The sequence below is a fragment of the Haliotis rufescens genome, unplaced genomic scaffold (assembly GCF_023055435.1).
Source record: "Haliotis rufescens isolate VD_foot unplaced genomic scaffold, xgHalRufe1.0.p SCAF_3, whole genome shotgun sequence".
Classification (NCBI taxonomy): Eukaryota; Metazoa; Mollusca; class Gastropoda; order Lepetellida; family Haliotidae; genus Haliotis; species Haliotis rufescens.
The window spans coordinates 6764768-6908946 of record NW_025964001.1 but is presented as its reverse complement, the minus strand read 5'-3'; the positions used below and the strand labels follow the sequence as shown (position 1 = coordinate 6908946).

The 144179-nt window shown below is 40.7% G+C and overlaps 4 protein-coding genes and 1 long non-coding RNA gene across 6 annotated transcripts; 3 read left to right on the top strand and 2 right to left on the bottom strand.

The window, feature by feature from the left end:
• The first annotated feature begins 7861 nt into the window (after nucleotides 1–7861).
• LOC124131784 (glycoprotein 3-alpha-L-fucosyltransferase A-like) lies at nucleotides 7862–20209 on the top strand. The gene is made up of 2 exons (XM_046495249.2): nucleotides 7862–8139; nucleotides 16025–20209. The coding sequence occupies exons 1-2, from the start codon at nucleotides 8081–8083 to the stop codon at nucleotides 17238–17240; spliced, it is 1275 nt and encodes a 424-aa protein (XP_046351205.1). The 5' UTR covers nucleotides 7862–8080; the 3' UTR covers nucleotides 17241–20209.
• Nucleotides 20210–47605: 27396 nt separating this feature from the next.
• LOC124131785 (vesicle transport through interaction with t-SNAREs homolog 1B-like) lies at nucleotides 47606–66347 on the top strand. Its single transcript, XM_046495251.2, has 7 exons — nucleotides 47606–47735; nucleotides 50026–50084; nucleotides 52730–52840; nucleotides 53452–53511; nucleotides 54427–54600; nucleotides 64098–64159; nucleotides 64898–66347. The coding sequence occupies exons 1-7, from the start codon at nucleotides 47636–47638 to the stop codon at nucleotides 64986–64988; spliced, it is 657 nt and encodes a 218-aa protein (XP_046351207.1). The 5' UTR covers nucleotides 47606–47635; the 3' UTR covers nucleotides 64989–66347.
• Nucleotides 66348–84026: 17679 nt separating this feature from the next.
• LOC124131786 (zinc finger FYVE domain-containing protein 1-like) lies at nucleotides 84027–101826 on the bottom strand. The gene is made up of 11 exons (XM_046495252.2): nucleotides 101044–101826; nucleotides 96968–97481; nucleotides 96177–96382; nucleotides 95172–95269; nucleotides 93629–93743; nucleotides 90309–90409; nucleotides 89469–89583; nucleotides 88376–88546; nucleotides 87143–87305; nucleotides 86260–86361; nucleotides 84027–85355 (listed from the first exon to the last, which is right to left on the bottom strand). The coding sequence occupies exons 1-11, from the start codon at nucleotides 101716–101718 to the stop codon at nucleotides 85123–85125; spliced, it is 2493 nt and encodes an 830-aa protein (XP_046351208.1). The 5' UTR covers nucleotides 101719–101826; the 3' UTR covers nucleotides 84027–85122.
• Nucleotides 101827–103755: 1929 nt separating this feature from the next.
• On the top strand, nucleotides 103756–127548 carry LOC124131787 (RNA polymerase-associated protein RTF1 homolog). 2 transcript variants are annotated; one of them, XM_046495255.2, is made up of 17 exons: nucleotides 103756–103912; nucleotides 106875–106991; nucleotides 108147–108282; nucleotides 109578–109773; nucleotides 110484–110689; nucleotides 112185–112371; nucleotides 113416–113490; nucleotides 117250–117340; nucleotides 118170–118252; nucleotides 119331–119526; nucleotides 119661–119738; nucleotides 120365–120486; nucleotides 122407–122542; nucleotides 124081–124140; nucleotides 125055–125123; nucleotides 125876–125975; nucleotides 127344–127548. In XM_046495255.2, the coding sequence occupies exons 1-17, from the start codon at nucleotides 103835–103837 to the stop codon at nucleotides 127448–127450; spliced, it is 2037 nt and encodes a 678-aa protein (XP_046351211.1). In that variant the 5' UTR covers nucleotides 103756–103834; the 3' UTR covers nucleotides 127451–127548. The 2 variants fall into 2 exon arrangements, with proteins under 2 accessions (XP_046351211.1, XP_046351209.1); XM_046495253.2 differs by having other exon boundaries at nucleotides 113404–113490.
• Nucleotides 127549–136855: 9307 nt separating this feature from the next.
• Nucleotides 136856–139136, bottom strand: LOC124131788. Its single transcript, XR_006860713.2, has 2 exons — nucleotides 138653–139136; nucleotides 136856–138429 (listed from the first exon to the last, which is right to left on the bottom strand). It is a non-coding gene; the product is annotated as an uncharacterized LOC124131788 (long non-coding RNA).
• Between the last annotated feature and the right edge of the window lie 5043 nt (nucleotides 139137–144179).

The following is a 144179-nucleotide window of genomic DNA, read 5'->3' as shown; positions in this document are numbered from 1 at the left end:
ATCCAACTTAAAACAGGAGGAGCTACAAATGTAAACATGTTTTTAATTGGATAAAAGACAGTCCCCAGTTTCCCCCTCGAAGTGACCAAGAAGTCCCACACAGAGCGGCCAGAAACATAAATAAATCTGGCATCTTACTGATAGCATCACATTCTAGTGACAGATATGTTACTTTAGGCCAGTTTAACACCGTTTGTTTAAATTTGAGTTGACTGATATGTCATTGAGGGACTAATTTGTGTGTCAGGGGTCTAAACTGATGGTTTACAGGTTGTGGTGTTTGACATTTGGTTCTTTCTGTCTTAAGCTGTCTGGACATAGTTTGTCAGTGTTATCACACTGAACAGACATTTGCACTTAAATAATCAGAACTTAAATCTCAAATATGTATTGGTTTGTTAGTTTTAATTAGGGAAAGTAACCCTTCACACCACCGGAAGTAGTCAAGATTTTAGTCACGTGACCTCTATCAGTAAAATGATTGGCTCAAACCTATCGTCTGCTGTAGCAGTATACTACTTTTACTGTTGTGATGGACGATTACTTTTGGATTATACCTTGGCTATTGCATTTTTATGCTCGGTCATGGCTAAATTGTGTGTTTCAACTGTTATTTTCTTTGAACTCACTTGGAATACCAGTCTCTTACTAACTATTTATCATGATGCGACTTCCAAGTGACACCACTGGAGATTTGTCAAGAAAGGTATGAACATATTGGAATTCTGGCACCTCTATGAACTAATGAATTTTCAAGTGGAAAATATCAAGAGTACATTTATACCAACAAGGCTTGTGTATGCATTAATATTATATAGAAGTTTAAACGCTAGTACAATTTTGCATCTTGTGAATATATGTGCATTTATGCCATCCAACAAGTCAGAAAAAATAGAAACAAAAGAAAAAATAATGGCATTCCTCCTGAGAAAAATGTAAGACATCGTATCATAATGGTAGCCCATGTCGTCCTTGTCAGGTATGCATACAGTTGGGACAATTTTAAAAAAGATGATCCTCATCATGAAATGAATAAACCTTATCATCCAGGTGAAAAGCATTAATATCCAGTGAATATATTTTGTAACATGGAAAGCTAATAAAAGTACAAAAAAGTTGTTTCAGTAGAAAACTCTGTTTAAAAACTCCAGTTGACAGAGACTATAGAGTGAATATGTCATCTGCTAGCAAATTGTACTTACTGTTTGTAGGTCGCACTTGAGAACGAGGCTTGGTTTTTACGGGAAAAGATATCAATTACAAAATTGAGGCTAAGCTCGCACACTGACTTGAACATAACCTACCCGCACTAGGCCCGTGAAGATCTGGGATAGAATAGATTTTCAGCAACCCATGCTTGCCGTAAAAGGCGACCAACGGGGTCGGGTTGTCAGGTTCGCTGCCTTGGTTGATGCATGTCATCGTAACCCAACTGCGTGCGTAAAGGCTGGATATTTTGCCCAAGTTCCTTACACCAGTAACCCAAACATCATGCCAATTTACTAAATATAGGATAGGGTTTGGGGGTTCACGGCACGGGTCTCATGGGTCCCATAGCGACAGCTTTTATAGCCAATAGCCTGGGGCTATGGGGTCACATGACAAGGGCCAGAGCTACCATGGGACCCCTAAACCTTTCAGCAGCCACCTTCTGTCTGCCATGCCTGGACACCAACATCGCCAGCCATATCTGTTGGTTTGGTTTTAGGTAAGAGCACCAGTTTCCCTATATGGCAACTATGGGTCTATAGTATGCAATAGTGGTATGGTCCAGTGCATAGTTATATCACTTACAGGACTACGAATCATGTGCTGCATTTAATTTCATGAAGTCAAGCAAAATTCAAAACAAGTGTTTGGCCACTTGTTCTGGTCAAATTGCTGTGCCGAATTGGCAAACTCCACTCATCTGTGACTGTCCTCTCAAGTGCTCTCAATGGCAAGAATAATGGCATTATTTATTGTTTTACTTTCTTGTTTGAAAATAACTTTAATAAGATACTTTTGGTGTTTGGAAGTAACTTTGCTAATTAGATCGACCAGTCAAAATTGGCACTAGCTCATTGCTAAATTCAAAGTTCTAATTTTTCAGAATTCTTTCTTCTGATAAATGCAAGTTTATTTTAAAATAACAAGTGGCTATCACTTGTCATTGGTTCCCAAGCCATGCGTTATCTGGTGTCATCTGGAAGTAATTAGTGGCTGACTCCTCACTTCATCTCTTGACATCTCTTGACATCTCTTGACCTGTGCGCTGAGCATAATCACACATTATCTTCCGCTATTAGACCGGCAGCCCAGAGCACTTTGGTCAAACGAACAAGGTACCAATATCCGAACACAGGAACATTTACTGTGTAACCCAACATATTCATATATAGATGTCTGCCGGGGAGCCCCTGCTGCGTGTGGCCCCTGGCTCCCCAAAAGAAGGGGCCATTCAAGGGCTGGATCAAACATTGGAGGTACCACATGAAAGTAAGTGTAAATGAACTGTTACATCTCACAGAGTACAGAATGGGCCACGCCAGACAAATCTTCCTCTGCAAAAGGCCTGCCAGACACCCCCAAAGAGGGTCCCAAAATTTGGGCTGGGTTAAACATTGGAGGTACCACATGAAATCAACATAAAATGAACTATTTCACTCTACTAAGAATAAAAACCCCATTGCCAGACAAATCGTCTGCTGCATAAGGCCCGCCAGACACCCCCAAATGTTGACCCTTAATGCACTCAGTGGACACTCTGGTAAAATTTGACCAGAGTATACATTCAAAGTACCAGATGAAAGTTAGTTTAGATCAACAGGTACATGTTACTGAGTACAACACGGCCCATACCTGACAAATTGTCCTCTGCATAAGGTCCGCCAGACCCCCCAGAGAGGGTCCCAAAATTTGGGCTTGGTTAAACATTGGAGGTACCACACTGGGGGGTCGCGCCTTCAGATTATAACAATTGCAATACAAACCAGGGGGGTCCAAGAAACAGGTTCTCATGACCTGCAAGTATGATCATGTTAATTCTAGTTCAAGTGGGAAATCACGCCATTAAGATAGTTACAATGCCAATACAAACCAGGGTGTGTCAAAGGAAGGTTTCTCACGACCTTCATGTATGATCATGTTTATTCAGTTCAAAGTGTTTTATGATTTGATAAATGCTTCAAGTTATATTGTGATTATAACGTCAGTAGCACTATTATTAAGATTTCATATTTGCATTCAGAGGTTGGCAGAAATAAAAGGCTAGGTGTGGTTTGGAAAGGGCTTTTCTTTTAACAAAAGAATTCACATTTGCTTGAAAACACAGCTCTATGGTAACAATTATATGGGAATTTATACAAAATTCAGTCCATCGTGACAGATCAACAATTGCTTGTTTAGAATTTTGTGTTGTGGAAAACACCCTGAATGGATCAGGTTAATGCAACCTTTCTTGGCATTTTACCGGGAGGTAAGAAAAGTTTTCCCGGGAAGCTTGATGTCGATTTCTCGAGGGAAGTGACGTGCTCGTCACACACCTCAGAAAAAAAGAAGTTAAATTTATTGTGTATGGCTTTCCCTTCTTTATTGAGGGTATTCAAAAACAGAAGAAGTCTAAACACATTTAACCGTGGCACAGCTCACGCGGCAATATCATGACTCTCTGTCTAGTGTAAGACGTTTATTCAAACAGATAGATGGCAAATCTGAGACGTAAGGCCTTGTGAACATTTAGATATATAGTGGAGGTTTCATAACAGATATTTGAGTATTGAAATCAAAACCATGTCACATTATGAACATACATTTACATTTAACAACAAGAACAAAATCATAAAACATGATGGGTAATTACATTTCACAGTTGGTGGTGCGATAGTTTTGACGAGGTGAATATCAGTAACGGCCCTTCTCTTTTGAACAGAAAAATATTTTTGTATCCAACCGTGACACTCCGAGAAAAGTTGTGAAGATCAGGACGAAAATACATCAAGAATAGAACATTCATCTTTTCGTGTCACCAAACCCTGTTCATCTCTTTCCGTGACCTGACAAACTTGATATTTTCACACAGGTCTGTGCCACGATTTTGTTAGGTTTCTCGATACGATAAACTTTTCGGGACCGACCATAAATATGGAAATATTTGGCCGGAATTCAGCTTTTTAGATGATAAAACTTGCTAAATAAACGGAGATCATAGGTTTTTAAACACAATTATCACCAAAAGATTTCCAAATGGTATTAGGGACTGTCATTTACCATTCTTATAGCAGGCTTTGAGGACTACCTTAGCATGTTTCGGTTTGTAGGAATCCATAGCCAAGCTATCAGGCTATAGCAGGCTTTGAGGACTTCATAGCTGATCAGATATATATTCACAAGAATCAGATTCATGCCTTTTTTTTATTACATTTCAACGATAGGCCTAATCTATGATATCAATACTAGTATTCAGAGACCTGATTTTATAAATACGTGATTTTAATCTCAATAAAATCCTTCCATCTTTAAGAACAAAACATAAATTTGACCATCTGTTGACTCTCAGAGCTTATGTCCAATGTTTCATTATGCACACTGGGATTACAGAGGGTCAACTGTGTGGGGTGGGGTGAGGGTCTGTCTAGCGGGCCTTATGCAGAAGAGGATTTGTTTGGCAATGGGTATTTTGTAATAAGTAGAGTGTAATAGTTCATTTTATGTTGGTTCCATGTGATACCTCCAATGTTTAAGCCTTATGCAGAGGAAGATTTATCTGGTGTGGCCCATTCTGTACGCTGTGATATGAACCTGTTCATTCAAACGTACCTTAATGTGGTACAATCGATATATATTCCAGACCAATTTTACCCGTGTATACCTGAAGGGTCAACTTTTTGTGGGTGTCTGGCGGGCCTTATGCAGAAGAGGATTTGTCTGGCAATGGGTATTGTGCAATAAGTAGAGTGCAATTGTTCATTTTATGTTGGTTTCATGTGGTACCTCCAATGTTTAACCAAGCCCAAATTTTGGGACCCTCTCTGTGGGGTCTGGCGGACCTTATGCAGAGGACAATTTGTCAGGTATGGGCCGTGTTGTACTCAGTAACATGTACCTGTTGATCTAAACTTACTTTCATCTGGTACTTTGAATGTATACTCTGGTCAAATTTTACCAGAGTGTCCACTGAGTGCATTAAGGGTCAACATTTGGGGGTGTCTGGCGGGCCTTATGCAGCAGACGATTTGTCGGGCAATGGGGTTTTTATTCTTAGTAGAGTGAAATAGTTCATTTTATGTTGATTTCATGTGGTACCTCCAATGTTTAACCCAGCCCAAATTTTGGGACCCTCTTTGGGGGTGTCTGGCAGGCCTTTTGCAGAGGAAGATTGTCTGGCGTGGCCCATTCTGTACTCTGTGAGATGTAACAGTTCATTTACACTTACTTTCATGTGGTACCTCCAATGTTTGATCCAGCCCTTGAATGGCCCCTTCTTTTGGGGGGCCAGGGGCCACACGCAGCAGGGGCTCCCCGGCAGACATCTATATATGAATATGTTGGGTTACACAGTAAATGTTCCTGTGTTCGGATATTGGTACCTTGTTCGTTTGACCAAAGTGCTCTGGGCTGCCGCTCTATATCCTCGGCCCTCTCGGGCTCTCTTCCTGTTGCATTACAAAATGGCCGCACCGGATGTAAACAAGGCATGGCTCCGTCGTCTGCTTCATGTTTACCTTAACACAGTTTGGCCTACTATACATTAATGTCATCCTATCCTATATGTCTGTAAAATAATAGTTACATATACTTGTGAAAATATACAACTTAATTCATCAGGCCATTCTATATCAGTGTACAACCCAACTTGGCTATTTCCTGCAAATGGTAACTTTCTTGTTCTCTTGGCGTCTGGCGTTACACAATCCCGAATGATGACAACAACCTTAGCATTGACCAACATCTAAATATGTAAATAACCCATTTGACTAAATATCAATCCAGTCCTTTTAAATATGTAGTATTTCTACATTGTCGGATTGGTGGTATAAATTATATTTCACTGTGTTTTCCCACATAATTTGATAGTGAAGTCACCTTGTATTCAATAATAATATAATGTATTATATTATATGACCAGTAATTTGTCTGCTTTGAGTAATATAAATTATGCAATATCCATTTATTACATTCCTTTTAATATACTTGCTAAAAGTGGGCATTCTTTCTGGGTAGCCTGGGTAGTGGTATACCTACTGGGTATATTGACCTACTGTTGGAGCTAGCCCCATATGGACTAGTACGATCAACCAACAGGCAGTCAAACCCCACTCCTCTCAGCTACCGTTCTAGTACAGGCCAGGTATCCTGTCGTGGTTATCATTATTGCGTTTAAAACCGGTTTTATATACACATATATAATACTCCAAATGTGCTGGGGATAAATATCCCCTCATTTTGGATTTTAATGTATGTTCCATAATCCCCATTGGCCATCGTTGAAGTGACTTTCACCTCACGTCAGGTGGGATCTTATATGTATCCTAAATGGTAGTCTCGATTATTTACCGACCGCCTTCATATAGCTGGAATATTCCTGACTGCGGCGTTAAACAACAAACAAACAAACAAACAAACAACAAGCCAAACGCACCAAGCCACATGGGCGCAATCAATACGTACATAATGTACTCGAGTACATCAATCGAGTTGTCCAGAATATATATTGAATTTTGTTCCAAATAAGAGTACGCTCGTTAATAATGCCTCAAGGACATTACAAAACACAGTCAACACCTGTTACCGTCATACCACAGCGGGACACGTGGTGGCAGTAACCTGGTCCACAGCGGCATGCATGGTATGGTCTCTTGAAATAGAATATTTGAAATGAATATTCATAAATTAGTGTAACAGGCATACTGTCTATCATGTTCGAGCCTCGATGTCAAAGATTGGCTTTGCTTGCGAAATACTCTGTGTTGCCGAGGATGGACATACAGTAAAGTACGGTTATAACGAACTCAAGGGGACTGCTAATTATAGTTCGTTATAACCGTAGTTCGTTATAAGCATATATACAGCATAACTACAGCAAATAGTCGGGACCAAATAAGTAAGTTCGTTATATCCGTCAGTTCGTTATAAGCGTGTTCGTTATAACCGTAGTTTACTGTACTGAAGTCGAGACAATCTATTGAGGATGAGATATTTTTTTCATGCAGATGGAGGTTGAGTCTTTTATTTAATTATGGTATGTGGGCTCTTTCACACACACACACACACACACACACACACACACACAGACACACAGACACACACACACACACACACACACACACACACACACGACCATAATGTTTGTTAACCCAGTTTAATGTAAACAGGGATGCACGAAAGGCAAGCATTAGTGGAGAAACCCCCCATGCATGGTTGGACAACCCAGGCATAGTGAAGCTCTAAAACCATAGACGCCCCGGGTTGTAAGTGTTATAACCCTTTATTCACGAGGCTACCCTCCCACCCTCTACTATCTGTAGGTTACAAGTATGTGTGCTGAGGGGAAAAATAGTATACAGTTATAAATGTTTCTAAACTATACATGTAATTTACAATAAAACCCGAATTAACTATAATTAGCAGAAATGAACGCGAAATAATCATGAAGTTAGTCGTACAGAACCTGAAACAAATATATGCAATACAGCCCATCCAAGTCTAACATATTTGGCAAGTCTAGATTACTGCAGTACCTGAAAATGAAGATAGTCTCTTAGCTCCTTTTTATTATATTTTATAGAACTATAATTTAACAACTGGATTTTTTTTAAATAAATATATATATATACATATATCTTATTTCAGAGATTAGATGTAAGTCTACCCACAAACCATAACTCACTACGGTTTAGCCAAGTCGGCCTGGCGCTTCCCGTCAAATCGCTCAGTGTGCGAGGGGTTCAACGATGCAGCCCGCGAGAATGAATGCGGTCGACAACAGCGCGGGACCACGAAGACACAGCTTTGGTAAAGACTGGCCGATTCACTACTACAGGTGATGGACACGCAGCCGGAAAGGCTGTGGATGTTTGACTGAACGGTGCAACGGGCGAAAATGCCCGTTTGGGACGGTTTATTGGACAACATGGCGAAATTATCACTTGTGTTTCCCCGGTAAGACATCTTCTGTTCCTTGTGTGTTGTTGAAGTCTAATTTATACCCCAGTACCATCACAATTGATATATTTCCCTATCCGGACCATACAAGATAAAAAAGTGTGACCCGGACAAGCGAAATTCCTCAAATGTTGCCATAGTAACCGCCACCCATAGACGTGTTGCAACCGAGGATTTATCATCTCGCGAAAAAGTATTCTGGGCGAGAAAATAAGCCTCGCTGAAACAATTTCACTGCGGCGGATGTCTGAACTCGAACTCGCCTAATATTAAAGAGTGTGTATTACAATGCTAGTGTTCGAAGTTCGAAGGCCCCTGAATAGGATAGGAGGAAAGGCAATTTACAAGTGAGAGTGCAACACGGTCGGACCACACTGTGTCGGTGCCAGGGTCGACATATTGGAGGACTTTGCTTCCAGTCAAAACAATCATGTCTATTTTTAGGTTCTCGCCCCCACTGCCCATGCACCCCCGATCTCTCTGTTAGGAAACTAAATACACAAATGCAGAAGCCGAACCTTTCAAACATTAGCTTAATTAAAAGCGACAAAACTAGTGCCGCCATCACGGGAAATCTTTACCGAATCCAGTGTACGTCCGACTACTTGTGTAGTACAAGCAATTGAATCACAACCAAATAATGATTCAGGGTTTTGCTTTGGCTTACAAAACTAGGAGTCCAGGTGTCCCCATTTATTAATTTCAAGTATCTTTACAGGACATGAAATATTTTATATTTTTATTTTTTTATTTCTAAAATTATTATCTTCTTTTTTTTTATATACTTCGTACATAGTTAAACAATACAGCTTCCTACATGGCTGAATCCTATGTTTACAGTCGGTGGCAAAGGGTGTTATGTAAATGTTATGTATAATATGTGAAAATCAATGTTGAACCTGACTTAATTTATGTGGAGACCAAAGACTCGATTGGATTATAATGTACAGTTGCATATACACTTATTAGGTTCCTACTGACATCATCCTATGCTCATTCCACGTGCATAACAGACCCGTGAAGATCCGGGGTAGAATAGTCTTCAGCAACCCATGCTTGCCGTAAAAGGTGACTATGCTTGTCGTAAAAGGCGACTAACGGGACCGGGTGGTCAGGCACGCTGACTAGGTTGATGCATGTCATCCTATCCCGATTGCGTGGATCGATGCTCATGATGGCAATCACTTGTTTGTCTGGCCCAGATTCGATTATTTACAGTCCGCCGTCATATAGCTGGAATATTGCTGAGTGTGGCGTTAAACAACAAACAAACATTTTCTCATGTAAGTAATTTTGCACATGTGTAACTATACATACGTGTGTTCATGTACATTTACTATGCGTTCACGGGGAAATTAACTTAAGTGTGTAAATATGGTATGTAAATTGTTGAAGGCACACATATTCATCAGTCTGTTCACGACATGAAAAGGTTGTTGTCCAATCCAAGTCGAATGAGAAAATAAGCTTCGCATGAAGCAACATGTGGGTCATTCAATATGTGCACAGATGTTTTTATCATGGAAACCCCGTCCGCCCAGCTCTTTATGTCCGGATAAAAGTTGGTATTGCTGTATACTGAATAGCGTAAACTTCAGAATACAGAACTGTTGACAATTAATTTGTTTGGTGTTTACAAATCAACAGATAAATTAATTAGGTCAACGTGACAACATATACACACCGTGCAAATTTACATTTACATATGCGCCTGCTCCACACATGATGCAAATTTGCTCCTGGTGTAAATATAAACACATGAGTAATCGCGTTCACATGACTAGTATACCCACGTATGTATATTTACAATCGATGCAAATATAAACACATATGTATAGAGGTGCATGTGAACAAGGTACTAGAGTATATAGTCCAAGAAAAAAATATTTATAGATAATTAAATAGTTTACAGTCGAACACCGTTGATTCGAAGATGAAGGACCTACGTTATTTCTTCGAGTTATCCGAGGTTCGACACAACCGAAAATAATAAAGAAATAAGGCATACACAGGGAGCAAGCTTTTACTTCGAGACAACCAAAGTTCGACACAACGGTGACTGTATGTATCTACAACATGGAAAGTAAAATCAAAATGGATGTCAGAACAATGCTAAATTTCCAGAGATGAGGTAATCTAGACTTGCCAAATATTAGCTATGCACTCCTATTATATATGTCACTGTCGCTATCAGCATTTAGGTTGGAATGAGATTTATTTATAGTTAGGTATAAGGTCGTGCGTTGCAGCGTTGTCACCGTTACTTCGTTGTGATGTGTCGTTGCTTTACAATTACGCAGATCGCTCATAGATCAATATATCGTTTCATGGGTTATCACAAGCAGATCTGGTTTGTGACAACAAGTGTTGGGACAGCTGTTATTGGGGATGGCGCGGTTGTAGAAGCGCAGGCTAACCTCGCAGTCTCCATAGCAACAGAGGATTCTATCAGCATACGATCCTTATGTACACATGGTCAACCACACCACGGTGTACCACGGTCGTGTTTAAAGGGACATTCACACGGTACAACTAGTTGGTGCTACCTGTTTGATGAAATTAGTTGTACGAACTGAAGTTGTGTTTCATGTGGGACAACGCCCGTGTCGTCATGATTGTTTACATTTGTAGGTGACAATATCACGTGATTATTATACACGTTCTTTCTGGTTGCGTGCTTACAACTTGTAGCATTTCAAATAGAGCATGTCCTTTTCCCTACAAGTCAGGTCAAGCAAGTTGCATACGTCAAACGTTGGCCCGACTTGAATGTGCTAGTTGTACCGTGTTAATGCAGGGATGTGCTATCACTCTCACAGGAAATGGATCACCGCTGATGTACCCATTAAATGTATTTAGGGTATATTCATAACATAATGTGTATAAGACTAAATAATGGCATGTCCTTTTCCCTACAAGTCAGGTCAAGCAAGTTGCATACGTCAAACGTTGGCCCGACTTGAATGTGCTAGTTGTACCGTGTTAATGCAGGGATGTGCTATCACTCTCACAGGAAATGGATCACCGCTGATGTACCCATTAAATGTATTTAGGGTATATTCATAACATAATGTGTATAAGACTAAATAATGGCATGTCCTTTTCCCTACAAGTCAGGTCAAGCAAGTTGCATACGTCAAACGTTGGCCCGACTTGAATGTGCTAGTTGTACCGTGTTAATGCAGGGATGTGCTATCACTCTCACAGGAAATGGATCACCGCTGATGTACCCATTAAATGTATTTAGGGTATATTCATAACATAATGTGTATAAGACTAAATAATGGCATGTCCTTTTCCCTACAAGTCAGGTCAAGCAAGTTGCATACGTCAAACGTTGGCCCGACTTGAATGTGCTAGTTGTACCGTGTTAATGCAGGGATGTGCTATCACTATCACAGGAAATGGATCACCGCTGATGTACCCATTAAATGTATTTAGGGTATATTAATAACATAATGTGTATAAGACTAAATAATGGCATGTCCTTTTCCCTACAAGTCAGGTCAAGCAAGTTGCATACGTCAAACGTTGGCCCGACTTGAATGTGCTAGTTGTACGGTGTTAATGCAGGGATGTGCTATCACTCTCACAGGAAATGGATCACCGCTGATGTACCCATTAAATGTATTTAGGGTATATTCATAACATAATGTGTATAAGACTAAATAATGGCATGTCCTTTTCCCTACAAGTCAGGTCAAGCAAGTTGCATACGTCAAACGTTGGCCCGACTTGAATGTGCTAGTTGTACCGTGTTAATGCAGGGATGTGCTATCACTCTCACAGGAAATGGATCACCGCTGATGTACCCATTAAATGTATTTAGGGTATATTCATAACATAATGTGTATAAGACTAAATAATGGCATGTCCTTTTCCCTACAAGTCAGGTCAAGCAAGTTGCATACGTCAAACGTTGGCCCGACTTGAATGTGCTAGTTGTACGGTGTTAATGCAGGGATGTGCTATCACTCTCACAGGAAATGGATCACCGCTGATGTACCCATTAAATGTATTTAGGGTATATTCATAACGTGTATAAGACTAAATAATGGCATGTCCTTTTCCCTACAAGTCAGGTCAAGCAAGTTGCATACGTCAAACGTTGGCCCGACTTGAATGTGCTAGTTGTACGGTGTTAATGCAGGGATGTGCTATCACTCTCACAGGAAATGGATCACCGCTGATTTGTATTTAGGGTATATTCATAATGTGTATAAGACTAAATAATGGCATCTTTCATAGCGGCAGCTGCTGTACCCGCTCTATTAACACTTTCAAATTTCTAACATGAGTTTCATTTGTGGTTGATAAAAGATCTATAAATTTATAAAAGGTTAGCTCAACTTGGTGATATTGAAGGATTAGTTTTTCTCTGCTTTTTATAACGTGAACAGAAAGTGGTACTCATTTTCTGTTTTGGTAAGGTTGCACTTTGTACATATATTAAATTATTCTTCTGGAGTAGTATTGTGTCGTCATTTCTGAACATTCAATTTATGAGATAAACATAAACATTTACATAAAGTTGTGAGGAGATCTCTATCATGGACTAAATTAGATATCTATCTCTCTGGTACGAATAGTTATTTGTAAGACGAATGCTAGTATACATGCTGTTAAGAATATTTTTTTATTATTAGAATGCCAGGTTAAAAATTCGCTACCTTTGCATCCTTGTTTAAATAATGCCATGAAACAAATGAGAAATCCATGAATATGAAAACCAGTGTGATCATCAAATGTTTTTCGTAAAAAAATACGTCGTAATCCAAGTCTCATCATTTCATGAAGAAATTTAGTAATGAAAATAATAAAAAGAATTTCCCACGCTGCGATTTTTTTTTTCTAATATGAAAATGTAATTCCATATGATGTCAGAAGGGGCATGTAATTGTTAATGGGTGAGTCGGGTGTTATCCTGTTGTACTATTCCAGCAATAATACAATCATTCTGTGCGTTAATCGAATCAAAAGTTGTTAGGGATTCGTGGATTTGTAAGCGCGAACTTCGTTTCTTAAATTACTACAATGAGTGAGTGAGTGAGTATGGTTTTACGCCGCTTTTAGCAATATTCCAGCAATATCACGGCGGGGGATACCAGAAATGGGCTTCACACATTGTACCCACCCGGGTCATCGGCGTGACGAGCGAACGCTTTAACCACTAGGCTACCCGACCGCCCCTACTACAATGAAAGGGCTCATGATAGTTTATATAGATATTAAATGTCAACGCCAGAGAATAACCCGTCTAGACGATCCGCAGATTCCATTGAGCACAGAAAGGAAAATATCGATAAAATTTGAATGGTTTACTAAAAAGCAGTAGGTGTTCGCAAAAGGGGTAAGCATGTCTTGCCCCACCTGTAGCTAAAATGCTGAACGCGACGTTAAGCCGCCCTATCGTGTATGCACGGTGTGCTTTACGTAGTTTTGCTTTGTAACAGTTCTTCATTTTACCGCCACACATAGCCAAATCCATACTGTAAAAGTAAATTTCGATTTAGTTGCCCATGTAATTTATGTCCATTGTCATCGACATAGCCTGGCATAATGTAGCGTGTGGTGACATGTGGAGCTGGACTCGAATCCAATATATCATGCCTCGTGTCGTGAAACATGTTGCAAGGGATATCAGTCACATTCAACCAGAATATTATATCATGTTCTTCCAATAGCATAGAGGTGGAGGTATCAATTAATCAAATATGTCATGAACAACTGTTCTTTGAAAACCATTTACATGTCATTCGTAACCCAGTTGCGTGATATTTACCGATCGCAGTCATATAGCTGGAATACTGCTGAGAAAATATTTACAGGCAAAACCGCCTTTCTTCTTTGTGCACCTCAAACCGTTTGAGGTCTAGTCAATGGACGTTTAAGGTAAACAAACACTAGTCATTGATATCTAAGAATGAGACAGTATATCATGTTCAACTTAAAGATACCATTTCTCATAACAGTGTAGTGGGCCATCATGCAATTACTTCGGGGTATTTTTCTGATATATCTTCATATCTGTGTTGAGGGCATTTTTTATTATATACGGTACGTGTCAGAGAGAGCAGAATACAATGTGCAAAACAATTAAAGACAGGTATGATCAATTTTCTCTTACCACCCTCACTTTCTATGAGAGTACAGGCCTGGTTGATAAAGATGATAAACATATCGGGACGTAAAAGGCAACCTTGACGGCAACCAGTATCACATGAAACGTTATTATATTTTAGAGGTTCTTAAACAGGCACAGCGTACATAGATGTGAAAATATTTCATAAACTTCAACCTAACTCAGCTTTTGGCAAAGAGTACATCACATCTTAGAATGTTTAAGCCTTAGAAAATCTGTAAGGGGACAATAGAATCTACCCTTATTTATGTAAATGGAAAATTGCGGCGTTAAACATCCAAAAAACAAACTCCGAACCTACCTGTCCCTGTTTTAACCCCTAAATGCCGAGCGTCAGGCAGGGAAACAAGAAGTATCATCTTTTAACGTCTTTTGGTATGACACGGCCGTGGATCGAACCCCGGACCGTTCGCTCTCCGGGCGGATACTCTACTACTAGATCCACCTGTGAAGATCAGGGTTAGAATTGGTCTTCAGAAACCCATGCTTGTCGTGTGTTCGGATCATGTGGTCAGGCTCGCGGACTTGGTTGATGCATGTCATCGTATCCCGGGTGCGTAGATCGATGCTCATGGTGTCAATCACTGGATTGTCTGGCCCAGACTCGCTTATTTACAGACCGCCGTCATATAGCTGGAAAATTGCTGAGTACGGCGTCAAACCGCAAAGCATGCTTTTTGCAAGATATAGTGTTTCTTTTCTATATTATAGTGAATTCGACGGGTGAGTGGACCATTTGTTCAAATGATGAAGAAATATAACCTACCTTAGTTTTACAATGTGAATAAAAACCATAAGAAATGAGGCGTCCAACTACAAACAAACCACTTGACCACTGAAGCGTATTCACTAGTGATGAACTTGTAGACACAAGCTGTAAAGTATTGACGACGGGACACCCCACGGGGAAATACTACTGCTTCTGAAGGGTACGTTTTATTAGATAGTTAAGGGTGAAAGACTGAGTTTCCGAAGTTGAGAAAAGGGATATTTTCACTGCAGTGAATATAACAAATGATGTTTAACTGCAGCGAACATAACACTTGATATTTCACTGCCGTGAACATAACACTTTGACGGAACTTTAGTCATACAAGAGTGTCCTCCCGTCAAATTGTCTCCCTTTATCGTGTCTAACACGTTCCCAAATTTCTGACTTCCTTTTTACCTTAGTTCCACATTGACAAGGCAAAATAATGACAGATGGTCATTTATGGAGTTAATAAATCCACGGTGAATCGAGACCGTTCGTTCGCAAAGCGCCAGTTTTATTACTTGACCAGTGTGTATTCTTTCGCTTCCAACAGCGGTCTCGATGTTTTCAAGAATATTTATTGTTAAAGTTGATTTTGTATATAAACATATCTACATGTATGAGATATATGATAATTTTTGTTACTTTTGTTTATAGTTTTTATAGTTTTCAAACACAAGACTACTTCTTCAGTCGCAAATACAAGGGGTGGTGACCCGTCCCTGTGTGTTAAGTAGGGAGAATTTACGTTTCAAGGTTTTACATTTGAAATGAAATATTTTAATTTACCGGGAGACAACTACGCTTAAGGTATATGATAAATAGGATATGCCATGTGTCGACTGAAATATCATGTTTCTCTCATCTCGTGACGGGGGAAGAGTAATATATATATATATATATATAGAGAGAGAGAGAGAGAGAGAGAGAGAGAGAGCTACATGATATTTCACTCGACATAAAATCACCATGTTTCTATGTTCCAGATGGCGCCGACTGCGGCTGTGTATATGCGTGTCCATCCTTTCTGTCATTGGTTTCCTGGTGTCCATGAGTTCTAAACCCAAGGATGACCCCTGCACCAACAGAGATTGTCCTATCAGAGAATTCGGAGACACGGGCAAAACTATATTATGGTATTTTGTCCCGAGGTATGTACTGGACAGTCCCGAACGGGTTCCACTGAGAAGGTGTCCTGAACTCGGATGCTATGTTACGACCAATAGGCGATATCTCCCCCATGCCCACGCGGTTCTTTTGTCCGCACAACAAATATTAGGGAACGACCAGCCAGTTCGATACCGTGATCAGGTCTGGGTGTACCATAACAATGAACCAATGTACCTGTTTTATGAGAACCTAATTGAAGAGTTTCGGCGACCGCAATGGAGGTCAGCATTCAACTGGACAATGGATTTCCGGCATGATTCCGATCTTCAAAGACCCTATTCACAGCTAAGAACTCGCAGTTCTACGGTGAATCGGGATTATTCCACAATTGTGCAGAAGAAAACAAAGCTCGTTGCTTGGGCGGTTAGCAATTGCATTGACGTATCAGGACGTTTATCCTACGCGCATGAACTTCAGAAATATATTCCAGTGGATATCTACGGTCGCTGTGGCAGTGGAGCATTCTCTAGGTCGACTCCGGAGGAGTGGAACGACTACCTGAATAGCACGTATAAGTTCTATCTTTCTTTCGAGAGCTCCTTTTGTAAGGACTACATCAGCGAGAAGTTCTTCAACAACTACAACCTTGACCTTGTGACTGTTGCCCGAGGGGGAGGCAACTACACCCGTGACGTTCCTCGCGGCACCTACATCAACACTGCCGACTTCAAATCTCCCAAAGAGCTGGCAGACCATCTCCTGTACCTCCACAACAACCACGACAAGTACATCGAGATCCTGAAGAGGAAACAAAGATACTACTATACAACGGAAGCCTACTATTTTACAACCCAAACTGACATTTTACATCCATTTTCGGAACGTTATGTGGAACACTATTATGAAGAGGAACCTATGTGTCAATTGTGTTCAAGACTCCATAATCTGTCTGGTTATTCTAAAACCATTCCAGACATTGTGCCTTGGATTAAGTTGAGCAAATGCTCTTCCGCAGGAGATTTGCCTGTAACGTATTTTTTATATGTGCTTAGTTTTGTTTTAACGTTAACTATTATGACTGGTATACGTTAACTGTTATACATATTCTAAATGTATTTATTTTTTAATCATCGCTATGTGGCTGCGATATTGCCAATCCGATGTAAAACTTTAACTCACTCACTGTGTTTAAGTATTGAAGGGGCAGGATAAAGGTATGTGGGGAATTCTATACCATCCCTATGGCCAAGGTTCTGTTCACATATTGGCATCAAGTGTTTATGTGTACATCGAACATCACGCCTAATGTTCTAAGACGACCAAATGATAGCGCATTAAGGACAAGACTTCATCACAGAAACTCGCTGAAAAAATATGTGTAAATAGTCTCGGTCACAGTAAGGGACCGACAATTTGATATTCTGGGGATGGGGGTGGGGTTGCTGATGGGATTTTCTATCGAGATTAAATGTTATTTTAGCTACAGCATCAAATCAAGATATTTTTAATTGACTATTGTTAGCCTAAATTTTGTTAAAAACATCCTCCTATAATATCATTTTGTGGCAGGCAATTTCTTTTTTTAACAGTCTCTAGCATGGCTATCTTTTTAAAGGATCTACGGTACAAAATGTTTTCGATAGCATCCCAGCCACCACGCATATATTTTTCTACCTACCACCTCCACGTTGTAGTGGATAGAACTGCCCGAGAGCGGAAGGTCGGCGGTTCGATCCCCGGCCGCGTCATACTAAAAGACGTTAAAAGAAAGTGCTTTTTGTTACCCTGGCTGGCGCTCGGCATTAGGAGGATAAAACAATTACTAGCTCGGTGTCAATATAATGTCTAAGTGGGCTATCCGTGTTAAACTGCGGCATCGTAACTTAGTTGACTTGCACTGTTAACCGGCAAACGTCATGGCGCGTTTCACCACAACTCACCATTGTGCTTTTTACTATTGTCCGATTTGCTCCATTGTGCCTTGTTTTTTTGCCGCACTCAGCAAGAGTCCAGCTGTTTGATGGTAGTCTGTAAATATTCGAGTCTGGAGCAGACAATCTAGTGATTGACATCACGAGGTGTATGACGTCATTATTTGTATGTAGCTGCACGTTGGAAAATAAGGAAAATACGTACACAGATATTTTCCAAATCTTTTCACGCTTTTGATCAAGGGGCTCGCGTGATTTGATGAACTTCGCGAAGGAAGACCCGTTTTATTACAATATAGATCCGTATTATCGATCAAATCGTCCTCTCAGAGTGACGCCATGTTATATGAAGCAAATGCAAATGATATGAGATTGGCCAATAGGAGGGAGATAGAAGGGACATAACCCGTAATAGCCACTGGTAGCTCTAGGATCGAGGCCAGAAAGTCCAGCCTTGTTCGGCAAGGGTGGAAACTGGGCAGTGAGTACTATGCCTCGGAATCTGGCACCAGCTGGTAGATGCTCTATTTTTATATGTTTGTTTGTTGTTTAACGCCGCACTCAACAATAGTCCAGCTATATAACGGCGGTCAGTAAATAATCGAGTCTGGGCCAGACGATCCAGTGATTGATATCATGGGCATCGGTCTACGCAATTGGGATACGCATCAACCTAGACAGCGAGCCTGATCAACCGATCCCGTTAGTCGCCGTTACGACAAGCATGGTTTGCTGAAGACCAATTCTAACGCGGATCTTAATGGGTCAGTTGCTCTAGTCACTGCATTCTGATACTGAGTGTACATTCCCTTTGCATGGATTTTACATGTCATATACACCACACGAAAGGACAGTGTTTCCCAAATTTATGTATGTTAGGAAATGAACGTGTCATAAGAGGTCCATATCACCAACGTTTGAAATGTACGTATCATTTGGCCGCTAAATTTGCATTCATTACGCAGGTCATGACATTCGTGACCAACTCGTGTTATTCCGGGACAAGCCAATAGCGACTCGTGCCGCTCTCATGGACATTTTTGCGACCGGGTTCCGTATTTGAATCCGAACTGAATATTTTTAGCCACTGAAACTAGCGTCCAGGTGGTTTATTGTGTAGTAATTTATGACTGAGTTCAAATTGTTTCATTACCAGTAGAGCCTTATCATCTTCCTATTCCTAGAAGATGTCTAATTGTGACAACGTGGTAAAAGTGTTTAATCTTATCGATAACTTGAATAAGCATTTTGACGCCTAAATATGTACAAAAATACAATATTCAGATAATTAAGTGTATTTAATATCTAATTTTGTTTGGGTTTGGCGATATTGTCAAATAAGAAAGTGTGATTGATCACTTACTGACTTAAATGGTTTCATTACGATCGACATTTCTTTTCTGACATACTTCATTTTATTGCACTGATTAAATTTCCCAAACACCCAAGAATGCGTTTGATATGACGATTGTTAGATTAGAAGATGTTCTGTAGCCGTACTTGCGCTGTGTTGACGCGCGGAAGGGACGGGTCAAATAAACATTGACGCTATTATGTTCCACAAGTCTTTGAAAGGCATTTAGAAGTGATACACATAAAGAAGAGAATTTTTGGATGACAACTTCTTGATTATGAGGAACTTAACGTTTCGGAGTATATGCTTACTCCTTCATCAGGTGAATGATGAAGGAGTAAGTATATACTCCGAAACGTTGTGTTCCTCGTAATAAAGAAGTTGACATCCATTAATTCTCTACCCTTATATATTACACAGTTTTCATAAACATGTCTATGTTTAAAACAGTGAGATCCTGACATGTGCCATATAAAGCATATCGTGTTTAGTTAAAACATACAAAGTCTCTGTTCCTTTTGGGACTTAAAATATAAATCTTAAACACCTGTTTTACACATTAACACCGTTTTACAGTGTATAAATTTGGTAATTATATTTGCTTATTATTATGATGGTGGTTAAATATTGATATGAGAAGAAATCTTATTGATTCTATAGAATATTTAATATTTATATTCTGTACATTTTGTAGTGCTATAGATGATATTAACATTGTCTAACGAGATGAGACCAATGAAATATAAAGAATAGTTAACACCTAACACTTCTTTGTTATGTATTGGCGCATGGGTCATTCCATTATTCGTCTAAAGTTACGTCTGTTGTTTTAAGGTGTCTAATAACGGGCTGTCTAACAAATGGGAGCTACCGTAATACATGACACTTAACAATTCAGTATTGCATTAGATAGCAAAGCAAAATACAATGCCGTTTATCTATACCAGATTGAAGGTGATAGGAATAATTATACAGTTAATATGAATGTGAAGGGTATTATGTTCAAGCGGATTCTGTACATGCGTGTAGGGGCGGTCGGGTAGCCTAGTGGTTAAAGCGTTCGCTCGTCACGCCGAAGACCCGGGTTCGATTCCCGACATGGGTACAATGTGTGAAGCCCATTTCTGGTGTCCCCCCGCCGTGATATTGCTGGAATATTGCTAAAAGCGGCGTAAAACCATACTCACTCACTGTACATGCGTGTACACGTACATGTAGAACGCAATAACAGAGAGTATTGACACAGGGAACATGTACCTTTCAGGCATATTATCAACTTCTTATACACAAACACTTGGAAGGGTAACAATACATATAATAAACTCATTTTCATTTAGAACGAGGACAACAAAGACTACAACTACAAAAGTTGCTACTTCCACATTCGAAATATCAGTCAGATAAGACCCATGTTGACAAACGATGCGGCACATCAGCTCGTGAGATGACTTATCCTATCCAGGTTGGACTATGCTAACAGTCTGCTTATAAATATCAAACAGGATCTATGTAACAAATTGCAACGTGTGCAGAATGCTGCTGCCAGATTGATATGTAGACGAAATAAGCGTGCACATGTCACTCCTTTATCAAAATCATTACACTGGCTTCCAATAAGATCTAGGATTGAATACAAAGTCGTGTGCATTGCATACCAGTGCTACTAAAGTACAGCACCTTCCTATCTGAGTGAACTTCTTACCCTACACCAGCCAGCACGAGATCTCAGATCAGCACATAAACTCCAGTTTAGTGTCCCTATGGTCTCACTCAAAGCATTCGGCAACAGAACGTTTGCTCACACTACATCTGTGCTCTGGAATTCCCTTCCAGTGGAAATTACAGTAGGCAATCTCCAACTCTGGACACTTTCAAGACAAAACTAAAGACTTATCTCTTTAGATGTGTCTATGACCCTGTGTGAGGCTCTATGAGCGACTACGTAGACGGAAATGGCGCTGAAGGAATGGACTTTATTATTTATTATTATTATCTATGACTAATGTCATAATAATCCATTACATCATATCTGAAAATGGTGTAAAACAGCTTTAGCAATAATATATCTGCCCTTGAAATGAAGGCACGGACCATGGTCTGGCAGAAAGGCCGTCTGCCTGGAGAGCAGAAGATCGGTGGTTCGACCCCTGGGCCACGTCTTGCCAAAAGATGTTAAAAGATGGTGCTTGTAGATGGCATGGTACCTCAGTGGGCAAGCATTATAAAACCGGCATTCGTTCTGACGAATACAAACAGTTCTACTATACGTTCATTATAATTTTATTATTCATAAAAGAATTGTGTCTGGAACGCAACACATATAGGTACACTATTCTTTTGTGTCATGAGAAAAGATATTTCTCAATTATACACTTTTAACTCGCCACTATAGACATATAATTCATTTGTTGTGACTCTTTTTAATATTCTGGCCGCCTCCGTGGTCTAGTGGAAGAGCGGAAGGTCCGGGGTTCGATCCCCGGCCGCGTCAAAACAAAACACGTTAAAAGATGGTACTTGTTGTTTCCTTGTCTGGCGCTCGGTGTCAGTATACTGTGTCTCAGTGGGGTAGTCTTGTTAAACTGTGGCATGGTATCTCAGTGTGCTAGCACTATAAAGTCGAGGGGGCACGGGTGGCCCAGTCGTCTGAGGCGCCGCGATTCGCTGTGCAGAGTTGGGTCCCTTGGGCACGCCAGAGACCTATGATTGTGGGTTCGAATCCCGGTTCGCCCCGATTATGTTTCTAGGTTTGTCAGCACCGTACCCGTGCTCGTGGGTTTCACCGAAGTGGTAAACGTCTGAGACCTGCATCACTTCGGGCTTTCCTCCCACATTAAGCTGACACGCCGTGATATAACTGGAATACTGTTAAAAGCGGCGTTAAAAACCCAACTCACTCACTCACTCACTATAAAGTCGACAATAGTCCGGACTATTACAAGCAGCCACACACACACGTCGCTACAGAAGTGCAATAATCTTGGACGTTAAACCCAATTTCACCTCAACTCACCTTTAATATTCTTCCGCCTAGCGAAATTACCTTTGTGAATGAAGAGTGTACTATACTCAAATACAGCATTCAACATACATAATAACAATTATACATGAACAGTAGCATGCATATGTGAAATTACACTTACAGTGGAAACTCGATATAATGCACATAATCAATATGACATGTATTTCGCTATGTAGGTATACAAATAAGCTTATTATTTTTTTAAGAAATGTCCCGGGAGCGCAATATGTCAACATGGCCACAACGTTCTTAATATATTTCTTTGTTATACTTGTCATTTTTGTCAGTTTCCGTTGTTTGTTTCATACTCGGCCGCTAGGGTTCCAACTGAACTATATACTTTGGGGAATGGTGAGTGAGTGGATTGGATTTAACGCCGCTTTTAACAGTATTCCAGTTACATCACGGCGTGTCAGCTTAATGTGGGAGGAAAGCCCGAAGTGATGCAGGTCTTAGACGTTTACCACTTCGGTGAAACCCACGAGCGGCGGTATGGTGCTGACAAACCTAGAAACATAATCGGGGCGAACCGGGATTCGAACCCACAATCAGAGGTTTCCGGCGTGCCCAAGGAACTCTCTGTACAGCGAATCGCGGCGCCTTAGACGACTGGGCCACCCGTGCCTCCCTTTAGGGAATAAGGGATGGCAGGTACAAAATGATAGGAGAAGAAGAAAAATATTTTATTTACGTGTCATATATTGCACGATACGATAAATTACATAAAAAGCGAATAGTGCAATATCCGGCTGCAGGGCGTATGAGACACGAACATTCACTATTTACATTGCTTTAACAAATAAAACAGTTGAGCAATGTAACCTGCTGAAAACAGCCGGTATGGGCCGGGCTTAACATTATAGTACAGTAAACTACGGTTATAACGAACATGGTTATAACGAACTGACGGATATAACGAACTTACTTTTTGGTCCCGACTACTTGCTGTAGTCATGCTGTATATGTACTTTTAACGAACTACGGTTATAACAAACTAAAATTAGTAGTCCCTTTGAGTTCGTTATAACCGTAGTTTAATGTAATAAGTTTATCACACAGAGCGCTTGACGCCTGTCCCTAGACTAACATCTAGTCTCCTAAATGAACATATCGTACACAGACAAAAACAGTTGTTCAGTTATCTTATTAAAAATATAATAAAAGGGAGCCCAGTGACTCTTCATTCCTGATACTGCAGTAATCTAGACTTACCAAACATTATATATAGACTTGCGTGGGCTGTATTTGATATATATTTGTATCAGGGTCTGTAAGACAGACTAGCCTGTCCCTACAATAAGCCATACGGTAACTGTCCACTGATGAGCGAATTGGGTCACTGCATTCCAATGTATCCGGTAACGTAACGCGCCTAAAATGTGCGTCACAGTCAAATTTGCATACCTGAAACTTCAAAATACGAATTTATAAGAAATGAATTTCATATTGTGGTGGTTTACAAAATACGAAGGGAGAGAGAGAGAGAGAGAGAGAGAGAGAGAGAGAGAGAGAGCATTTTAGCTACAGATGTGACAGGACAGTGCACGCTTATCCCTTTCAATTTGGCATGCTTACACTCACACAAACCTATACTTCCAAGATGGATGTATATTTTCTATGAGAGTGGCAGCACTACCCTGGTCTGTTTGAGCGGCATTAACACGGAACAACTAGTTGTATACAATGTGCTGCGTGCTGCACATTGCATCGTGTGCACATGCAAGTCGAGCCAACATTTTCCGTCTTGGACGGAATAGGACAAGTTCTTCTTTCATGCCGCCGTCAAAGTTTTGTTTTTTTTACCAAGTAATTATGACATGTTTTATATGTGTATTGTTTAGGATGTTACAAAATTGACCATATCTCTTTCTTTTGAGGGATTGAGTGTTTATTGTCCAGACATTCGCGACGATTGTTCTCTAGGATTGTGGCTCTCATTTAACCGAGTAAAGTGAAGATGGGCGTCCCGTTATCTTGCAGACTGTTCTCTTTATTGGTGAAATGGCGCGCACCTAAATCCTATTCACTTTCCCAAGCATGGTTAAATATGTATGTTTGCATGTAACTGATCAACATATATTTATGATATTTGATGAGAACTTGGTTCAATGGAATGTGTCAAGGTTACCATAGTGCTTTACTATGAGTGCTGTTTTACGCCGCACTCAGCAATATTCGAGCTATATGACGACGGTCTGTAAATAATCGAGTCTGGGTGAGACAATTCAGTGATTGATATCATGAGCATCGATCAACGCAATTGGGATCAATGACATGCTTCAACCAAGTCAGCGAGCCTGTCCACCCGATCCCGATAGTCGACTTTTACGGCAAGAATGGGTTGCTGAAGACCTATTCTACCGCGGATCTTCACGGGCATGTGTGCATGTGCACGTGCAAGTATATTTGCATGTGTCAGTGTGATATATTCTCCAATAATCCACGAGGTAGGGTAGGGTGTTTATCCCCACTTTGGGTATAGTCTGTATAAAACTTTGTTAAGCTTGTCTAAGAAAACGAAAAGAAATAGTGTAAGTTAAGAAGAAGAAGAAGAAGATGAAGAAGAAGAAGAAGATGAAGAAGATGTAGAAGAAGAAAATTATTTCATTACTGTGACACGTATTGTGTACATATTATATATCATGTCTATTTATAAAACATACTTAAGCATACCGTCAGCAATTGCGTGGATCGATGCTCATGTTGTCAATCACTGGACGCAGTTGTGATACGATTACATGCATCAACCAAGTCAGCGAGTCTGACCACCTGATCCCGTTAGTCGCCTCTTACGACAAGTATAGGTTGCTGAAGACCTATTCTAACCCTGATCTACACGGGTAGAATACGATTTCAACTTATTCATCACCACATGCGATGGTGTCTAGCCGGGAGAGCTACATTTCAGAAATGGCTATTGCCGGTAGGGCCACATTTTCAGCTGAGTGCATTTCACCTATTCTAGCGGGTAATTACTTAATCCGATAACGGATACCTTTATATGAGTGTCCCACATTTAAATTATTAAGCGTGGTGTTCTTTAGAGATACCTTTAAATGAGTGTCCCACATTTAAATTATTAAGCGTGGTGTTCTTTAGAGATACCTTTAAATGAGTGTCCCACATTAGTTGGACTTTGAACGTGCAGCTCACAATGCCGTGACTGATGTATTTCCTGGGACATTAGTTAGAGGGTGTTTCTTTCACTTCACCCAATGTTATTCAAGCTTCTTGTTATGCAATTTAAACTATAATGTAATTCAGAGACATTACGCATGCCTGCACACTTAGAATGTTATTCAAGCTTCTTGTTATGCAATTTAAACTATAATGTAATTCAGAGACATTACGTATGCCTGCACACTTAGAATGTTATTCAAGCTTCTTGTTATGCAATTTAAACTATAATGTAATTCAGAGACATTACGCATGCCTGCACACTTAGAATGTTATTCAAGCTTCTTGTTATGCAATTTAAACTATAATGTAATTCAGAGACATTACGCATGCCTGCACACTTAGAATGTTATTCAAGCTTCTTGTTATGCAATTTAAACTATAATGTAATTCAGAGACATTACGCATGCCTGCACACTTAGAATGTTATTCAAGCTTCTTGTTATGCAATTTAAACTATAATGTAATTCAGAGACATTACGCATGCCTGCACACTTTGACGAAAACACCTGCACATACACAGCCCGGATGTGATGCAGTGAGGCTGCAACGTTCCCACAACTACTTGTGTGCAACGACTTCGGTATGTGCTACCCCCCAGAGATAACATTAACATACACACTTAAACTCAAGATAAACTCAGGTGGTTGGTTGGTTTGTTGTTTAACGCCGCACTCTGCAATATTCCGGTCTGTAAATAATCGAATCTGGACCAGACAATCCAGGGATTAATATCATGAGCATCGATCCACGCCATTAGGATCGATGACATGCATCAACTAAGTCAGCGAGCCTGACCACCCGATCCCGTTAGTCGCCTCTTACGACAAGCATAGTCGCCTTTTTCGGCAAGCATGGGTTGCTGAAGACCATTTCTACCCCGGATCTTCAGATGTGACATGTCTGGGACTTAGCTACTTACCGGGCAAGTCCAATGTCCGTATACCTTCTCGTCTGAGATAATCGATGGCGACCTTGGCACGATATGGTCTGGCATTGTCATCTTGCAGTTCAACATGTCTGCCGATTTTTCAAACGAATGGAACGACCGGACGTTTCGTCAACACATCGCTGGACTGTCAAATGTCTATTCAAAATAACCAAATCACTTCGCCTGTCATGTGTGATACCGCCCCACACCATAACTCAACCACCCTCAAACTGGTCAAGTTAAAGAATTGTGCCCTGGCATAACGCTCGCCACTTCGTCGCCAACAACGTGCTCTGCCATCTGTGAATGTATGTAAACATGTTGTAACGTCATGGGCGCACATCCCGTCCCTGGTGTTGCCAAGCCCACCCCACCCCCAATCTGTGCCGCCTATGGTAAGCTGTTTGGGTCACATCCTTCAAAGGACGCCTTGCATTCAGGCTGGTTGCATAAATCCGTTTTTTTAACGATAGCTGTTGAAATTCGTCTTCCTGGTATTGTTTCTGTTATATCATACTCTATTGCACACAGCATCAGATGTGAATCTATTGCGCAGTGCAATTTGTGCAATGAGACGATCTTGTCAGTGTGTCGTTTTTTAGGCCTGTTCATTTAGGCATTGCCTTGGAGGCATTTCAGCGTGTGCTTAGCTCAAGGCAGGCAAACAAATAACCTTCTTGTGGATACCCGCCCACGTAGGAATATACGGTAATGAAAACGCCGATAAAGCAGCTAAACTATCCCTCAAAATCCCAGAAATAAGCTTAAACTTACCCATCTCAAAATCAGAAATTAAAAGTGTAAACAAGCAAAAAATCACACAAAAATGGCATAACCTATATCTAAACTCAAATAGCCAAATCAAACCACTAACCAAACCAAAAATTCTCCATCCATAAAAAAAATCGACAGAGTAATCACTAAACTCCAAACAGGACACACCAACCTAAATAACCACCTAAAAAAAATTAAAAAAACACAGGTAACTGCCCACACAAGGTCTGGTGATGGACTATAAGGAAGATGAGGAGGTGAAGAAGCTGGTGAGAAGAGCTGCTGCCCTCCCTCTACTACCTCGTGACAAAGTGGATGATGTGTGGCTTGATGCCATTGCTGACTCTCCTGCTGGCCCTAAAGTGACTGCCTTCATGGACTACGTGACAACCAGTTGGGTTCAAGGAGGGGCCTTCATGCCAGAGATTTTGAACCATTTCGAAAACCAAGGCCACCGTACCAACAATCACCTTGAAGTGTGGCACAACAAGATAAAGAAACTTGCCAAGAAGTGCCACCCGAACATCTAGGAGGTAGTGAAGCTATTTCAGCGAGAGCAGTCACTCAAAGAGGTTGCAGTCCTGAGACTCTCTCACCAGTGGTCAGAACCTTCACGAAGAAAGAAGTACAAGGCAATTGATGCACGTATTGCGTCCCTCAAGATCCAGCTCCTGAACCAACACCTGAGTGAGATGGAATATGCTGACCACGTGGGCGACCTCCTTCATCTGCAGTAATGACATTAAATCCATTATGCTATTCATATGCTATTCATATTCATCAATGTAAAGTTTTGATGAATATGTTATCCTTGTTGAATAAAAAATGAGAAAACAAGACTTGTTTTGTTATATACGGTAACCTGTTAGAATCACAAAGCATGTATTGACAGCATAGCCGCAAGAGCCACGTTATACAATCACGCAACCATAACCATTGCCGCGAGAGCCACATCAATTTGGGCTATCTATTTTCGAAATGTGGCTTTGCCGGCCTGTAACCCATGCGATTAGGTACATGGGCGGATACAGCTTTTTTTAAGGGGGGGGGGGGTGCACAATTAATATCTATTTATTGTCTTTGGTGGTAATTTATACAGAAATAAAGATATTTTTCGAAATAAAAAGGGGGGGGGGGGGGGTGCGCAACCCGAGTAGAAATCTCCCACAATGTTAGTCCATGCCTTAAATGAACATACTGATTCTGGTTGACTGTACAAATTATGGTTCATTCGTAGGACGACGTCCCCCTGTGTCGTATGGAAAACAAACTAGCAAAAAGTGAGGTCGTCGTCCTGCGAATATTTTAATCCGCCAATCTAGTTAAACAATGGGTATCGAGTGTTATTGAATCATTATCAGTTTTTGACACTAACCAAGGAGTTAATCCCCTCCTAAAACAACACCACACATCAAAGGCGTACCGGCGGGTCGTCGTCCTGCGAATGGAAAAATTCGAGGGGTCGTCGTCCTGCGAATACCCACAAATTATTACCCTGCCTCGCTATTTAAAGTGCCCCAAAGCCCACGCTACCCCTGACCTCCCCCAGCTATCAGCCGTACCCAGTCACGCTTCCCTGAACCCAACCTGTTCCCATAGTATTACCTGACAATATCTAAAAACAACTCGCTAAGCTTAATATACTAATGTAACCATACCATAATACATCTATCTAAAGTACTAACATATAATTAATATATAAAAGATTATCAGTGATCTTGACAGTGCATCACTTCGGGCTTTCCTCGCCCATTAAGCTGACCAGCCGTGATATAACGTGCCCCCCTCGGGGATAGAGGCATATCTCTCTTATTAATTCTATGTAAACTTTATTCTGACATTTTACATACGCGGTTAAATACATGGTTAGAAAATAATAACATTCTAGCTGACGAACAGAGCGGGATAAGCACAAAACGTAGTGCTCAAGAACATTTGTATACTCTGTACTCAATTACCAATAGCAGAAAGAAATTAAAACAATCTACCTATGTATGCTTCATTGACATAAAAAAGCATTTGACACTGTCAATGGAGAGTGTGTGTGGTACAAACATATGTGTCTAGGTATAAATGGTAGATTTCTTCATGCTGTTCAGTCAATGTATAACAACACTAAATCATATGTTCGTGTAAACAACAGTCACACTGATATATTCCCAGTCTATTCTGGAGTTCGACAGGGTTGTGTCCTGTTGCCGACATTATTTTCAGTAGACGTAAACGACTTGGTCAGTGAAATCAACAATTTGAACTGCGGCATATACATTGATCATACAATGCTTTATGCAGACGATATTGCTTTAATAGCCCCGGGCGAGTGTTGCTTAGCGACTGGTGCGCCCGCTGGCGCTTGCTAGTCAACGTTAAAAAACAAAACGTAATTCATTTCCACCCAAAGGTAATACCCCGATCCAAATTTGTTTTTACTTTAAGTAACAATGTCATTGATTATACTCATGCATACAAATATCTCCGGTTCTGGTTTCATGAGTATCTTGACCTAAATTTTACAGTGAACGAGCTAGCTAAGTCTGCCAGTCTTGCATTGGGTGTCATCATATGTAAATTTAAGTCAGGTGGTGGTTTACCCTATAGTGTTTATAATACTCTCTACGAAAACCTTGTGCAGCCTATTTTATGGTAGGGTTCAGCCATCTGGGGGACTAAGGAATTCAGATGTATCAATAACATCCAAAACAGAGCATGTCGCTTTTTTCTCGGTGTGAGTAACAAAACCCGGAATGTTGCAGTCCGTGGTGGCATGGGTTGGGTGTCCTGTCTTACAAAACAGTACATTGAAATTCTCCGTTTTTGGCGTCGTATTATGTTCAGCATTCAAGACTTGTTTTTGCAGTTAACAGTTGGTCTTCCAATTTTAGTAAATCATGGTACAGTGAAGTTTTATCTCTCGTTTCATCTTGGGAGTTGCCTGTTTCTAATATTTATGACATTTCGACATGTGAATTTGATCTTTCAAAACAGGGTTTGATCTATGCCGGTTATATTAACTGGTTTGCCCGTTTATGGGATGACAAAGGAAACGTTAATGGAAAAAAACTACGAACATATCGCTTGTTTAAAAATAGTTTACTTGATAGAAGCGAGAGAAGTATACTAAGTAAATTCCGCTTTGGAACATTCCCGCTGCAGGTAGAACTTGGTAGGTTTTCACGTCCAGTTATCCCCCTTGGGGAGAGAATATGTAAGTTCTGCAACAGTAATTCTGTCGAAGATGAACTTCATTTTCTTATGTTTTGTCAACTTTATGCTGATTTGCGTTCCGACTTCTTCCAGTTTGCTTCTACTCTTAATCCTTCTTTCCCTCAGCTGTCTACAGTTAACCAGTTTCTCTACTTATGTCCAATAATTCCCTGTGTAAGAAAAAAGCCGTATCATTGTCTAAAATGTATAACCGTCCTAAGTCCCTCATTACATAATTTATAAAACCCCATGGTTCGTAACTCTAATTCTCTTAGTATTTCAAATGCACTTAAGTGGTTTTATAAACTTCTTTTTATATTACATGCTTTTTTATTGTGTAACATGTGTCTCATAGGCCGGCTGGCGTTATTCTTTATATATATATATATATATATATATATATATATATATATATATATATATATATATATATATATGCCTGTATTTTACCAAATTGAAATAGTATTGTATACAACGCCGGGTGACACTTAAATAAAACAATTTTCCTCTTCTTTCTTCTTCTTCTATAACTGGAATAATGTTTAAAGCGGCGTTAAACCCAACTCACTCACTCACTTTCTGTAAATCACCATAACCCATTTGAGTTGCTGAACAAATGTAATTTGAACATATAAATTGCACGAATGAACCTTTTTAGGGTTATAAGTATCGTTATGCATCGTTTGTAATATTGAAAGTATGATGAGTGGTTCAGACCTGGGATCAAATGGGTGTTATACACATGGAGCGTGTAAAGGTGATGGAGGATGTTATGGCAACACCACAGCCGACATCCCCCATATATCACTTGTCTAAGAGGTTTAACCCCAGAAGACCAATTTATATATGTTATGCAGAATGATAGTCTAGCTATTCCCCTCGCCGCAGTTGTTACTGCTATGTATAAAAGAAGAAAATTTCAACTTGCATTGTAAATAGTGCACTTCTGATCCACAAGTAATTGTTATTCTTCCTTATAGGATTTAACCACGTGTTTATACAAGTCTAAAAATATTTAGTTTGTATGGTATTCTTCCTTAAAGGATTCCTCAACAGTTACAAAGATATTAACAATGGGACATTTTCAAATAAGTACTTATAAAATAGTTCTGTTACCACACGTTCGTATATATTTTGCATTTGTATCTCACTAAACGATACTAGTATAATCTCTTTACATAAAACTGAGTTATTTTTTATCTCTCGTGTCTCTGGCCGGGTGGTATATTATATATTTTGTCATGTACTTTGAATGTATGTTTTTTTATACTGCGTGACACGCAAATAAAATATTATCTTATCTTATCTTTATCACGTGTACCACACGTGATACTTAAATACAATCTTGTTGTTGTTGTTGATGATGTAAAGTATTGAGCACTGACCTATTATCTCCATTAGCTACAGGACTATACCTGATATATTTATCAAGGGCTACCCTTGCAATGATGTACAGTAAACTACGGTTATAACGAACTCAAAGGGACTACTAATTTCAGTACGTTATAACCGTAATTCGTTATAAGCATATATACAGCATCACTACAGCAAATAGTCGGGACTAAAAAGTTAGTTCTTTATATCCGTTAGTTTGTTATAAGCGTGTTCATTATAACCGTAGTTTACTGTACATCGTATTTTGTCACGATATAAGCTGCCGAAGGTAAGCTCCCTCACCCAAATTGAGCACTACCTTTGCAGTGAGTTTAAGTTGTATGTTATTCAGGCAGACAGTGGTGGTAAACAAGCCTGGGAGGAATTCAGGTCAGTCCTGAAACTCAACCCTTCACTCCCTTCTCGACCGCCCCCGTGGTCTTGTGGTAGAGCGTCCGCCCGGAGAGCGGAAGGTCCGGGGTTCGATCCCCGGCCGCGTCATACCAAAAGACGTTAAAATGTGGTACTTGTTGTTACCCTGTCTGGCGCTCGGCATTAAGGGGCTAAAAGAAGGACTGGTCGGCTCGGAGTCAGTATACTGTGCCTGAGTGGGGTATTCATGTTAAACTGCGGCATGGTATCTCAGTGAGCTAGCACTATAAATCGGCATCAGTCCGGACTAGTACAAGCAGCCACACACACACGTACATGCACGTCGCTATATAAGTGCAATAATCTTGGACGCGACGTTAAACCCAATTTCACCTCACCTCACTCCCTTTTCGCTGCAATTGCAACAGACTGTTTGATTAACAAGAATATATACCAGGCTTCTATAAAATTTGGAAATAATTAGAGCAAATAACATTTCAAAGGTTTGTTTATACACATTTTATATATTTTGGGGATATTATAAGTTTTTTTGTCACCTATGTATTGTGATTCTTCAGTATGCAAAGTTCAGTACAGTATTGTTGGCGTTTTTCATGTTGTTTTTTATTGTTATCTATTGTTTGTTGCCATAGAGTAGATGGTCAAATAATGTATATTTTACAGTAGCTGTCATTTGTTTCATTTCAATGTTTTTAAACATTTCATCATAATTTTATTCGACGTCAATACTGTTGGGGTATCTTGCAGGAGGCTGATCCCCAGCGAGGTGGTCTGGCTTTGGTTACTGGTGGCCTATGGCCCGTGCTTTAAACAGTTTTAAATAATATTGTTATGCAAATGTTATGTTTGACAAATTTCTTTTTAAATATAACTTTGTTGTCTAAAATAATGCCGATGCGACGTTAAATTTTAACTCACTCACTCAAATAATTTTAATGCGTTCATGATTCTCATAATGGGAGCGCAGGAACACCTCAGCTGTTTCAACAGCCAAAAAGGCAAGGGACAACAGCTCATGCAAAACAAAATTATACATTTTTTTTCCATTATATCTTATTTGTTGTTGTTGTTGTTGTTGTTGTTGTTGTTGAACGCCGCAATATTCCAGCTATATGACAGTGGTTATATATCTTATCATAATCATGTTGCTAGGTCAGTATGCTAAGATGAGTACTGTATTGTGTCAAGAACTTGCTTTATCACTTAAATACATGTGTACATGCATTGAAAATGTCTTGGTGCCAACATATTTGCATAAATATTCAATACCTCATACAGCACATTACTGGTCATAATATTCAATACTGCTCAACATGGCCGAGTCCTTTTGGACACGTGTCACCCTGACTGTGAAACAGAATGTTGCATATTAACATTCCATTTCACATTCTTCCTCTCACTGCAATATACTGCTTCCATTATTTACATGGGAAATCAAGAGCCAAGATACTTTCTTCAGTTTCAGACTGACACTGCAGTAATCTAGACTTGCAAAATATTATGGACTTGCATGGGCTTTATTGGATATGAATGGATGCGCTGGGTAATTGTTTCATTGTCTGTGTGACAGACTATAATTACCCCACAAGTCTAGATTGCCAAACGGAACCGAACATAACCATGTCAATACTATCGTACAAGACCCGTGAAGACCCGGGTTACGATAGGTCTTCGGCAACCCATGCTTGTCGTAAAAAGCGACTATGTTTGTCGTAAGAGGCGACTAACGGGATCGGGTGGTCAGGCTCGCTGACTTGGTTGACGCATGTCATGGTATCCCAATTGTGCTCATGATGTCAATCACTGGATTGTCTGGTCCAGACTCGATTATTTACAGACCGCCGTCATATAGCTGGAATATTGCTGAGTGCGGCGATAAACAACAAACAAGCAAACAAACATGTTCATTCCATACTCTGATTTCTTAAGACACATTAGGAACCTTTTTCTTATAATTAGTACTTTTTCCATTAGCTCAAAAGGAAAGACTTTGCACTGTTTATTTTCACATTACCTTTCATATGTTTATATCAACAATACAATTTAGTGATGTTTAAACTGTTAATGTCCTCTTACCTTTAAACGAGTACATGAAAATCTATAAATTTAGCATTGAATAGCAATTAGGATAAAGTATGTGGAATAATTAATATGTGCATTGCTGTAGAATGTAAATACTTATACATTGAAAGCATTTTGTCTTATAGCTACTATCGTGTACGTATGCATTGAAACATGCCTTATATGTGACATTTAGTAATACTCCTATTTGTACAATGCCTATATTTGAAAATAATCAAAATAAAGAAAAACAAGTAATTTTTAACAAGAAAAACAATACAATTTCTAAAAATAAAGCTAATGTAATGTAGGATTCATACCATTTCATATTGTGGTTTAATGGTTTTACATGATTTACTTTTTTTCATAAACTCAACAGATTGGTCAGTTTTTTGCAATTCATTCACACAATTGGTGATATATTGTCCTACAAAAATATATGCTTGCACGATATATTCACATGATATATGCCACCTTTTGTTATATTATTACTTTTGTAGTTCTTACAGGTACATACATATATGTTCTCTACTTCAAGGCATTTATTCACCTGATGAAGGGGTAAGATTATTCTTCCCAAACGTTGTGTTTCTCAAAATAAAAAAAGTTGACATCCATAAATTATCTTCCTTGTGTGTATCACTTCTAAATGCTTTTCAAAGACTTTATGTTCTTAATGTTGGTTTGAACATTGTTAAGATTCTTCTAAACATACTTCATATGCAAGCGGAAGTAACAAGACATCTAGTCTCTGTTTGGCAGACTACATGTATAATCACTCGACAAGCCTAGATTGCCAGACGGAACCGTACACAACCGTATCACACTACCATACAACAAACATTCTAATAGCAACGATTTAGTACTTGAAACCACACCGCTCGTCCCATTGCTATGATTACACTTCTTTCTTCTGCATATGACATTAATCGGCGAGGAACATTTGATGTCAACGTCTACTCCCCATCTATTTTCTATCTCACGCCCCTTATCATCCCCAGACACCTATATCTGAACGAGGCCGCTAGTCCAAGGTCAGATAGTGTTCGAGGGATGTAGCTTTGCTCCAAGGCTGTATTGAATGTTAAGTCCATGGATGTTGAGGAATTCTATCCTTATAATAGGCAAGTCTAGATAAGCGGACAGTTTAAGACGCCAAAGTTTAAATGGGACAACTTGTTCTTATTATTTATATAATCTGTATTTTTTTGTTTTAAACTAATAAATATTTCCTTAGAGACTTGTGCAAATCTACGAAAGGTGATACCGGTGCATGATAAGGAAAACACTGGGTCATAACAACCGAACTTACCGAACTGTCATAACACTCTTGACAATTAGAGATTAGAGTTTTTTCCGCTGTTTCCCAAAATTCCCCGCTCCTCGCTGATCATATCACAAACTTAATCAACAAATATAGATTGAAATATCCCGGTACCCAATGATTGGGTAACCCCTATAGTACCTCATTTTAATGATAAGCGGCCGGAGGCATGCAGTCATAGGCACGGTGTTCACGACGTGCTTTAAATTTCGAATGAATGCACTTATGACCACTCAGCATCAAAGGCGTCAATGGGTAGGACATAGAGGTTATCACGCGAGTGTGTTTGGGGAGGCTCGCTAAATACAATGTTTATTCCTAATGCAGGATATTTACCATCCCCAAACACACTCGCGTGATGACCTCTATGTGCTACCCATTGACGCCAGGATCACAATTATATTGATTAAGATGCATGTACATTATGAAAACAAACGTTATACATGTACACAGTTATGTTTCCCTTACAAAATACAGATGGATTAGATATATGTCTCTATCTTAAGTCACATATACGACTGTCGAAGCGTCATTAACCCGTAACCCCATTAGGACAATAGAAATGAAATGCGTTGTAAATATTATTTAAAAACAACTTGTTCCTTATAATTACTTTCGATCAAACTGTCTTCGGGAATTACATTTAATGCTAAAGTGCTTGTAAAATAAAGTTTAACTTTCCCGCCAGGGGAGACTAGATATCCGATTATAGTATAGGCTCAGGCAGGAATATATATATATATGTATGTAACAATTCTCTATCTATTTAAACTGTATGGTTAACGATTGTACGTTCTGATGTGAGTTATATTGTTATCTACTATATTTTTACACAGACAATGAGTCACACACACACAGATACATAATTTTGACAAAACTATACTTAAGATATACATAGAATCTTACAATAATAGCTGATTTAACATATGTTATAGATAATCATAGTAATGCACTTCATATTGTTGTCAACGTTAACTATGTGGCCACACTAATTAGGATGTCTCTCCATATGTGTAGTTTACACAAGTACACATAACAACTGTGATAACGCCACAGCGGTTAAAGGGTTCGTTCGTCAAGCTGAAGACCCAGTTCGATTCCCCACATGGGTACAAGGTGTGAAGCCCATTTCTGGTGTCCCCGCCGTGATATTACTGGATTATTGCTAAAAGCGACGTGAAACCATTCTCACTCACTCACAGCGGTGTTTATCAAATTACTATATGCAAGTACATATACTTGTAGATTTGCACAAGACAAGAGACACAATTCAAGTTAAACATACATCAAATGTCAAAAAGAATATTTACGGACAACAGTATGACACACTGTAACATCATATACTTCCGAAAACAAGTTATAGAACACCAAAGACGTATATAGAATGTATGTACGTCCGTGAGAACACCCACAATTATAAGATTGTATTTTTGCAAAACATACAGCCATGACTAATTAACCATAGTCTTCTTAACTTCTTTTGAAAACTATATATTTAGATTTTAATCTGACTTATTCAGAGCTTATTGCCATGATCTGCCACGCGCTTTCGGCGTGATGGTCACATACAACTGAATGGGGCCGTAAATCAATCAATTACATTTTACGCAAAACTCTGTGGATTGTTTTAAAATCACCTACGTCTGCAGAGTTAAATTATGTTTTAAGTTTATAGTGAGAAAAGTTCAACATTCCCTCCCATTTGCAGCAGATATCACATGCGGCCCCTATAGTGTTCAAGAGGGGATATTGCTTGACCGCGATAAAGCGATAGAGCGAGAAATCGAGACAGCGATGTCAGCGAGAAAGCGAGACAGGTTTCTCCTGATTTGCAGCAAGAAGTCATCTGCCACCATTCTCCGAAATGATCTGCGGATCGCCAGTGGCGTTAACGTTTCTACTCACAAAGTACATAATCGTCTCCACGAGGCTGGTTTCTGGTGACGTAAAGCATGCATTCGCATCCCACTGGCCCGATATGACAGCAGGCACGTTTGGATTGGGCCGAAGATCACCTCAATTTAACAGATCAGAACTAGGCTCCATTACTTTTCACTGATGATTAGAGACAATGTCTACACGTCACAGGTCGTCGTGTCCGAGTGTGGCGTAGGCAAGGAACTTCAGGTTGCACTCGCACGCAATGTTTAAAGTTCGAATGACAGTTCCGTTCGTGAACAGGTGTATGAGGTTGAGCTACTGTGATAATCTATACCTCCACTAAATCAATCTTCTGTAAAGTAATGATAATTTATTCAAATATAGTATTTGATACGCGGCGGTGGGTTGGGGGTAGGGGTAGAGGGTTCGGTAGAGCAGCAAGGTGGGTGAGGTTCCATTCCTCACATGGGTACAGTGTGTGACGCCCCGTCGTGTATAGTCTAAAAACACATGGAACCATTCTCACTTACTTACTCACTCACACATGTCTCAATCTAAGCGTTAGTGAGAACCATAATTGTCCCAGTTTAGTTCACGACGTCTAGGCCGTGACAGAGTCCCTGTTTCAGTGTTGGAATAAATATATAATATCTCTATCTGAAATGTCGGTTGTAAACAGGAAACGCCGCATCGAGCAAAGGGAGATCACTCAATCCGTGCATGTAACGCATAGTAAGTGAAGTGGTCGTAAAATATCCAGCGTTCCGATAACAACTGTGATATGTGTATAGACTGCCATTTCTATCGCAGATTTGGCATGTAAAGGTTTGGTTTGGTTTGTTTGATGTTTAACGCCGCACTCAGCAATATTCCAGCTATATGACGGCGGTCTGTAAATAATCGAGTCTGGACTAGACAATCCAGTGATTGACATCATGAGCATCGATCCACGCAATTGGGATCGATGACATGCATCAACCAAGTCAGCGAGCCTGACCACCCGATCCCGTTTGTCGCCTTTTACGACAAGCATAGTCGCCCTTTACGGCAAGCATGGGCTGCTGAAGACCTATTCTACCCCGGAATCTTCACGGGTACGCTAAGATAATGAAACTGGGCTAGCTGACATCAACATAGCGGGTTAGGGCTATTGTCTCCTGTTAGTTCGTTAGTTTAATGTGTATTACAACTTCAAGATACTAGTATCTTATCACCAAACTTGGGTCAGCTGCCTCCAGCCCCTGGTGTGTTGCTGTTACCTAGTCGTTATTAGATAAGGACGGAAGGACGGACTAATATATTTTTTTAAGGTGTTCTTTACACGATATACGGATTTCCATTGGACGAGAGGTTGGTCACATGACCGCAAAAAAGACGTTCATAAGTGTTCATACGTTTTTCACGAGACTGTATTCTTGAAATGACTAAAACACTAACATACTACTTCCACATTCCTGGGGAACCTTTGGGAATTTCCTGGCACGAATAGATACAGAAGCGTTGTTTCTGATAATTTAGACCCTTTAATCTTGAACTCAGCGCTTTAGTGTACATTGAGAAACGTCTAACCTTGTTTTGGGTCCAAATGTGGTAAGGACTACAACCCCTTAAAAATCAATTCTAGGTAAAAAAAGGGGCGCTTTCTATATTTTTAGCGTTTAATTCGGATACAGAAAGGTTGGTGGGTAGGTGGAGGTGTTGGGGCGTAACTAAGAAAGTTAAGTGTTGTGGTAATCAGATATACCTTCATTGTCGGCTTCCTGTATGAGATAAATACTATTGGTCATAAAGCAACAGTGAGTGAGATTGGTTTAACGCCGCTATTAACAGTATTCCAGTTATATCGCGGCGTGTCAGCTTAATGTGTGAGGAAAGCCCGAAGAGATGCAGGTCTCAGACGTTTACCACTTCGGTGAAACCCACGAACACGAGTATGGTGCTGACAAACCTAGAAACATAATCGGGGCGAACCGGGATTCGAACCCACAATCATAGGTTTCTGGCGTGCCCAAGGGACGCAACTCTGCACAGCGAATAGCGGCGCCTCAGACGACTGGGCCACCCGTGCCCCCACATTTATGAACACAGAGACTATCGGCGTGAAACGAACCCGCAACCTCGTGATTTGCCACGGACACCGTTGTCGTCACAAGTGTCAGTTTTCCTAGTCAGCATTAACCTATGAACACGAAATGCTATTTAGAAAGTGGTCAAATGTAACAAATATAACACCTTCCTAGTAAAAGTACACAATTCTCGTCGGACTTTCATTTATTTGAACGCCTCGGTGGCTGAGTGGGTTAGATCGCTGACTCTGTGTGCTTGCGATGAAGTGCCTCACTCTGGCAGTGTGGGTTCGAATCCCGGACGGGACCCAAAAAAGTACAAGAATCTGTACTTAACTAAGAAAGTATTATCCCAAATATAACATTTGTTACATTTAAACACTTTCTAAATGGCATTGTGTGTTCATAGCTTTCGACCATGGGAGCCGTGCCAATTTACACTTGTCAGAGGGGTACACAAAGTACGTGATCTAGACTACCAGTTGTCGGACTTTCATTTTTTAGGGAAGCCTCGGTGGCTGAGTGGGTTAGATCGCTGACTTTAAGTGCCTCACTCTGGCAGTGGGGGTTCGAATCCCGAATGGGACTCAACCCCAAAAAGTACGAGAACCTGTACTTTACTAAGAAAGTGTTATCCCAAATATAACATTTGTTAGCATTAACCTACACAGTAGAAAATGTGTCTATAATGTGAACACATATATGAAATGTTTAGATCTAATTATTTAGGAATGAGTTTAAATCCTATAAGGAATACACATTTGGTGCGTTCCATATGAACACCTTTAGGGTCTAATCACATGAAATGCGGTATCGTCTCACAGCCTAAACACCACTAAAACAACATCCTATAATTTAAACATGCTCAGAATTTAAACACGTTTAGACGTTAGGGAAAACAGCATCTCATATTTCTTCAAATTTACATTCATTTAAATGTATAGGTAATTTTGCATGGCGGAAGGTGATCTCAAGAAACTTGTAATATGGTTTAAAATGACTTCTTGACGCGTGTCTGGCAGGTTGGAGACCCTCAAACTGACGTATCAACAAATCTGGCTGCACGACGCGGGACAGGTCATGCATAGAGCCATAACAGCAAGGAATGCAGCCGCAACCAGAAATACAAACCAACGCTTACGTCTCTGAAAATATATAATTTTGATAGACTCAAATATTTAAAACGAAAAGGTGCCCCAGTGAGATGGGAGATATATGAACCTGAGGTAAATCTAGACTTGCTTCATTTAGGGTTGTTGCGTTACAGAAAGGGCTGGGCAGAAGGGAAAGTAATATGGTTCAGGGACTGTGAGATAGACTACCAGAAATATGGAACCTTTAGTTAAAGAGCAACTCATACTAAAGGAAGCATGGGGAATATGGTACGTCAGTGGACCGGAGCCATGTGATTGGCCATTAACAGTCGAACAAGGCGGGGCAAAGGTGTGTTTTCGGCTATTTTTATGCTTGAAACACTCGACGTATTTTGGACACTTCCCGGTGATCCCCACTTAATCAATTTTAAGGAATATTCTGCCGGGTTTTTTCGTTTAATGCGTCCACATACGAATGACAGTTTCGTGTATGCAGTGAAACAGGTGAACGTTGACAGAGGTATCTTATCGGAGCACAGATTTGATTATAATGAGATTTCTCTGCACAGCGAATAGACTTCCAGATGTTGCGTTTTACCTTAATAAAATAAACCATTGCTAAAAACGTCCAAGATCTCCAAACCTTATGCAACCCACACTGACTTATTGGTGTCTCATCTTATTATTTTACTATTTTTACTATCTTATATATATAAATGTGTTGAGATATCACAGTTGTTTAATGTCATTAATGTGCCTGTACGTTCTGATGTTATCCTGAAACACAACAGGACCCGTGAAGATCCGGGGTAGAATAGGTCTTCAGCAACCCATGCTTGCCGTTAAAGACGACTATGCTTGTCGAAAGAGGCGATTGACGGTATCGGGTGGTCAGGCTCGCTGACTTGGTTGATGCATGTCATCGTATCCAAATTGCGTGGATCTATGCTCATGACATCAATCACTGGATTGTCTGGTCCAGACTCGATTACTCACAGACCGCCGTCACATAGCTGGAATATTGCTGCGTGCGGCGTTAGACAACAAACAAAAACACAAACAATATACAGTGAGGCATTTCCACTGATTCGAATAAATGACTGAACATTAAGACTACTAAGACAATTATAGCCTCTCAACCTATAAAATAAAACTGAATTTTACTTCACAGTGAATGCTGAAATGTGTTTCATGATATCAAATATCCCGGCAAATATTTCTTGATAAAGGTAAAATATTCATTTGGACTAATTTGAATGAATAAAAACACGTTTACCTTATTGAGAGTTGCCAGGCAGTTCCACTTATCATGAACGTTTGTATCGATGCCCTTTTGTAATGGTCGCTGTTCGGCGGCGGAGTTTGCTGCTGTACTGCTATTAGGGCACGGAAGACATTCCATTTTACAAAAGGTAACAAGTTCTTTGACAAAACATTTTTTCATACACGGTGTTAAAAAAAATCCAGTTTAGTAAAGGATATCCAACAGGCCATCTCAGTACTATAGATTCATTGGTTATCAGGTGGTCCCTCACTCACATTATTGCAAAAAACATCCCCGATGGTTATTGAGCACCCCTACACAATGAACCGATCCAAATCTAGCAACGAGATGTGCAGTGTGATGCATGTAAACGGTAGAACCCGGGGTTGTCTGTTTAATTGGTAACCTTGGATACCACGAGAAACCTATGTACAATGTATCTAATAACTTACTTTAATCACCTAGACAAGGTACTCCAACTGCATTATATGGATTAAAATTGTTATCTGCAGAAACAGTAGCATCCTAACTACGATATACACAAAGTGCAAAACACTTCACGTGAGAAAGCCATACTCTCTTTGCACATTTGTGTCAATTTTGATGATGTGGTTTAGATCACTGTTTCTGAAATACCCGTGAAGATCAGGATTATACTTTATCTTCAGCAACCAATGCTTGTCGTGAGAGGCGACTAACAGGATCGGGTGGTCACGCTCCCTGACTTGGTTGATGCATGTCATCGTATCCCAAATGCTGTCATTCACTGGATTGTCTGGTCCAGACTCGGTTATTTACAGACCGTCGTCATATATCGGGATTGTTGCTGAGTGCGGCGTAAAACAACAAACAAAAGTCACCCAAGGCGCAGCCAGGAAGAAAGCTACAATTGATGATGTCTTGCTTTCCCTTCACATTTTCTTAATCTATTGGGGGCATACAACATGTAGTCAGTGTATATAATATACCATGGATAATACTGGAATAATAATAATAATAAACATTTTAGACCCTAAACACTTTTAACTGTTAAACACTACGAAAGCATATTGGTGGCACTTTGGTAGTATATATATATTCCTCGTTATTTCAATAAATTGTTGTTTTTTTCTCGACATTTGAGTTTTTCTCCTTATTTTTATTTTATATTTTTGTGATTTCAATTATTTTCTCGGTACTTCGAGTTTTTTCTCGAAATTGCGATTATTTTCTCGTTGTTTCAAGTTTATTTCAAAAACTAGAAATTTCAATTATTTTCTCGTTGCTTCGAGTTTTTTCTCGTTACATCAAGTGCATTTCAAAAACTCGAAAATTTTCGAGAAAATAATCCAAATAACGAGAAAATAATTAAAATTTCGAGTTTTTGTAATAAACTTGAAATAACGAGAACATAATCGAAATTACGAGAAAATAATCGAAATAACGAGAGAAAAATCGTAATTTAGTGAAAATAACTGAAATAAGGAGAAAATAATCGAAGTAACGAAAAATGTCTGTTTTAAAAAAAAAACATTAATGCTACCAAAGTGGCACCATTAGGCTTTCGCAAAACACAACCCTCAACATGTTTCGACCCCAAAAGCGTAAAAATTGTGGGACCAGAAACGCGCTTAGGTTTGTGTTCAGGATGTGAACACGTTTTTCAGTGATTGAGTATACTTAACATATTTTACATTGCTTAGGAAGAGACACGGTTTAATTGATGCTTAATACCTCGTCAGGTACTCTTGATTGGTACATTAAACGTAATTTTCTCCTCATTGTATATCGTGTACATGGTGGAGACAATGGAAGTCTCTTATTGTGAATGAGTGAAAATGCACAATGAATCAGTATAAGTAAAGAGGATATCAGTTCATAGGGGTTCATTGAGTGCCATCATTGGTACAATCGCGTGTAATGTGTTTTCATTATGTATGAATGTAGTAATTGCCGTTACTGTAGTCATACAGCTTAGCAAGACAAACGGCAACGGCTACATGAAATGATAAACAAAACATATTTCCTATATAGACCAGTCCCCTGTCGAGATTCTAGGTTAGCGGAATGGGTGTTCAGCGCGTGTGCAGCCCGTTGAGCATCCGTGTGCATAGACTGGTTCCCGGATCAAAAGTTTAGATTTTAAAAGATACACGGAATAACGCCGTGAATTCAGTGAAATGCCAAAAGTAGATCTCGTGATATTCACGATCAGAGACCATATACCATCGTTATATGTTCTCTGTCACACAGACCTTATTTCCCGAGGTCGTGTTAGTAATTTTGTAATTGGATTTTGAGTTTTATTTAACTTTAAAATGAGAGTGGAAGAGGAGAGATATGTATGTCCTTGTGGCATCTACAGGGTTATGGTGGGCGATACCAGTCACATTGTCACATGCCATGGTATATATGGTCTCTGATTGTGAATATCGCTAGTTCTACTTTTGGCATTTTACTGAATCACCGTTCACGGCGTTATTTCGTGTATTTCTTTTAATCGAAATATCGGATATCTACACAGGGAATTCAGTAACAAATGAATGCTAGGTTTGCATGTCTCAATGCCAAGCGAGTGCTATGTTTGCATGTTGCAATGCCTGACGTGTGCTATGTTTGCATGTTGCAATGCCTGGTGTGTGCGATGTTTGCATGTTACAATGCCTAGTATGTGCGATGTTTGCATGTTTCAATGCCTGGTGTGTGCGATGTTTGCATGTTGCAATGTTTCACGTGTGCGATGTTAGCATGTTTCAATGCCTGATGTGTGCGATGTTTGCATGTTTCAATGTCTGACGTGTGCGATGTTTGCATGTTACAATGCCTGGTGTGTGCGATGATTGCATGTTTCAATGCCTGATGTGTGCGATGTTTGCATGTTGCAATGCCTGGCGTGTGCTCTGTTTGCATTTTTCAATGCCTGATGTGAGCGATGTTTGCATGTTGCAATGCCTGACGTGTGCGATGTTTGAATGTTGCAATGCCTGGCGTGTGCGATGTTTGCATGTTACGATGTTTGCATGTTACAATGTCTGGTGTGTGCGATGTTTGCATGTTACAATGTCTGGCGTGTGCGATGTTTGCATGTTACAATGTCTGGCGTGTGCGATGTTTGCATGTTTCAATGCCTGGCGTGTGCGATGTGTGCATGTTACAATGTCTGGTGTGTGCTATGTTTGCATGTTACAATGTCTGGTGTGTGCGATGTTTGCATGTTTCAATGCCTGGCGTGTGCGATGTTTGCATGTTTCAATGCCTGGTGTGTGCGATGTTTGCATGTTACAATGTCTGGTGTGTGCGATGTTTGAATGTTGCAATGTCTGGTGTGTGCGATGTTTGCATGTTTCAATGCCTGGTGTGTGCGATGTTTGCATGTTACAATGTCTGGTGTGTGCGATGTTTGCATGTTTCAATGCCTGGTGTGTGCAATGTTTGCATGTTACAATGCCTGACGTGTGCGATGTTTGAATGTTGCAATGCCTGGCGTGTGCGATGTTTGCATGTTACGATGTTTGCATGTTACAATGTCTGGTGTGTGCGATGTTTGCATGTTACAATGTCTGGCGTGTGCGATGTTTGCATGTTACAATGTCTGGCGTGTGCGATGTTTGCATGTTTCAATGCCTGGCGTGTGCGATGTGTGCATGTTACAATGTCTGGTGTGTGCGATGTTTGCATGTTACAATGTCTGGCATGTGCGATGTTTGCATGTTTCAATGCCTGGCGTGTGCGATGTGTGCATGTTACAATGTCTGGTGTGTGCTATGTTTGCATGTTACAATGTCTGGTGTGTGCGATGTTTGCATGTTTCAATGCCTGGCGTGTGCGATGTGTGCATGTTTCAATGCCTGGCGTGTGCGATGTGTGCATGTTACAATGTCTGGTGTGTGCTATGTTTGCATGTTACAATGTCTGGTGTGTGCGATGTTTGCATGTTTCAATGCCTGGCGTGTGCGATGTGTGCATGTTTCAATGCCTGGTGTGTGCGATGTTTGCATGTTACAATGTCTGGTGTGTGCGATGTTTGAATGTTGCAATGTCTGGCGTGTGCGATGTTTGCATGTTTCAATGCCTGGTGTGTGCGATGTTTGCATGTTACAATGTCTGGTGTGTGCGATGTTTGCATGTTTCAATGCCTGGTGTGTGCGATGTTTGCATGTTACAATGTCTGGCGTGTGCGATGTGTGCATGTTTCAATGTCTGGTGTGTGCGATGTTTGCATGTTTCAATGCCTGGCGTGTGCGATGTGTGCATGTTTCAATGCCTGGCGTGTGCGATGTTTGCATGTTACAATGTCTGGTGTGTGCGATGTTTGCATGTTTCAATGCCTGGTGTGTGCAATGTTTGCATGTTACAATGTCTGGCATGTGCGATGTTAGCATGTTACAATGTCTGGTGTGTGCGATGTTTGCATGTTACAATGTCTTGTGTGTGCGATGTTTGCATGTTACAATGCCTGGCGTGTGCGATGTTTGCATGTTACAATGTCTGGTCAATCAATCCACTACCTTCAGAGTGCAGATTATTAGAGAATGGTGATTGATGAAAATTGGATTTGGGTTCCTGTGGTGTATATGAATGTATGTACTTTCCTTTACATCTTAGGGGCACGGGTGACCCTGTCGTCTAAGGTGAAGGAGATTCCTTCCCTAGAGCTGTGTCCCTTAGACTTGCGGGTATGCTATGATTCTGGGTTCTAATCCTAGATTGGCATCGGTTATGTTTTGGTTTATGAGCACGTTCTCGTGGGTTTCACCAACCACCTCCACTGTCTCGTGGATCGATCTGTCCGGAGAGCGGAAGGTCGGTGGTTCAATCACAAAACGCGTCAAACCAAAAGACGTTAAAACGGCCAGCCGTTCAGCAATAAGGGGATAAAACATAGACTGGTGGGCTATGAGCCAGTACAACGTGTCTGAGTTGGGAATCCGTGTTTAACTAGGGCATAGCATAGGTCCGGACTAGTACAAGCAGCAACACACACACATGTGCATGCACTTCACTGTGCATAAGTGCAAAAATCTTTAAAGGGATGTAAGCCACATTTCACCTCACCTTACTTAGTAGGCACTATAAATTATTTAAACCCCTGGGAGAAAGCTACAAAGGTTACTCCCAGTGGTTCTTGGTAAAATATTTAATACAGTTTATTCGATTATATTATGAAAGGGTTGTATTTCAGAAGTTAGTGATATATTTGAAATGGCTGATAACAGAAGCGGCCTAGATAAAAATAGTTAAGGGACTGATTTTTGCTTTGAAAATAGCTTTTATTCCAGAAAATGGTTGGCTTGAAGCGGGGAAAATCGCTTGACAAACAAGTGTCAATGTTTAGTTCTGCCTCATAATGAGATGATTGCTATATTGGCCTGATTAGTGTCAGCTGAGACATTAAAAGGAAATCAAGTTCTAGTTTTGCTCGAACTGAATCCTTTCAAACAAACATGTATCCTCTCTTTTCGTGTATCCAGCAGTAGGTAATAAAGCATGAGTAAGAATACAATGTAATTGTTGTTAAAAAAAATCTAAACATTTCACGATTGCAAACCCTGCGATTCGAACCCCTCTTCATGTTTGTTCGAGTTTCATGAATGTGTATTGTCAGTCTTCAGACGAGTTGCGTCCCTTAGGAAAGTCACATGATCAAAAAGAAACAAAATGTCGTCGGAGAAGTTTGAGTCACTCGAAGATGACTTGACAGCCATAATCGATGATATCAAATTGAAATTAGAAAGGAAAATTCCTCATTATGTTGGAGGTAAACTATAGTGGACACCAGGACGATTTCAGTTGAAATTATGTTGAATCTGATCATTGATAAAAATCGGAGAAACTGCTAATCCTGAAATGCATGATTAAAAAAAGAATCGCTCTTGATCAACCGATCATTGAACGTGTAACAGTCACTTAATGTTCATACGATGTAAGATACCATACACATGGGCTATGCGACATAACGATCAGGATTCATTACATATTAATAGCTAGGGTATCTATTTTCAGGATATTCAAGTTAACTGGTTGCAGGAAATGTGGCTAGATCTAGTAGCACCTCTAAAACATGTAAAATAACTATCGTCAACCCAGACAGACTGTTTTCTCATTGTCACGCGATCAGCGATTGAACCGTAGTCATTAATACAGTACAGTCACATATTGTAAATTTAATGTTCCGTCTTCCGATGATCAGAGACCATATATTGGTATATGTTCTCTGCGATGATCGATCATTATCATGGACTCGTGATCATCAAATGATCAGTTATAGCAGGAAAATAAATTTCCTCATAGATCTACATAGTAGAGGAGCAAGGGGTATGTATCCCTTTTTATGCAGCTTAATATATTAAAGTCAATGTATAACAATACTATCACTAACTCATATGATGTTAGGGGGCACGGATGGCCCAGTCGTCTAAGGCGCCGCGATTCGCTGTGCAGAGTTGCGTCCCTTGGGCACGCCAGAAACCTATGATTGTGGGTTCGAATCCCGGTTCGCCCCGATTATGTTTCTAGGTTTGTCAGCACCATACCCGTGCTCATGGGTTTCACCAAAGTGGTAAACGTCTGAGACCTGCATCACTTCGGGCTTTCCTCCCACATTAAGCTGACACGCCGTGATATGACTGGAATAAAGTTAAAAGCAGTGTTAAACCCATCTCACTCACTCACTCACTCATATGATGTTATATATTTAACAAAATTACACAATCGCTGATCATGAATCATAGATAACAAAATACACCCCTCATTTTCAAACAACTGTATCCGCACTGGTTGTCAAAAGCAGCGTTAGAAATTGGGACTTGTCGTATTGTCCTTGCCAAACTGCCCAATATTTAAGATATCATAAGGACGAGTAGAAATTTGTAAGTGTTTTACTATATGTTATCTTTATAAAGACGAGTGAACTAAAACTGTTAGTTTTTACCACTGAAAAGCTGACTGGCCCAACTTAAAATGTAATTTTACTTAAAAGTATCCATCATTTAGCTGTTATCCTGTCATGAAAATGCAACACACAATGATGTAAGCCCAGAGAATAGGCATTATCTTGTACGTGTAAGTACACCAGACATTAACCATGGGCCCATGCAACAGGTAGCTATCAAGAGTTCATTCAAAGAGACTTGTCACAATATGGCTGCAATATTGCCGACGTGACGTTAAATTTTAATTCACTCACTCATTCAAAGAGATGCTTGATCGCAAGATGAGATTGTTAACTTCACTTGGTTCCTACCTGTAAAGTCCAGGTTAGGATCAGTTGATCTTCAACCCATGCTTGTCGTAAGAGGCCACTAACAGAATCGGGTGGCCAGGCTCACTGACTAGGTTGATACGTGTTATTGTATCCCAATTGTGTAGATTGATGCTCATGACAATCACTGGATTGTCTGGTCAAGATTTGATTTTTTACAGACTGCCGTGATATAGCTGGAATAATGCTGAGTGCGGCATTAAACAGCAAGCAAACAAATACTGTACTTGTTTTCTCTACACAAACGTCCCAACTGATAGTAATAAAACTGGGTCCCATTCCACAAAGCTTTCTTAGCACTAAGATGATCATAACTCCCATAGTTTAACAAAGACTTACTACAACTGTAGTGTTGAGATCACTTTGTGGAATCGAGCCCTTGTGTCTTGTGCAGGGAATGGCAGTGTGAAATTGTTAGGTCACCTGCTACTTTTGGTCTTCTAGCCTTTTTGCATGGCTTATAGACATTTTAAAAAATTACACAAAATAGTTGTCAATTCAGTCAGAAACTATGGGAATCCTTAACATAAGGATATGTATTGGAAAATCTACCAAACTTTTGTCATTTCCAGTTCCATTTGTTTCACGGACACATTAACCATGTGTATCCATCATCTGTTATGGTTTGGTTTTAAGATTATTGTTATGAGATATTAATGAACTGTGAAAATAGTCTAAACACTTCTATGTTTTCTGGTCATGCTAACTATTTTTTTTTAAATAAATCTTGTGCATTTCAATAGAGGCTGTATTCTGATTTAATTAATGTTCTCACTTTTACTTCCAGAGGAGAAAAAAAGTGCGGTCCGGCAAGTTGAACGGAAACTGGAGGATGCACATCTCATTGTAAGTTATTGCTTGCTGTTATCAAGTTGCTAATAGAATCAGAAAAAGTAAAATGAAAGTTTCTAAACAAGGACTGTCCCCTACCTTTGCCTGTCAAGGCCACCTTGTCTAACAAATTACCAAATTTGGGATTGCCTTTGTTTTCAAAACTATAAGCAAGTGCAGGAACAGTCACGTGTTGGAGATTGTTGACAAATACAGAGCTCCAGATAAGCTTTTGGTGTTGTGGGTATTTTACCCATGCATTTTATAATCATTAGGTATCAGTAATTCTATCTGGGTATTCTAATTTCTGTTACCCACTAGTTTTTACACATGTGGGTATTTAAGTTAAATATTTAAAAACACTATTCATCTAGTCCCTGCAAACTGGTGTCGTGTGGGTTCGAGAGCTATATAGGACTCAAAAATACCACGATACTTCCACAAGAAAGTGTGATGGCAAATGATGTAACTGTCATCGTGGAATTTGGCAAGGTTGACGGAATGTCCGTTTATAATTTCAAAATAAGTTGCTGATTTGCTAATCGAATACGCAGGGTTACTTAACAATATTTTGATGATACGCACAAGTTTTATTTTTGTAGCGAATCTGTAATGTTCGTTGCGTATTTGATACGCTTGGATTTTATTTTACTGCGTATTTCTGCATTTTTAATGCATATTTTACGCAGATACACAGCTTATCTGGGACTCTGCAAATATCATGGCCAGTGGTTCATATTGGTGAAGCATTTTCATCCCAGTATCAGCTGAAAGCTAGGCTTTGAGCTATGGGACCGCCTCCATGGTCTAGTGGTAGAGCGTCCGCCCGGAGAGCGGAAGTTCTGGGGTTCAGTCCCCGGCTGCATCATACCAAAAGACGTTAAAAGATGGTACTTGTTGTTATCCTGTCTGGCGCACGGCATTAAGGTGCTAAAACAAGGACTGGTCGGGTCGGAGTCAGTATACTGTGTCTGAGTGGGATATTCTTGTTAAACTGCGGTATGGTATCTCAGTGAGCTAGCACTATAAATCGGCATCAGTCCGGACTAGTACAAGCAGCCACACAAAAACACACACACGTACATGCACGTCGCTATATAAGTGCAATAATCTTGGACGCGACGTTAAACCCCATTTCACCTCATCTTTAAGGTATGTTTTGTTTGTTTGTTTTGTTTGTTTGTTTAATGCCGCACTCGCCAAAGCCGCACTCAGCAATATTCCAGCTATATGACGGCGGACTGTATATAATCAAGTCTGGACCAGACAATCCAGTGACTGACATCATGAGCATTGATCTATGCAATTGGGATACGATGACATGCATCAACCAAGTCAGCGAGTCTCACCACCCGATCCCATTAGTTGCCTCTTACGACAAGCATAGTTGCCGTTTAGAGCAAGCATGGGTTGCTGAAGACCTATTATAACCCAGATTTTCAGGGGTCCTTGAGCTATGTAGCCTTATTGCATTGGTTTTAATGCTTGTAATTAATGGTTTCACAACAAAGACAGAACTGTATATTGTAAGTTACCTCCGTGGTCTAGTGGTAGAGCATCCTCCCAGAGAGCGGAAGGTTTAGGGTTCGATCCCCAGCCACGGCATACCAAAAGACGTTAAAAGATGGTACTTGTTGTTACCCTGTCTCAGCATTAAGGGGCTAAACAAGGACTGGTCGGCTTGGAGTCAGTATACTGTGTCTGAGTGGGGTATTCATGTTAAACTGCACCATGGTATCTCTGGGCTAGCACTATTAATCTGCATCAGTCCGGACTAATACAAGCAGCCACATACACACACATGCATGTATGTCGCTATAAAAGTGCAATAATCTTAAATGCGACGTTAAGCCCCATTTCACCTCACCTCGTTTAGGTGAGTACTGTTAGGAAGGAGTGAGTGAGTATGGTTTTACGCCGCTTTTAGCAATATTCCAGCAATATCACGGCGAGGGACACCAGAAATAGGCTTCACACATTGTACCCATGTCGGGAATCGAACCACTAGGCTACCCGACCGCCCCTGTTGGAAGGACCATTGGTCTGAATGCATATTAGATACTTGTCATGTTTAGAACTTATGGTCCAGATGATTATTACTTTATTCAGTCAGTTACTGACAGCTGTGATTGTTACACACACACACACACACACACACACACACACACACACACACACACACACACACACACACACACACACACACACACACACACACACACACACCTGCAGTACAATTTGCTGGGTGTATTAAAATGGACACTGTCCATCCATGCATCTGTCTGTCTGTGTAAGATGTCGTTTCAGGAGCAGATCTTGAAATCCATTCAATGTTTCTTCACCAAACTTGGTTCAAATATAGGTCTAGTGGTGAACTGGTGCTGTTAGATAGTTTGTGATTTTAGAAAAATGTATTTTTCTAGTTTGAAATGGTGGTAGTGCTTGTTTCCGGAGCAGATCATTAAAACTGTATAATACTTCTTCACCAAACATGGCACATGGATTGGTTTAGTGGTGAACTGGTGCCGTTTGATAATTTGGGATTTTTGAAAATTTTATTTTTGAGTTTCCATGGCAACAAGTTGCATATGTTTTTTCACGACAAGTATTTACCATTGCAACATGCTTAATGACTTTGTCCTTTTCTTGTTTATTTTCAGCTCCAGGAAATGGAAAGTGAAGCCAAGATAGCTCCAGTGAGCTACAGAACCCAGATGCTGGGGAAGATCCGCAACTACCGGAGTGACGTGGAGGGCATGACCAGAACACTGGTGAGATCTTCTCCTTGCTTACTCTAATCGGTATGATGTTAGTCATCTTCCCAAGGCAAGGGAGTTAACCATAAAAGTCCAGTTTCCACCCTTGCCGAACTAGGCTGCAATTATGGAGTTGTAGTTTAGTTAACAAACAAGTCTGTGCATAGACCAATCAAAATCATGTAACAAAATCAATATCCAGTTCTTAAACAACATCGCGACTGCCATGCAGATTTCGGTTGATTACAAGATTTACAGATGGCGTCGACAGAAGTCTTTTCATGTTCTTACTCAAGGTGCTCAAGTGATTTGATGTGCATAACGAGGTATGACCAGTTTTATGACAATGAAGATCATGATTATCAATCAGATCATCTTGACTGGGTGCCGCCATTTTGTTTGAAGCAAATGTAAGTGATATGAAAGGTGGAATCTGATTGGTCAGTAGGTGGGACATAAATGGGGCATTAGTCGTAATAGCCACTGTCGGTGCTACGATCAAGCCACAAAATTCAAGCCTAGTCAGTTAACTCCCTTGCCTTGGGAAGATGGATGTTTGTATCTTGGTGTAGTATTACGAAATATTCAAAGATGATAACTGGTGTCATATACTTGTTGTGTTGCAGAAGAAAGGCAGCGGAGGAGGAGGAAGAAGCTCAGACAACTTTGGGTTTGATAGAGAGGATGTGAGTGGCATCTTAAAATGTCCTAGAAAATAAACCAATGTAGAATCCTGCTTCATATATGATTTACTTAAGGTGTCTGGATTGGCATATTCACATATTTCTTCTAATGAAATGTTAAAATTTTTCTTTAGATCCAATAATAGAAGGTTAGAAGAATGTAATCCGAGCTAAAACTTAAATGGAAAAGGGTTAATTTTGATATGTTTTTTTTGGCGCAAAAATGAGAGAGTGATGAGTAGCCAGGTTTGGTCACATGCTTCCGGTGCGCATGCTCAGTCCAGGAGTGTGTTCAGGTGAGATGTTTTTTCTGTTCTCCGGGAACGCAGTTCAGGAAGTTTCCACTCCCTTTCAGAAATGAGTAGAGATAAGCACTAAGTAGGAGTCAGGATAAGTATAAATAATATTTTTACCCTAATGGTCAGATTTTGTAGATGATATATTAGGATTTAGAAATTCAGTTTCTTCAGAAAGAATTGTGTGACATCCAGCCAGACACCTTATGTATTGATGTATAAAGCAGGATTTCGGATCGGTTTATTTTCTAGGACATTGACTGATTATGTTTGTAGTACAAAGTGTCCTGAAGATTTTATTCAAATCTGGTAATTGTTTAGGATTAAAATTTGATGAAATCAGATTAATGCTTTTTTTTCTGTAGCAAAATCACTGATACAGCATTATCATGATTGTTCTTACCACACATTTTCACCTGACTTTGTGTTGCCCAGATTCCAGTATTTACTGGCTGCACTGATAAACTGTACAATTGCTGACCATGTTGCCTGTGGCATCAAATCGCATTCTATCAGTCACTCAAATCATCTTAGCTCAACAAGTTATTTCTGTAGTCAGTGCTCATTCATAGGAAAGAGTGTTGAGTTGTGATACAGCCATGTTGAATGTTATATATTTTAGAGAATTGAAGCCTCCCAGCGAAGTAAGCTATTACAAGGTCACCAGTCATTGACAAGAACATCAGAGAGTATTGCACGATCACAACAAATAGCTGCAGAGACGGATCAGATCGGTGTGGAGATCATCGATGAACTGGGACAACAGAGAGAAACCCTTGTCAGGACACGGGAGAGGGTATGTTCTGTTATGTTCTGTTATGTCACAGGGGGTATGATCCCGTTATGTTCTGTTATGTCACAGGGGGTATGATCCCGTTATGTTCTGTTATGTCACAGGGGGTATGATCCCATTATGTTCTGTTATGTCACGGGGGTATGATCCCGTTATGTTCTGTTATGTCACAGAGGGGTATGATCCTGAGGTGTTCTGTTATGTCACAGGGGGGTATGATCCTGATGTGTTATGTTATGTCACAGAGGGGTATGATCCTGATGTGTTCTGTTATGTCACAGGGGGGTATGATCCCGTTATGTCACAGGGGGGAATGATCCTGATGTGTTCTGTGATGTCACAGGGGGGAATGATCCTGATGTGTTCTGTGATGTCACAGGGGGGTATGATCCTGTTATGTTCTTTTATGTCACAGGGGGGTATGATCCCGTTATGTTCTGTTATGTCAGAGGGGGGTATGATCCCGTTATGTTCTGTTATGTCAGAGGGGGGTATGATCCTGATGTGTTCTCTTATGTCTCAGGAGAGGGTATGATCCTGATGTGTTCTGTTATGTCACAGGGGGGTATGATCCCGTTATGTTCTGTTATGTCAGAGGGGGGTATGATCCCGTTATGTCACAGGGGGGTATGATCCCGTTATGTTCTGTTATGTCACAGGGGGGTATGATCCTGATGTGTTATGTTATGTCACAGGGGGGTATGATCCCGTTATGTCACAGGGGGGAATGATCCTGATGTGTTCTGTGATGTCACAGGGGGGTATGATCCCGTTATGTTCTGTTATGTCACAGGGGGGTATGATCCCGTTATGTTCTGTTATGTCACAGGGGGGTATGATCCTGATGTGTTCTGTTATGTCACAGGGGGGTATGATCCCGTTATGTCACAGGGGGGAATGATCCTGATGTGTTCTGTGATGTCACAGGGGGGTATGATCCCGTTATGTTCTGTTATGTCACAGGGGGGTATGATCCTGTTATGTTCTTTTATGTCACAGGGGGGTATGATCCCGTTATGTTCTGTTATGTCAGAGGGGGGTATGATCCCGTTATGTTCTGTTATGTCAGAGGGGGGTATGATCCTGATGTGTTCTCTTATGTCTCAGGAGAGGGTATGATCCTGATGTGTTCTGTTATGTCACAGGGGGGTATGATCCCGTTATGTTCTGTTATGTCAGAGGGGGGTATGATCCTGATGTGTTCTGTTATGTCAGAGGGGGGTATGATCCCGTTATGTTCTGTTATGTCACAGGGGGGGTATGATCCCGTTATGTTCTGTTATGTCACAGAGGGGTATGATCCCGTTATGTTCTGTTATGTCAGAGGGGGGTATGATCCCGTTATGTTCTGTTATGTCACAGGGGGGTATGATCCTGATGTGTTCTGTTATGTCTCAGGAGAGGGTATGATCCTGATGTGTTCTGTTATGTCACAGGGGGGTATGATCCTGATGTGTTATGTTATGTCACAGAGGGGTATGATCCTGATGTGTTCTGTTATGTCACAGGGGGGTATGATCCCGTTATGTCACTGGGGGGTATGATCCCGTTATGTTCTGTTATGTCACAGGGGGGTATGATCCTGATGTGTTCTGTGATGTCACAGGGGGGTATGATCCCGTTATGTTCTGTTATGTCACAGGGGGGTATGATCCTGTTATGTTCTTTTATGTCACAGGGGGGTATGATCCCGTTATGTTCTGTTATGTCAGAGGGGGGTATGATCCCGTTATGTTCTGTTATGTCAGAGGGGGGTATGATCCTGATGTGTTCTCTTATGTCTCAGGAGAGGGTATGATCCTGATGTGTTCTGTTATGTCACAGGGGGGTATGATCCCGTTATGTTCTGTTATGTCAGAGGGGGGTATGATCCTGATGTGTTCTGTGATGTCACAGGGGGGAATGATCCCGTTATGTTCTGTTATGTCACAGGGGGGGTATGATCCCGTTATGTTCTGTTATGTCACAGAGGGGTATGATCCCGTTATGTTCTGTTATGTCAGAGGGGGGTATGATCCCGTTATGTTCTGTTATGTCACAGGGGGGTATGATCCTGATGTGTTCTCTTATGTCTCAGGAGAGGGTATGATCCTGATGTGTTCTGTTATGTCACAGGGGGGTATGATCCTGATGTGTTATGTTATGTCACAGAGGGGTATGATCCTGATGTGTTCTGTTATGTCACAGGGGGGTATGATCCCGTTATGTCACAGGGGGGTATGATCCCGTTATGTTCTGTTATGTCACAGGGGGGTATGATCCTGATGTGTTCTGTGATGTCACAGGGGGGTATGATCCCGTTATGTTCTGTTATGTCACAGGGGGGTATGATCCTGTTATGTTCTTTTATGTCAGAGGGGGGTATGATCCCGTTATGTTCTGTTATGTCAGAGGGGGGTATGATCCCGTTATGTTCTGTTATGTCAGAGGGGGGTATGATCCTGATGTGTTCTCTTATGTCTCAGGAGAGGGTATGATCCTGATGTGTTCTGTTATGTCACAGGGGGGTATGATCCCGTTATGTTCTGTTATGTCAGAGGGGGGTATGATCCTGATGTGTTCTGTGATGTCACAGGGGGGAATGATCCCGTTATGTTCTGTTATGTCACAGGGGGGGTATGATCGGGTTATGTTCTGTTATGTCAGAGGGGGGTATGATCCCGTTATGTTCTGTTATGTCAGAGGGGGGTATGATCCTGATGTGTTCTCTTATGTCTCAGGAGAGGGTATGATTCTTATATGTTCTCTTATGTAACAGGGGGGTATGATCCTGATGTATTTTGTTATGTCATGGGAGAGGGTATGATTCTGTTATGTTCTGCTGTCTCATTGGAAAGGGTATATTTTTTACTTATCCTGCATTACTCCTTAATGCATTCACTGCTTACTTACGACAACTAGAAGGACAGCGCTGCGAAGGTCCTGGGTGAAGAAATAAAGTTGTTGTTCTCAAGTCCCAATCAGTGGCCTTCCGTCGCTGTCCTGTGACCTTGATGACACCTAAGGTCATCTTCACATCACTGCTTGTCGCAGCACAGCTAGGACGTGTCCAAGCGGAGCTCTCCTTTTGGATTAATTTTAGACCTTCAGTTTGTCTACAATCTTAAAAATTGATCTGCGATGGGTGATGTATTCTTTTCATATTACTTTCACCATGTTGTGTAGTTTTATATGAATTAATTAGGCGTGAAAAGACGCTTGTCTTTTTTCCCGCCAAAATATTGTTGTTCGCCGCCATTTTGAATTGTGTTACAATCGTTTGCCTGCCAAGGTAGTCATATTGTTTACAATTCTCAGCTACGTATGTATAACATATTCTTATGTTCTTAAATATTACTAGCTTTGGCGTAACAGTGAGTTGCGTATACTAAAATTATTGTATACTTTTTCAACTCGTTAAAAATATGGTTGCCGATAGATTAATATCAAATCTACGGCTTTCTTCCAGTCCCGCTTCATCAACAATTCTTTTATTGCGTACCTATGTTTATGCGATTAAATAGTTTTTTGTTGGTATTTTTGGTTTTACATTGAGTTGCGTATATGAACTATTGTATACTCTTGCAACTCGTAGTTTTTGCCGATAGATTATTGTTCAATTCTATGGCATTCTTCCAGTACCGCCTCATCAACAATGGCGTAATTGTGTTTAATTTAAACATATTTTATTGACATATATGGTCAACGGGATTGGGCAAAAGTTATCCAACTTAGGTGGCCCTTTCCCTACTCTATATGTACAGACATTGAATATACATATATATATGTAATTGTGTAACTTATGATTGAGCGTGGTATTAATTGTCGTGGGAAAAATCTTACAAAGATTATCATCCACGTTGTTTGGTTTGCGCGCAGATGTGCTCTCCAAACCCTAAATGAAAATATAAATACCCTTGGTTTACATTGGGTTGCGCATACAAAAATATTGTATATCCTTGCAACTCATAAATTTGCCGATAGATTAGTGTTCAAATTCTTCGGCACTCTTCCAGTATTATCTCATCAACAAGGGTTTCATTGCATAACATACCTTTGAGCATTTTACTAATTGTCGTGGAAAAAACCTTACAAGATTATCATCCACGATTGGTTGGTTTGCGCGCGGATGTGCTCTCCAATCTCTAAATGTAAATAGCCTTGGTTTACATTGAATTGCGTATATAAAAATATTGTATACCCTTGCAATTCGTATTTTTGCCGATAGATTACTGTTCAATTCTACGGCATTCTTCCAGTACCATTTCTTCAATGGTTTAATTGCGTAACATAATTATGTTTGCTCGGTGTACATATTGTCGTGGAATAATCGCCCAAAGCTCTTTATCCACGGTCATAGGCATGCACGTAGATGTGCTCGCCAAAATTCAAAATGTAATTTTTATGTAAATCTCTAATCCAACGAGTTTACTATATAAAAGCAGATTACTCACAATCATATTTTGCAGTTATTCCGTCGTGAGACGAGAGGAATGTCACTATCGCAGAATAGCGAATGACATATGGTTCTGTCATTACCACCCAACCGTTATTATCGGCAGGTATTATGACGACTGTGATTGCAGAAGTACACCATCCACCGAAATCAACAATACCGGAGGATTTTGTGAGTATCGTAACTGCTCCTATTTTTTCAGCCGCCGGACACTTCCAGATACATGTATGATAATCTGTGACGTCGGCGACAGCACCAGCGTATCGAGATGCTATGATGGGGGTAGATTAGACACAAGCCTTGATCCAGTCAATACTTTTGAGCTTTGTGTCTGATTTATCTGCGCCGAGCGCAGCACTTGACTACAACCAAAGCACTTCTATTACGCAATCGGCGCACGATCAGCTTAGCGCTGTTCCAACATATCCAGCATAGACCTGCGCCGAGCGCAGCGTCTGACTGATACCCAAGCGCTCCTATCACGCCAGTGACGCACGATCAGCTTAGCGCTGTTCCAACATATCCAGCATAGACCTGCGCTGAGCGCAGCGTCTGCGTATCAATCAAGGTCTCTACAATGACGTTAGCCCAAGGCTTACAGTGTACCGGTTACGTAACCGGCACATGATCAGCTTAGCACATGTACCCGATTGGGAAGCAGACCATCTCGTGTCAGTAACGCCTTCCCCTGATAACAGGGTAAATAAGAGGGACACCACGAGGTCATTGGAGGAAGCCTTCTCCAAAACTCACATTTGCTCCGTGATTTAAGCGACCAATATCGTCAATGTTTGCAGTGGATCAGAATCTATTAGAGGATAACCCTATCTGATTAGATCACTTCCAAACTATGGTGTTTTTCCTACAGCGTCAGTTTGACCACAGGAAAATTCATCTTGAGACCGTTCTGACGGTGATTACCGTTACACCCAAGACTTTATAGCGTTTCCAACTGAGATGCTGGTTTCAAGGGCAGTCTATTACGTCAACCTTGATCATCTACTCCCCTGTTCAACGAACAGATCGCAGACACGCACGTCAAGTTCCCAAAAAGCTTGGAAAGTCCAAGTCAGGGAATTATAAGCCTAGACGCGCGTTTCTCAGGGAAGACCAGCATTCCCTTACTGAGAAAGGGAGTGGCAGAGACAAGTCTCAAGGACGATTTCGTACTTATCGCACTATATCATGGTGTCCGTATAAGGGTAGAGTTAACCCCACCGTTGACCACAGTTTGATTGGGAAAATCCAACATAGACATACTGTTGGTAAGAAGAGCTGTAGAGTGGGTTCACAACCCAGTCTTTACTCCGGGGTTTTATCCTCACACCTACCTGGTACTCATGAAGGACCCAGACAAGATGAGAATGATCCACAATCTCTGTGTTCAACGAACGTTTTATTCTTCATCAGTCTCGACTATCCATCCCAACCGTAGACTTTTCAGGTCCAGTTCATTGGGGTTCACTACCAATGGTAGTATTTCCCATTTGACATGTCAGTGACACTTATGGCTATTTACAGGAGTAATGAAGCCAATAACTATCTACACGTGATGAACACTTGGTTCGAGTCGTAGATGGAGGGCGATCTACTGTATCATCAACACATGTCAATAACTGGGATAGACAATCAACGAGGCGAAGTCGGGAGTATTCTCCTTCCTTTTGACTTCAGTTCATAGGAGACCTGTTTAAGACAGACCAGGATATCCTATCTGTACCGAGGGACAGATGGCACAAGTTTCTACTTCTTTTGTCATCTACTCTACACCAACCACACACACTTCGCCAGTGGCAAGTGTTGCTAGGGTTAATCACCTCGGCACAGGAGTTAACTAGCATGGGCCGCTTACAACAGCAACCAATTCAATTTTTTTCCTGAACCCTTACATCAGGAGTCAGGATCCACTCAAGGCCATCACTCTACCAACTAAGCTAGAGCCTCAATTTGTGGCGCTGAATGTCTGCGGAGTCTGTTTATTCGGATTTTCCCCGAATACACACCTGTTTGTGGACGTCCCTTTTCAGGGGTGGAGTCTTCACTTACAAGACCAGATAAGCTCAGGGCTATGGCCCGGCGCACAATGGAAGTGGCACATAAACAACTTGGAGTTGGAAGCTTTAATTCTGGCTATATCACATTGGCAGAATCAACTACAGTTAGCCCGACTCGCTATATCCACAGACAACAGCACTGCGGTGTGGTGCCTGTGCAATCGGGGAACAACACACTCCCACTCTCCACTTCTAAGGACATTCAGATTTCTTCCATCTAGTGGATCGGCTGTGACTAAGGTTCATAGTTCAGCACATCCCCGGATGTAGAAACATACTGGCCGATACTTTATCACGTCCAGACAGGGTGGCTCCCACTGAGTGGAAATTTCTCACAGAAGCATTCCAGTTACTGCTTCAGGAATTCAGGCAACCAAACATTGACTTGTTTATTACTTGCCTAGGCCACCAACTCATGACGTATATCTCCCCGTTGCCGGATCCGCAGACTTGGGCGGTGGACGAGTTCAGTATCACTTGGGAAGGGCAAAGAACTAAAACTCTTCTGCCACCACTTTTACTTCCAAGGTGCTACAGGGGATCAAGGAGACAAGGTATCTCGATCTCTCCTTTGGTCGCACCATGGTAACCGGCGAGAGGGTAGTTCGTCAAGCTCGGAAAAATCTAAAACGATTCACTTCCCCTCTCACAGTGGTCCAACCTACTCATCCACCCTCAACAGAAAATTGCCTCACCCAACGTCTGCACGCATGGTTCGTCTTTAAAAGGCGTTTAAGTGCGAAGGGTTATTTCGACACGGGCAGCAAAGCTATAGCTTTAGTTCATCGTTACTCTCCCAGAGACGACGATGACAAGTGGGGATCACTTGAGACTTTTTACAGGGAAGAAAAGAATCAAGACCCTACGATTGCGTCACAATTCCTAGAGGAATACCTCCTACATTGCGTACCCAAAAACACTTGGAAGGTACCACCATTACTACGTAATTGGCTGCAATTATCTTAGTGTTGGCCGTTTCCGGAAAATCACAGTGTGATTAAGGTCACGGAACTACAGGCCATATTATGCTCATTCAGGTTTGAGGATCAGAAGGCCAAGTTCCAGCCACCTGATTGGGACTTGAACGTGGTACTTCGAGGTTTGCGAGGGCCCCCTTCGAGCCCCTCATTGCATCCTCATTTTCAAGCTCCTTCCCAGCGCGTGACACCTTCGTTACACTCTCGGTATAGTATAGAGAGCTCCGCGAACGGGCTATCGCTGTGAGGAGCTTGGACCTCACCAAGGAAACAATGGTTTTCTCTTGGCATTAGCAATGGCGGTACGGGTGAGCGAACTACATGTGGTCGACTCAACCCGGATCCGTTTTGAGCATGGGACGCACGGAACAGGACATCTAGGGTTATGCTGGGATTTTATTGCTAAAATCTACTACCAGGCCAACCCGACCGTTCTTCACCATCCCACCGATATCGACTATTGTGGGAATCGTACATGGTGAAGTTCTCCTGGGCTCGGTGCGAGCAGTTCGAGTTTTCATTCGACGCTCCAAGACAAGGCGTGGTTCGTCCACGACAGAAGTTAGTCGCATAATCGCAAACACCATATCTATATGGTTACGCGCAGTAATCCTTCAGGCCTACGAGATCATCAAACGGAACTCGCCGAGAGCGAATTACCCTCAAGATCTCAAGGTGTCAGCCTTACCAGGGCTCAACACGGCAATTGTGGTTTTGGAACAATCACGGAAGGATATTTCTGGAGATTCGACACATATTTTCGTTAGTCATAACCTTCGCGTTGTGACTCTCGACGATGTCAAAGACGTTCGAAGTTTGGCCCTCTGGTTGTTATCCTGCAGATTGCCAACCACTGACGCAAATAATGAACTCGCCCTATACAGAGCCAGTCAACTTCCATGTGCAGTCACTCAGTCGCCACCAGTGGAAGAATATTAGACAATCTTGTTTGTCAGCGACGGCTCTATGACGCAGTAAGTAAAGAATTAGCTGAATAGCTATTATTTTCTTTATTACTAAGCGTGTATAGGGAATTTCTCTTTAATTCCTATGTTCAATGTTTTTGATTTTTGAACAACCCTACCGTAATGGCGTTTTTGTCTGAACTTTTCCGCTTCACGGTTTTTCGACCAAATGGGGTCGTATTGCAGGGTGTGAATTATTGAGGTTTCTGTATTCTGAAGGTTGACCCACCTCCAAACCGTCCGATACAGATGCATTAAGGAGTAATGCAGGATAAGTAAAAAATTTAGTAAAATCTAAATATTTTTTACATTTGTATACTTATCCTGCATTACTACGCTTAAGGCTTGCCTCCCCACTTTGGCTTCAGAAACCTCAAAAGTATGTTTTTCTAAGAGCTTGGGCGACAGGCAGTGATGTGAAGATGACCTTAGGTGTCATCAAGGTCACAGGACAGCGACGGAAGGCCACTGATTGGGACTTGAGAACAACAACTTTATTTCTTCACCCAGGACCTTCGCAGCGCTGTCCTTCTAGTTGTCGTAAGTAAGCAGTGAATGCATTAAGGAGTAATGCAGGATAAGTATACAAATGTAAAAAATATTTAGATTTTACTAAGATTCTGTTATGTTCTGCTGTCTCATTGGAAAGTGTATGATCCTGATGTGTTCTGTTATGTCACAAGGGGTATGATCCTGATGTGTTCTGTAAAGAAAGAAAATTTAAACTGTGATCCATTATTGGTTTATCAACACCATCAGCCCCCAAAGCTATTGTCAGTTATGATTTTTGGAGTGTTTCCCAACACCACTATTTTGTCTGTAGTTGAGTTGTGTGCCCTCACCCTGTTACCATACTAGGGAGGAACAGGATCCCAGTGGCCCAGCTCATCATAAGAGCCCGCTGTTCATTATCAGATGGTTCCCATGTGCAATGATTATGTGTCATGGTAGTTGGCATTCATTTTGCTCATGCTATCAACCACTGGTTTGCTTGTCCCAAACTCGGTTAAACACAGGCTGTGTGATGAGGCAGGGGTATTGTTGACTGTGATGTCATTTGTTACTTCAGCTTTCGGACACAGATGCGAACCTGGGCAAAAGCAGGAAGATCCTGAAGGGAATGGCAAGAAGGTAAGCACCACGGTCTGCACCAGCTTGAAGTGGTCTTCAATTTGGCAATCCAGACTTGAAAAGGCTTACTTTTTATCTTCCTACAAAGGGCCTCTACATTCAAGGCATTTTGTCAATTTATGGACTTATCGTTTGCTGGCTGATGTCATCACACATTGGACACGTTGGTGAATAGTAATTGTAAAATATTTATTTAACAGCAGATTTAACAATAGTTGCCAAATTCAAGGCATTTGATTGATAAATCTGTTAGGAAGCACACATGGGTCTTACTTTTCGGTGACTTGCTGTCACTGTATAGAAATGATGTGAATTATTGCTCATGATATTTACTAATATATTTGCTGGTGAACAATCCCAATTAGCACCCCTCTGATTGATCAATGTACAAAAGACTTATTTATTCGCGTAGCATACGCAATTAAATTCTGGAAAAATATATCTGTCGTATATAAACATTTCAGGCTGTCAGCATAAACCACAAAATTTATCTTTCAAGGCTGTTTTTTTTCTCACCAAAATAACATTCTATTAAAAGCCCCCAATTTCTAATTTTGAAAGCGCCCTGGGTGCTTATTACGTCGAATACGGTAGATGGAATATTGCTGAGTTTGGTGTAAAACCAACAAATTCTTACTGTAAGATACAATTATTTAAAAATTCATTTTACTGATGTTTATGTCTTTTTTTCCCCCAAAGTAATATTATGCTTTAAATCAAGTGTTGAAATCTCTGCAGATTGATGACCAACAAGATGATTCTGGCAGTGATTATTCTGTTCGAGGTTGGAATACTAGGAGGCCTTGTATACTGGAAGTTCTTCAGTTGATCAGGGCTGGAGTCAGGGCTTGTTTGGCAGTGAGAAAGACACTAAAACAAGATTCAGCCAACTGGTCGGCACTCTGCTGCCATTATCTACAGAGGAACAGCAGAGGGTGTTGGAACTCTGCATAGGAGCTGATCAAGTCAAGGAAACTAATGTCAAGATTTGACTATGTAAAACAATTTTGTTCTCCCTCCCCAGCAATTCATAAAATACTCAGGTCCATGGTAGGATTTTTAAATCTGTGGCATATTTCCTCTCAGGATGATCTCACTGAAAATTTCCATTATATGAATATTAAGAAGAAAATTGGAGTTTCTTTAATTATCACAATCCAGAATGTGAAAAGCTAATGATTAACAGTGATTGACTGATTGTGAGTGAGTGAGTTAAAATCTTAAGTCACATTGGCAATATTTCAGCCATATAGGGACTATTAAGGGCTAAACATGATAAATACATAGGGACTTACATAAACACCTGCCAACGAAGGAGACTGATTGTAGGGTAACCTGGGGCTACAGTAGTGATGGGGGACTGGGGATACAGTAGAAAAGGGGGAAACAAGAATGACCCCCAAGAACCTGGGACCATTCCATTTATCATGTTATGACATCACATTATGACAACATGTGTATATGACATCTCCGACCTGACATCATTTGACAATGAGATTGACTATGTGCCACAAGTTAGAGACTTGCTGCCGATCTGAGATCAGGTGAAATTTACTACCCAAGTACCCGACGTACTATTACCCGACCCAATGATTGCCTCAAGTTTGGTACGAAATGTCAGATTAGGAATTGGTTAAACAGAACCCTGGCAGAAAGTATTTAGATACACATATAAAACAATCTGGTCATGCATACACTGAAATTGACTGAAGCTCTATATTTATTCAAACATATAAAAGTTAAAGGAATGTGTGAAGTCTGAAAGAAATGTGAACATTAGTGACTTGCAATAGTGTAAGCAATATGTCACTTGACTAACCACGGGTCCAGGTAAACCTGTGTGTACCCAGGTCATACTCAGTACCCACCCAACCCATCTTCTTGAGGCAAGGGAGTTAACTGACTATAAAAGTCCAGTTTCCACCCTTGAAGAACTAGGCTGGAATTCTAGTGAGACTATGCACAGTCCAATCAAAACTGTGTAACAAAATCGACACCCGGTTTAAAAAATACCGTGCAGATTTTGGTTTATTGCAGGATTTAGCAAAACGTGCGTGCGCTAACTTTTCATGTTTTTAATCAAGGTGCTCGCTTGATTTGATGCACTTTGTGGAGTTAGATCCATTTTATTACAATATAGATCTTGATTATCGATCAGCTCGTCCTGATAGGAGGGACATAACTCATAATAGCCACTGGTGGTGCTACGATCGAGCCAGGATATTCCAGCCTAGTTCGGCAAGGGGTGAAACTGGACTTTTAAAGTCAGTTAACTCCTTTGCCTCAGGAAGATGGTACCCAAGTTACCCGTCCCAGCCGTAGTAACCAAACCACATGAAACATCATAAAATCGGAGGAAAAGTCAGATTTCTGATGATGCATGTTGAGAGTCTGTGAATCAGCAAGATTAGACTGGGGTGGGGGTGCAGAATTGCAAGACATTCATGATGTGAGATTAGGGACCAAACCGTATAGGCAAGTCAAGGGTATTGGCAACAAAATCCTAAATGAGTACTGATTAATCTTGATTTTAAACATTGGCAGAATCTTAAGGCAAGTAACCGAAAATATGTTAGACCTTTGACATCCATTGACATGATAAGAAAGTCCCACGTAGCATACAAACTGATATGGTCATAGCTTGTGAATAGGATACCAATAGTTGGAACCCTAAAACACTAAAGTTGTTTCGTATGTCAGGCATGCTAGTAATAAGAATTTTCCAGATGTATTAGATGCAGTTTGTATTTTTGCTAAGAAGTAACAAATTCCCCTTTAGAACTTGCACAACTTAGTAATGTTTTAATGTAATTATATCATTTTCCTGAACACGAATTTATCAGGAAACATGGCTTGAGTGTTTTTATTCACTACGCAAAGATATCAAGGGAAACAAAGTGGAATAAGGCTAAAGTGGATTTTGATTTGAATGATGTACATATTGTTATTAGTCAGCTTCTCAAGGCGAGAGCGTCCACTAGCCTTTTTATTAAAGTCTTGTGTCCACCCTTGCCACATCAAGCCCACTTTCCTGTGCTAAATATGATTGGACTATTGCACATATCGATCGTCCGTTTCACAAAATCAACATCCACAACTGTACATCTTCGTATGAAAGTGATTTGCTGCTGCCTGTCTTTGTTGACATGAATATGTCTTCTTCATCTTTTAACACACACACACACACACACACACACACACACCTTGCCTATGTTTTTGTGTCAGGGATGCAATTGCGAATGTTTTCATTTTCTGATCGTGCTTCTGGTAGTCTCGGTGGCAGTCGGGTAGCCTAGTGGTAAAAGCATTCGCTCATCACGCCAAAGATCAGGGTTCAATTCCCAACATGGGTACAATGTGTCCCTCACACACTCACTATGGTAGTCGCCATCTTTGTGAAGCTATTCGAGATAAGAAGTGATCTGATTGGATATCGTGTTTTCATTACAAGGGACACAGATCGTGATCTTTGCAAGATGGTACCAGGGTCGAGCCAAGAAAAGTGGCCTTGATGTGGCAAAGGTAGAAACAAGGTTTTGATATAGGCTAGTGGACACGCTTGCCTCGGGAAGATGATTTTTAGTATGCTCAAGTTTCTGTACACTGATAATGTAAATAATATATTTATTGTGTTCTGATGGCTTGCTGTCATAATGCCCTGTATAGCATGTACCTGCAACAGACATTGTTCAAGACCTCAGCAAATCAGGTCACTGGACAATGAAAATATAGACCTTCAGCGATAATAGTAATATAACTTGAGAAATACAATCTTCAATATTTTTTTCTTATTTAACCTCTGAATGGGCAATTGTTTCCTGAAAGGATGGGAGCCACAAGTGCTTACACATGCTTACAAGTGCTTACAAGATTAAGGACGACCATTTGATCTGTTCCAACATCAGTTTGATTTAGGTTTGAAACTTAAATCAGCTGATCTGAGTTACATTTCCTTGTGGCCTAGCACTTTACCATGAGGTAGTCCGTAGATGGCATTGGAAGGAGCTCAACACATATTGGTTGATAACATTCTTGCATTGTTCACTGACAGCATGTTAATAAGAGCAGGTCATTAAACACTCCAGGTGATCCCATGATTAAATTGTTGTTTTCTCAACTGATCACAGAGCTAAGTTACAACTGCAAGGAGACTTGTTTCCTGCAAAGCTTTGATGCATATAAATCCGTTTCAAGTTCTTGATCAAGCACGTCAAAGTTTGATGCAGATAGATTTAAACATGGTCAATACATGTGAACAACAACCACTGTTTCAACTGAGCTGAATAATAATACATTTATATATTTGTTTACATTTGGCCATGTTTAACCCAGGGGGGTTCAGATGATTTTTTTAAAAGTAAAGTATAGGCAGTCACTCAATTAAGGAATTCACTTTGTCAATTTCAGACATGCATAGATGCTCATGTTATTAACCACTTGTCTGGTAAAACGGAATGGTGTTATGATACAGTAATAATGTTATTATGGAATTCAATAAGTCCATGAAGTTAAATATTATTCTTACTAGCCTGGCACTTGTATTTTTTGTATATCTGTACATTGTCAAATTATTTTGTAAATATTCTTCCAAATAAAAGAATGAAATATATGGGGGTTTTTTATGAACACTTTGAATGGTAAAGGTATTCTCACAGGCTTGTGATTGAAGAATGACAACAAAGATTGAAAAGATTTGCTGAGGAAGGCAAAGAAAATTGACTGTTCAATCAGAAAGATAAGAGGGACCTAACATAGACAACATCAACAGCTGGATGAGTGGAGCCATAGACAACATCAACAGCTGGATGAGTGGAGCCATATACAACATCAACAGCTGGATCAGTGGAGCCATAGACAACATCAACAGCTGGATGTGTAGAGCCATAGACATCAACAGCTGGATGAGTGGAGCCATAGACAACATCAACAGCTGGATGAGTGGAGCCATATACATCAACAGCTGGATGAGTGGAGCCATAGACATCAACAGCTGGATGAGTAGAGCCATAGACAACATCAACAGCTGGATCAGTGGAGCCATAGACAACATCAACAGCTGGATCAGTGGAGCCATAGACAACATCAACAGCTGGATGAGTAGAGCCAGACATCAACAGTTGGATGAGTGGAGCCATAGACAACATTAACAGTTGGATGAGTGGAGCCATAGACAACATCAACAGCTGGATGAGTGGAGCCATAGACATCAACAGCTGGATCAGTGGAGCCATAGACAACATCAACAGCTGGATGAGTAGAGCCATAGACAACATCAACAGCTGGATCAGTGGAGCCATAGACAACATCAACAGCTGGATGAGTAGAGCCAGACATCAACAGTTGGATGAGTGGAGCCATAGACAACATTAACAGTTGGATGAGTGGAGCCATAGACAACATCAACAGCTGGATGAGTGGAGCCATAGACATCAACAGCTGGATCAGTGGAGCCATAGACAACATCAACAGCTGGATCAGTGGAGCCATAGACAACATCAACAGCTGGATCAGTGGAGCCATAGACAACATCAACAGCTGGATGAGTAGAGCCAGACATCAACAGTTGGATGAGTGGAGCCATAGACAACATTAACAGTTGGATGAGTGGAGCCATAGACAACATCAACAGCTGGATGAGTGGAGCCATAGACATCAACAGCTGGATCAGTGGAGCCATAGACAACATCAACAGCTGGATGAGTAGAGCCAGACATCAACAGTTGGATGAGTGGAGCCATAGACAACATTAACAGTTGGATGAGTGGAGCCATAGACAACATCAACAGCTGGATGTGTGGAGCCGTAGACATCAACAGTTGGATGAGTAGAGCCATAGACAACATTAACAGTTGGATGAGTGGAGCCATAGACAACATCAACAGCTGGATGAGTGGAGCCATAGACAACATCAACAGCTGGATTAGTGGAGCCATAGACAACATCAACAGCTGGATGAGTGGAGCCATAGACAACATCAACAGCTGGATTAGTTGAGCCATAGACAACATCAACAGCTGGATTAGTGGAGCCATAGACAACATCAACAGCTGGATGAGTGGAGCCATAGACAACATCAACAGCTGGATGAGTAGAGCCAGACATCAACAGTTGGATGAGTGGAGCCATAGACAACATCAACAGCTGGATGAGTGGAGCCATAGACAACATCAACAGCTGGATGAGTGGAGCCATAGACAACATCAACAGCTGGATGAGTGGAGCCATAGACAACATCAACAGCTGGATGAGTGGAGCCATAGACAACATCAACAGCTGGATGAGTGGAGCCATAGACAACATCAACAGCTGGATGTGTGGAGCCGTAGACATCAACAGTTGGATGAGTAGAGCCATAGACAACATTAACAGTTGGATGAGTGGAGCCATAGACAACATCAACAGCTGGATGAGTAGAGCCATAGACAACATCAACAGCTGGATGAGTGGAGCCATAGACAACATCAACAGCTGGATGAGTAGAGCCATAGACAACATCAACAGCTGGATGAGTGGAGCCATAGACAACATCAACAGCTGGATTAGTGGAGCCATAGACAACATCAACAGCTGGATGAGTAGAGCCATAGACAACATCAACAGCTGGATTAGTGGAGCCATAGACAACATCAACAGCTGGATGAGTGGAGCCATAGACAACATCAACAGCTGGATGAGTGGAGCCATATACAACATCAACAGCTGGATCAGTGGAGCCATAGACATCAACAGCTGGATGAGTGGAGCCATAGACATCAACAGCTGGATCAGTGGAGCCATAGACAACATCAACAGCTGGATGAGTGGAGCCATAGACATCAACAGCTGGATGAGTGGAGCCATAGACATCAACAGCTGGATGAGTGGAGCCATAGACATCAACAGCTGGATGAGTGGAGCCATAGACATCAACAGCTGGATGAGTGGAGCCATAGACATCAACAGCTGGATGAGTGGAGCCATATACAACATCAACAGCTGGATGTCCTGTGTGCTTCCGGGGCAGAAGTTCTCACAAGAGCAGGTGGACTGCTGAAGATCAGATGGTTACAATTCGTGACCTGGCTGATGGTGTGTCAGTGTTCCCTGGCATCTTGGATTGTTCATCCTGTCAACTACCTGCAGGGTTTACAGGTTCTAGGGATAGGACCCCACCGACAAAATGGATTGGGTGGTCAGGCTTAATGTCAGCATACCCAGACGATGTGAATAGTTAATCATGTCATTCACAGGATTGTCTGGTCCAGACTTGGTTAATTACAGGTTCCGTCACATAGCCAGAATACTGCCCAGTGAGGCGTAAAATAACAAAAAAAACATACAGGTACTCCAAATACTGGTTTGTCTGTCCAAGATTTGATTATATACAGGTAGTCAGGATAGAGCTGGAATACTGCAGACATGCGTAGAACAAGATTCTCCCATACAAGACCCAGATCTTTCTAATTATGATGTTTGGGATGTCCGCGCAATATCGGTGCACAGGTAACATCACAGTGGTAAACATCTACGCCCATGCATCACTGGACTTACAGCATATTATCTTTGTCTGTGGACTTGTAACAACTGTCTGTTTTGTAGCATGTCTTAACATGGTGACTGCCTCCAGGGTAGAGCGTCTGCCCAGAGAACGGGAGTTCAATCCCGGGCCACGTCATACCAAAAGATTAAAGATGGCACTTGTTACCCTGCCTGGCACTCGGCATAAGGAGGCTCAAACAAGGACTGGTCAGCTCGGAGTCTGTATACTGTGTCTGAGTGGGGTATTCATGTAAAACTGCAGCAAGGTATCACAGTGGGCTAGGACTATCAAATCGGCATTAGTCTGGACTAGTAAAAACAGACACACACACACATGTACACATGCCATCTGCCCAAGGCAAGAAAGTTAACTGACTATAAAAGTTCAGTTTCCACCCTTGCCAAACTACACTGGTATGATGGAGTTATATTTTGACTGGACTAATGAGTCTATGCATAGTCCAATCAAAATCGAGCAACGAAATCGAAATCCGGTTCACAAACTGTCGTGCAGATTTTGGACGATTGCAGGATTTGCACAGCATGTGCTTCGCCAACTCGTCAGCAGATATTTTCCAAATCTTTTCATGTTTTTAATCAAGGTGCTCGCATGATTTGATGCACTTCATGGTGTAAGACCTGTTTTATCACAACATAGATCTTGATTATTAATCACATCATTGTGAATGGGCGCCGCCATTATGTTTGAAGCAAATGCAAGTGATACGAGACGTGGAATCTGAAGGCTTGGAAGGGACATAACTGGTAATAGCCACTGGTGGCGCTACGATCGAGCCCAGTAATTCAAGCCTAGTTCGGCAAGGGTGGAAAGTGGAATTTTAAATCAGTTAACTCCCTTGCCTCAGGAAGATGGTACACATGCATGCACGTCTATATAAGTGCAATAATCCTGACCGCAACATTAAACCCCAATTCACCTCAACACGACATATAGTGCTGACTTGTAGCTTCTTACACATGATATCTAAGTCCGGATCTCACATTTTGTGCCTTATCAATATGCTTGTATGATTAATTGAAAAAACAACAAAAGCAAATTCATTCCTAATCCACAGCCTTTATTGTCTACCTATTTACACGTTTCTATCATGAACAGGAATGAAAGGAAGTTTGTAGTTCTGTGTGTAAATACTGAATTACCTTGAATAATGTTGCTATTGGAAGTATGTACCTTGGATGAGTCACAACACAATAATGACACTATGTACAAAATGTTATCAAATACCACTTGCTGTAGTTCTATGCAATGCACAATTCCAAGCATCAATATTAAGGAATGACAATAAACATTAAATGTTTCTACAAAATATTGTAACATCAAAAATGATTATTATTAGACAATGTATGAAAATTAAAATGCAAATTTAAATGGAATTCTACCAAATAATATTTTTTTGGCAAATACGACAAGGGTTATTATTCAAGTAAACATGATTTAAATAATTTCCTGTTTGTCTATCATATTTATATTTTCTGCAAGGATGATTTTTTATAAGAATATTTCTTCCCATTTTCCTTATAAAGATACCAAATTATATGAGTTAGAAATATATTTTTTAAAAATAAGGAAAGAGAAAGGAATGAACTGAATTGCAAGATTTCATTAACAGAACACCAACAATATGCACCACCCATAGCTCTAGATATATAGATAAGGGTAGAAACTCTGACATAATAAGGTCATTTCATAATAGTTCGATGATTCATAAAACAACATTTGAAAAATAAGGCAAGTTTTCATTAACAAACTAATAGTTTTAATATAAAGTTTATTTCGTTTCCCTTCCCTCGACATGACTTTCATTTTCCCTTAGTGTTGGTTTATTCATGGACAGACTAGGTATGCAAAATGAAGCAAAGTCAAAATTACTGCAACTAAATCTGAACTTACTGAGTACAGAAACTGTAGATATGAACACATTTAAAATATGTAACTAAATGAGAGAATATATTATCATGACACCTGAAGTAGGTTGATTGTGAACAATATGTTTTTCTTTTTTAACCTGTGTCCTTATATTAGCAATCACTTCATCTTATCTTAACCTAAAATGTATCTACAAACTCTCAATTATACATCTATTATGCATTGTAGACATTTAATAACTTAATATTAACACGACATAATTTCAAAGTTTGAAATTGGATGACAGATTTGGAAGTTGCTGCTTCAGCTGTGATCGTGTCAGAACAAGGTTGTTTTTGTATTGAAGTTTGCATTCCATCACAGGATGCCCTTGGTTAGTTGGTTGGTTTGTTGTTTAACGCCACACTCAGCAACATTCCAGCTATATGACGGCGGTCTGTAAATAATCGAGTCTGGACCAGACAATCCAGTGATTAATATCATGAGCATTGATCCACGCAATTGGGATTGATGACATGCATCAACCAAGTCAGCGAGCCTGACCACCCAATCCTGTTAGTCGCCTTTTACGACAAGCATAGTCACCTTTTACGGCAAGCATGGGTTGCTGAAGACCTATTCTACCCCGGAAAGGATGCCCTTGGTTCAAAGTAATTTAATTATTTACTTATCAGGACATAACATATTTACATATTTACATTAAAAACTACAGTTGAGCTAGGTAGTTAATTTCATATAAGAAGACCTGTGGGAGTAGAGATAGTATATTTGTATTTATTGAGCAGATGAGATCAGGAAAACGGAAATAGGTTTGAGAACTGGAATCTACATGACTAAATGGGGGAATCTAAACCCCTTGCATTTATATCCTGCATTTAATATTGTTGATAATACTTCCTTGAGAAAATATAATGGCTATCTATCAATAAAATATGGCCATATATGTGCTGGAATTATTGTGGCCTTACCATCATGAAAAAGTGTTTTCTTCTATTCATTGTCAAATCTACCTTAAATACCATTCAAACACGTACACCCAAAGGGTGTGAGTATTTCACAGGGTGCCATTTAAACAACAGTTGAAACCACTATTCACTATTTAGAAGAAAACGTGACACTGGTAACACAACATTCTTTGTAAACAAAAGCTTCCTATCTTGTCAAAAATATTTGAAATTCATTTTGGTATTTGTGACTCTTTCAAGTATGATGTAAGAGATATTTCATCATTGTTTGAGTGAGTGAGTGAGTTGGGTTTAACACCGCTTTGAACATTATTCCAGTTATATCACAGCGTGTCAGTCTAATGTGGGAGGAAAGCCCGAAGTGATGCAGGTCTTAAGACGTTTACCACTTCGGTGAAACCCACGAGCACGGGTACGGTGCTGACAAACCTAGAAACATAATCGAGGCGAACCGGGATTTCGAACCCACAATCATAGGTTTCTGGCATGCCCAAATGACGCAACTCTGCACAGCGAATCGCAGCGCCTTAGACGACTGGGCCACCCGTGCCCCCCATCATGGTTTGAGCTGTATAATATCAACTTAACATATGCTACATGTTTCTGGCCAGATACTTTCCTTCCTTTACACCTATGCAGTCACATCTTCCTGCTAGCATTGTATGATATATCTGACAGTGTCATCAGTACTTTGTGGGTGTATATACACTACGTCCTTCATCACTCATGAATACTAGGGCTGGGACAGGTTGGGACAGGTTGGGACAGGTTGGGTCGATACTGAGTAGGACCCAGGTACCCACAGTACTACCCGTGGTTAGTCAAGTGATCTATAGTTTAATGACAAAAGTTATCTAGAATACACTACAGGTAACAAATGTTCACATTTCTTTCAGACTATTCAAACATTCCTTCTTACTTATATATTTTACATTTTTTAATAAAGAAAAAGCTTCAGTCAAGTTCAGTTATGCTTGACCAGATCATTTTATAGTGTACCTGAATACATTTTACCAGGGCTCTGGTCAAACAGTTCCCAATCAGACATTTTGTACCAATATCTTGAGACCTACAGTGGGTACCCGGGTAGGGTCGGGTAATAGGGGGTTGGGTATCTGGGTAGTAAATTTGGACTCATCCCAGCCCTAGTGAATACATATGGCCAACATGTGGTCTAGTAGTGATGGGTGTCCCGTTTTAGAAAGCAAATAAATTGTAACCATTAAACACCTTTGGAAGTCAAATGAAACTGTGCAAGAGCCAAAAGAAATGCCTGCCATGAACGCAATGCCTAGAGCAAGCAGCAACTGGGCTATCGCACATGTTGCACTACAATGTCCAACGAGAAACACTGTTGTTTGTCTGATGTAAGCTTAGGGACTAGTTCAATAGTTCAAAGTAAGATTAAAAACTTAGTTCCTTATTTTCTTCGACTTTCCCCATCCCTCCAAAATACATTACCGTATTCGACGTAATAAGCGCCCCGCTCTAATAAGCGCCCACGGCGATATTTGCTGATATATTGGCTAGTAAACAATCCTAATTAGCACCCCTTCCGATTGATCAATGTACACAAGACTTTTTTATTCGCGCATATGCACACTCGTGTGTTATATGCACCTTTAATTATGGGCAATTAAATTCTGGAAAAATGTATCTGTCGTACATAAACATTTCAGGCTGTCACCATAAACCACGATATTTATCTTTCAACTCTCTTTTTTTCCACCCAAATAATATTCTAATAAGAGCCCCATATTTCTAATTTTGATAGCGCCCTGGGCGCTTATTACGTCGAATACGGTATTCTGAAAATGTTGAATTCCTTGTACACTAAGCAAACACACTATCAAGTTAAAAGACAAAAATATTTTAGTGCTGTTGACATCAAAACCCTACCTCATGAAAAGACCGAATGTATTTAATGACAAGTCTAGCAACATATGCCTGGCGAATCTAATGCATTACCAGTTCACATTACCAGTGGTGTTAGAGCTTGCAGACGGAGTTGACTGCTTTTCCTCTTAACTCTTAAGAATAGAATCACTGAAACAGGGTCTGAGGTTTTGCTTAGTTCAGTTACTGTGTAAAACATTGTGAAATCAATTAAGTTGATTTTGTTAGACGGAAAACTCACAAGGCCAGTAATCCCCTCAACCCTAAATTTAAGGAATTAAGATTTTTATCCAACATCAAACTTTTGAACTGGTCCCTGAGTACTTATTGGTCTGGCACTTGCTGGTGTCCATCTGGCTGAAACCAGAACGTGTCTTGATTGGTTGATTAAAAATATCATCTACACCACACAGCGGCAATATGTATTCTCAAATGATGTATACAAACCCATGAAGTACTGACGGTTACAAACTTGTTTTGTCAAGACATAAATTTGTCCTATGAGATCTTGGGAAGATCTAGTAAGCAATAAAATAAGTAAACGATAATCTCCTCCGAGGTATCTTAGTTTAATATGGAATTCAATACTGTGATACTCAAACGATGGGAATGGCGACATACAATTGTTGTCAGTCCAGCCGGATGGTCAATCTCATTAAAATCAGATCTTAGTTCTCGCTACCGCTAAACAAAGATCTGAGGACATCCCATTACGGGTCGCGTCAGACCGACCTTGCGCGAACTTTGACCGACCTATTGAATGACCAATCAGAAGGCAGCTTTCTCGTGCTTTATGGCACTAATTTCAAATTGGCGACTACGCTTCGAAACATATTTTGACAAATTCTCGATTACAAATTTTAAACCTGAACAGAAGAACATTCTGGAATGGCAAAAAATGGTCAAGATTGTATGGATTCAGTTCTTAAACCTGTAACTATCGTTCGGAATACCCCGTGTTAAAATTTTCGAGGTTGCATGATTAGAAATCACATTCCGACGGTCACTTTCATAATCTGGTAAGCGACGCTCTGATTGGTCGGATGAAAGGTCGTTCTGATGTGACCCCTTATAGGATGTCTTCAGATCTTTGTTTAGCAATAGCGAGAACTAAGGTCTGATTTTAATGAGATTGTCCAGATGGTCTACACAGTAAGTAGGAAGGCTTACAGAGACATGCTAGTAGTAATCCACTGACAGGCATCGCCCTATCATTCAGTAAACTTTGATCTGCAGCATGTAATACAGAAGTACATCTTAGTTACAAAGCAATGACTTCATCTTAACGATAAAACCATTAATTTGTAACCATCCTTTTCATGATTAACCGATTTGTTTGACAAAATGCCAATATGCAGGAAGCTATTAAAATTTAACTAATTTTAATAAATATCCTAAAAGCTCTTGAAATAAAAAAACAAACAAAACACAAACAAAAAGATGTTCAAATGAAGCAAATTTTCAACATGTTCAGTATTTTCAATCTCTCAAGTTTTTTTAACTTTCACAATTGTGGGGGCAAATCCATGTAACAAAGATATAAACTAACATGCCCTAACAGCCTTACTCTTAATAGCAATGATAATCTACAATCTTGATATGATTGCATTTCTTCATTTAAAGAAAACAAATTTGGTATACTGACCCCCTCTAAACGTCCTTTTAATTTGTGCTTTGTTTGTCATCGTCTGCATGGAACTAGTGTATGTACATGTACAAGCATATATGACGACGGCATTATGTACAAATGCTCTTTGTCTCGCGAGTCGAAGCCAGCATCACTAGACATAAATACTGTGACTGTACACATTGCACAATGTTGAATAATCAAGCCCATTTATCACAGATAAAAGCACTTATGCAGCAAAATATTCTGTATTTAACTGTAACTCAGCTATATTTGAAACGGATGTAAAAAAAAGTAGAAAATACCCAAAGGTAAATCATGTGAAATTTCTTAACAAATCTAATAATGTAAATGGTTCATGCAACAATCACAAACATAGCTTGTATCTAGAATCGAATCAAGCACACTTACCTCCTATTATTATCACCTGGTCGTTCACCTGAAGCAACATGTTGTAGCTTTTGATTGCGCACAATACACGAAATGGAAACTTTCCCGAAACTTGAATCCAACCATCGGTGTGCATTATACTCAAGTGTACACAAAACACAACAAAATACAATACTCGCAAAGTAATTAAGTAAAAGTTGCAGTTTTAGGTAGCCTGCTAGCCAGTGGCTAGTAAAAGTTTTAAAGAAAAAGGGCTTGTGGAATGTTGAAGGCCACATGCCCAGCTGTGTTCAATCTGATCTTATTTTACCTCCTCAGTGAAAAGCTTATGGACAAACTGACAAACTGCTAGTCCCAGCTAGTCCCTTCAAGGCTTACTTATCTTTCATATATCATTTTATATTGCATAGTACTAGTCAACAGTTATACACAGTTAATCCTCTCACTCTTGGTGTCCTGGGCACCAATGTGTAAGTATTCAAGACAAGTAGAATTCTAATATTGATACAAATAGGGACCAAGAGGGATTTTGCCAGGACTTTTAAGTAAGAATACCTTACATTTACCCAGTGTTTCTTCTCAGTCAGGTGGACAGCAACATGGTCAAAAGGAAGAGGAAACATCCCACAAACACCCAAAGCACATAAAGCTGTTCAAATTTGACAGCAACTGAGACGTAATTCTCTGTAAAATCTGATCTTTTGTTCCAATTTGATGCCTCTCTCCATCAAGATTTGACAAATCCTACATAAGAGGTCACGCCAGTTGAACCCTGATCAAACTTTGATAAAAAAGAAAGATACATGTTATTTTCATTTTTTTTAAAAGCTCCGGCTTTATTTGTCTGAAACCTGTCTCCATGATCCATTGTCAGTTGCTTTTTCTCCTTGGTAAATTTCTTCACTATCACTTACCCTCATTTTAAAATTTCATCACGCCACACAAAACACAAATGTTCCCTTGATAGTACATCCATTTGTGTGTCCATGCCATGACGCTCAGAAATGTCAGGGTTAAAATATCCACATAACAAAGCAACCATTATTTTCCATTCAGAACTGCTCATTCACATTCGTTTAGGAAGGGTCTGTCAGTTCTCCTTAAAGAGACATGCTAAATGAGAACAAAACATCAGATTTAAATGAGATTGATACACAATTATGAGTTTCATTCTGCCCAAGGTTACAATTGAGTACATTCCAAGTGATTAAGATAAAACATGTCACATTTCAATCACAAACAAAAAATTTGGTTTAGAAAAATGTCATTGCAATTTGTCTATCTGATGAAAAACCATCATCAAACAAAATTTCTATAATAACAAGCCCTATACATGTATATTGTCTTTCCTGGGGTCCATTCCATAAACTGATCGTTGCACTAAGGTGATCACACTTTAACAAACTGTCTTAGCACAAAGATTGCTTTGTGGAACAGAAAGCGATCTTAGCACTAAGGTGATCGTAAGTCCTATACTTTAACATAGGCTTACGATCATCGTAGTGCTAAGATCGCTTTGAGGAACAGGGCCCAGGGCCCTGCCTATCAAATGATCTTTGATCATACACATAAATGGCTCCTTGTCTTAACCATCATATAAACTTTCTGGTTTATCAGCTAGACTTCCCAGGTTCACACGTCTTATATCACATTCATCATTGAGGAAAGCCCTTTCAATGTCAAAACATACACATCTTCTACATTGTTGAACCATCATCTCTTCATCAAAACAGTAAAAGTTCCCAGGAAACTTAAAAGGAAACCAACAAAAGGTAAACACCGCCCAAAAACTGAAATCAGAGAAGTCCCGAATATGTTGGGATCAAATTTTCTTGATTATCTGAGAACAAAACAAAACATTTCCTATTCCAGTGGATTAGGTTGTATGGTGAAGTGTTTTCACGTTATATATGATGGTAAACAAATATGGTGAGTCTTATGATAAATGATAAGGTGAGTTTTATGGTACAGGTTTCACCCATTACATTTGACATGGGTTTCCTTTTACATATGTACAAATAAAACAGCCAAACCCCTGTTATAACAAGGGCGAAGGTCGAGATAATACTAAAAGATGAGGCAAAGAAAGTCTACGGGAATAACGTGTTACAACTACAGTGGAATCAGTTCAATTCGGACTCGGTTGGGATCAGTAAAACAAACAGTTTACAACGCAGTCCAGATTACACAGAGTGCAAAAAGTTTGACTGAAGACAAAACGAAAAGCAAATATCAGACAGATGATTAAGACAGCTGAATTTCAAAAGTTAATTGGTTGTCGGAACTGTAATTTTAGTCTGAAGTGCGAAGTGTAAAAAGAGATTTAAATCTCTGAAATAGAGATTTGTAGGTCTGTTATTAATAACAAGTTATTAAAGAACTGTGGGGACAGGAGAAAAGGTTAAGTTTTTACCAAAATCCGAATTTGACAGAGTCCAATTTGGACAGATTCCACTATACATACTGACAGACCAACATCCCACCACCAGTATCTAAAGCATCCTCTTGTATCCTACTCAAAAAAGGTTAAGGAGCACCAGATTCTTTCACAGTGGCATGACAGATTAACTATAGTTATATGAAAGAATTGGGTGGCCTTAACTTCTATTGAGTAGAATATTACCTGGTTTACAGATCGTTTATACAAAGCCAAGGGTGAGTGGTCATATATAAATCACAATACAATTGGTCGGTATCAGGAAATTAAGAAAACAAGAAATTTTCAATATTCAAAGCAACATATATCTTTCATTTCATTTCAAAAGTTTGTATATATTTATCTACTGTAAATTTAGCTAAATAAAAAACTACAGTTATCTTGTGATCAGTCTCAGTTGAAGAATGGTTACTAAAATGTTACTTCACATTTGAGAAACTTTGTGTTGGTAGGTCAATAAACCAATTGAAAAAATAAAATGGCTTTCATATCTTATGTAAGTATTGAGCTCTATAAACCCTCACCAGGGCCCACTTGCACAAAGCGATCTTAGCGCTAAGATGATCGTAACTCCCATACTTTAGCATAGGCTTACAATAGTCTTAGCGCTAAGATCACTTTGAGCAAGTGGGCCCTGGTGTTTTCGCTCTGACTAGATACATCATCACAAGTCTAGGGATACTGTTCATTTACCTCAAACTCTTCAAATCATTCTTTTACGAATGACAATACATTATTTTGATCATGTTTTTTCCCCCAATATCTAAAATGTTTACCTAATGAAAAATTATTTCATTTTAATTTCAACTGTAAAGCTAAATTTATATTATATCAAGGTTTTTATCTTTTAAAGAATGTCAGTCAAAACATTCCTGCAATTTGTAAATGTTACTAATGCACAATGATACTCATTCATCACAGATAATTATACTAAACAAATAAAGTTAGGGATCATGAAATATCTGTATATACCGTACACAATTTAAGAAACTAAGTCTTCACTACAATAAATATCCCCAAATATATTCATGATCCCTAACTATTTTTGTTCAGTATATATACAATAACATTTTGCCCAGCAATGTAACTAAAACAAGTCTTTGTCAGAAAAAACAGCTCATCAATTTCTATTTCAGCAATTGAAAACATAACATTCAATAAATGTTTGTGATTTAAGCATCTACTGTGATACAGAAGTCAAGATCTTACTCTAAAAATTAAATAAAACCTATTGGCACTGCTGAAAACTTGTTGAATATTTTTATTTACATCACTAACAATGTGTAGGTAGGATGGAGTCAGGGTGAAGAGAGATGGTGTTAAAGCCAACAGTATTTCAGTAACACCATGGTGTCAATGTCATAACAATCAGATGTTTCACTCCGATACAATACCTGTCTGCGATAACATCTGAAGACACCTTCACAAGAGGTTGTATCTGACGAAGTTTGAGGAAACTTTTACCAACCAATCAGTGAAGGATGTTTTGGTTCTTGAACAAATCAGATGTCAACTAAAATAATTTAGTTTCGTTTGTTTACTGCTTCGATATAAAGTTTTTCAAACCATTTTGGGCGTAGATGCCATGGGGCTCACAAATGGGGTTTTGGGGTTTTGTTTTTTTTTGTTATTTAACACCACACTCAGCAATATTCCAGCTATATGACTGCTGTCTGTAAATAATCGAGTCTGGACCAGACAATCTAGTGATTGACATTATGAGCATTGATCCACGGATTTGGGATGATGACATGCATCAACCAAGTCAGCGAACCTGACCACCCGATCACATAAGTCACCTCTTACGACAAGCAGTCGCCTTTTACGGCAAGCATGGGTTGCTGAAGGCCTATTCTAACCCGGATCTTCACAGGTCCACGGAGTAGGGAAACGATGACATGCATCAACCAAATCAGCCAGCCTGACCACCCAATCGTGTTAGTCACCTCTTACAACAAGCATAGTCGCCTTTTACGGCTAGCATGGGTTGCTGCAGACCTATTCTACACCGGATCTTCTCGGGTCAAATGATTTGTGAGCGCCATGGCATCTACACCCAAGAAATGACATGACAAACAAAATATCCACAACATAATGCTGCATTATTTTTTCACATTCGGATTGCCTTGATTATATTTTGTTTGAGACACAGAAATCAGATATGGCAATCTGAATGCTCTCTCACGAACCGAGAATATAAGAACCCTCAACTCTGATCTGACCTCTAGAGGTTTCCCAGATCTTGACGCAGAGAGGTACCATATCAGTGTAAAAGATCTGATGTTAATGCAATCAGAGTGTCAATTTAATGTGAGACAAGACCAAAGTAGCACAGGTTGTAGACATTAACCACTTTGGTGAAACCCACGGATTAAGTGCTGACAGACCAAAGATCATAATCAGTGAAAAAGTAGTATTCAAACCCATGACCAGCTGATCCTGGCAAAGCTAAGGCAGACAACTCAGCACAGTGGTGGGTCCATATGACTGGACCACCTGTATCTCTGTGGAAGTCAGCAATATCTGGCTGATAGATGAATGTTCCCTCTAACCCTTCTATCAGAACTCCAATACACATAGCTGTCCGACAATATGGTGTATATTCATGTGCAGAGCCATTAATGTCTCCTGAACACTACTGAAACCCTTAGTAATAATTCAATAAGATCATTGTGATTCATATCAGTGGTCCATTACCAGGTAAACAAGTTACTCAACCAATCTTTGCTTAATAATATCAGGTTGCAGTTTCCCAAGGCAAGGGAGTTAACTGACTATAAACGTCCAGTTTCCACCCTAACTAGGCTGGAATTATGGAGTTATATTTCGGCTGGACAAACAAGTCTATGCATCGTCCAATCAAAATCGTGTAATGAAATCAACATCCGGTTGTAAACTGCCGTGCAGATTTGGGGTGATTGGAGCATTTGCAATGCATGTGTACCGTCAACTTAGCTTCAACAGACATTTTTCAAATCTTTTCATGTTTTTAATCAAGGTGCTCATGTGAGCTGATGCATTTCACGAAGTAAGACCTGTTTTATTACAATATAGGTCTTGATTATCGATCAGATTGTCTTCACTGGGATCAGTCATTTCATTTGAAGCAAATACAAGAGACACCAGAGGTGGAATCTGATTGATCAGTAGGAGGGGACACAGAAGGGACATAACTTGTAATAGCCACTGGTGGCGCTACGATCAAGCCCAGAAATTCCAGCCTAGTTCAGCCTGAGAGTCAGATAACACCCTTGCCTCAGGAAGATGATCAGGTTGTGGCAATAACATTTAAAATTTGTAAGAATGGTTACACTGTACAGATTGTTGATAAAATCAAACATTATTCTTAAGTTACTCATCATTTCATTAAAGTACTTAAATACAATCACAAAATTTGGCACGGCACCTCCCCAGTGTTGACTGTTCATCTTCAAAGGACAAGGCTTGATGAGCGCTTTGTCAATTTACCATACTGAATACAATACCGTGTAAACTTGTTTAACAAACGTATTTAATTTTCAAAGTAATTAATCACAATTACAATTTCCTTACTATCATTACTTTTTAAAAGAATTATCTGTCCTCATCATCATGGAGCTGCTACGTAAGGAATTGCTCCTATACACAAATATGGATGGTATACGCTTAACATTAGAATTTTCAATCTCATTTAAATCAGATCTTAATACTGGCTACCACTACACAAAGATCTGAGGTCATATCATCTCAGGGCATGTCATAATGACCTTCCGCGAAATTTAACTGACCATAGGAAATGAAAAAGTCAACATTAGCCAGAAAGCAGTTTTCTCAAGATTTACTGTGCTAGTTTCAATCTGGCGACTTTCATTCCAAATGCTTTGAAAAAATTATATTCAAAATTTGAAAACTGAACAAAAGATAATTCTGGAATTCTGGAAAGGAATGGTGAACTCAAGATATTCCAAACGACTGATTCTGTATATATCAGTCATTTGTAATGCCTCGTGTTAACCTTTTCGAGGTTGCATGATTTAGAAAACACATTCCAACTGTCACTTTCCTTATCTGGTAAGCAACACTCTGATTGGTCGAATGAAAGGTTGTTCTGATGTGACTCGTAATGAGATGTCCGTAATAGGATATTTGTTTATTGGTAGCAAGAACTTAAACCTGATTTAAAAGATTGTAGAATTTTAAGTCTTTCACTCATGGATATAGCACCATGCTGTCACAAGCGTTACGAAATGGTGGTCAAAACCATCACAGCTTGTCCTTCTTCTTCTCACACTTGAGGCAGACTCGGACTGGATAGTCCCAGCCTCGGGAGGGAACGGGGAGTTTGGCTGGGGAACAGTTCCCACACACACCCTGTCCACACGCCCGACAGTGGTGCTTGGCCACCTTGTAGCTGAACTCAGTGGAACACACATAGCACTGGGATATCTCTTCATCCGGGATCCAGTACGCAGGCCGAGCAGAGTCCTTCAGCATGCCTGGCAGTAAAAAGTGAAAGAGTGAGTGGTGCGGTGAGGTGAAATGGTGAGGTCTGTCTGTCTGTCTGTCTGTCTGTTTGTCTGTCTGTCTGTCTGTTTGTCTGTCTATATGTCTGCTTGTGCAAGTCCGGACTTGATGCCGATTTTATAGTGCTAGCCCACTGAGATACCATGCCACAGTTTAACTTGAATACCCTACGCAGACATAGTATACTGGTTCTGAGCCAAGCTGTCCTTGTTTTAGACCCTTAACACCGAGCGTCAAGCAGAATAACAACAAGTACCATCTTTTAACATCTTTTGGTATGATGTGGCTAGGGATCTAACCCCCAGCTTCCGATCTCCATGCAGATGCTCTACCACTAGGCCACTGAGGCGGTCTCACGCCGATGGATATGGAGTTATCTATTTATAGTTTACTGTAGGGATACTAACATTCTCCATTGGAAAGAAAACATGGAGCAGTCATATGGTCTGTATATAACATAGAGGGTCAGGAGTTAGTTAGAGACAAATGAAAATCTAGAGGTGCTTGCCGTTTTCGCTTTTGAAATGAGCTGTGGACGGGATATTGCCAATGGGGTCAATACCAAGATTTCAGACTGTTTGATCGATTGTTATCCAACTAAGGTTCTTCCAAAGTAAGTCATCATGAAGAGGAATAGTGCCAAGGCATTGTTGCTCACAATGTACAATCAAAGATTTGTAGCAATTGGATTTTCTTCTGTGAAGATGGTATGATTTCAATGCAATATTCTTTATCTTTGGCAGCAATGAGATAAAATTGTCCTATGAATAGTTGATTAAAACATGAAAATGCTCCAGATGGTCCTCATGCCGTTTAAATTTGAAATCTCAACATTATCAGGCTGATCGTTCAATTCTCCACTAAATATGGCCTCACCTATAGGGTAGTCAATGGCTGAGGCTACAGCTCCTAGGGTAGAAGTGACAACTTCGCCAACTTTGCGAGCAGTCACGGGCGCCTCCCCTTCCTTGGCTTCACCTGGAACAGACAGCCACATCATGATATATTTGTTTGTTGTTACCTTAATATTATTCCAGGTAAATGATGGCAGTCTGTGTATAATCAAGTCTAGGACAGATAATCCAGTGATTGACATCATGAGAATCATTCTACACAATTGGGATATGATGACATCCATCAAGCAAGTCAGCAAGCCTGACCACCCAATCATATAAGTCACCCCTTACGACAACTAAGGGTTGCTGAAGGCCAATTCTAACTGGACCTTCACAGGGGGAGACAAGCATGGTTTGCTGAAGACCAGGGCCCCGTTCCCCAAAGCTAACTTAGCGTTAAGGTGATCATAAGTCCCATACTTTAACATAGGCTTACAATCATCGTAGAACTAATATCGTTTTGAGGAACGGGGCCCAGTTCTGAATGAGATCTTCATGGGATGCCATATCATGTACAATGATCATTGGATCCCAACAAGTACCATCTCTTAACATCTTTTGGTATGACGCGGCCAGGGACGCTGTCATTGTTACTATGAAGACATGAAATGGTTATGGATAATAACTTCTTTATTTTTTGTAACGGTGTTTCAGGGCCACTTCTTGCCACTTCATCAGATGTCTTCATGTTCTTCCAGCAATTACTAACTGCCTATAAACACATCAAAGGCTTGGTTATTGTGACAGACTGAGTGCCAAATAACTAATCTTGATCCTGTAAACTATACATGCTGCAAGTTTTGTATCATTTCCCAGAGTTGCTGGGAGGGGATGATGGCAACAGCTCCCACCTGTACCGTTACCTTGGAGACAGTCTTTACAGACACGGACTGGTTCCAGACCCCAGCCCCGTTCTGGCACTGGCCGCTTGTAGCTGGAGCAGGTGTCACAGAAGCCCTGGCCACACCCACGACAGTGGTGCTTCTGGTCATTGTGGGTGAACTCTTCTCCGCACTTAGCGCATGCCTGGGATGGAATTGGTAAATTGAAGGCAAAGTAAATATGGATTAGCCATTATGATAGAACAAGCGTACTGCATCTAAGACAAAGAAAAATTAGCTGCAATTCCATCTAATTGTTTGGTGTATGACAATTACTAGTACTAGTACGCTATTTCATTGTACCTACAACCATCTTCCCGAAGCAAGTGAGTTAACTGACTGTGAAAGTACAGTTTCCATTTCCGAAACTAGGCTGGAATTCCAGAGTTACATATTGGCTGGACTAATGAGTTAATGCATTGTCCACACAAAATCGTATAATAAACCAGATATCTGGTTCGTAAACAAAGCATGTGTACCGTCAACTGGGTGTCAATAGCTATTCTGCAAATCTTTTCATGTATTTTTTTTATTTAAGGTGCTCAAGTGATTTTTATTACAATATAGATCTAGATTAGCGATCAAATTGTCTTGACTGGGAGCTACCATTTTGTTTGAAGCAAATGCAGGTGATATGAAAAGATGGATTCTGATTGGTCAATAGGATGGACATGGAAGGGACATAACGCGTCATAGCCACTGGTGGCGCTACGATCGAGCTCAGAAATTCCAGCCTAGTTTACTAAGGGTGGAAACTGGACTTTCATAGTCAGTTAATGCCCTTGCCTCAGGAAGATGGCCTACAACACATGAATGAAGATAATATACCAACACTGATGTTTACCACAAATTAAAATGGACAATATATAAAAGCATATGCCATACCACATCAAATGTTCTGATTTGTATTGCATCATTTTCAAGTTTGGTTTAACGCTGCTTTTAACATTATTCCAGTAATTGTTGAAACATTCAGTTCTCTATAAATGAGAAGAATATCAACTTCACTAATTACAAGAATAAATAATTAATCAAATTTTCAGAATTGTATCCAATCAGTTTCAAAATTAAGCATATTAAAATGCTTGTGGGTACCATCCAATCCAAGAAGTTGTTCATCCATAGAACTTGTCTTACTTCATCACACCAACTTCAAAATGCCACTGAAAGAAGTTGCTAGGGCTTATATAGAAAAGATACAACTTGACTGATTACCAGGATCTTGGAGTTAGGGATCCAGTATGCCGGGGCTATTTGGTCAGCTGTCCACTCAGCGAGATACTTGGTGGGCTTGGCGCTCACACTGCCGATGGTGTCCGCCATGTAGTTGAGACTGTCCAGTACTTTCCTAGCTGCATTGTGGGTACCATCCAATCCAAGGTTGCTCTATGTCACACAGAGGAAAAGAGAGGAATTGCAGGAGTGAGTGAGGAGGAAGAATGGTCTTAAATTGCTTTCAGCAATAGTCCTCACATATTGTGGTGGTGGACACAGAAAAGAGCTCCATGCATTGCAGCCTGGTATGATGAGCAAACACCTTAACCACTAGCCTGCCCATCACCATTATTATTCCAGGTAAATGACAGCAGTGTCTGGACCAAACAATCCAGTGACTGACATCGTGAGCATCGATCCACTCAATTGGGATACGATGACATGCATCAACCAAGTCAGTGAGCCTTACCACCCGATCCCGTTAGTCACCTCTTACGACAAGCATAGTCGCCCAACCAAATACCCACATTAGAAAACATAAAACAGATCCCATGAATAGAATATGTGTAAAAAAAAATAAATTCCCTAGACCTGCGCAGAGGCCAATAATTGGCCCAAAGTCTGCAGCAAATATCATCAAAAATTCCCAAATTGGAATAAGAAATTTCCCAATTCATGTAACATAACTAAAAACTAATAATTTTTAACCTTTTAATGCTTAGTTTTATATCATTGCAATGAATTCAAACTCAAAAACAAATTTCAATATCACTCTGAATTTAAAAACTGCAAGAAATCCAAATTTTGAACAAACAATTATTTTTTCCAAAGTCTGCCAAGCGCACTTCCTTTAGAATCCTAGATAAATCCCTGAAGAAATGAAACAGTCCCCATCAATAGTCTAAAACAAAAAAGCTTGAGTTTGAGGAAATAGTATATGAAATGAAAAAAAGAGCTGCAAAGCGATCATTAGTTAAATTTGCTCAAAGTGGTTTGATTGGATTGTTATGTTAAAATATGACTACTGACAAGTTCTGAGTATCACAACTTCCTAAGGAAATATGTAGATGGTAACATCAGCAGTCTCACTCACCTCAGGCCAGATGTGTGCCACCTCAGCCAGGACAATGGCCTCCACGTCCTGGTTCCCGTACCAATACTGTCGACTCCGGTAGATGATCCCACAGTTAGGGCACTCCAATACATAACTACACAACAAGCAAAAGTACATATAGCATGCGCTTCCAAACAAACAATGGCTTCCAAGATTCGTAAATGGCTTAGTACTCATAGTTCCTTTTGTATCAACAAGGAGGCAATGAGATGAACTGTAAACATGATTTATTTATGCCGATATTCATTATTTGTATTTGCCGTATTTGTCATTAGAAATTAATAAATGGGAATAAAAAACAGTGCCATGACACTGTAGCTCACCTGGATATATAGTCAATAGTATACAAAAAACATTGCTGTCAGCATTGATAGTTAAATATTTTCCACATAAATACTGAATACTATACTACTAACACTAAAGTCAAATGAATAAAATATGTCATCATAAGAAATGTGTATGCCAAAGATCAGCTTCTTCAGTCTGATAATTTCAGAGAATTGTACAAGAATATATGCATTTTGAGACAGTTGAAAAACATGGTAAATACAAGGTCTAAAAAATGTTTAAAATGCAAAGACACTGAACTTATGACTGGAATTCCCTGCAAAATGAATACCAAATTTCATAACATTTTGAACAAAAAAAACTCAGTAATGGCTACAAATAGGTTTTTTTTTAATACAGCTGCTATGGTAAATATTTTTAAAGCGTGTACTTCTTACTAACATCCGACGAGTGGGAGTTATTTGTTGTAGAATAGAACACTGCAGGGAGAATCAAGCATGAGGGGTGCATTAACTATCAGTAGGAGCTTACCCTGACCAGATGTATCTCCCCAAACCAACCCACGTGTTGTCTCCTGAGGATGAGGTTTTGGGCACAACCACCTTCCGTTGTCCTTTAGCATGCATACATTTCTGTAAACATGGTAAATAGATGATTATATTTATTTCAAAACTTGGCACAAATGCAAGTATGGCAAGTATGAAGAAACTCAGCTTAAATCATATAAAATGGGTATGGTCTACCAGGATACATCTTCCGGGCAAGGGAGTTAACTGACTGTAAAAGTGCAGTTTCCACCCTTGCAAAAATAGGCTGAAATGTCCTTGCGTGATCGTAGCGCCACCTGCTATTACCGGTTGTGTCCCTTCTATGATCCCCCTACTGACCATTCAGATTCCATTTACGATGCATCATATCACTTGAGAGCCTTCATGAAAAACATGAAAAGATTTGGAATATATGTGTCGACAAAAAACTGACAGTACACATGCTCTGCAAATCCTGCAATCAAACAAATTTGGCACGGCAGTTGACATATTGTTACAGGATTTTGATTGGGCTATGCATAGTGCAGCCAAAATATAACTCCATAACTCCAGCCATTTCGGCAAGGGTGAAAACTGGACTTTTAAAGTCAGTTAACTCCCTTGCCTGAGGAAGATGACCTGGATAGTATACAGATGTAGCAAATATAGCTGTTATTTTCATTCAGAGACTTTCTACTGATTTTCTAAAGACAACTTTCCAACAATCTCATTAAAATCAGATCTTAGTTCTCGCTATCGCTAAAGAAAGATCTGAGGACATACCATTACGGGTCACGTCAGAGAGCTCAAGCAAAGATAGTGTGTGACAGCAATATTCCAGCTATATCACTGCAGCCTATAAACAAATAAATGTTGGCCAGGCACTCCATTGAAGAAGAGTCACAATCAATGCCTGTCCCTAATCTTATGAGAGGACAGAGGGGACCTATTTACAATGACAGCTCACACATCATAGCCACCCAATCCACATTAGTTGGCTTTAACACAAGCATGAGATACTGAGATACTGGGGACACTGCCTACCAGGGCACGATGACAGCTCACACATCATAACCTCCCAATCCACATCAGCTGGCTTTACCACAAGCATGAGATACTGAGATACTGGGGACACTGCCTACCAGGGCACGATAACAGCTCACACATCATAACCACCCAATCCACATTAGTTGGCTTTAACACAAGCATGAGATACTGAGATACTGGGGACACTGCCTACCAGGGCACGATGACAGCTCACACATTGCAACCTCCCAATCCACATTAGTTGGCTTTAACACAAGCATGAGACACTGAGATACTGGGGACACTGCCTACCAGGGCACGATGACAGCTCACACATTGCAACCTCCCAATCCACATTAGCTGGCTTTAACACAAGCATGAGATACTGAGATACTGGGGAAACTGCCTACCAGGGCACGATGACAGCTCACACATTGCAACCTCCCAATCCACATTAGCTGGCTTTAACACAAGCGTGAGATACTGAGATACTGGGGACACTGCCTACCAGGGCACGATGACAGCTCACACATCATAGCCACCCAATCCACATATGTTGGCTTTACCACAAGCATGAGATACTGAGATACTGGGGACACTGCCTACCAGTGCACGATGACAGCTCACACATTGCAACCTCCCAATCCACATTAGCTGGCTTTAACACAAGCGTGAGATACTGAGATACTGGGGACACTGCCTACCAGGGCACGATGACAGCTCACACATCATAGCCACCCAATCCACATATGTTGGCTTTACCACAAGCATGAGATACTGAGATACTGGGGACACTGCCTACCAGGGCACGATAACAGCTCACACATCATAACCACCCAATCCACATTAGTTGGCTTTAACACAAGCATGAGATACTGAGATACTGGGGACACTGCCTACCGGGGCACGATGACAGCTCACACATTGCAACCTCCCAATCCACATTAGTTGGCTTTAACACAAGCATGAGACACTGAGATACTGGGGACACTGCCTACCAGGGCACGATGACAGCTCACACATTGCAACCTCCCAATCCACATTAGCTGGCTTTAACACAAGCATGAGATACTGAGATACTGGGGACACTGCCTACCAGGGCACGATGACAGCTCACACATTGCAACCTCCCAATCCACATTAGCTGGCTTTAACACAAGCATGAGATACTGAGATACTGCCTACCAGGGCACAATGACAGCTCACACATCATAACCTCCCAATCCACATAAGCTGGCTTTAACACAAGCATGAGATACTGAGATACTGGGGACACTGCCTACCAGGGCACGATGACAGCTCACACATTGCAACCTCCCAATCCACATTAGCTGGCTTTAACACAAGCATGAGATACTGAAATACTGGGGACACTGCCTACCAGGGCACGATGACAGCTCACACATTGCAACCTCCCAATCCACATTAGCTGGCTTTAACACAAGCATGAGATACTGAGATACTGGGGACACTACCTACCAGGGCACGATGACAGCTCACACATCATAACCACCCAATCCACATTAGCTGGCTTTAACACAAGCATGAGATACTGAGATACTGGGGACACTGCCTACCAGGGCACGATGACAGCTCACACATTGCAACCTCCCAATCCACATTAGCTGGCTTTAACACAAGCATGAGATACTGAGATACTGCCTACCAGGGCACGATGACAGCTCACACATCATAACCACCCAATCCACATTAGCTGGCTTTAACACAAGCATGAGATACTGAGATACTGGGGAAACTGCCTACCAGGGCACGATGACAGCTCACACATCATAACCACCCAATCCACATTAGCTGGCTTTAACACAAGCATGAGATACTGAGATACTGGGGACACTGCCTACCAGTGCACGATGACAGCTCACACATTGCAACCTCCCAATCCACATTAGCTGGTGTTAAGACAAGCATCAGCTACTGGGACTTGCCCCCAAATCCCCACCTCGTAATCCGCCGCCGTGGTCTAGCAGTAGAGCGTCCGCCCCCAGAGCGGAAGGTCCGGGGTTCGATCCCCAGCCGTGTCATACCAAAAGCACTCAGCATTAAGGGGCTAAAACAAGGATAATGTGTCTGGGTGGGGATTCATGTTCAACTGAGGAATGGTATCTCAGTGGGCTAGGACTATAAATCGGCATCAGTCCGGTCTAGTACAAGCAGCCACACACACATGTGCATGCACGTCGCTATATAAGTGTAACAATCTTGAACATGACATTAAACCCCATTCTACCTCTCACCTCACCTACCAGAGTTCAGACAAGTATGACATAGCCTGCTCACCTTGCACAGGTAGATCTTGTTGCCATACTGATGCTGATACTGACAGTGTTTGTTCTCCTCTGTCTGATGCTGGAACTCATCCACATCATGGTTCATGCTCCGCATACAGCGAGACCTGGAACAGGCAGTATTACTAGCTCAGGTTGGTTGGTTTGTTGTTTAACGCCGCACTCAGCAATATTCCAGCTATATGACGGCGGTCTGTAAATAATCGAGTTTGGACCAGACAATCCAGTGATTAATATCATGAGCATCGATCCACGCAATTGGGATCGATGACATGCATCAACCAAGTCTGTGAGCCTGACCACCCGATCCCGTTAGTCGCCTTTTACGACAAGCAGAGTCACCTTTTATGGCAAGCATGGGTAGCTGAAGACCTATTCTACCCCGGAATCTTCAAGGGTCTCCACAACTTATGAAGCTGACACATCAAGGATCCTACGACCTGCTACTCTCCTAATGAGTGAGTGAGTGAGTTTGGTTTTACGCCGCTTTTAGCAATATTCCAGCAATATCACTGCGGGGGACACCAGAAATGGGCTTCACACATTGTACCCATGTCGGGATTCGAGCCCAGGTCTTCGGCGTGATGAGCGAAGGCTTTAACCACTAGGCTACCCGACCGCCCCGCTTCTCTCCTAAAGGGCATCAAGCAGGGTTGGCTTTATGTTCAACTACAAATGAGGGACCTTTGGATACTGATACCACGACTGAGTCCATGAATGCTGGAAACATTAGGGCCTTGTCATATATTATGAGTGTGACAGTGGAATTGGTCTTAGGTCTGTATATTTTGCTGAAGCATGACGACATGTAACACTTTTTATATGCCCCTCCACACCCTATAATACATTACCAGGCCCTAATCATGCTAATAAATTATAAACATTTTTGATTGTCATTTTTTCATGACTAACACCTCCCCCCTCCCCATATCACATGTGAGGTGTCACATATTGGAACAAGTGAGTGAGTGAGTGAGTGAGTGAGTGAGTGAGTGAGTGAGTGAGTGAGTGAGTGAGTGAGTGAGTGAGTGAGTGAGTGAGTATAGTTTTATGCCGCTTTTAGCAATATTCCAGCAATATCACAGTGGGGTACACCAGAGAAGGGCTTCACACATTGTACCCATGTCAGGAATCGAACCCGGGTCGTCGGCATGACGAGCTAACGCTTTAACCACTAGGCTACCCGACCGCCCCTATATTGGTACAAAAGGACACATGTATCATATTAATAATATCTTGTTTCTTGGGTATGAAAATGAATAGTAAGATCTCTGAAGGATCTCAAACCTGCCCAAGTTTACAGAATACAAGTTGAAATAGCTCAGAAGCCTTCCTTGAAAATGATGCAACACAGCATCCATGACAAAAGGAGATTCGTCATATAGATATTATACACATTATAAGATAATAAACTCAAAACTGGCTACAATATCATTATTCGAATTTAGATGCATGGGTCGACATGCATGATATTTATCATGAGTATATCTGTGCTTCGGCTTGTAACATCTTGGACACACATTGTACATACTCACCCACAGGCCTTGCACTTAGCAGTGCAGGTAAAATACTGGTCCGGGAATGTATTGGGCACTGGCTTATCAATGTCGCCACTGAATTTCTCATTAAGACACTGAAAAGGAAATATTATTAACATGAGTGAGTGAGTATGGTTTTACGCCGCTTTTAGCAATATTCCAGCAATATCACGGCGGAGGACACCGGAAATCGGCTTCACACATTGTACCCATGTCGGGAATCGAACCCGGGTCTTCAGCATGACGAGCGAACGCTTTAACCACTAGGCTACCCGACCGCCCCTATTAACATGATGAATAAACATAATTCCAGGACACCACTAACAGAAAGTATACGAGTTAAAGCTGTGCTAATTCAGATGATAGGCTGAAAGAAAGATTTCTGAATGTCAAATGAAGTTACAAAATTACAAAACCTAAACATGTGAAAGCACTTTGAGATAAGATATTTTCCTAAAGTACTTTAATCTAACCATGCTCAGAAAAACAAAAAATGATTTCTTTGTCAAGAAAAGTCATTTAATTGTGAGTTAGCTATGGATAGATCCTTTTCCATCACTGTGTATTGAGGCATCACTTCATTGTATTTCATTTGAAACGTTACCATGGTTACTGGTATGTTTGATTTTTATCATGTTTTATTACATCTGTTTTCTGTTTCCTGTTTCCTGTTTCCTATCCTTATCTTATTTCCCAATCATAATTTAGTCTCACGTGGGTAAAATCCGAATAAATAAAAGAGTGAGTGAGTGAGTAAGTGAGTGAGTACGGTTTTACGCCGCTTTTAGCAATATTCCAGCAATATCACGGCGGGGGAGACCAGAAATTGGCTAATAAATAAAAGAAAGTGTGGCCTCAGCAACAAACATCCAGGGCCCCGTTCCACAAAGCGATCTTAGCGCTAAGTCGATCGTAACTCCCATTCTTTAACACTGACTTACGACAATCATAGCGCTAAGAACGCTTTGTGAAACGGGGCCCAGCACACAAGATGACTCCCACCTTAAGACTTTGGAAGACCACAGCAGGCCTCCTAGCTGTCCTCACAGTATTGTTGGCTAGCAGGTCCTTTACTGCTTTCTGTAGAGGTTTGAAGTCTGTTGGAGGATTCATAGTCCTTGTGCCCACATAGTGCAGGCTGCTGAAAGCATCTATTGTGCACTCGGACTTCTTGAACTTTCCTCGTATCAAGTCTTCTGGTGTTATTCCTGTCATAAACAGCAATACTGACTTACCATGTTTATCATGAAAATATAAATATATTAAAATATTTTATCATTCATGATAATCATCATGATAAAAAGTTTATGAATAATATTTTGAGTGTGTGTATGCATGCATGTGCAAAATGGACAACATTTAAAAACTCTTCAATCATCATGTCTGTCATAACAGGAATGTCCATGGTCAAGGAAACACAGAAGTGTGACAGTACAGTTGTCCTAGCCCAGGATATATCAGCCATTAGCTCTTGAAAATAGACCAATGGTAGATTACAATAGGATAACACAGCGATAGAAACTAACATTTTTAGTTCACTAGTCCTTATAATCATGATAATGATATCACCCTAAAAAATGGCAAATTTCTACTAGTCCTTATGATACCCTAACTATTGGGCAGTTTGGCAAGGACTATAGAACAAGTGCTAATTTCCAATGCTGTAATAATTGTTATGTTCCATATGGTGCATATTTGTAAGTGGATGTGTGTGATTTTTACAGTTTCCCATCAAGACATGCATCTGTGTAAATGGCTGACAGCAGCAGCAGCAGCTACTGCTACTATCTCACCTTCCTTCCCTCCTCTAAGCTGCAGGACGTCGGTGTGTAAAGTCTCATGGAATATTATCACAGCTGGCCCAATGTTGGAGACGGACAGGTTGTAACGTTGTGTTGCTGCCCGCAGTTCAGCTGAAAAGTGCTTCAAGTAAGCCTTTGATGCATCACTAAGGAAGTTCAACATATCTACATGCAGCCTCTCAGCCCGAGTGCGATATATCACAATGTCCGAGATGGCAAGAATCTTCAAGAGCAGTCTGGTCCTCTGATTCTGGTTGCTGGTCACCCCCAGCAAGCCCTCGGTGTCAATCACAAGCGTGTTGTTGACGGGGTCGTGAGCTGCCCACACACCCACAGTACATGACTCTTGTTCCGGTGATGTCTGGAAAACCTCCTTACCACCAAAAAAGGTATGATTGAGAGTATAGGATTTCCCATCCCCTGTGTTACCAAAGATGGAAATAATCTTCACCATTGCATCTTTGTTGCAGCTCAGCTTCTCCATAAATTCTTCTTCGGAAGTCACCTGCGAATAAAGGATGAGAAAAATTGTTCACCATGTTTACATTTTTCATATGTTTTTATATCAATTTCTTGTACTGATCTAACTTATATTGTTTGTTTGTTTGTTATATAACGCAACATTCAGCAGTATCACAGCATTATGATGGCGGTCTGTAAAAAATCGAGTCTGGACCAGACAATCCAGTGATTGATGTCATGAGAATCGAACACAAAATTGGGATACAACTACATGCAACAACCATGTCAGCAAGCCTGTCCACCTGATCCTGTCAGTCACCTCTAACAACAAGCATAGTCGCCTTTTAAGACAAGCAAGGGTTGCTGAAGACCTATTCTTACCTGGATCTTCACTGGGCATAACTGATATGGAATAACATACTTTGCCACTAGCATTACACAGTTTTAGTTTTGACAGTTTTTTGCTTAGCTTGTAACTATGTAAGGGTGCACGGTATTACCAGTAAATTGAGGTGCATGCTCCTTGACCTATGATACAAAATATGTTGTTACGTGTAGGATAAAATCAAAGGCTTTTTATGAGATTTAAAACCCTCGTCCTCGGGATAAAATCTTGGAAACAGGTCTCAAATCTCTTAAACCCTTCTGACTTGTTTTATTCTACACATAACAACACAATTTGTGTCATAGGTCAGGTAGCATTATCTTTCAACGATAAGTATCACAATATCATTTTTTTAATGCTTGGTATATCAGGTGATTTCAAAAAGCAATTATTTTCATGTGTATAATTTAGCAGGGCCTGGAGTCATCCCACAGATGACATCCTTACCTTGTCAGCTTGCTGACGGGGTTAACCTCTTTGGTCATGTGGACAAGACGTCCGACTTCTGATCAGAAGGTCCGTGGTTCGAATCCCATCATGGGACTCGGAAATTTAATGGCCGCTATTGTCCACGCCTTGTCCACATGACCAAAGAGGTTAACCCCGTCAGCAAGCTGACAAGGTAAGGATGTCATCTGTCCACGCCCTGCTACAATAATGTTGTACACTTGCATATAAAGTGCGATGCAGATTTGGATTGGGGATCTATTAGGAAATCACTATGACAGTATGAAACAGCCTGTAGCTCTGAGTAGCGAATTGTCAATACTAAAATCATACACAGGGAGCAGCACATGGGGGATGGTTACCGCTGCTAATAGGTCTACATCAGTACACATGGTACATGTGCCATTTGACATAACGTTTACCTGCACTCAATACTTTGAACATGTAGGAGTACTGTACTTTCAGTTATGCAGACTACGAGCATGATGAGTAAATGAGCGTTTTACAACAGAAGTGATTCACCGGAGATTCGTACCCACTGAAAATGGCTATCCTACCTAAAATTCCTGTCCAATTCATACTTAATTTAGAGAATTCATATGTTATTTGGATGACCCGTACACGAAGCTAGATGATGCCTACACAAATTTCGCTGACCCAAATTTAATAAACCCCATACAATCATTTATACATTTCAAACATTCATTTCATATTTCACTGACTATGGTGATTAGGATAATAACCTTTACCTGTCATTGCTTCAAATAAGAATAGAAAAGAACAGTGTTTAATATCATTTAAATATTGTACCATGTACACTTGCATATAAAATGTGATGCAGATTTGGATCGGGGATCTATTAAGCAAACACTATGACAGTATGAAACAGCCTGTAGCTCTGAGTAGCGAAAAGTCAATACTAAAATCATACATAGGAAGCAGCACATGGGGATGGTTACCGCTGCTAATCGGTCAACATCAGTACATGTGCCATTTGACAAAACGTTTACCTGCACTCAATACTTTGAACATGTGGGAGGGGTGCAGGCTAAAACGGTACCTCAGCAAAACGTCACCGATTTCTCTGGCGTAAATGTCACCGCATTTGGCGAAAACGGCTACTATGTGTCGGGCGAAAACGGAACCTCTATTTTGAATAACGATAAAACGATTTTTGTAGTAATATATATGGTTTATTTACATGGTATTTGATGTATAGAGTACATCTGAAGCCGTAATGTGAATTTCCGATAGGTTTGGTACTCTCATTTCTTCAGCATCTTCTGACATCAAAGTTACCGATCACCTCTTCAATGACGGGAGCTACGCATTTCACACAGCGGAAAGGGAAGTCAGTACGGCAAATTTCTCTATAACGGGGGCCACAGAAAGTCCGGTTCCACATACACGATGGGTCCACTGGTCACAGTTATCACATGATACAGCATGTTGTTGTCTTCTGACATTCTTCTCGCATGCAACACATGGAAAGGCTATTGTGAATAATTGTGATCTGACAGCACCATGTTAGGCCTCTCAAATACAGTTTCAGCTTAAATTGAGTAAAGGTACTTAAAACTTCAAAGCGTATAGTGAATAAAAGTCGGTGAGTAAATTGGAGTAGGGGGCTAATTTCTTATTTGTTTTATTTCACAATTATTTGTGTTTGTAAGAGACGACATGAGTTTAATTTCTATTATCTTTCGTCAAAGCATGTTATGTTTTCACAATAGGTTGAGTTGCGTATAAGCTAAGTTTGATTAAAGTTGGAGTAGAGGCTAATTTCTAATGTAAACTTGTTTTAACATCTCACAATTATTGGCCTTTGCAAGTTACAATGTAAGTTTAATATCATTTATTTGACCAAGGTAAAAAAAACAATAAGGTGCCATTTTCACTCAAGTCGAGGTGCCGTTTTCGCCAATCGGTGACGTTTTTGCCCTGTGATGTTTTGCTGAGGTGCCGTTTTCGCTATAACCCTGTGGGAGTACTGTACTTTCAGTTATGCAGACTATGAGCATGATGAGTAAATGAGCGTTTTACAACAGAAGTGATTCACCGGAGATTCGTACCCACTGAAAATGGCTATCCTACCTAAAATTCCTGTCCAATTCATACTTGATTTCGATAATTCATATGTTATTTGGATGACCTGTACACAAAGCTAGATGATGCCTACACAAATTTCGCTGACCCAAATTTAATAAACCCCATACAATCATTTATACATTTCAAACATTCATTTCATATTTCACTGACTATGGTGATTGGGATAATAACCTTTACCTGTCATTGCTTCAAATAAGAATAGAAAAGAACAGTTTTCAAAGTCATTTAAATATTGTACCAATACGCCTTTTTTTTTTGGTACAAGTCATCCAGTTCATTAGGCATAGCTAGGCACAAGTTATCCAACATTTGTGTACGAGTCTGTCACAATATACAAGGTAGGGATTGTCCAGTTCTCCATTAAACATAAGCAAACACAGGCACGATACCAATCATGCACATGCGGATACTTTTGGTGATACACTGAATAACAAAACTACTGGAATACGAAATGACACAAAACCGCATAACATATCATTTTGTATCCTTACATCATTGTACATGAACATAGTCATGATAGACACGATAGTCATACAGAACCTTGATGTGTCATGATACATCAATGTATGGGTGAATCGTCCCACATCTTACTTGTCTAAGAGAAAGAAAACTTGTAAGAATTGAACATGATGAAATAAATAGCAAAAAGGTATCAAGCAATCACCTGCAGTTCTTCCTGGTCATTTGCCAATTCAAAACTTTGACATTCGGTATATCTGCCATCATCCATAAGAAAAGCATCCATTTCTCTTGCCATTAGATTCACTTCATTTGTGTCTTGGCAGATATCTGGAATGCTCCCACCTGAACTAGGGTGGCTGTGGTCAGAATGAAAACTAGCAAAGGACATGTTTTCTTCCAAGCTAATATCTTGTGGACATGAAACGTAAGTCAAAGAATCGTCATTATCTGACACTGGTGATAGTGGCTTCACCGTGTCTTGTAACGCGCGTAGCTGTCTCCGATGGTACTCATTCACTGATATCTTCTTGTGAGTCTTCCTTCTTCCTTGGGCATGCGATTTGTCAAAACAATCAAGACAAAGCCTGTGTTTACAGTCCTCGCACCAGACGTCAGCGTAATTCCTGTTGACACATGCCGTCCCTGATGCCGTACCCTGACAGAGTTTATCCGGGGAAGGTCGTTCAAGACGTCGCCTGTTGTGAAATTCGAACTTTATTCCTGAATGAACGCTCTTTTCACACTTATCGCACTGAGCAGTTTTGCACTCTGAACATGTAAACACTGCCTCCGCGTTTACCACAACACAGCTCAGTTTTTCCTCACAAAGGCGAATGGAGGATTTTGTTCTGCTGGTTCGCTTGGCCGTGGGACGCATTGTTCAAATAAAGTAAACTGGTACAATCGTCAACTGTTTTGATAAAGATCATTGTCATAAACTTCGGTCATAATAAACTATGACCAAGGGAATCTCCCATTTCGACCATTTCCGTATGGTTGAATGTGAAACATGCAGTATAAAAGTTTAACGAAAACGGAATGTGTGTAATTCCTTTCTGCTGAAGTTCAGGCATGTGACATCACGTTGAATCAAAAGCACAAAACACAACTGAAACTCATTCCTCTGTTTTATATGAAGAAAACAAACCATTCAGCACAAGCACAATATCGGAATCTCGGATCTCTCATTCCCGTTATAGGTTAACCCGCAGAACGCCATGGAGTCACATGTATAGGATGGATAAGATTGAGATGGTCAAGTATTGGAATTGTTTTAAGTTCTAATTATTGATAATATAGGTGATTAATGTTGCTACTGTTTATACTATTACTAAAGGTAGAGTGAAATAACGAATTCAATGAAAATGATACAACGATATTGTGTTTAATACCACAAGAGGTCAGAAATTAAACTCAAATAATTGCATATACATTTCATCTAAAAAATGTGTTCATGTATCCATCGATCCTGAGTATAATAAAAAAATATATAAACTCTAAAATGAAATATGAAAGCTTGGACATCGAGTTCATGTCAGCATCGCAAAAACTTGATTAAACATATCTAGCAAAACAAAACATAAGTTGAATAAACATTTAATAGTGCCCGATGTTTTGTTACACAAAACCTATACTCAAAACCATATGTGAAATACATTACCCTTGTTGGCTACGTATTATTAAGTTTTCACCAAAATAAATGTGCATACAAAAAATGCTAGACCTACGGTACCGAATTTGTGAACATGGCCCGCATCGCGAATTAAATTCAGTTTATTTTATAACACGGTCCTATTAATAAATCCTGTCGTGAGAAAATGTAGGTCTTTATTTGTTTTTAATTATTTGAAGATATACGACTACTGTACACCTGACATAATTTTGATGATGACTCAATACAACAATATACTATTTATTTGACATTATCAACATAGTAATAATTCTTCTACGTCTGATAATATCTATAAAATTTAAAAATGTCGAAACTATATTTCACAGCGAATATATGAACAGCGAAACGTTTATATCTATAAGTGAAAAAAGGATTAAAGTCAATCTTATCAAAATCAGTGTTTTGGCCTTTCTTACGCAGAGAGGTATCGTATCGGAATAAAATAATTTATTTTAATGGGATTAGGATTAAATATGAATTTCAACCCTTTTGTTTTTTCTTTCAACGCGATGTCTCAATGCAGATGCTTGTATAGTCTGTCATACAGACCCTGAAACAAATATTTCAAATACAGCCCTTACAAGTCTATAATATTTGGCAAGTCTAGGTTACTGCACTATCAGTATCTGATAATGATGTAATTCTCTGGTCTCCTTCTTATTATATTTTATAATTATAATTTAACAACTCTTTTCTGTAAACTATGTTAATCTCAGAGACTATGTGTTGGTCTAATGCTTGTACATGTATAAAGCTTAACAAAAATAGTATAATTCCCACCGAAAATGTCGTATTTCAAGAAAGAACAAACTTCTTTCAGTTCATGTCAAGCCTGTTTTCATTGATATAATATAAACTAAAAGCTATATGCCGATGAGTTTACAAAAATAAGCCACTCCAATGTATATTTTTCTTGCACGAGCATCCCCGTGGCGAAAATTTGCCAATAAGTCGGATTTAGTCCGTCATGAAAATAAAGCTATTGTTATCAATATTGTAACAGCATAAATATTTAAATAATATGTTCATGATGCTAATCTAAATAATGGGACCCTCCTCAGCCCACCACGATCCGCAAGCAAACGTTTCATATGAACGTGAAATAAACACACGCCGCCACTTCATTTGAAATGACAAAAAATGGTTGATGGAATATTGAAATTATTGTTTTAGTGAAATCTAAATCCGTTTCATGTGGTTCACTTTTTCGATCATTCTCAAAGTTTTCACTTGTTATCTCCCTTGACAGGGAATTCTGGGAAGCTACTTATGCATAGACTCGGCACCATTACTCTGTGCTGGAGCCAACTTTCAACTAAATATGTCGAAAAGAAAGACACGAGCTTTACTCATCGACTCAGATAGCGATGATAGTGATAGTGGAGAAGATGTAGATGAAGTTAGTGTCTTTCCTCATCTTCTTGATTTTGATTCCACAACCTCGTATTGTTCCAAGATATGTGTCGGGAATCAAATCTGAAAAGCAGCAATTGAAAAATTAAGTGCAATATTCGAATCTTTAACCACAGAGGACAGGATATGACGCGAAATCACCAATGTCGGATAAACAGTTTCCATCTGAGGAAACAAAAGAACTAACGCAACTAAAAAAAAGCTAACCCATACCCCAGTATTTCAAACACGTCTTCATATCTTGGACATAGATTATGAAAATATTTTCCTCTTTACACTATCTTGATTGTTGGATGAACCAAATGTCCCCATTTGATTTAAATAGAAAATATTTTTAACTTTACATTACGACCTACATTACAATTAGAGGTTTTAAGATTGGAATTAATATCTTGAATAACACTAATATATTCAATTTGTAATTGTCTTGTTCTACAAAGAGGTGCACATAACACAAAATGTATTACATTTCAGATCTAGACCCATGTAGCCATTGAAAGTCATAACATGTCACATTTGTGAGAAGTAGAAACAGTTGCAGCACAAAATGTGTAAAAGATGGTTTGCAAACAATTGCTGACATGATCAAACTTTAAATTGTGGATTGAAATTACCATCAGAAATTGATTATATGAATTCATGTTTGGGTTTTTTGATAGGTGATGAATGCTGCAGACACCAAAGATGAAAGACTTACTTTATGTCTTAATGATTTCATTTCTAAATTGATCCATCATTGATTGATTGATGTCATTCTGAAAGTTTATGTAGAATTTTGGAAAGATTTCCTCCCATATCCCCCAGATATTACCCCCTCCGCAAGTAAATGTATGCTGTGTGCATATACATGCATTGCTGCTCAATCATTTTAATTATATATATTTTTGAGGGGGGGATGTATTCAGAAGATTACAAGAAGCTTTTGCAAAGTACAAATCTGAAAAGTTGTGCAAAACCATATTCGCAAGTGAATTGATTATGTGTTATGTTAAAAGTGTATTGAAAATAACTTTCTATATTTTTATCAACTTATACAGTGTTGATAAACTAAGCACAGTAGTGGCATGTGCAGTTTACATTTGAAAGTATTTAAAAAAAAATAAGAAGTAAGGGAGAAATTCCATTGTCCCAGATGTGAGATGTGAACTTAAAACAAATTGATAATAGATAATTGTGTTCTGAGTAAGCTAGCATTTTATTGTAATCTACGCTAAGGGCTTATCTAGGCCTGCTCAGAGGACGGTATTCAGCCCCAAGTCTACAGCAAATGTCAGAAAAATATCCCCAAATTGGAATTAAGAAATTTCCAATTCATGTTATGAGGTTAAACTAATGTAGAGGACATGTATTTCGCTGATAGCAGGACAAATGAGGAGATAGAGGTTGAAATGCTTAGTTTATATTATTGTGTTGAATTCAATGTTTAAATATCTCTGAATTAAGAAAATCCCACTTTTTGAACATTATGTTTAATTTGTCTCAATTTGCCTGGCAAAGGCATTTAGTTTGGAATTCTAGATAAACTCAGGGTTGCTACACTCTATTTTCTCACAAGTTATAATTGAGAGGTATTACACACTATTTGGCTCCTTGCTAGAAAATTATACATACATAGAATTCGAATCGAAAAGTGACTGTTTCTCATGCTGGTCCCTACAATGAAGTCCAAGGGTCTGTAACAGAGAGTTTCAGTATAATTACTGATTTTAAACTGCACATTGTTAGGCATATGACTTGATATGATGAAATGAAAACATTTCAAATCAAAGTTATTAATTTCATCAATTTCTTATAGGCTGAATTTCTATCTCATGCATGACTCTCAGACTGTTCTGATGATAATGATAAGCTTGTTATAATTTCTTAGACTATGTTAATTCTTGTTGACTTGTTTTTTTCCTGTTTTGTAATTGTAATTAGTTTGAGATATTCACACCAGCCCATGACAAGAGATATTTTCAAAACATAAGTGACCTGTTGAAGGCCGCTAGCCCATTTTTCTATTTTGGCGTCATGAAAAACTAGATTTTACCTTCTCTGCCTGTGTAAGGGCTTGTAAGCAGATTTATGCTGTTTGTTGAGCTCCTACTTCCAGTTACTCCACTTTATTAAAAACACATGAAATAAGGCTTATTCAATCTCCATCAGAGCTAGGAACTGTTTTATGTTACTCAACCTGGATAATGATCTTGCACATTAGTATCTAAACTTAGCCATGGTAGTGTGACAGTAGTGTTTTCCTAGTTCTGTGTCTCTGGAGACATCTAGGGAAATGGATGAATGACAGAGGCCAGTATTCCACTCACTCCAAGTGTGCAGCAAATGTTAATTAAATATTTCCCAGTTCATGGTATAGTTATAAGTAAAGTTAGGGCTATAATTAAATATTTCCCAGTTCATGGTATAGTTATAAGTAAAGTTAGGGCTTTAATTAAATATTTCCCAATTCATGGTATAGTTATAAGTAAAGTTAGGGCTATAATTAAATATTTCCCAGTTCATGGTATAGTTATAAGTAAAGTTAGGGCTTTCATTAAATATTTCCCAGTTCATGGTATAGTTATAAGTAAAGTTAGGGCTTTGAAGAGGTAACTTGTCTTTACTGATAGCAGAACCAATAAAGAAGAAGAGGGTTTAATGCCTAGTGTGACGTTATTGCTTTGAATGCAATATTGAATCACAATGTTAATATCACTTTGAAATTAAGAAGAAAAAAAGTTCAAGAATTTTGAACAAAATAAAAAAATTTTCTTAAGTCTGCCAAGTGTGCTTAGTTTGTATTCCTGGACACATCCCTGGAATGGAGGGTGCAGATAGGATGATATTGTAGTGAAGTTTGCCCATCATGATCAGGGCAGCCCATTCTTGTGTAACTTTTATGCATGGCACTGTTCATCATTTTAGGTCCATTTATCAGTTACCTTATGCAACATCTGCATCATTTTCAGGGCTTTCGTGCACTGGCCAAAAGGAAACGTCCCAGTTCCGAGTCCCAAGCAGAACCACCTGCACCTGCAGCGGTGGAAGATTCCGACTCCGACACCAGCTCTGGAAGTGATGGAGATGTAAGAATGGATACTAAACCAATAATTGTCTCATTTTAGTTGGTTGGAGGGGGCACGGGTGGCCCAGTCGTCTAAGGCGCCGCGATTCGCTGTGTAGAATTGCGTCCCTTAGACATGCCAGAAACCTATGATTGTGGGTTCGAATCCCGGTTCGCCCCCATTATGTTTCTAGGTTTGTCAGCACATACCCGTGCTCGTGGGTTTCACCGAAGTGGTAAACGTCTGAGACCTGCATCACTTCGGGCTTTCCTCCCACATTAAGCTGACACGCCACGATATAACTGGAATAATGTTAAAAGCAGCGTTAAACCCAACTCACACACTCACTTTAGTTGGTTGGAGGTGATGTGGTCGAGGAAAGTTCACAACCTGTGTGTAGCAGGTGGGTTTACTTGTGATAAAGGCGTTCCCTCATCACAGTGAAGACTAGGGTTTAATTCTCTTCTTGGGTACTTGGGTGGTGAAGTCCTTTTTTGGCATCCCCTGCCGTAACTTTCCAGACCAAGTCCCACAAAAGGATCTTACCGCTACAATTGTCGGAAGTTTATGTTAAAGTTTGGGAGTTATGATCGTCTTTGCTCCAAGATTGCTCTGTTGAATGGGGCCCAGAACAATGCTAATACACTGGTCACTCACAACCAGTAGAGGTGATTCAACACATCAAGGGCAAGATAGGATGTGTATTGTAATACTTAGTTCACAATATGATATTATTATTGCAAGTACAAGTAAAACTGCATAATTGTTAAAAAAAACCAGCTGATTTGTTGCCCCCAAAACACTTTTGTGTGGATTGTTCATTGTTACGTTGACAACAGCAGAGCATGACCAGACTGAGTCAGTGACTTGAATATAAGAAGTCATGAATATCAGTACAGAACTTTTATATGTGAATAAGTTCCACCTTGCCTGCTGGACAAATCTCACAAACTGAGACCCAAGGAACCGAGGAATAAAGGTTTTCTTTCAAATTATTAACCGTGCCGTAAGGTTTTACCTTGACTCACAAAAATGTGGTCTAACGATAACAATATTTCACAATTTCTCTGCTAAGGGCACTTAGTTTGGAATTCTAGATAAACCCCTGCTGGTATGTGTGCATGACTTTGTTCAGTGCTTTTGAATTGTTTATGTGCACTGTGAATTGGTTTTCAGTGGACCGTCAATGGAACAAGTCCAAGAAAAAAGAAGAGCAAAGCAACTCCAAAGAAGAAAGCCAAGCGTTCTTCCACAATAACCTCTTCAGGCAGCGAGGATGACAGCGAAAAGAGTGGATCCGAGCCAGAAGAAGGTGATCATCTTTCATATCTCACACTATGCATTTCTTCCTTCTTTTTTCAATCAAGTTTTTTTTCAAAAGTTTCCAGCTTCTAAAACCAATTCGCCCGAACACATCCCAACATCATCATGGTCATCACCCAAACAAACGGGTCACACACTATAACGACCTACACAACATCATCACATGACTACCACTGCCACATCATTCTTCTTTCTTAGATGTGTACTTAGAGAATACATTTTCTTCATTTTCTTTTTGCGGATTTCTCTCCAGTATCGTATTAACTTAATGTTAGTAACCTAAGGGAGGATGGGTACCGAACATGAAAATTACCCGGCATGCCTCATGTACAGATGAACTTTCTCCATTTGGATCCTCACGATCTCTGTTAGATTGTTGCGGTACTGCCATTGCAGTAAAGACAAAAGATGTTCCCAGCATACTCATCTCACAGATAAGTCCTTTAACATCTACCTACACAAATGCCACAAGCATGACGCTAACTGGCGGTCGAAGTCCAAAGATGTGCAACATGGGCCGCCCTCTACTAAGAAGCCGGCAGTCCCCTCCTCCATTTCCTCCTCCTCCCTCCTCTCCTGTGTCTTCCTTACGTGCACTGTCAGTGACGGACGATGGCATTGCTGATAGCTTCCTCATGGATGGCGTCCCTGCTGTAATGGTCCAACAGACTGTCCTCAGTGTGTCCGTGTCCGTGTCAACCTGTGAAGATCCGGTGTAGAATAGATCTTCAGCAACCCATGCTTGCCGTAAAAGGCGACTATTGGGATCGTGTGGTCAGGCTCGCTGATTTGGTTGATGCATGTCATCGATCCCAATTGCGTGGAGCGATGCTCATGATATTAATCACTGGACTGTCTGGTCCAGACTCAATTATTTACAGACCGCTGTCCTATAGCTGGAATATTGCTGAGTGCGGCGTTAAACAACAAACCAACCGTCCGTGTCCGTGTTAGAGTGACAGGGTGTGACCCATTTGTTTGGGTGGTTTGGGATGTGCTTGGTTGAATTGTTTTTTGAAGCTGGAAACTTCGTTCAAGGATGTTTCAACAGAAGGAATGAAAAAAGAAAGAAGAAAATGCAAAGTGTGAGATAGTATAAGTGTGTAAATATACAATTTAATGTAAAATTTACAATTAATTTATGGGTACCATGGTTACTAATGATTACTGAAAATGTAAGTGTTTTGTCTGTGATACTCGTCTGTGACTAAATATTTAATTGAACAGATACCAATACTCTTTGCCATTGACACCATTGTGATGATGTGCCTTCTGAATGTGTAGGGGAGGTGTCAGATTCCGGCAGTGGATCTGGGTCAGGCTCAAGTTCCGAGTCGGAAGAGGAGAAGTTCTTTGATGGTTATGATGAGAACTTGATTGGTGATGAAGAAGACAAGAAGAAACTCGAACAAATGACAGAAAAGGAAAGAGAACAAGAATTGTTTAACAGAATGGAAAGGAGAGCTGTGTTGAAGACAAGGTACTGTTGTTTAAAACCTCCTGTCCAGATATGTCCATGGCAACTGTGATGTGTATTTTCTCTAAGCTTTGTAGTTCAAGGCAAACATACAGAAAAATATATTTGAGTAAAAAAATCAAAGATAAAGATTGTATTTATAATACCCTAAGCTAAAAGGGCAGGGTATATAGTTATTCCAAGAAATTCCATCCGTCCTTCTGAGGACATTTTTTGGTGACATATAACTTGAAAACTACTACACACATTCTTTTCAAACTTTGTGAACCCTTTTAATAAATATAGGAGAGGTGCAGTGCGAAGTTTTATTTCAATTTTTGTATTTTCTTAAAAAATACAGGTTGTTTTTTTTCTTCTACTTTTGTGCGGCCTATAACCTATAAACTACTTAATGGATTATTTTCCAATTAAGGGTACAGCTTCTATATATCAATAGGAGAGGTGCAGTTCAAGTTTGATTTTGATAAGCAGATTTTCTGAGAAATATTGCTTTTTCATGTTTTGAACATAGAAATATGTTGGAGTCGAAGTATTCGTGAGCCCAGCTCACTCTTTGACTTACCTTTAATTCCTTGTTCACTTATATATTCAGAAGCCAAACAAAGTGACCTGAAATATTGCAAAGGTTATTTAAAAAGTTTCATTGAAAATGGATGATAATAATCCTGTAAACTTGTTAAGGTGTCAATTTGAAAACTCATGTTATCTTACAGGTTTGAAATTGAGCAAAAGCTGAGAAAAGCAAAGAAAGAACAGAAGCACAAATTGAAATTGTCATCGGACACAGCCGCGCCAACCAGATCAGTGAGCGAGCGGAGCAAGGAGAGAAGGAAGAACATGGAGGACAGCCGCAAGGACAACAAGAAGATGTCAGCTCTCCAAGATCTGAAGGCACGGAGAGAGGAGAAGAGAAACAAAGGTACTCCAGTCACACTTTCAGCTTACCGTATTCGCCGTATTAAGCCCCCTACTCCTAATAGGTCCCCCCTGGCAAACTTCAAGAGCAGTCTGTAAGGAATCTTTATAAGTGGTCCATACAATGTCCTAATATGTACATGAGTCTATATTTTGTGTTGTAGAAAATACAGAAGAGGAGTTTAAGTTTCATTGCCTTAGAACTAAGTTTATTCACTACTGCTCAATATCTGTGTATGATTTTAAGTGCCCTCCTTTGTCAAGTTTCTTAGAATCCAGGGTGGTTACTCCTGCAAATACAGTAATTCAATTTTTCTGGCAGTTGTAGGGTTGTCCAGTGGTTAAGGCATTTGCTCCCCATACTAAGGCCTAGGTTTGATTCCATACATGGGTACAGTGTGTAAACATGGTTAAGTGGTTTCCTTTTTTCCCTGATGTCCTGTTACTGAAAGGAATGTGAGACTTTGTTCATTCATTTTCACTTTAGCATTTGGAGGAGTTATGTGAATAATGTCTCGTTTGGTCATGCACTTAGCTTGTTTTTTGTCCCTAAAATGTGTTCAAAAGTGGTATAAATGCCCCACATGTCATCTTTGTTAAGGAGCAGTGGTGCAATCTCGCAGCTAAAGTTTTGACTCTTTTAAGCTGAAGATCATGATTCCCACATGGGTAGAGAGTGTGAAGCTCATTCTTGGTGACCTCTGCCATGTTATGGTGGGAATAATTTTGTCTTGATATGATGTTTATGATGAAATAATATCAAGATGTATACACATTATGTATAACAACCTATGATTGTGGTAGGTCTGGAATAGTGTCAAGTATAAAATGCATGGTTCAAATGCAGTAAGGTAAGCTCACAGAATACATGGCATGGAGCAGATATGTAAGAATGTTATACAATGATATACATTTATATAAGCTTATATAGATCTACTCTTAGGACTAGTGTACCATGAACAATTTGTAGGGGTGCAACGATACGGAAGGCTATGATATAGTGATACTGCTTCAGATTGTACATAACATAAACGGTGACAGACTGTTTTTTTCTCAAGTCAATCATTATAAGTAACAAGGAAGCCAAAATGTTCCCAATCAGCTTATTTGTAAGAAGTGTGAGTTTTTTATGCTCACATATTTTCCTATTCAGATTGTTATGATTGTTCATTTTGAAAGTTTGAATACATATTTTTATTGTCAAGGATTGGAATGCAGCTCTGTATGTTTTGTGCATTGTATTGAAGGCTATATATCGCAGTGTGTCAGTGTCGGTGTATTACTTCACACTTAATATTTTGTGGTAAGGAGAATTATCCTTGGTTGCTTGTGATGTTTATGATCGAGTGCAGATCATGGTACAGCATTGGGCCCCATTGAGTGATTGCTTCCCAACATTGGTTAAGCTAGTCAGTCAAGTGTATCTTTTACTTCCTACGCAGTCTTTGAACATGAACGACCTATTCACAATCAGGAATATGCCAACCTTCCATTTTCAGAGGAAATAAAAATACAGCAGCAGAAGAAACTACTGAAGGCGAGTGACATCTACAGTGATGATGAAGACGATGAGGAGGAGGATGACAAGAGGATGGAGGAGAAAGAAAATCAGGAGAGTCGCGCTGACTCAGACTCAGATTCAAGTTCCTCACGGTCATCAGGGCAGTCGGATTCCGAAGATGAAGAGTGAGTACTTACGATTGCTATGACGATTGCTTCACTCAAATGTTTCCTTCAGACAATACCAAGGCATTATGGGATATATGGTTGTCCTGATCACCAAACCAATGAGCTTCCGACCCGTGAAGATCCGGGGTAGAATAGGTCTTCAGCAACCCATGCTTGTTGTAAGAGGCGACTAATGGGATCGGGTGGTCAGGCTCGCTGACTTGGTTGATGCATTGGAATGATGTTCATGATATCAATCACTGGATTGTCTGGTCCAGACTCGATTATTTACAGACCGCTGTCATATAGATGGAATATCGTTGAGTGCGGCGTTAAACAACATGCCAACCAACCAACCAATGGGCTTCCGAGTCAGACTGGGGTGCCTATGAGCTTATTCTTGTCAGAAGATCCAGCTAATGGGGATAAGTCATGATGTGTGTCATCGTGCCCTAACTGGATCATTCTTCATCACTGCTCATACTGTCAACCGATGATTTGCTTGCCTTGGAGTTTTAAGTCCACCATGATGTAGCAGGAATATCGCTCATTCAGATCATCTGATCTCAGTTTGGTACTGACTATTCAGTGTTCACTCTAGGAATTTTCTGACATGGGCCCTTTATGTGAAGATTTAAAAAATTCCAGAGGTACAACCATACTTACCCATGCATCACAATGTTAAAGTGCCCCATTGTATTTGAAAATGTGGGCCTTTTTTTCAAATTTAGGGGCTAAAATCACAAGGCCCCACCTTAGAATTATCCCTGGGACTATGACAATTGCATAGATAGTAACATGACAAAGTAAGTGTTGTATCAACTTCAGCTGGAGTTTTTAATTTTTTGGGGGGCTTTTGTTTTTAAGAAGATATTTTGACTCAGAATTGTAACTTCTGTTTTTTTACCAACCATTTCTGCTCTCATTTTCATGCATAAACTACTGCACTGTATAATGTATGATAAAAGAAACATACATTTTGACTGCAATTCAAAAAGATTTTGTTTAATAGCAGCAATGACATTAACAACCATTGGTTACCAATTTCAGTTCCTATTCTAGACCCAAGAAATCACATCTCGTCTCGGTGAAAGAAGATCTGAACAAGGTCAAATTATCAAGACACAAACTTGAAAGGTGAGAATGTGTTGTGATACAGTTGTGGTTGTATGTCGGTAGAGCAGATCAGCCAGTGGCTGAAAGAAGTGCATCCAACAGGGTTCGTACAGGCTTGAAAAGGCCTTGAATGTTTAGGTCCCTCTTGAAAAACCTTGATTTTTTACTGTCGACCTTAAAAAGCCTTGAATTTTTGTTTCAACCTTAAACATGTTAAAAAGCCTTGATTTTAAGTGTCAACCTTAAAAAGCCTTGATTTTTAGTGTCAACCTTTTAAAAGCCTTGATTTTTAGTGTCAACCTTAAAAAGCCTTGAAAACACCAAAAAAGCTTGAAAACCTTTGAATTTGTACAAAGTTAAATCTACTTTTAATTGTTAATAAAAGTTTAAGTGTGATTTATCACAGTGATAGATTTGTGAGCAAAAGACCATGAAGCATTCACGATAAACTTAATTACATTAAGTAATACGTTACCACTGTTATACCGAGGCTGTTGTCTCCCACAACTGCTCTTATAGCAAAATCTACCACAGAGATTCAATTACCTCATGCAGCACGTGCGTAGCCACGTGAGCTGCCATGTGACACCCTTCACTCTTGTCTCTTCGCTTGCCTCAGCAAGACGTTTAAAGACTGCTGGGAAGCTTTCCTGTTTCTTCATCTTGGTGATATTTATTACTGTTTATTAAAACATATAAACTGTATCTATTGAGGGCGTTTGCTTTAACTACGCTTGGAAATATTTTCCCCGCCCTTTTCTCTATATACTTACGGGGTGTTTCGTCTGCACGTTGCGGCTTACATTCCCCTGTTATAGTATGTTTGTTTGTTTTTACATCACCTATTTATCTCACGTTAAAATATGTGTATGTTCTATATTCGCATTACTCGTTTATTTTCTTGTGAAAATGTTCGTTGTGAATGGCAGCTGTGTCCGCCGAGGCCTCTCGGCACACACTGAATCTTGTTGGGTCCTTGCATCGACGCCTGGGTGCCGTTCCTAAGCGGAGTGCCCCCAAGGATGCTGCAGCCGGTAAGTCCAAGGGGTCGGGTCCTTTTTCCTCCGGGAGAAGAGGGCGGTACGGGAGTTAGCCCTACCAGAAATAACACCGGGGTTTTACTCCAGGATATTTCTCTTTCCCAAGAAGGTCAGTGCCGAACTCAGAATGATTCACAACTGAAATCCTTCAACAAGTTTTACCTACACAAACCGCCCAAGTTCAGAATGTTGACCTTGGCGGACCTGAAAGCACTGATCATGCCCGCCGAATGGCTCGCATTGATCGACCTGAAGGATGCTTATCTGCATGTTCCGCTTCATTCGGACCATCACAAGTATCTCAGGTTCGTCTTTCAAGGCCGGCACTACGAATGGGTAGCACTCCCATTCGGCTTATTGTCCGCTCCCTGGCTGTTCACCCGGTTAACCACCCCCATTGTGGGGTTCCTCCACCGGAGGGGTGTCCGGTACTTCGCGTACCTGGACGACTCGCTAGTGGTCAATCGAATGACGGACACCCTGTCACGCAAACTCGATTTCGCACTTCGGCTTTTGGAGCAATTTGGGTGGATTGTCAATCTCCCGAAGAGCGAGTTAACCCCCTCGCAGAACTTGCAGTTCATGGGAAGTCGGTTTGACACAGTGACCCATCGCCTCTTTGTCCCCCCAGATCGGTGGCACAAGATTCAGGTGATGATTGCCAAAGTCTTAGCGGTGCAACAGTCTGTTCACTTTTGGGAACAGCTGTTAGGGCTGCTTGTATCAGCCCAAGACTGCACCAAACGGGGTAGTCTCCAACTCCGCCCGCCTGGAGAACAGTGCGTCCGACCACATCTGGAGTGGTGGACGGTCCCATACAACGTCTTATCAGGAGTCTCTATGCGGCCCTTCCAGGCCACGTTGAACCTGCATACAGACACCTCTCTAGTGGGCTGGGGCGCCCATCTGGAGGGGGAGGGGAGCTCGGGGCTGTGGTGCATAGACGAACTAGGTCTTCACATCAATTGCCTAGAGTTCAAAGCAGTGATCAACGCAGTCAATCACTGGAAGCATCGTCTAGTCGACGCCCGACTCATGCTGGCGACCGACAACACGACGGTAGCGTCTTATGTGAACAAACTGGGAGGAACCCACAGTCACTCACTACTCGATCTCACGTTCGAGTTTTACGCTCTGGTGGACAGTATCCCGTGCCAGGTGTGCGCCCGTCACATCCCCGGTGATTCGGGGTATTATCAAGGGTTTCAAGCAGCAAGATCTTAAAAGGGGCCGCCTTCGGGCATCGGCCTGGGATCTCTCCTTAGTGTTGCAATCACTTACGGAGGCTCAATATGAACCCTTGAGTAGTGCTTCGTTCCGGCATGTGACTTGGAAAACAGCATTTCTCCTCTCCTTTGCCATGGCGGCTCGAGTGTCGGAAATACACACATTCGATGTCACCAAGGTTGGATTCGATGGGGCGACGAAGGAGCGGTCCCCCTGGGCCTGCTCATGGGCTTCGTCGCTAAGAATCAGAAATTTGGCCAAACGGAGAGAGAATTCACTGTATGATGACTCAAGGAAATCTTACATTCTGCTGATACCGAGGACAGATCACTGTGTCCGGTTAGGGCCCTTAATTATTATCTTAAGGCCTCGAATGAACGTAGACAAGGGCGCGACCGTCTGTTCCTATCGTGTAACCCTAATCGAACTGCTGACATAACTCGCAACTCGATTGCGTTATGGCTTCGTTCTGTCATCAATCTGGCGTACCGGTCACGGGGGGTACCGGTTGCGGGGTCAAACCCGCACGAGATCCGTGCGCTAGCGGCAACATTTGCCCTAAACTCTAATATCTCTGTTCACAGAATATTGAGAGGTTGTTACTGGCGTTCCAAGCTGGGAGCATGCGCATCGAGTGCTTCCGCCTTGTTTACTTCCGCTGGTCGGAAAAGGAACAGCGAGCAGTCAGGTTTGGGTTGTAGGTGCTCCCCACCGCCTACTGAGGTAATCAGCCTCTGTATAACAGTGGTAACGTATTACTAAATGTAATTTGTAGAATTTTCCTATTCGGAATATTCTATAAGTAATACGATACCACTTGGCTGATGCCCGCCCGACCGTCCCCCGAGCACTTGCTCTCGCAAGAGACAAGAGTGAAGGGTGTCACATGGCAGCTCAGGTGGCTACGCACGTGCTGCATGAGGTAATTGAATCTCTGTGGTAGATTTCGCTATAAGAGCAGTTGTGGGAGACAACAGCCTCGGTATAACAGTGGTAACGTATTACTTATAGAATATTCCAAATAGGAAAATTCTACAAATTTGTTTTATTTGTGGGTTGTGAAAATTAACTTTGTTGGAACATTTGTGATATTCATACTGCATTCACGGTCTTACGACTAATATATTATAGGCAGGATTTTTTTTTTAAATAACCGTCAAAAGGCTAATTATGCAATTAACACAGCCTTGAAAATGACAGTTGAAAGCCTTGAAAAGACCATGAATTTTAGTGATCCATATTTGTATGAACCTTGTATCTAGGCCAAATTGTAACACATTATATGGTGAAACATGAGTTCAACCAGCTAGTTTTGTGTTTTCTGCATATGGATTAATCAATCTCAGTGACTTAGCAGGTTAGTCTGTTTTTCCTGGTCCACGTAGGTTGACTACAAATTTCATTCATTCATTCATTCATTCATTCATTCATTCATTCATTCATTCATTCATTCATTCATTCATTCATTCATTCATTCATTCATTCATTCATTCATTCATTCCCTGCTTGCTAGGTGGTGTCATATGCCTTTCTTCAAGAGGACTGTGACAGGGTGTTTTGTGAGAATAGGCATTGGAAACCACGAGGGAAGGGCCGTATATCGGGTAAGATAAATCAGCAGTGATCTGAATCAAGCATGTGTCAACATAGGTTTCTATGGAGAAAAATAAAGATTTGATTTAGGTTTTACAGGACAAAACCACGAGGACCCCACTGACTAGCAACTTGCCATTTTGCGTCGATTCTGACTATACTTATGTTTCATGTACTATAGAAATAAATGAAATGATTTACCTACACTGAGGTGGAGTGGCTCTCAAATACCCAATGATTGTTGTAGAATCATCTGAAATTACAATTTGATGGATAGTGTGTCATCATTTTCTAAAAGCATGAATCGAAGCTCTTGTTTTCAACGACTGGTTTGCCTGCCCAGAGAGAAGTATGAACACACAATACCATTTAGAAAGTGGTCAAATGTAACAAATGTTATATTTGGTATAACACTTTCTGAGTAAAATACAGATTCTCGTACTTTTTTGGGTTGAGTCCCGGCCGGGATTCGAATCCACACTGCCAGAGTGAGGCACCTAATTGCCAGCACAGAGGGGTACACAAAGTACATGTTCTAGACTACCAGATGTGGAACTTTCATTTTTGTGGAAGCCTCAGTGGCTGAGTGGATTAGATCCCTGACTTTGTGTGGTAGCAATATGGTGCCTCACTCTGGCAGTAAGGGTTCGAATCCTTTCCTCAGAAAGTGTTATCCCAAATAAAACATTTGTTACAAGAGAGAAGTAATACTTCTGACTGTGGAGTTGAGTCACAGGTCCACATAAGTCTGTGATGTCAGTTGAATGAGCAAGTAACTTTCTAAATAATGCATAATCAAATTATGTATGTTATAACATGCATTTCATGATATGTTCGCAGGTAGCTGAAATCATTGAAGTTGTTGAAACTGCCAAGGTATATCAACTTGGTACCACAAGAACAAATAAAGGTCTCAAATTAAGGTATGGATGATAGTGTTAGTCGTTCAGACACAAAGTTAAAGGGTACCCAGTCCATATAACCCACAGTCTAATGACGATTCATGAGCAGTTTTTATGTGTTTATATTCGACCTGCCAGCTATGGGTGTTTTTTCAGCCTTTGCACCTTTGTAGTTGCTGAGAATAGCTGTACTTGATGAAGCAATATTTATTTTGTTGGTGCCTTATGGGGGATCTGGTGTTAAGCTCACTGGCCGCTAGGTATCTCAGTAACACCATTCCCTCTCACTGTGTCTTTGTAACATATGGTCATGAGTGATAGACTCAATGAGTTACAGCCCATTAGTCACGTCAGTAAAAAGCTCACTTCATATAAGTACTTTATGTAGCATTACATGTAATAGTTTGGGTGAGAAGCAAGTACTTGTCCTGTATTACATATAATGCAATCACGTTTTTAGGCCAAATTGATATTTAGCCCATGGGCTTAAAATGGGAAAATAAAATGCTTTTAAGCCCATGGGCTTAAATGAAATTGAAACATTGATTGATGTCCAATACCATATTCTTTTTAATACGTGTCATAGCACGCTTCTATATGGCCAATATGCGTCTTGTTGCACTGTAGGGGCAATAAGGTTACCTAGTGGTTAAAGCGTTTTGCTTGTCAGGTTCGATTCCCCAATTGGGAACAATGTGTGAAGCCCATTTCTGGTTTTCCCTGCTCTGATATTGCTGGAATATTGCTGAAAGCGGCATTAAACAATACTCACTCACTGTTGTTGAACCGAAATGTACTACCAGTGGAGATCTATCACCCAGAGAGAAACACTTTCATACAACAAATGACCTTGATGTTTAATCCTGCTCTTGTTATTCTAATTGAAATGTTTGCATTGTGGTAACTAAAGGATGAAACTACAATGTGTTCATACATCACCTAGTGTCTCCAATTACCATGGTGTCCATTCGACAACACCATCTTTGTGCATAGTCTATGCTGAAATGAGAATGACGGTATTCATAGCATTAAGATCACTTGGTGGGACGGGCCCTGAATGTTCTACTGCTGTGATTGGCTATATCTCCCCCTCCTCTAGGCATGGCAATGCAGAGCGTGTGTACCGCCTTGAGTTTGTCTCCAATCAAGACTACACAGACTCTGAGTTCTTCAAGTGGAAGGAGGCGGTGATGCTGGGAGGCTTGGAGCTGCCCACTGTGGAGGAGATCAACAGGAAGGCCGACGACATCAAGCAGGCCCTCAACTATAAACTAAAGGAGAACGACATTGAAGAGGTGAGTCCTCAACAAACCCCATTCTTGGTGGCTACCTCCATTTCTTGCCTTCTCGTCATTATGATGCTGAAACTGTGTCTGAAAGATGTAACGTGATAAAGTTTGTGTGATACTTAAGTTAATTTTTTGTTCAGATTGTTGCTGAAAAACAGAGATTCAGGAAGAACCCTCACAACTATGCTGTGAAGAAAACCCACCTACTTAAACAGAAGGTATGTCTCTTTCCACTCAGCATGCAGACTGCAGCTTGATTTCCTGAGGAAAGAGTTACATTGTTCTCCCAGTTAATGATTGTTCATGTGCAGGCTGGAGAAAGTATCAACATTATAAAAGGTTGAGGTTGATATCTCACAATTCCTCTAAGGTACAGAGTTGCATCCCTTTGCTGTGGAGGATCCACTGATAGTGGGTTCGAATCCTAGATTTACACTGGAAGATGTGTGGGTGGCAGGACCCTGCTGGAGCTGATGGGGGTGGTGGGGTAGCCTAGTGTTTTAAGCTTTCCCTTGTCACGCCGAAGACCCGGGTTGGATTCCCCACATGGGTGCAGTGTGTGAAGCCTATTTCTGGTGTCCCCCGCCGTGATATTGCTGGAATATTGCTAATAGCGATGTAAAACCATACTCACTAACTACTGGAGCTGATGAATTGCACCAAAGTGTCCTGTGTCTATGACCTTCATCACTTAGGGCTTCCCATCCACACGGAGCTGTGACACTGTGATATTGCTGAAATACGCAACAGTGTTAATTTGCTCGTGCTCACTTGTACACTGACTTATTTGCCATGCCTTTATGTTTTTTCCTTTGCATTTGTTTGTTGACTGGTTGTGTTCTAGGAGACAGCTGAGCTTGAGAACGACCAGGACAGGTTGTACAAGGTCCAACACGAACTGGAGGAGTTGGAGGAGAGAGCGGTGGAGCTGGATCGCCGTCGCTCCAGCAACATCAACTCCATCAGGTCAGCAGGGACCTTGTTGACTGGTTCACTTGGCACTACTGTTTAGACATTGATAGGTGTATGGAGTTTCTTGCTTGTGAAGTAACCCTGTGGGATTTCTGAGTCATAATATAATGTTCGACACTAACACTGGTCGACTGGTCTGATTCTAGCATATTTTCTTAAGGACCAGTAAAATTAAACAAATGCTGGTCCGGTAGTCTAGTTTTATTTTGGGGACCAACAAAGTAATTTAGGTTTGTACGACTTTTGAATCACCAATTGATCGACCATATGTTCCAAGCAAAATCAGCAACCTAAACAACCCTGCATGGTTCAATGGTTACCTTGGCAGGTTCCTCATTCTAATTGCACAATGAAGTAATGCCTTTCAAAATCATTTTTGGTCAGGCCCATTGTGTCTTGTAGAGATCCAACAGGACTAGTAGATTTTCCTATGTGTTGGTCCTTTGAACCACTGCCATGTTTTGGTCAGTGTCAAGCTCTGATAACAGGCATCCAGCACCCACTTTGGTTGTGAATGTCTACAAGGATGAGAATAGGACAGTCACAGTTCCATACCCAACACTCTGCTTCATCCAGACTGGATTATTTTCTCGTAGCTGTGATGCAGCTGGAGTGATGATGATAGCATCTTCCCGAGTCAAGCGGGTCCACTAGCCTATGTCAAAGTCTACTTTCTACCCTTGCCACATCAAGGACACTTTTCTTGGCTGGACCCATGCGCCACCTCGCGTAGATCATGAGTTGTGCCCCTTGTACTGAAAACACGGTATCCAATCAGATCACTGCTCTAAGCTTGTATGGCTTCACAAAGATGGCGACTACAATAGACAACGACCTGGTCGATCAGATAACATTCACAATTTCATCCCTGACTGACAAACAAAGGCAGTAGTTGAGGGGGTTAAAAGATGGAAAAGAAATATTCATGTCAATAGAGACATATAAATCACTTTCAGACGAATTTGTACCAGTAGTGTTCTGTCTGTTCTCATCATTGTACCGCTTACATGCACAGTAATTTGGTGATTTGATTTAACACTTGGGAAGACTTTTCTTCGCTTTATTGTTGAAAACTTCAGAGCAAATTCGACAAGCTGTATGTCAGCGGCCATGTTTTTAGAACCCAGATGTTGATTTTATTAAACGTTCTCTGATTAGACTATCGATATGTGCGATAGCCCACTCATATTTAGCACAGGAAAGTGGGCGTGATGTGACAAGGGTGGGAACAAGACTTTGATAAATAGGCTAGGACACTCTGGCCTCGGGAAGATTTTGACACAAAAAGCTATATATAGGTCAATGACTGGGACCAAAGAAATGTATGAAGTCAATGGAAAAAGTCAATAAGTCAATTCAACAAAATTGGTGGATGAACCATAACAACAAATCAATGCAATGCTGTTCATGATTGGATAAATAGATTTGATCTGGCCAATGAACATCACTATAGCTCCCAACAGCGTTTCGCAATGATACAGAAAGTTTGATGCAAAGACACACACTGCTCAGAATTTCAATTATGATTTTTTATGGCTGTGTGTTGTTTTGTTTCATCGATACTGTAAGTAGGACTAATCCTTGCTATTTACTTTTTAATTATGAAATTGTGAATCATGAGACACCTTGCTTCGCATTTCTATCGGTCGAAAGTACAACTACTTCATCAAACCATCAGTCAAATTGAAATTTTATCGGTCTATGACTGGTGACCGACGGCCATGTGAAACGACTATGGTGTAGCTGGAGTAATGCTGATAGAGGCATATCCAACTTTCATTTACTAACATTCACTTATTGACATTCACAGTCAAGGCACAACTCTACTTACTCAACTTTGATATCACATGGCAGTTGCTCTATTTGGGCTAAGATGAGATTGATAAGTAACTCCAAGATGGTTCTAAATTTCAGTTACATTAACCAGAGAAACAGGACTCGGAATATTGTTGAGTCTGAGAAGGCAGCCAAAGCAGAGGTTGAAGCTTCCAAGCATGCAATTGCAGACCCATTTACACGAAGACATTCACGTCCAACACTTGTAACAAAGGTGAGGGATGTGGTTTCTAATGTTTGAAGGATGAAAGGGAAGTCATGTGTTACATCTTGTAGGGGAGTGAATAGCCAAGTCAACTAAGGCACAGACATTGGCTGTGCAGAGTTATGTCCCTTAGTGACTCACAGGATTCTATGATTGTGGATTTGAATCCCAGATTCACTCTGATTTTTCTGTCAGCAGCTTGTCCGTGCTTGTGGCTTTAAAGTGGTAAATGTCTTAGATTTGAGTAACTTTCCTCTGACATGGAGATGCCACGCAGTGAAATAACTGAAATGCTGTTCGAAGCAGTTTTAAAACTGACTAGCTCACTCATTCAGGCAGTTAAATGGCATTCACTTCATATAAATCATTCACCCAATGTGTGCATTTTTTGTTACAATAACAATAAAAATTGTTTGATGTCCTGTTTCAAACATGCCTACATCATGTAAAGAAACGAAGTGACTGTTATACAATCAGGTTGTAGAATAGTAATGTACCGTATATCGCTGTGTATAAGGCGAGTTTTTCGTACCTAAAATAAGGGGGCTAAGAAGGGGGGTCGTCTTATACACGGAGTCGAAGATCTCACATTTTTTCCCACTGGCGATGTCAACCGGCGTCCGATAGCCAGCCCAGCATTTGACAATAAAACTTCGCATTTCGTCCTCAATAACTGTTCCAATAACTATTTCCATACATAAACATGATTTGTATCTCTTTTCCTTGAATAAAGTTTAATAATTTCTGCAAATAAAGTTGAAATGACCCTCGCCTCGATGCAGATTGACACGGTAAAACAATCAACATCCGCGAGTAGAGAGCCGGAAGTACCGGTAAGCATTTGCATATTGCACATGTGACCTAACATGTGATAACCGGTGAAGCTGAAATCAATTCCCGCTGTTTTTACAGTTGTATTAACAAGTGTTGGAGACGGTGTGTACAAGTGATTGTGGAATAAACACGCTGAATGTGAAGCAAACATAAGCCTAGTTAGTTACAACATAGTTAATTGGCGATTAAATTACTCACCATTGTCTCTTATATGTTATTACTTCATAAATGAATTTTATTTTACGGGCCCCAATTTGGTGTCGTACCGTGTAAACACAAAATGGCGACGTGTGCTGGAGTTACACACGCGACCTATCATTGTAGAAAAAAAACAACGCAAGATAAACATATTTTTATTGCATATATAAGGTTTGTGTGCGCACTTGTGATGTGTGCGAAATACGCATCAGTCGGAAAGCGCACGTTAAATCTCCAAAGTAACTAACTAACTTCTGATGTCCGTGTGCGAAATACGCTACAGTCGGAAAGAGCACGTTAATCTTCTATATCAGTCAGACTTGTGATATGTTTCATTCCCGGTCGCCTTATACACGGAGTATAGGATTTGGGGTTGATTTTTAAGGCGTGTACAGGGGGGTCGTCTTATACGTGGGGTCGCCTTATACACAGCGATATACGGTATTATGCATTTATCAGTGTCACCGATCCAGTGCAATGTAGTCAATTAAAACCCTATTCGTTTTCATTTTCAGAGAGACACAGCTGGAGATGCGAAGTTAGCTTTTATGTTGGCAAATGAAAGGAAGAGGAAGGTAAGTGATAAGCATGCCTCCTACACCAGTGTCTGATGCTTGTAGGATGAACCTAGGAAATGAGTAGGCCCAGTGTCTGACTAGAGCAGGAACAGCATGGCCAGTCTGACCAGTGTCTGACTGGGGTAGGGTCTGTGAAGGGCCAGTGTCAGACCAGAGCAGGGCCACTGTCAGGCCAGTGTCTGACCAGAGCAGGGCCAGTGTCTGACCAGAGCAGGGCCAGTGTCAGACCAGAGCAGGGCCAGTGTCTGACCAGAGCAGGGCCAGTGTCAGACCAGAGCAGGGTCAGTGTCTGACCAGAGCAGGGCCAGTGTCAGCATAGAGCAGAGCCAGTGTCAGCATAGAGCAGGGACAGTGTCTGACCAGAGCAGGGACAGTGTCTGACCAGAGCAGGGCCAGTGTCAGCATAGAGCAGAGCCTTTGTCTGAGCAGAACAGGGCCAGTGTGTGACCAGAGCAGGGCCAGTGTCAGACCAGAGCAGGGCCAGTGTCAGCATAGAGCAGAGCCAGTGTCAGCATAGAGCAGGGTCAGTGTCTGCCCAGAGCAGGGCCAGTGTCAGCATAGAGCAGAGCCAGTGTCTGAGCAGAGCAGGGCCAGTGTCTGACAACAGCTTGGCCAGTTTGTCTGACCAGAGCAGTATCAGAGCCAGTGTCAGACCACAGCTTGGCCAGTGTCTGACTAATGCAGGGCAAGTGTCTGACCACAGCTGGGCCAGTGTCTGACCAGAGCAGGGCCACTGTCTGATTAGTGATGGAACAGCAGCCATATTGAAAGTTTTTGAAAATGTTGAAAGCTTGTATGTGGCAGTCTTTGAAGACATTTTAGAGTGTTGACTACTGTCCTGATGAGCTACAATGTCATGATTTCTTACAATTCTTCAGTAATCACTGCTCCTTTTCCTCTTGTGTTTTCAGGAAGCTGAGGCAGCTGGTATAGCAGATATTTTAGAAGGAAAACAACCAAGGTTACCAGCCTCTCTAAAGGTAGACCCCTATCCCATCCATGATAATATTGATGGTTAATATTTTATGTATGTTAGTGTAAGTGATAAATGTTTTTTTCGGAACATATTTTAACACAGGCCCACCCTATGCAGTTTGGGTGGTCTTGGGAATCAAGGCACCATGATTCACTGTGCAAAGTTGTCTCCTTTAGTTGTTCCAGGATTTGCTAATTGTGGGTTCAAGTCCTAGATTTGCCATGATTAACATAATGAGCTGTGCAGAGTTGCATTCCGTAGGCATGCCAGAAACCTAGGGTCATGGATCCGAATTCCCGAGTCACCCTGGTTATGTTTCTAGGTTTGTCAGCACCATTGTCACGCTCATGAGTTCGCCAAAGTGGTGTCATCTTCCAGATTCCATCCTTGCTGAAGTAGACAGGAATTATGGAGTTATATCTTGGCTGGACTAACGAGTCTATGCATAGCCCAATCAAAATCGCATAACAAAATTGACATCTGATTCATCAACTGCCGATTTTGGTCGATTGGTGGCGCTACGATTGAGCCCAGAAATTTCTGCCTAGTTTGGCAAGGGTGGAAATGGGCTTTTACATCGGGAAGATGAAGTGTATTTCTGCAACCCGTACAAGTTTGTTTTTATCCCTCATTGAACTGCCACACAGCGACATCACTTACTGGCTTACTCTCTCACATCAATAGTCATCAAAGCCCACTGGACCTGATCATGGCCACTGTGTGTATAATGTAAACACACTTCTGTATGTATTCCAGGATCCATCAAGGGAAGGGGGTTCTGACAAGAAATCATCTGACGATCTGTTTGCTGTTCATGACTTCGATATCAAAATAGACCTGGATGTTCCAACGAGTGGTAAGTGCTTTCGGTCTTTATGACATGCTTGGATAGCAACATGAGGCTGAAATACATGTCCTCGTTATCATTAGTGATTAATAACGTCACTTTTGAATGGAGCAGCTCCGTGGTCTAGCAGTAGACCGTCCGCCAAGAGAGCGGAAGGTCTGGGGCTCATTCCCTGGCCGCATCATACCAAAAGACAATAAAAGATGGTATTTGTTGTTACCCTGAATGGCGCTCAGCATTAAGGGCCTAAAACAAGGACTGGTTGGCTTGGAGTCAGTATACTGTGTCTGAGTGGGGTAATCATGTTGAACTGCAGCATGGTATCTCAGTGGGTTGCTATATAAGTGCAATAATCTTGGACGCAATGTTAAACCCCATTTCACCTCACCTCACCTCACTATTGAATGAATCTTGAAAAAAATAGATATGTCATCCAAGAAACCAAACTGTCCATTTTCTTATGTTATCCATAAACTACCCATTTATGTTAATTTGTCGGGCACAGGTTAACAGTGGTCATAGGTGCTACAATTCATTTATAAAGATTTGCTTCCCTTTGCTGTGTCATGATCCACTGTTGATAGGTCCGATTGTGTCCAGTTATGATCCTAGGTCTATAAGTACCTTACCCTTTACCAGAACACACCATGGAGATTCATGGTTAGAATTTGTCCCGAGCTACAGGCGCTTATCATACACGATGACAATGAAACAGGTGTTGGACATTGGACGTTGCTCATAATATCAATCACTTGTGTGTGTGGTCCAGACTAGAAGATTTACACCCCGTGAAGTTGCTGGAATATTGTGGTGTGGTGTTCAACAGTAAACAGACAAATAGCCAACACATTAAGCTTACACATTTTCATATAACTGAAATGGTTAATACTGCTCAAAGGAGCTTAAAACTAGGGCTGGGACAGGTAACTTGGGTACTTGGGTCGGGTAGGTACTTAGTAGGACCCGGGTACCCACAGGACTACCCAGACCCGTGTTTATTCACATGATATAGTTTTTAATGGCAAAGATTATCTGGAAATCTATTGTTACACTATTAGTGACAAATGTTTCTGACTATGCACACATTAGTTCTGACTTTATATGTTTGAATAAAGATAAAACTTCAGTCAACTTCAGCTTATGCAGGATCGTTTTATATGTGTATGTACATTTGGTCAGGGGTATGGTCAAGCCTTTACCAATCGGACATTTTGTACCCTCTTGAGACCTACAGCGGGTACCTGGGTAGGGTCGGGTAATAGTGGGGTCGGTACCCGGGTAGTAAATTTGGACTCGTCCCAGCCCTACATTCAACTAACTAAGTCCAATGCCTGGCATTTTTAAAGCCACTGACAAGCACATCTCTCTTCCCCACAGCGCAATCTGTTGTTGTTTCCAACCGACCATCCAGCCAGGTCCGAGATGGTGCCCCCAGACGCTCCCTCAACCTTGAAGACTACAAGAAACGTAAAGGACTTATTTAATATATCATTTTGTTGTCGTATGTTTTAGTGTGTACATGAAGTATTCTTTGTAATGTAAATAGAATGAAAAATGAATAAATGTACAATGTCCAATGTAATTATCTGGTTGTCTGTATTGTTCTGTAGATGCAGCCATGCTGAAAGTACTAATTCATGTGCCTTTAATACACATATACACATGCACAGAAACACAACAGCTAAATAACACGGGACTGATTTGTTATAAGCACAATATTGTTAAGCTATAATTGTAGACCATTAGGGACCAATCATTTGATTTTCAGAGGGTGTTGGGGCTGGGGTTTTGTATCCAGAGGGGCAACAAAACAAGATATTTAAAACCATGAGCCTGATTTTTTTAAAGAAAAATACCTTGCAGAAATGTAATATTTGTGGCAGGCAATTTATTTTTTTCAACAGTCTGATGCCCCCTCAAATGGGGATATGAAATTGTCCGTCCCTAGGTCTTTAGTAGTGGGAGCCTAGTAGCTAAGGCCATAGCTTGACACTAGGTTCATTCCCCGCATGGCTACAATGTGTGAAGCCCGTAATTCCTTCGAATACCCTACCTCTATTACATTACAGTCATACATTCCGTATTTTGGCTGTCACCTCACCACACCATAAAGGTGTGAATAGTCCCTTCATTCATCAGTATACTGAACTGAAGTAAACATGATTTATTTTCATTTAGCACAAATTTTGGATGTTATCACACTGTAACTTCTAGATCATCATTCAAGACAACATACAGACATCCAGTGCTTGCTGAATCGCTGGAATATTGAAAATCAAACGTTAATGTAAGTAGGTAGTTAGTAGGTCGTATTGTGGGAGATGTGCGACATCTGTTCTGGGTACTGCATCGATCCTCATCCTACATGCCACACCTGACTCTCAAGTATACACTGCAACAAACTTTCTAAAGGAGCGCCAGGTTCGATTCCCGACATGGGTACAATGTGTGAAGCCCATTTCTGGTGTCCCCTGCCGTGATATTGCTGGAATATTGCTAAAAGCGTGGTAAAATCATACTCACTCACTCGAAAGGAGCGTTTTAGAAGCTCCATAACAGCTGGAATCACTAAAAGCCATCACAGTATTGTCTGCAAAACAGTCATCTGATACGTTATCAACTAAAGGCAAACAAAAGTGGATAAAGTGTTACTTGTTGGAATTATTTCCTCAGATGGCCACTCCAAGACGCATAGGGGCTCAGTTTGTTCTGATGCATACAAAGGACGCATCCCTTCCCACCTGTCCAAGACAACAAAAAAAGGAATCAGTTGCATTGAGTTTATCCGGAGGTATTCGGACATGATTCTCGTGATAGAACTTGTGCCCATGCACTTCTCAATAATAATTAACATACTCCCGGGGACTATCAACCTGACACTTTGCGTGTTCATGCCAAATCGTGTGCAGTTGATACAAAGCATAAAAGGCATGTCCCTTTAGTCACTGATACACAGGATGGCCAATCATACGATAGTAAGACTTACTCTCACCATCAAAGCACTGTTATTCTGCAAGCTGCAAATTGTGTGCCATTGTACAAACCGATCTTAGCGCTAAGGTGTTCGTAACTCCCACACCTTATAGACTGAGGTTGTTTTGTACAACGACACCCAGAGCCGACTCACAGACACAGAACACACCAATGTGATCATAGCTCACCCCACCGCAGGCTGCCTATGGGTTATGAACCCCGACGGTAGTGCTGCGAAATACAAAGACTCTGGATAGTTTCAATTTGGAGATATACGTGAATTGCATCATGCTATTCTGTAATGACAGCCAGCTTGTTCGGAGAATCCTACAGCCCAGCTGATCGAGCGTGCGGGTCTCACTGAACCGGTCATTTAGTTAGTGGACTTTACCCTGACATTTCCATCTACACGGAGAAAGTTTTTAGACTGGTAGACAGAGCACTGAAGAGCACTTGTTTGGGGTTTTAGAGTTATCTTTCCCGACGGGTAAAACCATCTACAAGACACATGACTGTCCCTAACCGCCGTGTCGTTTCAAATTTGTTAAATATCATTCAACCAGATTATCAACGTGCTCAAGCCAAAGGACTTAGATTCCTTTCCTTTAACAAGTATATGATGAACTTTAGTGCTAATCTTTTATTGATGTTAAACCTCCTCTCAATTGAGAGAGTGAGTGAGTGTGGTTTAACACCGCTTTTAGCAATATTCCAGCAATATCAGGGCGGGGGACACCAGAAATGGTCTTCACACATTGTACTCATGTCAGGAATCGAACCCGGGTCTTCGGCATGACGAGCGAACGCTTTAGCCAATAGGCTACCCGACCGCGCCAGCCGACTGTTTACGTCTCGCCAAGATTTGACCTGCAGAGCGAGGTAAAGGTTACGTCCGCTAAAAGCTTGGATGAATACAACCAGGGACCTCGAATTGTTTCACTTGTAATTCAGGGTTAGAATAGGCCTCTAGCAACCTATTCTACCTCTTCAACATATTCTAGTGAGTGACTTCTGTCTAGCGCCGCTTTTAGCAATACTCCAGCAATATCACCAGAAATGGGCTTCACACATTGTACCCATGTGAGGGATGAAACGAGCGCATACTTTAAACACAACCCTCAACATATTCTAACCTATGCAGCCGCGATTCGCTGTGCATAGTTGCGTCCCTTGGGCAAGCCAGAAACCTATGATTGTGGGTTCGAATCCCGGTTCGCCCCGATTATGTTTCTAGGTTTGTCAGCACCAAACCCGTGCTCGTGGGTTTTACCGAAGTGGTAAACGTCTGAGACCTGCATCACTTCTGGCTTTCCTCCCACATTAAGCTGACACGCCGTGATGTAACTGGAATAATGTTAAAAGCGGCCGTAAACCAAACTCACTCACTCACTAACCTATGCTGGTCGTAAGAGGCAACTGAATGGATCGGCTGGTCAGACTCGGTGACTTGTTTGACAGCATGACAGCGTACCCCGTCGGCGTGGATCGTTGTTGACAATATCGAACTCTGGATTGTTTAGTGTTGTCATACAGCTGGAATATTGCTGAGGGCAGCGTTAAACAACAACCAAACAATATTCCAACTTTATTAAGTTGGCCTTTACTTAGTGAGTTGGGTTAAAAGCCGCTTTGAAGAGTATTCCAGTTATAATACGGCGTGTCAGCTTGATGTGAGAATGCCTGAAGTGATGCAGGGCTCCGACAATTACAACTCTGAACCCCATGGGCACGGGTATAGTATTGACAAACCTAGAACATGATCGGGGCGAACCGGGATTTAAACCCACGGTCATAGGTTTCTGGCATGCCACGGGTACGCATTTCTACACATTGAATGGCGGCGCCTTATGCGACTTGGCCACCCGTGCCCCCTTTACTAAATCAGATGAGGGCCAGGAACACCAATACTTGAACCAAGGGCAACAATCCATGCTGTGTGATTTTGATGGCACACTACGTCCAGTTATCACGGTGTGCTCAACTGGTCAGCATTTTGGCTCTCGTGACAGGTGCTATTGTGACGTGTTTTGACAGTATGTCGCAAGGGATACAGTATTATGGTTACGTTCTTGAAGGTTCTACTGGTGAAGATGAACTAACGAAGGATCCCCTACGCCAAATCAAAAGAGCTGGGCTCAAAATGCCTTGGACTGACGTATTTAACGCTTAGATGAAGACACACGTGTGTGGTCTGCTACATGTGAACAGACCCGTGAAGAACCAGGTCAAAAATCTTCAGCAACCCATGCTTGACGTAAAAGGCGACGATGCTTGTCGTAAGAGGCGAATAACGGGATTGGGTGGTCAGGCTCGCTGACTTGGTTGATGCATGTCATCGTATCCCAATTGCTTGGATCGATGCGCATGATGAAAATCACTTGATTGTCTGATCCAGACTCGATTATTTACAGACCACCAAACAAACAAACAAACATATGTGTACATCGTGATGTTAGACAAAGACTGAAGTGTGTTTTTCGCATGTTTGCATTTCATTAATACCACAGCGTGTAGGCTTGATGCGGGTGGAAAGCCTGAAGTGGACCCGTAAAGATCTCGGTAAGAATTGTTCTTCTGCAATCGAGGGTAGACAACGGACTAACGAATACGTTAACAGAATAACAACATAAACCAATGTTTTTCATTATCTTTTCAGCAATTCATTCTGTGTGTGTACATTCTTTTTCTTGTACTTATTTCTGTTTGTACATTTTCAATTTTCTTTGTCGATAAATAGCTTGTTCTTTGTACGATAATATCCGACGTTAAACAAAATTTCTTGTATCTTGTACTTTGCTACGTTTACAGTGTGAAAACCTTGGAACCATTTGAATATTTGATCAGCACAATAAGGTTATGGTAACGTTTATTATCAAACACTTTCCAATTCCCCTTAATTGACATTCTGCGTACTTCCATGGTTTGTCAACACCATAACCGCGGGCTCGCGTGTTTCAATACAAAGGTAAACACGACTACGAGCTGTGTCATTTCAGGCTGTGGTCCCACGTTACTGACACGCTGTGATGTACTGAAATACTGTTCAAAGCGGCGGGCAACACAACTCACTCACTCACCGTGAATTGATTAGTTTGTTTGTATGTTGTTTAACGCCACACTCAGCAATATTCCAGCTATATGACGGCGGTCTGAAAAATAATCGAATCTTGACCAAACAATCCAGTGAGTCACGGGTTGATAAGTTCATTCAAGTATGTGTATCTTGTTCAGTAGAAAAGAAGGCAGTTTAACCCTGCGCAAACACAATCCATATTCGTACTTATTTATACACAATCTATATTCGTACTTATTTATACACAATCTATATTCGTACTTATTTATACACAATCTATATTCGTACTTATCTATCTATATTCGTACTTATTTATACACAATCTATATTCGTACTTATTTATACACAATCTATATTCGTACTTATTTATACACAATCTATATTCGTACTTATTTATACACAATCTATATTCGTACTTATTTATACACAATCCATATTTGTACTTATTTATACACAATCTATATTCGTACCTATTTATACACAATCTATATTCGTACTTATTTATACACAATCCATATTCGTACTTATTTATACACAATCCATATTCGTACTTATTTATACAAAATCTATATTCGTACTTATTTATACACAAGACCCGTGAAGATCGGGGTTAGAATAGGTCTTCAGCAACCCATGCTTGCCGTAAAATGCGACTATGCTTGTCGTAAGAGGCGACTAACGGATCGGGTGGTCGGGCTCGTTGACTTGGTTGATGCATGTCATTGTATCCCAATTGCGTGGATCGATGTTCATGATGGTCAAAGCAGAATGCGGCTGTAGATTTAAGAAAAACCTCCAGTTGTGCTTTATTAATAGGAGGCAGGGTAACAACAACTACTACCCTTAACGTCTTTTTGTATGGCGTGGCCGCGGATCGAACCACCGACTTTCCGCTCTTAACTAGACCACGGAGGCGGTCTTATTAACATGAGGAATATTCTTCCGGGCACTTTAACCTGGGGAATGTAAGTTATTATATATTGTTCAGCATGTCACAGAAGTAGTACCGTATACAAGTGAGTGGGAGTACAGGATATCGACTGGCCACCAGGTTCACTTATAATAAATATTTGTTTGTTTTGTTTATTTGTTGTTTTACGCCGGACTCAGCAATATGACAGCGGTCTGTAAATAATCGAGTCTGGACCGGACAATCCAGAGATTAACGTCATGAGCATCGATCCACGCAATTGGGATACGATGACATGCATCAACCAAGTCAACGAGCCTGACCACCCGATCCCGTTGGTCGCCTCTTACGACAAGCGTGGTCGCCTAGTAGGAATACTGGTGAGTGCGGCGGTAAAGGACAAGTTTTAGAAAGGATGCTGATAGAAACCTATACATAGTTTTACTTTATATTTTAACACGATACTTTTTGTTTTACCACGATGTTTTTATGGTTTTTTTACGTCATCTTCAGGCTTGATTTCGTGATATTATATGTTCGTCAAATATATCTAAATTTGTACTGTATAAAACAGATATTGGTACTTTAAATTCCTCAAGATATCTCCCAGTTGGTAAAGGATTATATGTAGACAATGTCTCTACTTCGCCCGTCTTCAAGTATGAGATCGTGTGTTTTCAATGCGACTGTGTTATCTTCCTCTGAGAGACGGGTGATCACTCATCTCCTCCCGATCCTTGAGTGGTGGTCCTATCTCTGCCTACACACTTGAAGACGGAGCCGCAAAGCCGAGAAGATCGCTTTTAATCTGCCATGAGAGTGTATCCGAACCATAACATTACCAACGTTTGTTGTCGCTTGACTACCACTATCACCGTTGACAGGATTTACTTTCCATAACAGTAATAACTCCAAAAGCAATTTATTTTATTTGAGTAAAAAATTTAATTACTGCATGGTGTCCTCGGGTGCAAGATTTGTGAAGTTGTTATTGAGCCATGTAGCCTTGGATACGATGATTAATTTGTATAACTTAAACGTGGCATTAGTTGAGTGTTGCTATCAAGAAAACGCCAGTTTAATAAAAATGTCTATCCACACAAAAACGGGTTGCTGGTGACCCCTAACCCCTAACCCGTCCTAACCCAACCCGTGTTATTCAAGCGGACATGGAAGTTTAGGCAGTGTTTGTCAAAATTATTTGCTTCAAAAAACGTTTCCAAACCAATCCAAATCACTTCTTTGAATCCGAAACGTTTACATGCTGATCAAATTACAGTCGAACCCCGTTGTGTCGAACTCGTGGGGACCTGGAAAAATGTTCGAGTTATCCGGGAATCGAGACAACCAACAAAGTTTTGAGAACGAATTCGCAAGGACCGGAAGTTGAGTTCGAGAACCGGGAATTCGACACACCCAAGTTCGACCCAACGAGGTTCGACTGTATTTCACTATACACCAAACGGGATATCTGTGTTTGTCGACATTCAGACGCTCGAGGCTGTCTTATATTCTCCTATATCGTGTTTAATATCTGTCTATGTTTGTTCAACCCGAATGCGGCTAATCTGACGTTCCAGATGACCTGGGCTATTCATTGTGAAGGTCATTAGGTCCCTATTGTCGTGTTTCACCATTGACGTACGTAGGGTAGTTGACACACGGAATGTTATAATAAGCGATCACTGCAGGCTAAGTTCACCAACTGTCGTGTTGTGGTTGTACTGTCGCGTTAATACGTCTTGAAGTGACCGGGCCACCATGAATACACCGCATTAACCACCGACATTAACGGAGGCCACAATTAAGCCATAAACTCGTGGGTATGTATGTATATGTCCAATGTGGTGGAATAACTTTATGGGCTTTAGACGTCAAAGGGTAAGGTACGACGACAGCTTGAACACGTAACATAATTTTGCGACAGTCGTAAAGAAGCTGCTCTTTAATCGTTCGTCGTAAAGGACAGTTTCTGGTAAAAGCACGTGCGGGTGTCGTGTAAGACACATGACGCATTGTTAATCCGGATTATACCGTTCCCGGTTAATAAGTCTGGATAAATATAAAACGTCAAGAGAATAATCAGTCTCGATTGTCTTCCGAAACGGATTCAATTGAGCGTAAAAGGCAAGTTCCTGGAGTGTCTGTGGAACACGTGGTTTACGTCGAAGGCACCGATCCATCTCATCCCACATGTGCTCTATTGGTGAGAGATCAGGGGAGCGAGCCGGTCAGGGGATGACATTCATGTTGTTTTGTTGAAGGGAATCCTGAACAAGTCGAGCAATACGAGCCCTGGCGTTGTCTTGTTTAAAGGTAATGCCTGGGCCATGACGACGCAAAAAACGGTAGAACAACAGGGCCGATGATCTCGTCGCGGTAGCGCTGTCCATTGAGATTTCCCTCTACCACTATCAAACGGGTCCTCTGTCTTGCTGTAATCCAACCCCATACAATAACGCTGCCGCCCACGAACCGATCTTCTTCCATGACACAATGATTGACGTAACGTTCACCTCGACGTAGGTACACTTGAATCCGTCCATCGCTGTGGCTGAGGTGAAAACGAGACTCGTCAGTGAATAGAACTTGGACTGCATAGCCGTCCAGCGTAGACGCTGTCTGCACCACTGTAGACGTACTTGACGGTGGTTTCCTGTCAAAATGGGACGTCTGGCGGGTCTTCTGGCGACAATCCCTGCACATCTAAGGCGACGACGTACGGTTTGTGAAGATATTCGTCGAAGGCCAGGGATGCCTCTTGCAGTCACTGTTGCTGGCTGGAATCGATATCGTTGTTGTGTTGTTCGAACCCAGTTGTCTTGTCGATTATTGGTTACGCGTGGCCTGCCACCCCGAGGATGGTCTCTGACTGCATTCGTCTGTTGCCAACGTTGCCTGCAACCAAATGGTGTTTCTGTGGATGTTAAATTGTCTTGCAACATCACGTTGACTCGATCCTGCTTCAAGCATACCAATGGCTCGCAGACGCTCATTTTCGGACAGGCGTGACATTTCGTAATGTTGAATAATTGCGTAATTTTGTTGTTTTTCTGAATGGTTGTTGTCAGCAAGATGCTAAACAATGCATATGGAATCCCGTTAACGCACATGTTTTTATGCCCATTCTTGGGTGTGAAATGCATAGGGCTTGCATAAAAGTCAACTTTTGCATGAAATGCATGCTTTTCTGTAGCAGTTGCGTTTTTGTGACTTGATTCCATACATGTACTACAACATTGAAAACAAAACTTAACTAGTTTGAAAAATACACTAAAATAGTGGTGTCACAGGAACTTTTGTTGTTGAGTATATAATTTCGAGCGCAATTAAAAGATTTACATCGGCTAACATTGAGTTGAAACAGTTGCATCCTACATACTATGGAATCATTTTGTCGCAAGATTCATTGCATCCATCCATGCAGAGGTTCATGCCAGTGTTTTATTGTGTACAGTGAGTGAGTGAGTGAGTTGGGATTAAGGCCGTTTTGTCAGTGTTTCAGTCAGCTAAATGTGGTTGGGCAGCCACAAATGATGCAGGTCCTAGATAGTTGCCACTTTGGTGAAACCAACGAGCACAGGTATGGTCCTGACAAACAAAGAATCATAAAAAGAGCCCATCTGGGATTCGAACCCCGATTATAGGTTTCAGTGGCAACTCAGCACCGCGAATTGTGGCGCCCTGGCTGACTGGGCCACCCGTATCCAGGGTTTCGTAATTTAGCAAAACGTGTCCGGCAAATTGAACCACACACACCGATACAATTTCATAAGTGAAAATAATTACAGTGTGACAATCATTTCTTTAGGTACCAGGACTGCACGTTAAGCCCTGGGCTTAAAGACGGATTTTGTCTCTCTTGACTGAGTAACATTTTATCCAAATCTAAGCAGAGGGCTTAAAAACGAAAAAGGACAAACGCATGACAGGAAGAATGAATATACCAAGTTTACTGAAACAATTCTCACAAATGAAATGAGACAGACACTTTAACTTAAGACATGATTTTCTTTTTCAACTTGAAAATCATTAGTCAAGAGCACTTTCAAAACTGAATTGATAACTGTCAAAAAAAAAGTAACAACAACCAATATCGCTGTTATGCCTGCCTGCCAACGCGTGAACATGTCATACTTTGTATCCAGAATAACCTATGCGTTAGGGGTCCAATGTGTCTTGTGAATAAGGAGACCTCTAACGTGAGTGAAAGAGTATGGTTTTACGCTAAACAACATTCCAGCAATATCACGGCGGGGGACACCAGAAATTGGATTCAGACATTGTACCCATGTGGGGCATCGAACCCGGATCTTCGGCGTGACGAGCGAATGCTTTAACTTCTAGACTATCCGATCGCCCCTAAGATGCAACATAGAAGCAAATTGGCCAACTAGAAGCGTGCTGTAACGCGTGTTAGAAGAATCCGGTATTGGACATCAATCAGAGTTTCAGTTTAATTCAAGCCCATGGGCTTTTTAATTTCCCGTTTTTAAGCCCATGGGCTTAATTACGAGGTGGCTTAAAACGCGCAGTTCCGTTACATGTGGATATGATTACTTTGACGAGACTATCTATCGATGTGACATATATAGCACTGCCGCGGGCGAACACCAAACACTGGTGGTACCATGTGCATGTCTGAAAGGCCATGTCCTCCTTTTCTCTGATTCCCAACACAAAATGTTCAAAATTATTATCTCAAATACATGAAAATTTATAACAAGAATAATGATTTTCTTCAATAGGATATTTTGAAGACACATATGATACTACATATATAGCATAATATTTGCACCATTGGAACAGTTCTCAAGTGTTTTCGAAGAACTTAATCTACACAATAAGGTTCTTCATTATTGCATGAATCTTTTCCATTTTCCACCACCAATGCCATCATATTCTTTAAGCCACATACATACGACTGAGTGACTAATACATTCTGATGAGCTGCAATTAAGCATGAGACGCCGAGGAACCAGATCGGCGAGGTGACTGGTCATAGAACTTTTGTCGTCTGCTCTCCTCTTCAAGCAGACGATTCTTGTTGACGTCCGTGCTTGCCTCCCGACGGCGCCGTAGATAGTTCACTTTCAGAATAAAAGATTCAGACGATAGTCTAGCAGTCTTTTGTACATTGGATTTAACGAAATGTGGTACCTGTCCGCATCGGTCTCTGAAGTTTAGCCGCTGGTAAATAAAGTTGACGGACGGAAGGAATCTGACTTTGTGAGACCCCAGGATGAAGTAGGAGGTCTGAGACTCAGGCTGAAGTCTGGAGGCGGACTCCTCCTCCTCGTTGATGGTGAACAGACTGTCTGAATCATCTTCCATCGTGACCGCATGGACAAGAACACCCTAGTTTCAACGCCCGGCTCGCCTCAAGGCATGCACTATCCTAGAGTTGAAGTAGAATCACTCCTTACGTCGTTCTGAAGGAGATATTTTCACATGTGATCTGTTATCAAATCTCTATATCCCATAGCGTGTCTTCATATACCGCAACTCTGAAAATGGCATTTTGAAGGGTCTGTATATTTCATAACAATTCATAACACGATATAACCCCCGGTTACGCATTTCAATGCTATGTCTCCAACAACAAAATACAACTGTTTATATATAGGTTATAAATGAACAAAATATGAAGTCAATATGTCAGTATAATTCGTAAGAATTAAACATTTAGCTACGTCCTAAATCTCCACTTAATAGCCAGTTCATACTTACAGCAGTCCCAAAGAAACTCCAGTGTGAAGAGCATAAACAGGTCCATGGTTATATATAATTATAGAGATAAAAACCAATCTGTTTGCAGCGCGCTCTCTCTCACTTTGAACTTATCACGTCCCGGGGTGCGACGGTTGAACAGATAGCGCTTACAACCCTCGATAATATAGTTGATAATATACCTGTCTCTGTGATATATGAACTGAGTTTAAAAGCTGGTCCTTTCTCGAGCCAGTGTGCTTCACAATTGGTGTCAGGGGTCGACACAGGGCCCGACGGCTACGCACAACACACACATTGCTAATAAAATGACACCCCTTGGCTACCCCAAATGGTCTATTTAATTTATATTGATCGAACAGTGTGATGGAATTTGTTTAGTAAATCTGTGCTTACAGACCCCTGTCGCTGAGAAACCGTAAAGTGATCGCGGGCTGACGGGTGGTGGTTCATATATTGTATTTACCCCCCTCGTACTTACTCGACAAAGACAGCCGGTGTGAATAAATACACGCCCTCGTTGAGTAAATCATATATATACACACATATGCCCGGAATGCATATTGATAAATTCAGCGGTTTGTTTCAAGCATGCTCGGATAAGCATTAAGCTTCACGTGACCAATGGGATTGTTACAGGAGCTGTAATAACACCGTATTATGTTTCAAATGTCATGTTAACAATGGTAAATGTATTTGTAGGCACGGACCGGACACATTCATACGAATGTGTTTTATATGGGGATATACTTATTTCACTCCAGAATGCAGATCCGGGGCTCTATGGAGGACACATGACGTGTGTTGTGTAATAGCTTAGAATCGCTGGACTCAACTGAATAATAATAATAATAATAATAATGATGATGATGATGATGATGATGATGATGATGATGATAAAAATAAAAAATAAAAATAATAATAATAATAATAAAAATAAAAATAATAATTTTAAAAAATGTTGTTATTATTGTTGTTGTTGTCTCCATTGATATTTTGTCAAACTTAGAAACTGCCGTCAAAAGAAATGTATACACCCATATTTTATAGTGGCTAAAAGTGAAACAAACAAGAAATGGTTATTTGATGGTGATGTATTTGATACGGATATTACAGTTGTGTTTTGGGCCTTAAATTAACAATGTTTCGGAGACTGTTTTCGCTTGTAATTGTTTGGTCAAATCCAATTTTCAAGTGTATACTTTCGGTTGCCAAGCACTCTGTATCAGAAGTCATGGACATGGCTGACGTGTATGAGACATAACTTCAGATTCGATTCAAATGTCCCGTAACCAGTCTGGACCGAATTGTCGTGAAACCTTTGATCTCGATAACACTGACGGACTGACTGGCTGTGGAACAAGACCCGTGTTTACATTTGACATAGATACATGTGACACGTGATTGATTAAATTTCATCAATATGTATTTAACAAAGATTGCACTGCGGTGGAAGCTCTGGGTCACGAGTTAAACTACATGCACTTATTTAAATTGAATTAATGCCATCAGGGGGGTACGGGTGGCCCAGTCGTCTGAGGCGCCGCGATTCGCTGTGCAGAGTTACGTCCCTTGGGCACACCAGAAACCTGTGAATGTGGGTTCGAATCCCGGTTCGCCCAGATTGTTTCGAGGTTTGTCAGCACCATAAGTTTCACCGAAGTGGTAAACGTCCGAGACCTACATCACTTCGGGCTTTTCTCCCACATTAAACTTGCACGCCGTGATATAACTGGAATACTGTTAAAAGCGGCGTTAAATCCAACTCACTCACTCACATTATTGTACGTGTGTACTTTCATGTATATCACTAGTTCCACGTTAACTCATTGAATATAAATGAAAATGAATTATGGCAAATGTAATTTTTAATCACACTTACGTATGTATGTCATATGAAGGTTTTGCTACGTGATAATCAATGCTGATATGTATACACACGGTCGGATGTTCAAAACAGACCCCCGCTGTTTGACATCGGTGGCCGAGCTGGCTTAACGACCCTTACTTTTTATTTTTATAAAGGATTCCATTTTAACCATGACGTGTCATTTTAAGGTGCGAGGAAAGCCCATGAAAATCATGTTCCAGGTGAAACAACAATGGCGCTTACCACAGAGGGTAATAAACAGTGTTCATCAGGGATTCGAACCAAGTTGATTCTTGAGGCAATACTCAAAAGAGACACTGTGACGGCCCTGTCATTGAACACTACCATTAGCATGGGCATGTTTACCTGTGTGAAGTTAGGTGAGGCGTTAGGATTATGCATAAAGCGCGTGCGTGCGTGCGTGCGTGCGTGTGCTTGTAAGGTGAGGTGAAATGGGGTTTCACGTCGCGTCCAAGATTATTGCACTTATATGGCGACGTGCATGTACGTGTGTGTGTTTGTGTGGCTGCATGTACCAGTCCGGACTGATGCCGATTTATAGTGCTAGCTCACTGAGATACCATGCCGCAGTTTAACATGAATACCCCACTCAGACACAGTATACTGACTCCGAACCGACAAGTCCTTGTTTTAGCCCCTGAATGTCGAGCGCCAGTTAGGGTAACAACAAGTACCATCTTTGAACGTCTTTTGGTATGACGCGGTCGGGGATCGAACCCCGGACCTTCCGCTCTCCGGGCGGACGCTCTACCACTAGACCACGGAGGCGGTCCGTGTGTGTTTGTACTAGTCCGGACTAATGCCGGTTTGATAGTGCTAGCCCACTGAGATACCATGCCGTAGTTTAACATCGATACCCAACTCAGACATAGTATACCCCACCATATACATGTACAGTAAATGAGCCCAACCGACCAGTCTTTGTTTTATCCAGAGCTCCAGGCAGGGTAATAACAAGTATCATCGTTTAACGTCATTCTGTATATGTGGCAGCCGAGGATGGACTACCCACCTTCATCTCTCAAGGTAGACGCTATTTCCACTAGACCACGGACGTAATCGTTTACCTGTGTACAATACACACACGTGTATATACACATACAGTGCTGGTCCCATGCTTGACGCTGCAGGGTTTATTGTGGTTTGTTTGTTTGTTGTTTAACGCCGCACAATAAGTTATGAGAGTAAGTTCTATTACTCTTATAGTTTCACAAACCATGAAAAAACACATAACCTAATGTGGTAAAGAAATACATTTTTCAGCATAATGAGTTACATGTGAAACTATAAGCATAATAATAGAAGTGTAAGAGGCGACTAACAGGATCGGGTGTATTTGTTTGTTTGTTGTTTAAAGCCGCACTCGGCAATATTCCAGCTATATGGCGGCGGTCTGTAAATAATCGAGTTTGGACCAGACACTCCAATGATTGACATCATGAGCATCGATCCACGCAATTTGGATACGATGACATGCACAAACAAAGTCAGCAAGCATGACCACCCGATCCTGTTAGTCTCCTCTTACGACAAGCATGGGTTGCTTAAAGCCTATTTTACCCCGGATCTTCACGGGTGTAATTACCATTTGTTACGCATTATTGTAATGAAAAAGTTTCTTTATTATTTGTACTTAAATTGTTTTTTGTTTTTTATGTTTATTCATTTGTACGACATTAACAGTGGATATTCTCACGACCATTCCAAACTGAAAAAGACGTTGTTCACTGATTGTAATGCATATTTAACAACTGGGAGTTTCCGGACGACTCAAAACATTCCCGGACGTTAAATAATAAACATCCCCTTACCTAACTCTCTCTCTATATATAAATGACATGGGAGACAGTTTGATAGTGAAAAAAGTCACGCACTTTCATTATTATAATCTGAACTTCGGACCCTCGACTATTGGGGACGTCCAGAGCTGACTGTCAACAAAATTCAAACGGCACACACTCAGTTCCCGTGTGATCAAAGAAACATTTCTCGGGACATACTCCCATTCTTATCAATTAGTCGGTCAGTATGGTTGAATAGATACCCTGCGTTTATGTATCTAAGATTAAGACTATGTAAGTTGTTCTATGTCCTTTGAGGCCTCGCGAGTTTACCGCTTGATTTACCACGCTTGTCGTCTAGCATTCACCTGCCGGTCTATATCGGCGTTGTCAAATACCGTTAGTAACGAGTCAGTATCTTCCGTTATGTACTGTGACGGTGACCATTGTACCACTTAGTTTATGGGCTGAGTAATTATCTGAAAGATATAAACTAGGCGCCGGCTCTTGGGAGTACAATTCCTGTATTAACCATTCTATTCTTTCCATTTCTATATGTTCTAAGGGGGATTTCTCATACATATGCGGAAGAATGGAGTTTTCATTCAAATATATATATATGGCTAATCGAAAACTGCGAGGACGGAAGATTTAAGTGAGTGGCGCCGGGTTTAGGCTATATATACGTCTTTGGGCTGGGTTTGAACAGTATTCCAGTTATATCACGTCGTGACAGCTTAATGTGGGAGGAAAGCCCGAAGTGGTGCAGGTCTCAGACGTTTACCACTTCGGTGAAACCATCGAATGCTGACAAACCTAGAAACATAACCGGAATTAGAACTCACAGTTTTTTGGGGTGCCCAAGGGACGCAACTCGGCACACCGAATTGACAGCCTCAGACGAAGGGGACACTAGTGCCCGTGGGATCGCTCGCCGCAAGATGTATTATGTTATAGAATTGGTTGAAAGAACGTGAAATGGTTTGGTTAGGCTGTTGTATGAGTTGATGTCTGCCTCAAAGATGCCACTTTTGATGTTCTTACAGTGGAACTTTGGATATCTTAGTGGTTGATAGCATGAGCAACAATCAGTATGTGATGACTGGTTAGCTAGGTCATAGCACCCGAATATCTTTGTGCATAAACATCCACAGACAATGGATTTCGGCGACCTTTTGTTAGGAAATCTAGCATGTTCTTTGTTGCACAGAAACACATATTAAGTCGATCTTTATAATCAACAAACCTTTTTTAACATTTCTCTGCTCTATTCCAGAGTTGGGGCGATCGGGTAGCCGAGTGGTTAAGACACAGGTTCAATTCCCCACATGGGTCCCCAGTCGTGATATGGCTGCAATATTGCTAAAAGCAGGGAATAACCAAACTCACTCACTATTCCGACCCGTGAGTGAGTGAGTGAGTGAGTTAAAATTTTAAGTCACATTGGCAATATTTCAGCCATATCGTGACTAGCAATAGTTAAACATAATACATATATTGAAATTTATATAAAAACCTGCCAACGAAGGACAGTAAAATAACTAGACATATCACAGAAATATATTTTAAAACTAGTATGGAATCATAAAATTGATAGCACTAAATATAACATCACGGTATAAAAACGGGCTGTAGATCACCAGCAACTGAAGTTAAATCACCATACTAGGTACCATGGGGACTTACAGTACTTCAGCTTCCTGCATGGAACCCAGCAGGATTTACATCATCCCTTCAGGTGTTGGCGATTATTAACATACTTAGCCATAATAAAATAACATATATTCTACGATTAAAGACAATGGTAAGAACAAATCTACTTTGAATGACGTGGTCTTACATACCCTCTCCAGCC

Bases quoted from the DNA above. Each gene is read 5' to 3' on its own strand.
- LOC124131787 (XM_046495253.2), top strand. From the start codon at position 103,835: ATGTCGAAAAGAAAGACACGAGCTTTACTCATCGACTCAGATAGCGAT. The intron at 103,913-106,874 runs GTTAGTGTCTTT...CATCATTTTCAG, and splicing joins GTGGAGAAGATGTAGATGAA to GGCTTTCGTGCACTGGCCAA. The intron at 124,141-125,054 runs GTAAGTGATAAG...TTGTGTTTTCAG, and splicing joins CAAATGAAAGGAAGAGGAAG to GAAGCTGAGGCAGCTGGTAT.
- LOC124131784 (XM_046495249.2), top strand. From the start codon at position 8,081: ATGCCCGTTTGGGACGGTTTATTGGACAACATGGCGAAATTATCACTT. The intron at 8,140-16,024 runs GTAAGACATCTT...TCTATGTTCCAG, and splicing joins TTATCACTTGTGTTTCCCCG to ATGGCGCCGACTGCGGCTGT.
- LOC124131785 (XM_046495251.2), top strand. From the start codon at position 47,636: ATGTCGTCGGAGAAGTTTGAGTCACTCGAAGATGACTTGACAGCCATA. The intron at 52,841-53,451 runs GTGAGATCTTCT...GTTGTGTTGCAG, and splicing joins AGGGCATGACCAGAACACTG to AAGAAAGGCAGCGGAGGAGG. The intron at 64,160-64,897 runs GTAAGCACCACG...AAATCTCTGCAG, and splicing joins CTGAAGGGAATGGCAAGAAG to ATTGATGACCAACAAGATGA.
- LOC124131786 (XM_046495252.2), bottom strand. From the start codon at position 101,718: ATGCGTCCCACGGCCAAGCGAACCAGCAGAACAAAATCCTCCATTCGC. The intron at 89,584-90,308 runs GTAAGCTCCTAC...CTTGTTGTGTAG, and splicing joins GGGAGATACATCTGGTCAGG to TTATGTATTGGAGTGCCCTA. The intron at 86,362-87,142 runs GTAACGGTACAG...TGTCTGTTCCAG, and splicing joins CTGTAAAGACTGTCTCCAAG to GTGAAGCCAAGGAAGGGGAG.